Below are 144,179 nucleotides of genomic sequence, written 5' to 3'. Positions count from 1 at the left end.
AAAAGTACAGGAAAAAATAATTTGCTTTTCTAGCAAATTTTATGGAACACGCTCCAGAACGATTGCTCACTGGTTTGTATTAACTCTGAGCATACAAACCCTGCACAAGAAATGGATTTGGATACATTACATTAATACATCCCAGCTGATGGATTTGCTGTATATTTTCTGGCTTTATTTAAGATTCCACCATTTGTGGTAATTTTCTTATCTATAAATGCTACAATTTCCCTTAAGCTTTAACATGTACAAATATATCAAACTTAATTCCAAACTTACCAGAAGGCAGAATTGCCATGCAAACCAGCAGCAAACATGTAATGTGCAAGCCCAACTTCTCCATTATGATTCAAGGTGTTTTCTCTTCCAACTTTATAGTTGTCTAATTCCAAAAGGACCGATCAGATCCCACTTCTTTCTCTGTGTAAAGCATGTGTTTTAGATCACAATTTGAGTCTACTCAAATGAGCAGAATGAGGAAGTAACTGTGAATAGTGTGCACTGCTGTGAGTTATAGTTTGGTAGAGTCACAATTTGAAGTTTTATTGTAAAATCATGTTGGAAAACTAGTGCAGTGCCCTCCAATGCTAAATGGTGATAATGACAGTCTTAAAGCAGCTTTTGCTCCCTCTGCTGGAGTAGAGATTATTTCACCCCAGAGTCTGAATTGAAATTTGGGCTGGAGTGGGATTCATTGGTAAAGCTTCAATTGTTGCATATTAACTGAAGAGTCCAGGGAACTCTTCTGAGACTTGTGATTGTGACAGCAACAGGTGACCGAGTTTTATCACAGTGGCGCAGTGGTTAGCACCGCAGCCTCACAGCTCCAGCGACCCGGGTTCAATCCTGGGTACTGCCTGTGTGGAGTTTGCAAGTTCTCCCTGTGTCTGCGTGGGTTTCCTCCGGGTGCTCCGGTTTCCTCCCACATGCCAAAAGACTTGCAGGTTGATAGGTAAATTGGCCATTATAAATTGCCCCTAGTAGAGGTAGGTGGTAGGGAAATATATTGACAGGTGGGGATGTGGTAGGAATATGGAATTAGTGTAGGATTAGTATAAATGGGTGGTTGATGGTCGGCACAGACTCGGTGGGCCGAAGGGCCTGTTTCAGTGCTGTATCTCTAAAACAAAACAAAACAAGTAGCAGGGCTCAAAAGGGAAGAATTTTGTGATGAGTTGTACTATTAGGCTTCTTGCAGCAGTCCCAGAGTAATCATCTGAGTGCAGGTCATCATAATGCTCTCCTCCGTGTTGTTTTTCCACTGAAGTTGTTAGCGTCACCTCGCCAGCAATGTTCGAATCCAAAGCTTTTGTATAGGCAGGGCAGACAGGCTACACCTACACTTGACTGTGCATCAGTTACCTGGCTGTTATTACATAAATACCCTGTTGCTACCTGAAATGAGCCTGTGCAATAAACATTTAGGGCGATCATCACCTTCATAGCCACAGCAAATGGCGGAGTCCCTCCTGACCAGTTTAGGCAGTGAAGTATCCCTTTAACACTCCAGCATTCCTTCATTGAGCACTTTTAAAGAGACAGGTGTTTTAGTAGCGGTGCTTTGCTGGTTTTCAGGCCTCTATTGCTGGGGCCATTATCCCTGGGAGCAGGGTGTAGGTATGGTCACCTACAACCCATCTGTTGACCTGATTTCCTTTATCTGAAGAAGTAAGGGAGGATTGAGTTTTGAAGGATGCACACAATGTGACACCACCCAGCATGTCCCATGTTGATATGTAGGATTCTTTTGCCATTCTTTTGATGTGGTTGAAGGGGATTTCTGCATAAAGAAATTCTGTATTTATATAGTGCCTTTCATAACCTCAGGACAACCCCAAAGAGCTTTACAGCCAGTTAAGTACTTTTCAACTGTTGTGAGGAATTGCAGAAGCCAAATTGCACATAGCAAGATCCCAAAGTGGCATGGGTGCCCTCAATTGCACATGATATCTTGGGAAAGCCAGCTACAGGTAAAACTGGGTGACCCCCATCCCACCACTGTGTTGCTGCCCTACTAAAGGTGTTGAATTCCCCAGCTATCAGTTACCTGATGACTGCCAGTATCACAGCCTGGCTGATATTACACAGATCCCCTGTTATTACCTGAAATGAGCCTGTGCAATCAACATTTAGTGTGGTCATCACCTTCATAGTTTTGTGAACACTGGACTTTATAGTATGATTATATTTTAGAAACTTTGATTTTTAATGCGATATGAAAAGGATTCGGAGGAGACATGTGATCTCACACCAAGTCTGCCCAGAGACAGTCCAGGGATCTTGGTTACCAGGATAACAAGGAAAGCAGAGTGCAAAGTTTTAACACCAGGCGTGCAATGAGTTTCGCTCTTCCAGACTCTCAAGGGCTCAAAAAATGCACATATGAGTTACAACTGCTAACACCTTGAAACAAAAGACCCAGGTGGTTTTGCTATCGCCAAACTTCTGGATTCCAAGAAACTTTTGATTCTGGATAAATTCAACAGGCTTTCCTAAGTCTGACAGGCTGTAGGGAAGAAAGGAAGACCAAAAAAAAAAACAGCTGAGCCAGCCTCAGAAGAGAAAGAGAGAAAACACCTGCTCTCAGAACACAGATACAACAAAAGGCTGCTCAGATTTGAACCCGGCTTGAAGGCTCGGGGTTTGTGGAAGTGGAAAGGCAAACAGGGCCACCAGAGATTGCCTTATTAACAGAAAACCAGTCCAGTGTGCTCGGAAGAAATGAGCGAAGGATACATCGGCTTTGTTAACGACACTGGGAGATCCAACCCATTGCAACTGGGAGGAGTTTGGGACCTTTAACTGCAAGGATACCTTTATGCTGAGAACACTGTGTAAATGTGATGTGAGGTTTTTGAGAGTATCAATAAGTTAATGAGAAATACCTTTCTCTGTAATTTAGTGTATTAGCTACCTACTAAGGACTGTTCGTGTTGATTTTTAGTTTAGTTATTATAGTAAAAGTCTTAAAACGTGAAATCTTGTCATGTAATTCTTTAATCGGTCTGGGGAGTTCATATCTCTTGTTTTAAAGTTAACAGTCTCAATTGAGCTCATAACAATAGCCATAGAGCAAGCACTGCAGGCAAATGAGTGTGATTTCAGGCCCTTGTGTAGTAGATGGTAGAGTTGGCCTGTTGCTTCTTTGGTGAGTACACTCTTCTTACACACACTTCTTAGTAAGACCCACCTATGACATTTCTATGTGTATTTTGTTATGGCTGGGAGTGGGGTAATGTCTGGTGAATTGCATCCTCCTTAACTATTCCTTGAGTCTCCTGTGATCAATCCTATGCCACTTCTCTCCCTTGTCCATGATAAAAGTATGTCCAAAGGGAATACCATATCTGCTCCTTAGAATCCTGACTGTGGGTGGAAAGTGGCAGTGTGAAGACTGAAAATCATCTCATAATGTCAAAAACAGAGAAGCATGCTCAGCTCTGTGCTGGCAAAATAGCAGAAGTATCAGTGCAAAGAGTCATTCACAGCTGCAGAAATTAATACCAAAACTCATCATATCTTTCAAGCTCAGAAACACCTCGGGCAGGATTTTGCCCTTTGGATCGAGACCCTGACATCAGGGTCAAATGGGGGTTGGAACCCCGCACTCTGTGGGAAACAGTTACCCGGCTGTGTTTTTTCCCAAATTGGCCAACTAGTACCCAGAAGGCAGGCTTGCCGTCGAATTAAGGACACTGTCAGGCTCTCACAGATGAAGGGCCGAAAATAGGCCCTCCAGCTCAAAAGGAGATGAAGTTTGCAGTTTAGATAAGAAAGAGTGAGGGTGCCTCCATTTTGAGGTGCCCTCTCTCCAACTTTTTCAACTGGAAATCAGCAGTAAGGCCATCATTGTGGAGGGGCTCCACAGGGTGGCCTGTGGCCACAGTAGAGGCCAGTCAGGCGGGAAGGCCAAACCCCATCCTACCTTCGGGAAAATGGCCCGGGTGCAGGATGGTGCTGGAAAAATGGCACACTGGCCGGCAGCACGCATTTTCGTACCTGCCCACCTCCGTGACCGCCCCCATATGGTACTGAAAATCTGCCTCTTACTTCTACCAGTCTCGGATATTTGATAATGTACCAGATGAAATGTTGCAGCACTTGATAAGGGCACATGGGGTTGTGGATAATATATTAGCATGTATAGAAGATTGATTAAAGGGCAGAAAACAAAGAGTCGGAATAAGTGAGTCATTTTCAGATTGGCAGGCTGTTGCTAGTGGGGTGCTGCAAGGATCAGTGCTGGGGTTTCAACTATTTACAATCTTTATTAATGACTTAGATGATGAAACCGTGTGTAATGAATCCAGGTTTGCTGATGATACAAAGCTAGATGAGAAATAGGCTGTGAGGAGGACACAAAGAGCCTGCATAGGGATAGTGATAGGTTAAGTGAGTAGGCAAGAACCTGGCAGATGGAGTACAATGTGGTGAAATGTGAGGTTATTCACTTTGGCATGAAGAATAGAAAAACTGATTTTTTTTAAATGGTGAGAAATATGAAATGTTGGTGTTCAGAGAGATTTGGGTGTCCTTGTACAAGGAACATAAAAAGCTAACATGTAGGTACAGCAAGAAGGAATTTCCTGAAGAAGGAATTTTCCTCCACACAAGATCAGGGGACAGGTTGTTCAACCTGCCCGTCTAAGAGCAAAGTCCAAAGTACAGAAAGTCCTCATCAGGGAACTCCTCTTTGCTGATGATGCTGCTTTAACACCTCACACTGAAGAGTGCCTGCAGAGTCTCATCGACAGGTTTGCGGCTGCCTGCAATGAATTTGGCCTAACCATCAGCCTCAAGAAAACAAACATCATGGGGCAGGATGTCAGAAATGCTCCATCCATCAATATTGGCGACCACGCTCTGGAAGTGGTTCAAGAGTTCACCTACCTAGGCTCAACTATCACCAGTAACCTGTCTCTAGATGCAGAAATCAACAAGCGCATGGGAAAGGCTTCCACTGCTATGTCCAGACTGGCCAAGAGAGTGTGGGAAAATGGTGCACTGACACGGAACACAAAAGTCCGAGTGTATCAAGCCTGTGTCCTCAGTACCTTGCTCTATGGCAGCGAGGCCTGGACAACGTATGTCAGCCAAAAGCGACGTCTCAATTCATTCCATCTTCGCTGCCTCCGGAGAATACTTGGCATCAGGTGGCAGGACTGTATCTCCAACACAGAAGTCCTCGAGGCGGCCAACATCCCCAGCTTATACACACTATTGAGTCAGCGGCGCTTGAGATGGCTTGGCCATGTGAGCCGCATGGAAGATGGCAGGATCCCCAAAGACACATTGTACAGCGAGCTCGCCACTGGTATCAGACCCACCGGCCGTCCATGTCTCCGTTTTAAGGACGTCTGCAAACGCGACATGAAGTCCTGTGACATTGATCACAAGTCGTGGGAGTCAGTTGCCAGTGTTTGCCAGAGCTGGCGGGCTGCCATAAAGGCAGGGCTAAAGTGTGGCGAGTCGAAGAGACTTAGCAGTTGGCAGGAAAAAAGACAGAGGCGCAAGGGGAGAGCCAACTGTGTAACAGCCCCGACAAACAAAAATTTTTCTGCAGCACCTGTGGAAGAGCCTGTCACTCTAGAATTGGCCTTTATAGCCACTCCAGGCGCTGCTCCACACACCACTGACCACCTCCAGGCGCTTACCCATTGTCTCTCGAGATAAGGAGGCCAATGAAGAAGAGGTACAGCAAGCAATTAGGAAGGCAAATGGTTTGTTGGCTTTTATTGCAAGGGGGTTGCAGTACAAGAGTAAGAAAGTCTTGCTGCAATTGTAGAGGGTTTTGATGAGACCACACCTGAAGTACTGTACCTAAGGAAGGATATACAAGCCCTAGAGTGGGTGCAACAAAGGTTCACTAGATTGAATCCTGGTATGAGAGCATTGTCCTATGAGGAGAGATTGAGTAGAATGGGCCTAGACTCTGTGGAATTTAGAAGAATGAGAGGTGATCTCATTGAAATATGTAAGATTCTGAGAGGGCTTGCCGGAATAGATGCCGCAAAGCTGTTTCCCCTAGCTGGAGAGACTAGAACTGAGGGGCACAGTCTCAGGATAAGGGGACAGCGATTCCAGACTGAGATGAGGAGGAATTTCTTCACTCAGAGTATTGTAAACCTTTGAAATTCTCTACCCCAAAGGTCTGTGGATGCTCAGTTGTTGAGTATATTCAAGGCAAAGACGAATAGATTTTTGGACTCTAAGGGAAGAGGATAGAGAGATTAGGTGAAAAAGTGAAGCTGAAGTTGAGGATCAGCCTTAGTCTTATGAAATGTGAAAGCAGTCTCAAGGGGCAGCATGGCCCACTCCTGTTCCTATTTCTTATGTTATTAAAACAAACAACAGCTCTGTCAGTTGATTCTAACTTACTCCGAATGCTTTCCAAGTGTAAAAGCAAGAAATTGAGAACTGCAGTGCCGCTGACCCCCACGGCCATACCACACCACCCTCCCCACCACCATTACAATATAGTGTCACTTGGGACTCAGTTGGTGGATTTTGGGAAGGGCTGAAAAGCACCAGGGAATTTGGGATGGGCTGATATTGGGCTGGAAAATAGTGTAGATGGCTTTTGATCCAGTTTGCTACCGAAAAAGTTACTCATCACAATGATTTGGCGAGACTAATGGCATAGCAATTTGGGGATGATCTTGTAATGTCGTGTAGTGGTGCTCTCACCTTTAAGTAACCTTATCCTTAAGAGACCAGGCCACTGATGTAACTGATGACGTCACCATATGCATATATATATAGCAGGAGATACCATCTTGTAAGGAGACACTGAGCACACGGCCTGCAGACAGAGCACAAGCCGCACCATGGACAAGACTGGACCTGAGTAATGTGTAGAACTCATCCCTCCCTTTTGGGCCTCCTTATCTTGAGAGACAATGGATATGCGCCTGGAGGTGGTCAGTGGTTTGTGAAGCAGCGCCTGGAGTGGCTATAAAAGCCAATTCTGGAGTGACAGGCTCTTCCACAGGTGCTGCAGAGAAATTTGTTTGTCGGGGCTGTTGCACAGTTGGCTCTCCCCTTGCGCCTCTGTCTTTTTTCCTGCCAACTACTAAGTCTCTTCGATTCGCCACAATTTAGCCCTGTCTTTATGGCTGCCCGCCAGCTCTGGCGAATGCTGGCAACTGACTCCCACGACTTGTGATCAATGTCACACGATTTCATGTCGCGTTTGCAGACGTCTTTATAGCAGAGACATGGACGGCCGGTGGGTCTGATACCAGTGGCGAGCTCGCTGTACAATGTGTCTTTGGGGATCCTGCCATCTTCCATGCGGCTCACATGGCCAAGCCATCTCAAGCGCCGCTGACTCAGTAGTGTGTACAAGCTGGGGATGTTGGCCGCCTCGAGGACTTCTGTGTTGGAGATACGGTCCTGCCACCTGATGCCAAGTATTCTCCGAAGGCAGCGAAGATGGAATGAATTGAGACGTCGCTCTTGGCTGGCATACATTGTCCAGGCCTCGCTGCCGTAGAGCAAGGTACTGAGGACACAGGCCTGATACACTCGGACTTTTGTGTTCCGTGTCAGTGCGCCATTTTCCCACACTCTCTTGGCCAGTCTGGACATAGCAGTGGAAGCCTTACCCATGCGCTTGTTGATTTCTGCATCTAGAGACAGGTTACTGGTGATAGTTGAGCCTAGGTAGGTGAACTCTTGAACCACTTCCAGAGCGTGGTCGCCAATATTGATGGATGGAGCATTTCTGACGTCCTGCCCCATGATGTTTGTTTTCTTGAGGCTGATGGTTAGGCAAAATTCATTGCAGGCAGCCGCAAACCTGTCGATGAGACTCTGCAGGCACTCTTCAGTGTGAGATGTTAAAGCAGCATCGTCAGCAAAGAGGAGTTCTCTGATGAGGACTTTCCGTACTTTGGACTTCGCTCTTAGACGGGCAAGGTTGAACAACCTGCCCCCTGATCTTGTGTGGAGGAAAATTCCTTCTTCAGAGGCTTTGAACGCATGTGAAAGCAGCAGGGAGAAGAAAATCCCAAAAAGTGTGGGTGCGAGAACACAGCCCTGTTTCACACCACTCAGGATAGGAAAGGGCTCTGATGAGGAGCCACCATGTTGAATTGTGCCTTTCATATTGTCATGGAATGAGGTGATGATACTTAGTAGCTTTGGTGGACATCCGATCTTTTCTAGTAGTCTGAAGAGACCACGTCTGCTGACGAGGTCAAAGGCTTTGGTGAGATCAATGAAAGCAATGTAGAGGGGCATCTGTTGTTCACGGCATTTCTCCTGTATCTGACGAAGGGAGAACAGCATGTCAATGGTCGATCTCTCTGCACGAAAGCCACACTGTGCCTCAGGGTAGACGCGCTCGGCCAGCTTCTGGAGCCTGTTCAGAGCAACTCGAGCAAAGACTTTCCCCACTATGCTGAGCAGGGAGATTCCACGGTAGTTGTTGCAGTCACTGCGGTCACCTTTGTTTTTATAGAGGGTGATGATGTTGGCATCGCGCATGTCCTGGGGTACTGCTCCCTCGTCCCAGCACAGGCATACATGTAGAACTCATACAATAAGTAATAAAGAGTGTTGTGTTGAACCGGAATATCAAGATGACATCTATCTTTAAGACAACTCCCTGATCTGCTTAACAGCTCTACATAAAAGAAAAACACAGCACAACACTACAGAATTCATGGCGTATCTCAATTACACTGCAAATTGTTGGATTTCTTAAGGAATTAATAATAGTGCATGACATTAATGCTTAATTCTAATGGTGTGAGTTTCCAGCAGTTTCTGGCCCAAATGCATTTTAGTGTGGAACCTGAGGTGAGCCACCCTCGGACAAGGGTGTGGGTTTGCCTGGTCAGTATGTTTCTCACACTAACTGTTCCTTAGGAATGTGTCATGTCTGGGTGATGAGATAAGAGTGTTGTTGAAGCATAATGTCTCTTTCTGTTATTGCGCTGTACCAGCTGCAAGGCCAATGGTGAGATAGATAAGTAAACGAAGGATTGAAAATTACTTTATCTTATTCGTTTAGAGCAAAAACTGAATTGTAATATTATTGGTGCTTTAGAATGCAAATTAAGGATTGAACTATTGTTGTAAGATTATTGGTTGCAGAATAGTATAATTGTCTCAATGTGAACTCTACTGTTTGTTCTCCTTGTGCACAAGTTAATAAAAGTCGGTTGCGAGTACTTCCCGTGCCAAGTCTGATTATTCCACAACATTAGCAGATGGTGATCTGTGCAATTTGGTACCTGACAATATAAGAACTTGGGGAAACCTAAGTGTGTTTTGCAACAGTCACAGTTCAATGTCAGTAAAGGTCTTTTTAAATGGTTTTGCTAACCTCAATGGTCACAAAAAGTAAGGTAAGAATCACACAAGATTGGGCATACTTGAAACTGAACTACTTTCTCCATCTTCCACTTTCCTTTATTCCAGTTCTATGGCTAAGAATGGCCTTCAGTGAATGGCACTAACAACAAAAAGAGAAACACATCACATATATCTAAAGACTTAACCAGCATTACTATCAAGAATAGCTGAAAGAGATAATCCGAGATTTTACTTTACAGTGGGCCATATTTTTCTTTTGTCTTCCGCTGTCTAACATTTTTATGAGGGGCAATGAGCTGTGTAGCAGAACATGCCAGGAGCAGCACCAGGCAGACCTAAAAATGAAGTGACAACCTGGTGAAGCCACAACATAGGAATACATGCATGCTAAACAGCAGAAGCAGCATGCCTAAGTGATCCCACAGCCAATAGATCAGATCAAAGCTCTGCAGTCATGCCACATCCAGTCGTGAATGGTAGTGGACAATTAAACAACTGACTGGAGGAGGATGATCCTCAACATTCCCATCCTCAGTCAGTGCAAAAGACAAGGTGAAGCATTTGCAACCATCTTCAGCCAGTAGTGCCAAGTGGATGATCTATCTCAGCCTCCTCCTGAGGTCCCTAGCATCACAGATGCCAGTTTTCAGCCAATTTGATTCACTCCACAGGATATCAAGAAACGGCTGAATATTGTGTGATTCTTACCCGACTTTTTGTGACTATTGAGGTTAGCAAAATCATTCTGAACTTTACTGACATCAGACTGTGACTGTTGCAAAACACACTTAAGTTTCCTCAAGTTCTTATATTGTCAGGTACCAAATTGTACAGATCACCATCTGCTAACATGCATTTGGGTCAGAAACTGGTGAAAATTCATGCCATTAGAACTATGCGTTAATGTCATGGACCTTTGTTAATTCCTTAAGAAATCCAACAATTTGCCGTGCAGTTGAGATACACCATGAATTTTGTAGTGTTATGCTGTGTTTTTTTTAATGCAGAGCTGTTAAGCAGATAAGTGAGCCTTCTCAAAGATAGTTGTAGGCTTGATATTCAGGTTCAACACAACACTCTTTAATTCCTTTGCTGTTTACATTGTATGAGCTCTACACATTTCTCAGGTCCAGGTCTTGTCCCCGTTGCTGTTTGTGCTCTGTCTGCAGGCCATGTGCTCAGTGTCTCCTTACAAGATGGTGTTATATGTATATACTGACATCATCAGTTACATCAGTGGCCTGGTCTCTTAAAGGAAAGATTACTTAAAGGTGAGGTCACCAATACATTAAACAACATTACATTATCCACTTATTTTAAATTTAAAGTTTCCTCTTTTTCTTTAAGGTTTAGCAATTGCTTTATAGCTACTTAATGATTCTCTCTGTGGATCTTGCAGTATTGATCTCAGCTGTGCTTGATTTGGCTGGGCTACATCTTGAGTTGTTGCAGATGTGAAGTCATCAAAGTCATCTAGCGCAAAGGAAGATGGTTGTGGTTGTTGGAGGTCAATCATCTGAGCTCCAGGACATCACTGCAGGAGTTCCTCAGGGTAGTGTCCTAGGCCCAACCATCTTCAGCTGCTTCATCAATGACCTTCCTTCAATCATAAAGTCAGAAGTGGGGATGTTCGCTGATGATTGCACAATGTTCAGCACCATTCGTGAATCCTCAGATACTGAAGCAGTCCATGTAGAAATGCAACAAGACATGGACAATATCCAGGCTTGGGCTGATAAGTGGCAAGTAACATTCGTGCTACACAAGTGCCAGGCAATGGCCATTTCCAACAAGAGAGAATCTAACCATCTCCCCTTGACATTCAACGGCATTACCATCGCTGAATCCCCCACTATCAACATCCTAGGGGCTACCATTGACCAGAAACTGAACTGGAGTAGCCATATAAATACCGTGACTACAAAAGCAGGTCAGAGGCTAGGAATCCTGAGGCGAGTAACTCACCTCCTGACTCCCCAAAGCCTGTCCACCATCTACAAGGCACAAGTCAGGAGTGTGATGGAATACTCTCCATTTGCCTGGATGGGTGCAGCTCCAACAACACTCAAGAAGCTCGACACCATCCAGGACAAAGCAGCACGCTTGATTGGCACCCCATCCACAAACATTCACTCCCTCCACCACTGACGCACAGTGGCAGCAGTGTGTACCATCTCTAAGATGCACTGCAGCAATGCACCAAGGCTCCTTAGACAGCACCTTCCAAACCCACGACCTCTAACAACTAGAAGGACAAGGGCAGCAAATACATGGGAACACCACCACCTGCAAGTTCCTCTCCAAGTCACACACCATCCTGACTTGAAACTATATCGCCGTTCCTTCACTGTCGCTGGGTCAAAAGCCTGGAACTCCCTTCCTAACAGCACTGTGGGTATACCTACCCCAAATGGACTGCAGCGGTTCAAGAAGGCAGCTCACCACCACCTTCTCAAGGGCAATTAGGGATGGGCAATAAATGCTGGCCTGGCCAGCGACGCCCACATCCCATGAATGAATTTTAAAAAAAATCTTTGTCACTGTCTTCTGGAAGTGTTTTAGCATTGACACTTTTGAAGAAGGTTACATTACTCTTCACAATGCAGTTTCCTCTCTTCGCTATCATCATGCTGGATACAGAAAAGGCTATGGGCCTTGACAACATCTTGGCAGTAGTGCTGATGACTTGTGCTGCAGAACTAGCCGTGCCCCTGGCCAAGCTATTCCAGTACAGCTACAACACTGGCATCTACCCTATAATTTGGAAAATTGCCCAGGTATGTCCTGTCCATAAAAAGCAGGACAAATTCAATTCGGCCAATTACTGCTCCATCAGTCTACTCTTGATCATCAGCAAAGTGATGGAAGGTGTCATCGACAGAGCTACCAAGCGGCACTAACACAGCAATAACCTGTTCACCGATGCTCAATTTAGTTTCCGCCAGGGCCACTCAGCTCCAGACCACATTACAGCCTTGATCCAAACATGAACAAAAGAACTGAACACAAGAACTGAGTTGAGTGTGATTACCCTTGACATCAAGGCAGCATTTGACCGAGTGTGGCATCAAGGAGCCCTAGTAAAATTGAAGTCAATGAAAATCAGAGAGAGAACCCCGCACTTGTTGGAGTCATACCTAGCACAAAGGAAAATGGTTGTGGTTGTTGGAAGCCAAACATTTAACCCCCAGGACATTGCTGCAGGAGATCCTCAGGGTAGTGTCCTCGGCCCAACCATCCTTAGCTGCTTCATCAATGATCTTCCTTCCATTATAAGGTCAGGTGGGGATGTTTGCTGATGATTGCACAGTGTTCAGCACCATTTGTAACTCCTCAGATACTGAAGCAGTCCGTGTAGAAATGCAGCAAGACCTGGACAACATTCAGGCTTGGGCTGATAAATGGCAAGTAACATTTACGCCATACAAGTCCAGGCAATGATGATTTCCAATAAGAGAGAATCTAAGCATCTCCCCTTGACATTCAATGGCATTACCATCGCTGAATCACCCACCATCAACATCCTGGGGTTTACCATTGACCAGAAACTTAACTGGACCAGCCATATAAATACTGTGGCTACAAGAGCGGGTCAGAGGCTGGGAATTCTGTGGCAAGTAATTCACCTCCTGACTCCCCAAAGTCTGTCCACCATCTTCAAGGCACTAGTCAGGATGGAATACTCTCCACTTGCCTGGATGAGTGCAGCTCCAACAACACTCGACACAATCCAGGACAAAGCAGCCCGCTTGATTGGCACACCATCCACCACCTTCAGCATTCACGTCCTTCACCACCGATGTACAGTGGCAGCTCTGTGTACCATATAAAAGATGCACTGCAGCAACTCGCCAAGCCTCCTTCAACAGCACCTTCCAAACCCACGACCTCTGACACCTAGAAGGACAAGGATAGCAGATGCATGGGAACACCACCACCTGCAAGTTCCCTTCCAAGCCACACATCATCCTGACTTGGACGTATATCACTTCCTTCACTGTCGCTGGGTCAAAATCCTGGAACACCCTTCCTAATGGCACTGTTGGTATACCTACACCTGATGGACTTCAGCAGTTCAAGAATGGGCTCACCACCACATTTTCAAGGGCAATTAGGGAAGGGCAACAATTCCGGCCTTGCCAGTGATGCTCACATTCCATGAAAGAACAAAAGAAAAATTACTGGGAAGAAGGACCAGCAGTCACAATACTTGTTATAGAAATTGCACGGGGAAGACACGTCTACTGTGTTGTCTGACATGATAGCATATCTTAGCATTACGGTAGCTGCTAGATAAGATGCTGGCAAGAGGAAGTAGGCTTTGGACTTCCCCTTTTCAGTCCTGCGGTACTGCCTGACATAATATGGAAGGAAGGGGTGTCAATAATGTATTTCCTCTCTTGATTGAGAACCTATGAAAAATAGTATAGATTTAAGATTCACAAACGTTTACTTCAATCTTTTCAATCTCACCTATTTTCAAATCAAGTAGAAACCCATGATTCACTTGCCCCCCAAAAACAGATGGCAAAAAGCCCTGGTTTTGGGGCTTAAGGTGCATGAAGACCAGAGCATTGAATGTCTGGGTCACCATCTGGGCAAGGGACAAGAGAGGGAATTTGGGAATTAACTTAATTCCTCCTGTTTACCACTAGCCACCTTGAGAAATTCCAATGGGGTGAACTGGCACTCTGTCCACTCGCCCCCTACCCACCATGAGTTGATACAGGCATACTTGCCGTGCAAATGGCTACAGGTGGAAACCACAATGCCATTTCCCAATGGCAACTGGTCTCAGACAGTTTTATTGTCATTAGTAGAAGCACCACAAGCACCATGGAGCAGATAGAAGGAAAAGTGGTACACTTGGAACACTACGGCCAGACTGACATGCCACCCCCTCAAACCAGATGAAACATCAAGGTACTGTTCCAACACCCCGGCCTCTGTTTGGCAGGTGTCCCAGAAGTGCTGAAAATGGTCTGGCCACCCATCCCTTTTAACCAACTGACTCTGACTCCATAATTTGGTATGGGGGTCATCAATGGAGCAGGCTGGTCAAGTAGAAGTCAAGTCCAATTGCACTTGTAGTGGCACAGGTACGATTTCTGAGCCAATTAATTTTCTGGGAGTTACATGGAAAACAAACTGGGATACAAGATTGTCAAGGCTAAAGTTGTAGGGATACCCAATGTTCTGTTAGCTTATTGCAGAATGAAAAAACAAAAATGCACAAAACCATAGTTTGAAGCATTGATGGATTTATAAGTTATTGAAGGGAGATTAAGAGTTCTGAAGGTACAAGAATTATTTTCTGGAGAGGAGTCAGGGAAGACACCTCTTCCTCCCCTGAAAAATATTGATTTTTAATATTTCAGTGCATGCATTTTCAAGCATTTTGGAGTCTACTGTAATTTTAACATTTTAACGTTTGAAACAACCTGATTTACTCCGAGGAAGCTGAAAGATATTTTAAAAATAGAGACCGCAGAGACAGGATGTTAATTTGTGAACTGAAACCATGTACATCGCCCACTACTAAACCCAGTGCATCTACATTCAAACAACAACTCTGGACGGGCTGATTGGTGTATCTGTCCTTATCCTGGAATCCCTCCAGCAGCCCAGATAGAGAGGAAGGACGTCAGTTCTGACGAAAAGTCACGGACCTGAAATGTTAACTCTGTTTCTCTCTCCACTGATGCTGCCAGACCTGCTGAGTATTTCCAACATTTACTGCTTTTATTTCAGATTTCCAGTATCCACAGTATTTTGCTTTTATTGAGGAAGGATTACCTGGATTGAGAGTTTGTTGATTTAATTTAAAATAAGCTATGGCAGCCGATCGGGAGAAAATGCTGATGAAATTCCCAGTGCTTCAAAACCTTAAAGCACTTTACCAATAACTTTGACATTTCTCTGACAGCTATTTGAAGTGAGCTATTAACCTGATAGGCTGACACATCGGTTGAAATGCTGTCAGTTTAAAAAGCTGATGATTGAATGCATGATTTTCCTCCTGATCTTTTAGCCCTCTTTGTAACCACATCCCTCTTCCTGGTCTTTCCCAATTGCTAACTTCTAGTGTTTTCCATCTGCTGCCCTGAAAGTCTCTGATTTCTCTCATAGCATGACACTGCAAAAATGCTACTGCAGGACCATCTGAGAGTCTGCTGTTTTGCAAAATTGTTTTTTTCTCACTAATGCCTTCTGCAAAATTATCTCTGCTGCCTAGCATTTGGGCCTCCATTTGCCACAATGGGCGTAATTTTTACAGGCAAGGGGAGGCAGGTTAGGGTATGTGTAGGGAGTTAAACCCCCTAAAAGTGACATCGGGTCGGGATCCTGCCATCGTCTTGCCCACTTCTGGGTTACACCCAGGCAGTTTGAAGGTGAGCAGAGAAACCCTGTGCAGCTGTCAGATAATTTAGGCATTTAAATATTCTAATAGTTAAGTTCTGTTTTTGCCGAGGTTTCTGGATTTAACAGGTAGCGGTCTTATTTCCCAAGCTATCAGCAAATCACCAGCGTAACCAAGGCGGGTGCACAGCGGGGAGTCTTCTTCAGTGAAACTGACAGGCTGAGAAGCCTTTGGTCAGTGAAAATGAAGAGCTGCAGCCATGGCCAGGTGAGAGGCTGCTGCTCACAGTACTCCTTCTCAGAGTGTGCTTTCAGTGCTTGACCTGCAATTGCCAAATTCATGGAAGTCACTTCACCTATCTTTCACTTCACTCACCTTCGGCTGCACTTCCCTGCTGCCGCTTCACCGTGGCATGGGAGCAGCTTACGCAGGTCTAATGCACCTCTGACGAGGAGCAAGAGGAGCAGAAACACCAATTCCACCACTACCAGCTGCCTTCTCCTCAGCCACATGTTACACCACAATGCAGAGGGGATGGACACAGAGATTCAGCTTCAAGCAGGTAAGACCTTCAACATAGGGTCTACAGGTAGAGGATCAGCTCTCTATGTAGGCAACAGTGCCTCTGGAGGCTCAGGGTCTCACAGTAGGTCATTGCTGACATCTGCAGCCTCCTGGAACAAGACCTCCTTCCCAGCAGGTCTGATGGACATTCATTGCCAGTGGCTGTCAAGGTCCCTGTAACTGGAGGGCCACCACTCACCACCCCCTGCTCCAGTCACTTCCTGTCTCCAAGGTTGTCTCTTCGCCTGCAAAGAGAGATACCAGAGAGTTGTGAGTGTGAGAAATGGCTTGCGTGAAGAGGAGGGAAGGACAACATTTAGGGGAGGGTGACTGTGAGGCATGGGTGCAAGAGGGCAGTAGAATGAGGATGAGTGTTGACTGTTCAGATACAGATGTGAGGTGCCTGTGAGGGGTACTGTGCAGGAGAAAGTTGGGAAAGTCAGAGTGCAGGGCTTGGCATCTGATGTCACTCACTATTCTCACCCTCCTGAGGTCCTGGATCCTCTTGGTGCACTGTCTCCAGGTTGGAGGGAGCACACCTCTGCTGTGGACCTCCGCGGCCACTTCCATCCATGCCTATTTGGTTAGGTGAAAGTTTCAGCAGGGAGTAAATTGAGAAAATTCTGCCTAATACTTCTGCAACTATCAATCTGCTGAACTAACCTTCACCTCCACCTTTGACCCTTTCGTCCACCGAAAAATGTTTGCTCTCTTCCATGCTTGTCGATTCCCTGATATGGCCACCATCTTTGCTCCCCCGAGCCCAAAGGGTGCAGACATAAGCGTATCTGGCTTTAGCCATCCATCACCCGATCTGGTTGGACCACACCATGTACCATCAGGTTTCCCCTCTCCATGACTAACTATCTCCTTAAACTCCTCTCCCATTGCACCCTTCGCCCTCACCTCCAACAAGTGCAAGCAGCAAATGGACATTTTTGTCACTAAGACCATTCGTTCTGCCTCTGCTACTTTGCCTGCTCCTTTGCCCAAGTCAAACCTCCCCGAGGGTCCCCCCTCCCCACTTGCTGATCCTGCATCTTTCTTTAGTTTCACCAAGCTCAACTTGTCCATGATAGCCTTGCTCTCTTGACCCATTTGAACTAAACAGCTGAGCACCTAACAGTGTTGGTAACACTAACCCACATAGTGCAGTGAATTCCTGTTAAGTCAGAGTAATGTCATCTACTTATGGAACTGTGTAGCACTTTTCATATTTTAGTGCCTATTCATAGAGACATATAGGCTTTCATCTTTCCTCTGGACACCAGCCTATGAGGTCGAGAGGGAGATGCAGATGCTAGACAAGTCTCCACCTCCTAAAACCATGCCTAGGTTACTCAGCAAACAAAGAAAGGTAACCTTTCGACTTGGAAGCTGGAATGTGAGGACAATATGCCCTAGAATGAACAAAGACTCACACTGCACAGCATGTGTGCACAGACAGCCTTGATTGACCGTGAGCTACACAAGCTTGGTGTTGACATTGCTGCTCTACAAGAAACCAGATTAGCCGACACAGACTCTATTCAAGAGGCTAATTACATCTTCTACTGGCCCGGAAAGAGTGCTGAGGTTTGCCCTGAGCATATGTGATTGAACTTAGTCACTTCCAAGCTTTATCAATGCCAGTTTTCTGTTAAGGCTTTGATGGGCAGCGAGCATTCTAGTGACACTGCAAAGTGCTGGTATTGGCATTATTTCTTTTGAAAGGGATGTTGACACAAGGCAGACCATCACGTTTAGAGCTGTGGATCAACTTATGTCAAGAAATCCAAACTTCATGTGACAAAGAAAATCTGCAAGCTATATACGAAGGAATCAAGAGGGCGCTTGGCCCTACCATCACCAAGGTTTCTCCTCTAAAATCAGTAGATGGTGAAGTACTCACCAACAGAAGTAAATGGATGTCCCACTGGGCTGCACACTACTGTGAGCTGTATTCCTGCGAGTTGTACATCTCCCAGTCCATAATTGATGCTCTCCTGCAACTTCCTGTCATGGATGAATTAGATGATTAGCTCATCACCGGAGCCTGAGAAGGTCATAGACCGCCTAGCAACAGAAGGGCACCTGGCAAGGATGAAATTCCAGCTAAACAACCCAAACATGGAAAGTCCCATCTATTGCCACACCTTTATGTCTTCCTCCTTCTCTGTTGGAATGTAGGCTCTGTTCCACAGGAGATGCGTGACACCAAAATCATTGCACTGCACAAAAACAAATGGCTCCACTTCCAACAGTTTTGAGTGAAGAATAGAGTGAAACAGGGTTGTGCCCTAGCCCCCACTCAGTTCGGCATCATCTTCTCCATGCTCCTGACCTTCGCCTTCTCTGCAGAAATGCACACTAGGTCAGACGGCAAGCTCTACAATCTATCAAGGCTGAAAGTGAAGACAAAAATGCAGCACATCCTGATCTGAGAATTCCTCTATGCTGATGATGCTGTGCTTGTTGCTCACACCGACACTCAGCTACAAAGACTCATGGACTGTCTTTCCATGCCTGTAACTTGTTCTCCTTGACTAGCAGTGACAAGAAAACTGTGGTCATGGGACAAGGTGTTGCATCACTGCCCCGACCATACTAAATAACACCCAACTGGAAGTGGTTAGCAAATTCTGCTATCTTGGGTCCACAGTGACAGACAATCTGTCCCTTGCTGCAGAGCTCGATACATGCATAGGGAAAGCAGCTACCACCTTTAACTGATATGTGAAATGCACATGGGATACCACCAAGCTGACCCTTAGGACCAAGCTGATGGGTTATGAGGCCTGTATTCTCAGCACTTTGCTGTATGGCTGTGAAACATGAGTGACTTACAACTACCAGGAAAAGGAGCTCAATAATTTTCATCTGCGCTGTGTGCGGGGCATTATGGGCATATCCTGGCAGGACAAAATCACAAATGTGGCAGTCGTCTCAAAGGCAGAGCTCCCAAGTGTGTTGGCACTAATCAAACAGAGGTGGCTTTGCCGGATCGGACACGTCGCAGGATGGAAGACAGTCGCATAAGCAAGGACCTTCTGTATGGTGAGGTAGCCAGGGCCAGACAACCAGTGGGGTGCCCAAAGCTCCGCTTCAAGGATGCAAGCGTGGCAAGAAAGCCCTAAACGTCGACTATCACACCTGGGAGTCACTAACTGGCGAAAGAGGGAAATAGCGACACATCCTGCGGACTGGTGTGCACTACCATGACGACCAGTCGCTACAGCAGCTTGGCAACAGGCGCCAACACCTAAAACAACAACTCACAGTGTCACTTGGCAGCTTCACATATAGCACTTGTGGCAGAACCTGCCTTTCAAGGATTGGCCTTCACAGCCATCAGCAAAAGTGCACCAAGAGAAGACACCCCACCTAATTTTGTCTTTCATAGATGGAAAGCTGCCAACATACATACATATGCATCACACTGTAAAGCTCCTATATGCTTTGCTCTATAGAACACTGTAAATCTCTAAAGCCTTCTTTTACATCTATCTAGTTTAACAAAATCCTTTCTCTGTCAGTTCAGACATGGAGGTCCTTGCACACTCTGTTCTCCTCCTGTATTCCTTCCATCTTCAGGCAATGATGTGTGCTAAAGTTGTAGTGTAGACTCAGGCCCACTACACACTAGATTGAGGCATTCAGATTCATTTTACTTGGTATCCTTATAAGAATGCACACAGCAAAAGAGATAGATAAGGCTTTCATCCATTCAACTCAAACTGCAAATCATCAACAGCACTCTGCAGCACCATGGACTTTCCTGGCTCAGGTAACAGATTTCAGATTCTGTCACAGTGTTACTCAGTTTTAATCAACAGCTGTAACATCTTGGAGGTAATGCGACCTCAAAGAGGCTTTGTCCTCATCCCCCTCCCCTGGCCGAGATGATCTGTTTTCATTCAGTTAGTAGAACCTGATAAGTGCAGAGATTAGCCCTGGCTAAATGGACAAGAGTTAGCAGGAGTTCTTCCTCATAATTGTCTTTGACTACATCACCATGACACATTGATCAATGGTCTCAGCAGTCAGACGGGACTTCTACAACAGCGGCCTGCCTTTCTGCAGCCCAATGATCATCTGCACTAAACCCTGGATATACCAGCAGTTGGCCCCATACCCAGCTTCCACGTTCCATTTTATACAATCAATTAAATTATTTCTAACTTAAGCAAGCTTGAAGATAGTAAATGCGCATGGGGTACTTTATTCCAAAAGGAAACCTGTAAAATGTTTTGTTTTGAGAAATGAACAGGGAGTGTAATGGCGGAATTGTCTGCTGAGGAGAGATGGCAGAAACTGGGCCTGTATTCTCGACGGGCTGAATAGCCTACTCCTGCTCTTATGTTCCTATAACACAGAAAGATAAAGTGAAACTTTGATCTGAATACTGCTCACAGTCTTTGCTCACAAAACATAGCAATATTGAGCAATCCACATTTTAACTAAATTCTTTGATAGTAAAAATATTTCTTGCTTTAATTGGCACATCTGATCTAATGAATTCAAAAAAAGTCTATATCCCAGAAAAGAAAATTCAGATGATTTGTCTCAGAGTTCCCTTTACAGGTTTAGGGCCCGATTTTAACTCACTAAAAAATCATTCACTTACACAGAGATAAAATTGGCCACTTGGTGGGAGAAGATAGCACTTCGTGCAGTACTGACACAGAAAGCAGAAGGGTCCATTTATATACAGAGTTACCTGATCTGAGCTGAAGCAGCAGTTGGGGTGTTACAATGAATTTCACAGCCCTGAGGTTGTGCTCAGGATTACTGTCCAGTTTGTCCTGCAAAGTGGGCATGTGTGGTTATTTAGGAGAGGGCAGGATCAGGCTTGACTTAATAAAAAAAAAATTCTTGGGTGATGACACGGCCACATTTACTATTAATTCCTAGTTGCTGTAAGAAGGTAGTGGTGGGTCTTCTTCTGGAACCCATTGCAGTCCATGTGTTGTTGGTATTCCCATTAGATGGCCCACTGACCTTTGATGCACTGAGTCTGCTACCAGTCCTTGAACCATGTGGGGGAGGAGAAGAGAGGGTAGAAAGGAAATGTGCCTCAAAGTGGTTTTCAGGCTGAAGATAGTACCCCTGTTTAATACTGTGGATAAAAGCGGGCAAGAATGCCAGGATTTATGATAATCACCTGGCATTGGTTTTATTCCCCTTTTCCCAACACCCAGTGCAATCTAACTATCTACTACTAAGAACCAAGGATGTCTGCTTGTTCGATAAGGGCTGCTTTTTTTTTTGGAGATACAGCACTGAAACAGGCCCTTTGGCCCACCGAGTCTGTGCCGACCATCAACCACCCATTTATACTAATCCTATATTCCTACCACATCCCCACCTGTCCCTATATTTCCCTACCACCTACCTATACTAGGGGCAATTTATAATGGCCAATTTACCTATCAACCTGCAAGTCTTTGGCATGTGGGAGGAAACCGGAGCACCCGGAGGAAACCCACGCAGACACAGGAAGAACTTGCAAACTCCACACAGGCAGTACCCAGAATTGAACCCAGGTCGCTGGAGCTGTGAGGCTGCGGTGCTAACCACTGCGCCACTGTGCCACCCACTTTAGCAGTAAAGGGCCGAAACTACATACAGTTCTGGGCACTGCATTACAAGAAGGCTGTAAATGTGCTACGGAGGGTACAGGGAAGATTTACCAGGATGTTGCCAGAACTGGAGAATTTTAGCTATGATGAAAGATTGGGTAGGCTGAGGTTGTTTTCTTTGGAACAGAGGAGGCTGAGGGGAGATTTAATGGACGTGTACAAAATTTTGAGGGGCCTGGATAGAGTGGATAGAAAGGAGCGATTTCCATTAGCAGAAAAATCAATAACCAGGGGACATAGATTTAAAGCAATTGGTAGAAAGATGAGAGAGAAGTTGAGGAGAAATTTTTTCACCCAGAGGGTGGTGTTGGTCTGGAAATCACTGCCTGAAAGATGCAGAAACCTTCATTGCATTTAAAAAGTAGTTGGATATGCACTTGACATGTCGTAAACTTCGGGCTACAGACCAAGAGCTGGAAAGTGGGATTGGTTTGGATAACTTTTTTCTGGCTGGCACAGGCACATGGGTCCAGCACTTCTTGGAGGCCATTTATTGTGCCATAAATTTTTAAGTTTCTATGACATATTTGAAAAGGAAAAGTTTGCAGGGTTATGGAGAAAGAGTGGGGAGTGGGACAAATTCAACAGCTCTTTCAAAGAGCTGGCACAGTCACAATGTGTCGAATGGCTTCTTTTACTGCCTTTCTAAATCTCCCAAGTCCCAGCATAGGAGGGTCTTTCCTTAATTCTAATACACCGCAGCTAAGAAAGTCCCAATATTTATGGGAAGGCAGGGTGGGAATGGGGTGACTTAAAGTGGCCAGGAAACCAGGAAATGCCAGGAATGGTAAATTTGGCAAGACCTTGGTATAATTTTTTTACTCTATTTCTGGCCCAGCAGCTGGTTAGATTGAGAAGGTGGCCAGCTACCAGGCAAGAAAGGCTGAGGTAGAAGGCAGTAGATAAGGAACGTTGGGATGGTCCCCAGAAAGTGAAAAGATCAGGGGAGTTCGGACTGCAGGGTAGGCTCGGATCTCAGCCTGGGAAGTGGTTGTTGTGGGAGCTTGGAGCGTGAGGGTGATAGTTCCCTGTAGGTTTGCTCAAGGAGTGGGAAGAAGCACTCCTGCTCCTCCTGGCCTCCAAGAAGTGCTGGAAAAGCACTAACCTTCTGGATCCAGCTGTTCCCGGCTCCCTTCAGCTGCCGGGTTTCAAGAGTCCTGGGAAACACAACTCACAACTATTAAATCCAATTTGCTGACAAAAAGCTGATGCATGTAGCCTCATTTAAATATTAAAATTACCATTAATAATTAATACCATCAATAATTAATATTAAATATTATAATTATCTAAGCTTGTCATAATCTTCTACACGTCTACTAAATCTTCCCTCAATCTCCAATTACAAGCCCGCTTCAGCAGAAGGGGTTGCTCAGTCAACCCCAAACCCACTGCAATTAAACTAGAAGTCAACCTGATTGCAGTGGGCTGGGTTCAGCTTCTCCATTTTTTTCAAATTTAGCGAGCCGTCCCCCCACCCCAACCCTCTCCCACCCATCACCGAGGGTTTAAAATTACTTCCAAAGTATCTTCTGTATTTCTACTAGAAATATTTATTACCAAAGCGTATCACAGGTATCTAAGTATTAGAATTCTGTTCGTGACCTGACAGGAAATGTAGTTGTCATCAAGTGATTAACAACAGAAGTGAGGGCCCAAGGAATTTATAATAAGGTTGATGAGGGAGCCCTCCAGTGGCTAACAAGGCTCTGACTTTAACATTCCATCTGCAGCCCAGAAAATAGGCAGTGTCAATGCATTTAACAGCTTAATTTTCCGAAGTTTAGAAAGAGACTTAAATGTATGACTGAAGTGTAATTTGTAATTGATTGCATAATTTATATTTGCTATTTTAAGCCGAATTCCTATCCTCCCTATCTCTGTAATCTCCTCCAGCCCCACAACCCTCCAAGATACCTGTGCTCCTCTAATTGTGGCCTCTTGTGCATCCTTGCTTTTAATCGCTCCACCATTAGTGGCCACGCCTTCTGTTGCCTAGGCTCTGACCTCTGGAATATCCTCCCTACACCTCTCCACCCCTCCACCTCACTTTCCTCCTTTAAGACGCTCCTTAAAACCTATCTCTTCGACCAAGCTTTTGGTCATCTGATCTAATATCTCCTTTTGTCGCTTGGTGCCCTACTCTGTTTTATAATGCTCCTATGAAGTGCCTTGGAACGTTTTATTACATTAAGTCATAGAGGCATAGAGTCATTTATGGCAAAGAAGGAGGCCATTCAGCCCATCGAGTCCATGCCAGATCTCCACGGAGCAATCCAGACAGTCCCACTCTCCCGCTCAATCCCTGTAGCCCTGCATGTTTATTTCCTTCAGGTGGCCATCCAATCACATTTTGAAATCATTGATTGTCTCTGCTTCCACCATCCTTGTGGGCAGTGAGTTCCAGGTCATTACCACTCGCTGCTTTTTGTGGAAACAGAATTCCAGATTTCCACTACTCTTTGTGGGAACATGTGCTTCCTGACATCACCCTTGAACAACCTAGCTTTATTGCTTGCAACCTGTTGACCACTAGACCTTCTTGGCCCTTTTAAAAGTGAGTATGGAATGCTTTTGATGTTGTGAAAGTAGTAATGCTACTGCATGTGCTGCTCTACCATTAATTATATGCAGCCTCTGCACATGTCTGAGCACACATGTCCTGTGCTCCTTTGATGCTGAAGCTTTGTGCACACTGCAGCAAATAGCATAACTCGGCTCTGCTGTCGCCATATAGTGTCATACAGAGAGTGGTTTCAGCACAGTGGCTGTGATGCAATAGACTAAAGTTAACATATTTCTGACCACAATGCTTCTGAATGAAGGAACTAATGAGTGGAGATTGAAAGCCTCAAAGCCTGTTTCCTCCCGCAATCATTATATTCACACTGGTTAAATTAAAAATCATTTTAGCCGCAACTCCAGTTCAGGTTATACATTATACTCTTCTCTCCGACAGGATTCCCAATTATCTCATTCACCTTTATTACTTTCTGGTTCCCTGCTGTGTTTGGTCAGTTATCTACCAAAACTCACTTACAAAGCAGTATCTCTTTCTTCAGCAACTGTCTCTTGCTCTGACTTGCTCCACATGAGTTTCAACTGAAATTCCACCCCTCATGTTTCGGATCCATTCAGGAATACAGATACTTACATGATATTCAACGTTCCTCAAATCACTGCTCTCAGCCCCTGCTGAGATCCACGCTCATTGCCATATGATGCCACATGTACAATCTTGCCCTTTCTCTTCTGCAGCACTGACTCACTATCTCAGTTTGTCCTGGCTCATAATTCCATTGTATCCTTCTTCTCATCTGGCACTTTAATAAAAACTTAATTTTTCCTTTTAGATGTCGAAGACTGCAAGCTTCAACAACTCTTGGATACCAATATCCCTCTGGATCCTTCTTCCCCATCACTTTCTTCTGATTGCATCCTTCCTTCTGCTGTCACCCCTTGCCGCGTTTTCACTATCCTCACTGAACTTCCCGTCTCTGATGCCGAATGATCACTCCACAGCAAAGGCCTTGGCTTAACATAAGAAATAGGAGCAGGAGTAGGCCTTTTGGACCCTTGAGCCGGCTCTGTCATTCAATAAGATCATGGCTGATTGATTATGGCCTTAACTCCACTTTCCTGCCTACCCCCATAACTCTTGATTCCCTTGAAAATCAAAAATCTGTCTAACTCAGCCTTGAATGTATTTAATGACTCCGCCTCCACTGCTCACTGGGGAAGAGAATTCCAAACACTAATGACCCTCTAAGAGAAGAAATTCCTCTTCATCTCTGTCTAAATTTGAAACTGTGCCTCCTAGTTCTAGATTCCCCCATGAGGGGAAACATCCTCTCAGCATCTACCCTTCAAGCCCCCTCAGAATCCTAAATATTTCAATAAGATCACCTTTCAATCTTCTAAACTTCAATGAGTATAGGCCTAACATGCTCAATCTTTCCTCATAAGACAAACCCCTTCAACCCATGAATCAGCCTAGTGAACCTTCTCTGAACTGCTTCCAATGCAAGTATGTCCCTCCTTAAATAAGGTGACCAGAAACCATACAAAGTACTCTAGATGCGAGCTCACCAATGCCCTGTACAGATGTAGCAAGACTTCTCTACTTTTATACTCCATCCCCCTTGCAATGAAGGCTACCATTCCATTTGCTTTCCTAATTACTTGCTGTACCTGCATGCTGACTTTTTGTGATCATACACAAGGACATCCAGATCCTTCTGTACTGCAGCATTCTGCAGTCTCTCTCCATTTAAATATTCTTTCTGCCAAAGTAGACAACTTCACATTTTCCTACATTATATTCCATCTGCTAAGTTTTTGCCCACTCACGCAACTTAACTATATGCCTTTGCAGACTCTTTATATCCTCATCACAACTTGCTTTCCCACCTATCTTCATATCGTCAGCAACTTTGGCTACAATACAGTCGATCCCTTCATCCAACTCATTAATATAGATTGTAAATTGTTGAGGCCCCAGCACTGATCCCTGTGGCACTCCACAAGTTACAGTTTGCCAACCTGAAAATGCCCCATTTATCCTGATTCTCTGTTTCCTGTTAGTTAGCCAAATCCTCTATCCATGCTAATATATTACCCCCAACAACATGAGCTCTAATCTTGTGTCGTAACCTTTTATGTGGCACCTTATCAAATGCCTTTTAGAAATCCAATTATGCTACATCCACTGGTTCCCCTTTAACCACTGTCACAGACTTGTAATTATTTTTCCTCCCCGGATTAAAAAAAAAGTATGCGCCTGTAAAACTCTGTTAAAATCAGTGCACCTTTAAGGAAGAGAAAATTCTGGAATTTCTAAGGCACAGCGTGCCAGCAGCTGCATTTTGTTACCCTGGGCAATAGCAGGAGAGAGAGGTCACATGGTATAATGATTCCACTTGACTGTGTGTGTGGAACTGGCAAAAAACAGTTTGAACCAGCCTTTTCAGCAAAGCATACTAAAGAGAAAGGGTCTGCAGTTCTGAAGAAGGGTCACTGACCTGAAACGTTAACTCTGCTTCTCTCTCCACAGATGCTGCCAGACCTGCTGAGTATTTCCAGCATTTCTTGTTTTTATATCAGATTTCCAGCATCCGCAGTATTTTGCTTTTACTGAAGAGAAAGGAGCTGTCTTATTCTCTCACAGCAGAAATTCTACAAGGAGCTACAGGCCAAGTTAATCCCAAAGGAAAGAAAAAGCTTTTTCTTTTAAGAGACCGTTTGTATTGTTGAACTCCTTTTCTTTACCTCCAAGCCAGAAAATATTTGCTTCAAGATTGAATCTCTCTGGACTGATTGAATTTCCTGGAATTTGAAGTAAAGTTTCAACTGAGATACTGTCAGTTTTAAAATTCAAGTTGACTTATTGCTGTGCTCATCGTTCAAAGAACTGTTTAATGCTTACTGCAGCCGAAGAGTTGAATGCCTATTAAGAATAGACTACTGCATCAAATCCACGTGAAGGCTTCGAGTGGCCTTTGACTATTTCCACATTAGAATACCTCATCCATGCAGGAGCGTAATCCACAAAAACTTACTTATTTTATTTATTCTTAAGAGACAGCTAATTTTTAAAAACACCACTTTTAAAAACTAGTCAACTGCTATTTTTGAGTGTATGTCTGTGAATGGGGGAGTTAGATTAAAATAAGAAGTTATAAGGTCTTTAGACATAGGTTTATCTTAATTGTGTTTAAGATTTTGTTTTTAAACAAATAGTTAATTTTGTTATTGTTTAAAGATACCTGGTTTGGTCTGTTTTATTCTGGGGGTTACGAGAGTGTTTGATTTGGTTATTTTCTGATTGGGTCTGAAAGCTTAATAATATGCTGCGACCTGTGGAGTGACGGGACCGAATTGACAGTGTGTTGCTCCCGCCGCAGTTGTAACATCACCCCGCTTTTTACATCCTCAAAGAACTCGAATAAATTTCACAAAACCATGTTGACTCCGCTTAATTGCATTGTGATTTTCTAGATCTCTTGATACTACCTCTTTAATAATGGATTCTAGCATTTTCCCAATGACAGATGTTAGACTAACTGACCTGTAGTTTCTGGCTTTCTTCTCCCTCCTTTCCTGAACAGACATGTTACATTTGTGGTTTTCCAATCTACTGGGTCCTTTCCAGAATGTAGGGAATTTTGGAAGATTACGACCAATGCATCCACTATCTCTTCAGCCATTTCCTTTAAGACCTTAGGATGCAGGTCATCAGGTCCAGGGGACTTGTCAGCCTTTAGTCCTACTAGCATTCCCATTACTTTTTCTCTAAAGTCTTTGCTCGAGTCGCTCTGAACAGGCTCCAGAAGCTGGCCGAGCGCGTCTACCCTGAGGCACAGTGTGGCTTTCGTGCAGAGAGATCGACTATTGACATGCTGTTCTCCCTTCGTCAGATACAGGAGAAATGCCGTGAACAACAGATGCCCCTCTACATTGCTTTCATTGATCTCACCAAAGCCTTTGACCTCGTCAGCAGACGTGGTCTCTTCAGACTACTAGAAAAGATCGGATGTCCACCAAAGCTACTAAGTATCATCACCTCATTCCATGACAATATGAAAGGCACAATTCAACATGGTGGCTCCTCATCAGAGCCCTTTCCTATCCTGAGTGGTGTGAAACAGGGCTGTGTTCTCGCACCCACACTTTTTGGGATTTTCTTCTCCCTGCTGCTTTCACATGCGTTCAAATCCTCTGAAGAAGGAATTTTCCTCCACACAAGATCAGGGGGCAGGTTGTTCAACCTTGCCCGTCTAAGAGCGAAGTCCAAAGTACGGAAAGTCCTCATCAGAGAACTCCTCTTTGCTGATGATGCTGCTTTAACATCTCACACTGAAGAATGCCTGCAGAGTCTCATCGACAGGTTTGCGTCTGCCTGCAATGAATTTGGCCTAACCATCAGCCTCAAGAAAACGAACATCATGGGGCAGGATGTCAGAAATGCTCCATCCATCAATATTGGCGACCACACTCTGGAAGTGGTTCAAGAGTTCACCTACCTAGGCTCAACTATCACCAGTAACCTGTCTCTAGATGCAGAAATCAACAAGCGCATGGGTAAGGCTTCCACTGCTATGTCCAGACTGGCCAAGAGAGTGTGGGAAAATGGCGCACTGACACGGAACACAAAAGTCCGAGTGTATCAGGCCTGTGTCCTCAGTACCTTGCTCTACGGCAGCGAGGCCTGGACAACGTATGCCAGCCAAGAGCGACGTCTCAATTCATTCCATCTTCGCTGCCTTCGGAGAATACTTGGCATCAGGTGGCAGGACTATATCTCCAACACAGAAGTCCTTGAAGCGGCCAACACCCCCAGCTTATACACACTACTGAGTCAGCGGCGCTTGAGATGGCTTGGCCATGTGAGCCGCATGGAAGATGGCAGGATCCCCAAAGACACATTGTACAGCGAGCTCGCCACTGGTATCAGACCCACCGGCCGTCCATGTCTCCGTTATAAAGACGTCTGCAAACGCGACATGAAATCGTGTGACATTGATCACAAGTCGTGGGAGTCAGTTGCCAGCATTCGCCAGAGCTGGCGGGCAGCCATAAAGACAGGGCTAAATTGTGGCGAGTCGAAGAGACTTAGTAGTTGGCAGGAAAAAAGACAGAGGCGCAAGGGGAGAGCCAACTGTGCAACAGCCCCAACAAACAAATTTCTCTGCAGCACCTGTGGAAGAGCCTGTCACTCCAGAATTGGCCTTTATAGCCACTCCAGGCGCTGCTTCACAAACCACTGACCACCTCCAGGCGCGTATCCATTGTCTCTCGAGATAAGGAGGCCCAAAAGAAAGAAGTGATCAGGATTGGTTTAAGTTCCTCCCTCCCTTTTGCCTCCTGATTTTCTACTATTCTTCACCAGTTTATGCCCCCACCTCAATGCATTTTGAGTTCAACACAATGCTGAGGTCTTCTTCCATTGCCTTCGCCTCCATTTCCACTTCTTGGGCCAGGAATCTTAACCCCCACCCCTCCCCCACCCTTTCTTCCATCTTTAGAATTCTCATTCCAGCTGGACCTCTCCCTCTGGCCTCTTACCCTATCTAGTTCATTGAGATCTGCTGGCGTCATATCAGTTGTCTCAATGTTCCTATTTGGCTCACTCACTCCAGCCTACCTTCCTCTGAACTTGTAACGTTCTGTTCCCTCAGATCCAACTCTAACATTGTCATCAAAACTGCCCACAAGGATGGCACTGTTGTTGGCAAACCAAACTGTACCTTGTGGAGGTTGAACGACAACTCTCCAACACTACCTCCTGCCGCCCAGTGGACCATGACCAACCACTAAACATCAAGCCATTGTTTCCCAGACTGTCACTGACCTCAACACCTCTGGAGATCTTCCCCCCCCCCCCTACGGCCTCCAATCTCATAGTCCTCCAACCCTTCACAGTCCACTTCTACCTCCTCCCATAGATCCACAAACAGGAACGCTGGGTTGATCCATCGTTTCAGCCTGTTCCTGTCCCCTCAAATTTATTTCTTCCCATCTCAACTCCATTTTCTCTCCCCTAGCCCAGTCTCTTCCCAATTACATCCATAACTTTTTCGATGCCCTCCGGCATTTTAACAGTCTCCAATTTCCTGGTCCTAACCATCTCCTTTTTACCATGGATGTCCAGTCCCTTTACACCTCCATCCCACGACAGGAGGGCCTGCAGGCTCTCCACTTCTTCCTTGAATGGAGGCCCAACCAGTCCCCATCCACCACCACCCTCCTCTACCTGGTTGAACTTGTTCTTTCTGTGAACAACTTCTCCGTCAACTCCACTTACTTTCTCCAAATAAAAGATTCTTCTATGGAACCCTGTATGGATTCTCGCTATGCCTGCCTTTTTGTGGGATAGGGGGAACATTCTTTGTTCCAATCCTGCTCAGATTCCCTCTCTCACCTCTTTTTCTGATACCTTGGTGACAAGATCAATGCCACTTCCTGCACTCAGCTGGAACTGGAAGATTTCATCAACTTTGCTTCCAATTTCCACCCTTCTCTTGCCTTCACATGGTCTTTCTCCAACTCTTCCTTTCCCTTCCTCGACTCCGCTATCTCCACTTCTGGGGATAGGTTATCAACCAATATCTATTATAAGCCTACTGAGTCCCACAGCTACTTTAATTACACTTCTTTACACCTCGCTTCTTGTAAGGACTCTACTCCATTGTCCCAGTTTCACCATCTCCGTCCCATCTGTTCTGACGATGCCACCTTCCATACCAGTACTTACGATATGCCTGCCTTTTCCCTCAATGGAGGATATTCCTGCACCCTGGTTGACAGGGTCCTCAACTGTGCCTGTCCCATTTCCCACACACCTGCTGTCACTCCTTCCTCACCCTCCCAATGCCAGGATAGAATTCCTTCTGTCCTCATCTTCCACCGCACCAGCCTCCACAATCAACGCATCATCTCCACCATTTCCGCCACCTCCAGTCACTACCAAATACATCTTCCCCTCCCCTTTCAGCATTCCAAAGGTACGGTTTCCTCTGCAACATCCTGGTCCACTTCTTCAATCACCCCCCAACACTGCCTCCCCTTCCCACCGCACCTTCCTGTGCCAGTGCAGGAGACCTTTTACCTCCTCCCTTCTCACTGCACAGGGCCTCAAAAACTCCTTCCAGGTGTAACAGCGATTTGCCCGGACTCCTTTCAATTTAATGCAGTCTCCCCTACACTGGGTAGACCAAGCACAGATTGGGTGATCACCTTGCGGAACACCTCCGCAACTGTGACTGTGAGCTTTTGGTTGCTTATCATTTCAACTTTCCTCCCCATTCACACTCTTACCTCTCCATCCTCAGCCTCCTACACCATTCCAAAGAAGTTAGATGTAATCCCAAGGAACAGCTTTCTAATCGACACTTTACAGCCTTCCAGACTCAACACAGAGTTCAACAATTTCAGATCAAAACCACAGCTTGCATTTTTTCAGATAGCAGCTGTTGGCAGTGATTCTGTTGTTGCCATTTACACCTCCTTTAGACTCATCTTTTGTTTCTGTACTTGTCCCATCATATCCCCTTTTGCCTTGCACCATCATCCATTTGTCATTTTGGACTGAATTTTGCCAGCCCGAAGGCGATGAGCTGTGAGGCGAAAGGGCTGGTAATATGACAGGGGAAGGTGTCAGGAGAGGAGCCCAAAGCCTTCTTGCCGTCATGGCATAATACCAGTGGCGCGAAGATCAGTGGTGCGACTGCCCACCAGGCAGCCAATAGAACCAAATACAAGCTCAATTAAGGTCCACTTCATACCCTCAGCAGCATTTTGCCAGCATCAAGGGCCCAGAACCACTTAGGGGAACCACCAGATTAACCTTGGCAGCCTCCCAGGGGGTTTCAGTGGAGGCCCTTCCTTCAAGGCCGCTCCACAGCCCACACAGGGGTCCCCCGGCAACAGCATCTGCCCCCGCAACTGAGGCATGCTGCTGCAATACGCCCCCCCCACCCTGCCACCCCTATCACTGGAGCCTGTCAGTCAGATCCACCTTGCTCAGTAAAACTTACTTCGCCTTCGAGGGTGCCTGGGCATGGAGGTGCCCTCTCCTTCATGCTGCAGTCTCAGCACTGTTCGACTGAAACGATGGTGTTGTTGAGGCTGCTTAGCTGCTGGCTCTCTGATTGGGTCAGGAGCTCTGGAAAGCAGGTTGCCATCCTCTATTGGACAGTGGTCCCGGTAAAATGATGCCCCCTTGTCCTTTACCCACTGGCGCCGCGTCGGCTCCCACTTTCGGTCTTGGTCGTGGGACTTCTTCGAGGCTGACAAAATTCGGCCCTTAATCTCTCCTGATTTCCACCTTATCGCAGGCCTTCCTGTTTGCTATTTTCTTCCCCGCCACCCGCACCACCCCCACCCACCCACTCTACCTCTGTACTTGCTTAAAATCGGTTACATCTCTAACCTTTGCCAGTTCTAATGAAAGGTCAGCAACCTGAAACATTAATGTTGTTTCTCTCTCTGCAGATACTACTGGACATGGTGAACATTGCCTGGTTTTATTATACATTTTAATATACTGGCTATCTTTGGTGGGGTGGGGGAAGCGGGCAAATTTACACTGGTGCCACTGGGCAGAAATAGGGCAGTAGCATCTCTGAAATGGCGGGGAAAAGGTTACCACTCTGGACCTGCTCCCGATCTGGCACACACCACCGTCGGAAGGGCCTGCCACTGTGCAGTCGGAGCGCACTCCTGATTTTAATACGTAAATCTGGGTCCCATAATATTCAGTATCACCTGTCAAGGTGACCTGTTCAGTCAAAGGGGAGCACAAAATAGGTACGATTTTAACATTTTTGTAGGACCAGGAGTAGCAGGGGTGCTCTTTGGTGCTGTTTCTCCACCTCCCACGCTAGCTCCCCCACCCCACAAACCCACCTGTCCCACTGGCTCCAGGTTGGTGCAATATTGAGCAGCTTCCATTCGAGCCACTCATTTGGTGTTTTTTTCTCCTCTCCCAATGCAATAAGTTTTCTTCCACAGGTACGCTTTCACTCCCTCTGAGCTGAAATGTGATCACTCGTATGAGGTAATCCACTGTCGCATGCCCCAGGCAAAAAATCCGTCTTTTTATTGTTACTGGATAGCACATAGGAACTTCACCATGTCTCACACTACTTCAAAAGCCAGATAATATTGGCCACGCCATGCAATTTTGTAATGAGCTAAATTATTAAACACGTTCAATCATGAAATGTTTCTCACAGATGTGGCAGTGTACATAGGATATTCGGTCAGTTTGAGTACAGCAATTTGGAGATGCCCCCAAAGGATTAAATGGACAAACCAGTTAGATGAAATTCTTTGAAAATTCCTTGAGGTTGTATAAAATAAGTACTTTTCAGAGATTGTCCTCTGATTGCACAGCAGGTAAACTCATGTCCATTTCAGCATAATGACACTGTAGTTAGGGAGGACTGAGGTGTGTGTGAAGCAGAAAATGGGACAGCAGCTGATTCTGCTGAATCTCCCCTCCATTTCTCCATTGTTGTTTTTGCCTGAGGCAGGTAGGCATGTCTTGTAGTCATCTCCTTCTGTACAGATATATAGCACGTGGGTTCTAAAAGCCCAAAGAACATTGGCATAACATCAGTGTGATGGAAACACCACCTACTAAGAATGAGGCATATTAATTTTGTCATATGGAACATTAATTTTAAACTCTTACTGGACTGAAATATGGCTGTCCCTGCATTTTAAAATGACAGTGGCTGGAAACATTTGCATTTTAAGAGACAGTTACCTGGAGAAGGCAATGGAACTGCTCCCTGATTCAATTAACCCAAATGGATTTTGATCACCAGACATTGAAGGCGTAAAAAGCATTCCATTCCCCCCACCCACCTAGGGTGTGTGCTAAGATGGACAATCCACAAACCGCAGGAGCAGCTGTTCCAAATAAGGGGTTAGTCACATGACTAACCTGCTGGCCAACTTGGAGTTTTGAATTGTGCTCACAGAACAGTTTGTGTCAGACTGCAACTGAACTTGAAGGAAGACAGCATCTCCCTGTCTCGCTCTCTCTCCCTCTCACACAAAGATGGGTACCCACGGAAGAAACTAAGCCAAGACAGAAAACCATCAAAACAAGTTTGAAAGAGTGCACTGGGCCCCAACAAGACGGCAAGATTTAACTGTAATCAAAGATCTTACATCGAACTCAAGACTTTAAACCTTTCCCCTTGATTCTTTCTCCTTTTCTGTCTCTATCTGCATGTGTGTTCATCGTGTATGCATTCTAACATGTTCACGTCATGTATTTTTAGTAGTTTTAACCGAATTAGAGTTTTAAAGTTAATAAATTTACACCTTTCTTGTTTAAATCTAAGAAAACCTGTCTGGTTGATTTCTTTGCCATTACAATTGGAGAACAACAAACAAAGATGCACTGAGGGGAAACTAAAAACATGGTGTTTTAAAAGTTAAACTGTATTATGATCAAACCAGGAAAAGAATGAGAGGGAACCCCTAGACCCCTTTCTCACCTGGTCCAAACAATTGGACAAGAGAAGCCAATGACAAGCCAGAAGATGGCTTTCACCACAAGAAGAAATCTTGGTCCGCATGGACCTAAGTATAAATTTGAGTTTACATTATGTAATGTAAGTGAATGCAGGCAAGGCTAGTTAGCAGCTAATTGTACAATTGAACAAGTATTGAAGATTAATTAAACTCACTGCCACCCTATGTTTTGGGTTCAAACTTTTTTTTAAATTTGTTTGTAGGAAGTGGGCATCGCTGGTAAGGCCACCATTTATTGCCCATCCCTAATTGCTCTTGAACTGAGTGGCTTGCTAAGCCATTTCAGAGGGCATTTAAGAGTTAACCACATTGCTGTGGGTCTGGAGTCACATGTAGGCCAGACCAGGTAATGATGGCAGATTTCCTTCCGTAAAGGACATTAGTGAACCAGATGGGTTTTTATAACAATCTTTGGTGTGGCGAGTACTTTTGTGCAGCTGGTATCGGCTCCCTCGATACCAACGGTATTATTATCATCATTTAGCTTACAACACCCATAAGATCTTGAAAAGCCATTTTCTATCACATTCTCAAATTGTCCATTTGATGTTAAAACCTGGATGAGCTGCCAGCTGAATGTCCACAAAACTGAAGCTATCCTCTTTGGCTCCTATTGGCACCCCCAAGCAAACTGGCCTTGAGTCATTCAACCTCCCCAAGTGTCACCTTAAGATAAACCAAGAAGTGCAGAATCTCGGTGGCCTGTTTAACCCAAGCTCAGCTTCTTCTCCCACATCCACTCTTAACTAATCCATGAAACCCTGTGTTACAATTCCAGCTCCACAATCATGAAACCAAAATACTGCGGATGCTGGAAATCTGAAATAAAAGCAGAAAGTGCTGGAAATACTCAGCAGGTCTGGCAGCAACAGTGGAGAAAGAGACAGAGTTAATGTTTCAGGTCTGTGACCTTTAGCTGTAGCTTTACTTCTTTGCTTTTGCTCCCCATCTGCTGCTGAAGCCTTAATTCATGCCTTCATCACCAGTTCTAGTTAGCCTTCCCTCAAGAACCCTCCAGATGCTTCAACTCATTTAAAAGGACACAGCCCTCATCGTCAGCCATACTAAGTTCCAATTTCACATCATCCCTCATCCTGTGCCTTAGCGTATCCATTTAAAAACTCTTGTATTTGTTTTTAAATCTCTCCATGGTTTCACCACACTTTGCCTTATTGATTTTCACTTGCCTTATGCCCCTGCATGAAACCTCTGGATCTCCAACACTGGAATTTTCCTCTTACCCCACTCCTCTGTTTCATCATTGTTGAACCACTGCTCTTCAGCATTCTCAGCCCAGTTTCCTCCATGTTGCCTCCTTCCTTCCTGCTTTTCAAAACCTATTCAAAAACCTCTTTTTGCCCTTGCATTCAGCTCCCACTCTAGCCACTCTATTCCCTTCCCCTTCCTCCATGCTTAACGTCCACTGCAATCCTCCCTTCCAAATTGTAAAGCACTAATGTGTCTTCCTGCAATACCGCATGATTTCCTGTTCCCCAAATAGTTGAGCTCTCATTGGTCGGTGTTTCCTACACCTGGGGCTGGACTTTTAGTCGGCGTTGGGGCTGAAAACAGAGACACGCGGGTGCAGAATTTTGCGCCATTGGCCTGCACGCCAGTTCCCCACCTCCATCCCACCCCGGGCCATTTTCCCGGAGGCGGGATTGGGTTGGCCAGGCTACACACCCACAAGTGGCAGATAGCCAAATGACCCAATTAAAGGCCTATTAAGGCCCGTTAACAGAGGCCAACTGGGATTTTTCAGTTGACCTCCAGGTTCCCGTTGGCGGCAAAGGAGTTTAGCAACTTGGAGGCAGCCTCCCAGCAGCGGACCATGGGGCCCACACTCCAGGCAGACTTAGAGGCCCTCCTAACTTGCTTGGGTGCAACAGCAGCAGCCGCAGGCTGCCCTGTGGAGCGGCTTCCCTCACCACACAGTGGCGGCCTGGCTGCAAAGGCCATGTTTAATTTAAAGTTTGAAAAAGTTTGAAAAAGTTGGAGGGTGCCTCCATTTTGCCACATCTTCTCCCTCACTTACCTGTCACAGCATCCTGTTGCTGCTATCCAGCCGGAAGGCCTCCTAAAGGCCCTCGAACTTCGAGAGCCCACCCTTTGGCTATTAATTGGCTGCTTTGGGGAAAATCACATCGAGTTACTGTTTCCCACACAGTGTGGGCTTCTGATTTGCATATCTTGTGAAAACTGAGAAAAACATCAGTGTAAGGATAAGTACAATGGTGTACAGTTTTGTCTTCATAAATCATACTGGTTATATTGTTTTGCTTCTTTTATTAAAACAATAGAAAATCCAAAGTTAAGAAATTTGGCTCTGTTGACCTATGCATAATAGTTTGATTAGTGATTACCCTGCTTAGGGGTACTATTGATTTGTTTGACAATCTTCTTTGTATTAAAGTTCCAGTATACAGCAGACCAACAGAGGGAGCAATAAACTGATCATCAATGAAAGGGGAACTCTGCATTGTTCCTTGTACTTTACCACACACTACAGTTCCCTTTTAACAATTCACTAAAGGTCAGATGTAGCATATGCTAAGTAGTTAGTTTGGTATCTGCGTGCCACAGCAGAGCTAGAAATGCAAACCATTTTCTGATCAAGCCTCTGGGTAACATTACAGTAGGGAAAATCAAAAGCAGATGTTGTCAACTGAGTATAAAGTCTCACTTGTGGCAGGCAGTATTTCCAAAGTTCAGCATTTCATATACAATTGAAAGAAAACACTGGGATAAAATCCTCCACTTGTCTTAGCCTCAAGGGGTTGTCACCTCTGACATGCTGCATTTCATTTTGTTTTGAAACTTAAATACTTTTCAGGTCAAAATAGCAAGCCTGTTGATTGGATTCACCATTTTTGTACTGTGCCTGAGGCTGGAACACTTTCCTTTCCACTGAATAGGTTGAGAGTCAAGGATTCCTAGGAGTTCAGAAGAGTGTCAGCATGTCTTCTTTTGGTGCCGTAGCCTCGGAAGTGGTGTCAGCACCAATTCAAACAGCTCTATTCCATATGTGTATAATAGTTAACAGGGATAATTCACAAAAAACAGCTATGTGGAGAAACAGAAGCTGGGATGGCTCTCCTTAGAGCAGAGATGGTTCAGGGGAGATTTAATAGAGGTTTTAAAAATTGTGAGAGGCTTTGTTAGATCAGAAACTGTCTGCACTGACAGGAGGGTAACCAAAGGACAAAAATTTAAGATAATTGGCAAAAAATCCAGAGAGTTTGAGTTCTTTCGAACTGGAAAGCACTACCTGATATGGTGATGGAAACAAATTCAATAGTAACTTTGAAAAGCAATTTGGATATATATTTGTAAAGGAGCTCTGGGGAAGGAGCAGGGGAACGGGACAAATTGGATTGCTGTTTTAAAGAGCTGACACAGGCATAGTCAACCTCTGAAAAGATGCTCATAAATAAACCACGGGCAGGATTCTTAGGCCTCGATGACGCCTAGTGCTGAGATGGGTGGGAGCGAAAAATTCATGCCGCTGGCTGACTTACTGGTTTGCTGGCTCCATCCCACCCCCAGGCCATTTATCCAGAGGAGGTATTGGAGTCGGCAGGCCTAACCTACCTGTAAGGAGTGAGTAGCTAATTATGGCAGTTAAAGACCTATTAAGGCTTATTGAATGAGGTGTCAGAGATTTGGCCCAGATGCCTGGAGGCAACCCACCACCCCCCCCCCCCCCCCCGCCGGCAGCAGACCAGGAGGCTAGCACTCAAGGCAGGATTTGAGGACTCCCCACCTGCCTGGCCTCAGCTGTAGCTGCAGGCCGCCCTGAACCCCTTCACAATAGTGGTCCAGCTGCTGAAGACATTTTTAATTTTAAAGGTGTACACAGTTGGAGAGAGGGTGCCTCTCTCTCGCTTACCTGAACTGCTCCTTCAGTGCTCTGGGGCCTCCTATTGACCCTCCAGCTTCGAGAGCTCGCCAGTCGTCTTAATTGAACAGTGAGCCTGCCCTCTGGCCATTAATTGGCCAATTCCGGGAAAATCACTACTGGGCGACTGTTCCCCATACCATGAGGGGTTGTGACCCGCATTTGACCCTGACGTTGGGGTATCATTGTACCACAGTAGTCCATACCTTAAAACTTTTTTGTTCTATACTGCAGATTTAAATCACAATTTGCTAAATACATTGTCTTAGCTTTTCCCAGGGCAATGTAATTGTCAATGGGACATCACTTGGTATTAACTATCCAGTGCCTGTCAGGGATTTGACCTGGGTAAGCATGTCAATGTGACTACAGTGTGAGGATTTGCAATGAGTTGAGCATATGAAGATACAAAATTGCTGGGCAGAAAAAGACTGGCTGCACCTTCCCTGCACCACGACAACTGCAGCATCATGATTAAACATTTCCCTCCATGCTCCCTTTGCCCACCCTCCGTCCCACACCAATCCCCACAGTTGTGCAATCTCCTGGGAAAGGCAAAACAATAGAAGAGAACCCAGGGCCAATAAGGAAAGAAATACTCTAAAATTCCTCTCCAACCGACTCAGGGAATCAAAACTAGTCCAAGTCATATGGACCACGTGTTATTTCTGTCCCAGTCAAGAATCGGTCCAATTCCCTCTTGACAGCATCCTCCACACCAGCCAATAACACATCCCAGAGGCTCACTACTCTCTGGAAAAAGAGCTACCTGACATCAAGTCTATTCCTACCCTTTCATAGTTTAAACTCCTGCCCCCATGTCCTCAATCTGTTAAATTGGAGTAGTCAATAGTTTAAAAAGAAATGAACTGGATAATGGTGACAAATTGAAGCTAATTTTTTGTGATAGCTATTAGGAGTTGGATAAACATTTCCTTCATGCTTCCTTCACACACTCTCCCTCCCAACCCCCCCCACCCATCCCCTCAGTTGTGCAAGCTCCTGGGAGAGGGAAAACAATAGAAGAAAACCCAGGGCCAATAAGGGGAAAAGTACAAGTATTTTACATTCTGGGCAGAATTTAAGCTTTTTAAAAAATATTTGTTCTTGGGATGTGGGCGTTGCCAGCAAGGCCAGCGTTTGTTGCCCATCCCTAATTTCCCTCGAACAACTGAGTGGCTTGCTGGGCCATTTCAGAGGGCACTTAAGAGTCAACCACATTGCTGTGGGTCTTCACATGTGGGCCAGACCAGGTAAGGACAGCAGATTTCCTTCTCTATAGGACATTAGTGAACCAGATGGGTTTTTACGACAATCAATGATAGTTTCATGGCACCAGCACAGAGACTAGCTTTCAATTCCAGCTTTATTAATTAATTGAACTTAAATTCCATTAGCCTGGGCTTCTGGATTACTAATTCAGTGACACTAGCACTATGTCACCATCGCCCACAGGCAGCTAGCACCAGCACAATGTATTTTTGGGGCCAGCGCTGCCAGATTCTGTCTTCCCGTGAATAGTAATGCCGGGGTATGGTATGTAAGAGGAGCAGAGTAGATGCATACAAGGGTCAGTCTCTTTATACACCGGTTTCAGTTCTCTCTTGTGGTTCAAGTTATGGAGGATAGATATGCTTCTTTAACTTTAAAAATCAGTCTTTTTTGTGCTCAAGGTTGCTTGTGCTGAGGAATGGAACTTTTTTCACGTTTTGAACTCTGTGTCAACATTGAGTGCTCTCAGTTCAGAAATAGCACAGAACACATGCAAAGTCCTTTGTTCCATAAGAGTATTTTGAGCACCTCAGAAGACCTCTAGTTGACCAATGTGACATTGCCAAGGGCCAAGACAATTTTGGCAATGTTCAAAGCCATGATGCAGAGCTTAAAGAATCAAATATGTCCACCAACATTGCACCAAATAGTGAATCAGTGTAGTTACAAGATCAGGTGAATGGCAATAAGGTGAAATAAACACCATTTTGATTGGGTACAATACAATATTTTGTTAAAAATCAACACTTTACTGTGAAGTCTTATTAACATTCTGTAATAATGTCTTCACAATACTGAATGGAATAAATTTGGAAAAAGGTACAGCAACAGTGATTTTCAGTTGGACATAATCACGTTCGTCTAGTCCAATTATCAAGCATGTACCCCTCTTTACAGACTATAACATTAATCTGTACTTCCCACATAGTTCTTTTGGAGTTACATTGATCTCTATGGATTCGTGCTGGGGTAAGCAACCAAAATAAGGAAAACATGGTGAAATGGTCAAGAATTTCATGAATGTCATGTGCAAAATGATCAGTAAACTACAATCAACCTGGCACTCAATTCCCTAATCATTAGTGTCATACTATTGAAGACTTTAAAAAAATAATGAATTTATTGCCATTAAAATGCAGCATACAGTACAAATAGCCAAAAGCTTGAAACAGTAGCGGTTTGGTCCAATTTGCACAAGCAGTTTGAATAAAATGCTTATAACATCAAAGAGTACTTGTAGATTTCAAAGTCAATGTTAAAACTCACAGATGTGGCTAACCACATAGTTTAGTTGGGAACATATAAACTTTACACATTTGTACAGTAATACATGTTTTTCCCTTGCAGCATTCTTCAGTATAAGAAAGCACTGGCAAATAATCTATAATGGGCATAAATGCACAACACCCAACTGATACCACTTATATGTAGTACGTATGAAGCACTGGTGAGTTTCATTCTGACCCTACTTTGAGTTCTTGTGACAAGTTTTGCATCATCCCCAGACATGATTCATTCAATCCAAAACAGAAACTGAAGGGGGAAAAAAGTGTTGAAAACCTAGATTGAAAAACCTAGATTGATTTATATACATTAATGAACCAATTCAAATCATATTAAATTTTCATATCTCAAACTAAAGGTTTTTTTCAGTTCAATGTTCATTTAGCCACAATCTCAGCAACACTCCACAACAACTAAATATGGCTCACCACATCAAAGACCTGGAGTGCGTAGGTCTCTGCATCTATAGAAACAAGTAGCCCCACCTATAATTTCACAGAAGTTCAAATATGGCTAAGCACTTCAATTATGTAAACAGAAATAATTCGTATGTTTTCAAGTTCCTCCATGGCCTCAACCTACCATGCCCTCCCCCATCTCTATAAACTCCTCCAGCCCTACAACCCTCTGAGATCTCTGCGTTTTTCCATTCTAGCCTCGTGCGCGTCTCTAATTTTAAATAGCTCCGCTGGCCAGCTGTGCCGTCAGCTGACTAAGCCTTAAGCTCTTCATTAAACCACCCCACCTGGCTTTTATCCTTTGAAACTTACCTCTTCAGTGTTCTGGTCATCTGTCCTAATATCTCCTTATGTGGCTCGGTGTCAAACATTCTTTGATAATGCTCCTGTCAAGTGCCTTAGCATGTTTTACCACTTTAAAATGTGCTATAAAAATGCAAGTTGTATATTATTAATTGCATATTCTGCACTAGCGCTGAAAACCACAGTGGCATATCAATTGCATATCCTGTGCAACTGAACAATGCAAATGAACACTTGGTTATTATGAAGCTTCACGAGATTATTTACATGTAAGGAGGCCTGGTTGGACAAGGCAGTTTAAAACTGTCCTTTGATTTCTGGGAAGCTGTTTCTGAATCCAAATCAGGCTGATGTATTCTCTCTGACAGCTGCTTAACATTTTAAAAGAAGCATGAATAATACTACTGAAGAAAGTAAGCACAATGATAAACTCTAGTCCTGCTGTGGAGATTGTGGACACTATCATCTAGGGATTTGGCTGGTTGTTGTTGTATGATCTATAAGGGTGGACCAGAGAAAAATTTCACTAAGGATTGTATTTCGGAGGATTTCCCTCTGGTTGTTGTCAATGATTGAGTCAAATCCATGATGGGACAAACAGTGGGCCAGCGTCTTTGCTTATTCTAACGAAAGGTCATCAATTTAAAATGTTAACTCTGTTTCTTTCTGCACAGATGCAGCCTGGTCTGCTGAGGATTTCCAGCATTTGTGGTTTATATTTCAGATTTCCAACATCCACAATATTTTGCTTCTACCTTTTTTTATTCAATATTTTGTTCCTTGATGTATCATTCAGGGTAAGTTGTTCCATCTTCTAGTGGGACAAGTCCACAACACAAAACTGAACAGAATAGGGGACCTTGGCATTATAGCTAAGAGAGGCCACAAGGATGGATTGTAAAAGAACCAAAAAATTACACCAGGAGTAAGAGGTAGTGCTCTCAGTTTGGGATTGATACAGATTATGGGGTCATGTGGAGGGGAATTTTATCTGGTTCCCAAATCTGTTTGCTACCCATCCTGGGAATGCATTATGTTGATGAAATGTAAAAAGTAGGGTAGGGGTGGGGATGGGAGGGGTGACTGGGAGAGGGAAGAAGTTCAATATCAAACACTGATACTCCCAGCTTAAAGGCACAAAATCAAAGCAGTGCTTGTTTATATGGCAGGTTCTGTTGCAGCTTTAAAACAATAGATAAACCAACAATACTTTGACACATGCTTATTTTATTGTACTATACAACCATTCTAATATTCAAATATTATATGTAATGTATATTATTCAAACAATACTGCATCTGAATTATGTCCTGATAATATACAAATCTTGATTGAATGAATTTAACCAAAAAGTCCTTAGACAAAGCTACAAAGTAATTCTAAAGCACAATGATAGAAAAGTGCTCATTCTCAGTCTCTGTGCAGGTTGGGGGGGGCGAAGGAGGAAGGTAATTTAAAGTGACAGAACAAACAAGATGAAAGCCATGGTTTTTTGTTGGTAGACAAGCTGCACGCAGCAGATTACAGCTCTCATTTAACGATTCCACAATGCATCTAATCTGCTTCCAAGCTAGTCAGGTTGCTGGAAGCAGTTCCATTGACCTTTGTGGAGCTGCATATTAATACTTCTCTTCAGTAAAAACTTCAAACATTCCTGTTTTTAGGTCACGAATGCAAAAGATGTGGAAGTTGAAAACACTTCACGTGGCTACTATTTTTATTTGGAATGATTTTTTTTCTTCCTTCCCTCTTCAGTCTTTCTATGCAGCTTGTCATGCTCCCCTGAGAGAACAGGCTGAAGACCTTTACCAATGCTTCTTTACAGCTGACTGCTAGCAGGGGTGCTAATTGTTTTCAGTTATGACCGTTCCTTTAATTTTCCCTCCATCCTTGTGTGGAAACAACTAAGCCATGGCAGGTGGCACATCTGGAGATTAAGAACTGGCCACGACATGGCACAATGCACTGGATGTTGCAACAGATCAGAGCCTCAGTCAGTTTTACTTTTATAATGTACAACCAATGGGGCTGCACATGTCTGTTTGTCTTCACTTTCAGGAATCGTGCAACAGCTGTTTGGATCCTTCCACATGGGCAGAAAATCAGCTGCTATTGACCAAAAGCCTGAGGTGTGAAAAGCAGAGAACCCCTACAGGAAAGCTCTTCTTCAGTTCAGCCACTAACCAAAAACGTGCCAGATAGTTGAAGGTAAGATCGAAGGGGGCTATGAGAGGGAGGGCAGAGATAAACTGACAAGGGAAAACAGAAATCCACAATGTTTAGCTTCTCTGTTGCCTTTTGTTTTAGAGATAGAAGTCATCAGATGGAGCATCAGATTCATGATATGCTAACTGACATCTCAGGCGGAACTGACAATCATTGCTTATATCTATGAGGCACTTGTGATTTACCTCGGTTTTCAGTTTATGGACAAGAATCTATCAGGACATTACAGCAAACACACATAATGCAGAACACAGCATATTTCCGTTTCTTCCTTTTTTTAAAAAAGGATGCAAAAGTAGCCCTTCACAAAAGACATGTAATTTCTTTAATGACAAGTCGTGAAGCAGTAGCCTTCACAGAAGGGGAAATTAGGCAGATATCAAAACACCTATATTTGCAATGAAAAATAGCTTAAAGCAACTGTTTTTTTCTTTTTTTTTTAAATATACAAAACAAAGCTGCGTTACCTCGGGTTTGACCAAAAGGGCTGGAAAAATAAGATAACCAAGATAAAATAGATTGCACATCTCCTCAGTCAAGGAACTGAAAGGGGAGAAAATAAACTCTTTTAAACATAAGTAATTTACAGTTAACTGCTGAACATGTTTGAAATGTTTACAAGATATTTCCTCTCCAGCATTAAACTTGTACAAAATAGTAACAGCCTAAGATAGATCAGTAAATGCACTTGACAATAGAATTAGCTATACGTTTACTAATGTGATTTCTCTGGAGTTCCATAGGCGGGATTGTACGGTGGCTGTGCGGTGGGATTGTACGGTGGCTGTGCGGCGGGATTGTACGGTGGCTGTGCGGCGGGATTGTACGGTGGCTGTGCGGCGGGATTGTACGGTGGCTGTGCGGCGGGATTGTACGGTGGCTGTGCGGCGGCATAGGATGGTTGTCCTGGATAAGGTGCACCTGCGCAAGCTGAAATGAAAATGGAAGAGAACATTAGTGCTGAATATAATGAAGTTTACACATTCACTGTCAAAATTAAAACACAGAGACAGCTCATTCAGTCCAACCTGTCCATGTTGTTTATCCTCCTCACAGTGCCATATGACCGCCTAGTTCCCACAACCTTTTATTCTCTTTGCCTTGAACTATCTATCTCACCTATTCTTAAAAGTAAACATGGTCTCTACTTTAATGACCCAGTCCAGCAGTGCATTCCAAACCTCACAATCCTCTATGTCATAGCATTTCACCTGCTATCAGTCCTATTATCCTCAATATATTCTTTTACTTTTGAAGATGGCATCATTCTCGTCATAGCTGATTGGCATTTACTCATTTCCATCCTCATTACTAAGGGTGAACTCCTTGTCCACTCCACTTTTACCAAACACAAGGAGGATACCAGAGAACACGGAGTTTTGAGGCTGTTGACTTGCTCATTCATTCCAGGCCTTCAGGGTTTCACTAGCAGTTCCACACTAAATCAGTGTCATCATGTTTATTTTATTTATTTAGAGATACAGCACTGAAACAGGCCCTTTGGTCCACCGAGTCTGTGCCGACCAACAACCACCCATTTATACTAACCCTACCGCCTACCTACACTAGGGGCAATTTACAATGGCCAATTTACCTATCACCTGCAAGTCTTTGGCTGTGGGAGGAAACCGGAGCACCCAGCGAAAACCCACGTGTTCACAGGGAGAACTTGCAAATTCCGCACAGGCAGTACCCAGAATTGAACCCGGGTCCCTGGAGCTGTGAGGCTGCGGTGCTAACCACTGCGCAGCCTTTTCTTTTATGAAAGGCGATTTACTCAGCTGCCTCAGAACATTTTGCTCCAACAGCAGTCGGTGGGCAACAGGCAGCAAGAATTCGCAGGAGGAAATAAACCTGAAAAAAATTCTCCAAAAGAAAAGTCCCAACCCAGAATAGTCCCAACCCATTAATGGGACTCACAGTAGTGAAGGTGAAATACACCAGAGATGTACTGGTGCAAGAGCAGCAATCAAATGGTGGCTCCAATACTGATGTGGTGAGTAAGATTCATGTACTAGTTATATTGCTGGACCAACAATCCAAAAGTCTGGACTAATAATCCAGAGAACACAAATTCAAATCTCACAGTGGAAATTGAGAACTTGAATTCAGTTGGGAAAGAAATCTCCAAATAAAAAGTTTGGAAAGTGGCCACAAAGCTATCAGATTGTCCAAAAAGCCCAACTGTCCTTTACAGAAGGAAACCTGTTGTCCCTACCCCCTCTGGTCCATATGTGACTCCTGATCCACACCAATATGGATGACTCTGAACTGCCCTCGAAAGTGGCAAAGCAAGCCACTTTGTTGTATTAAACAGCTACAAAAAAATATATAGAAAATACAGACAGCAGTGGTCCAAGAAGGTGGCCCACCACCACTTTCTCAGATGAACTAGGGATGGGCAATAAATGCTCAAGTTGTAAGTTGTAGGAATGTGTTCACACACGACCTGAGTACCTTGATGTCCTGGGCTGTCTAGGATCAACACACAATGAGCTAAAACAGCTTTCTGCTGAGCATGGGATGCATTGTGTCAGCGAGCCTATGGCAAGAATATCTTCTCAAGATAAAGAAGGTGATGGAATGTGTGAAAGTCATTCAGTCACATTTATGATGGTCTGGAATATGTTAGCTTGGTCACTTGTATTTATGGGTGCCATGCAGGCCCCCACCTGCCAAGAATGAGGCACATTAATTTTGCTGCATGTTCATTAAATTTCAAATTATTGCTGGGAAGAAGGCCTGTTACAAGAAGTTGCCAGGCCCCTGGCTGGACAGACATTTTTGCATATTAACAGATAGGCTTGTAGACAAAGGAGCTATCCCCTGCTCCAATACAATACACTGAACAGACCTGGTCAAACCAGTCAGTCACATGACCACCCTGCTAGCCAACTTGGAGAGTTTTAAATTGTAGAGACAGTGTTTGAACTGGCAGAAAGCAGAATGTTCCTGGACTGAAGAAGACCTCCTGTCTGCCCCCATCTCTTTCTCATGGAACTCCAAAATCTGACTGAAGACACATAAACCGCAAGAGAAAAGTCTCCTACACTGAACAAGGTTTAAGAAGAATACTGGGCGCCAACGAAAAGCAAGATCTACCTACAATCAAGGACTAGTGAGCTTGAAGAACCGTAGCAACAACTCTTCAGATATTGCCTCAAACCTTTCCACTTTAATTTTTCTTCTCTTTTCTGTCTCTATTTGCATATGTGTATCGTGTATTCATGGGCACTTCGTGTATCCGTAGGCGTCAACCGAACTAGAGTTTAAGTATACGTTTAATAAAATTTTGTCTTTCTTCTTTAAACCTAAGAAAGCCTATTTGTGCTCGTTTCTTTGCCCTATAATTGGAAAGCGATGAACAAGGATTTACCAAGGGGGAGCTAAAACACCATGTGTTTAAAAAATAAAACCCTGTTACAGTAAGATCAGGTGAAGGCTGAAAGGGAACCTTAGACCTCTTTCTCACCTGGTCGTAACAATGGGGAATGGGAACAGTTTGTGGGGACAATATAATTATGGTAATAAATGATGGGAAGAAGTTACAAGAGCAGTATAACCATGTTAACAGGATGATTAGAAGGGATTGAGAAGAGTTTAAGTGCATTTTGTTGGCTCCATGTTGTTATTCTGTTGTCACCTTTATGTATCTTTGATGGACTCGGATATATTGTGGTATCAACAGAATGTAGAGATCTACTGTAAAAATTAGTATAAGTGTGGGTGAGACTCTGGATGCTGCACTCATACTGAGGTATGATATGCCTGAGAACTCATACTAGAATCTTACAGTGTGATGTCTCAATAAAGACCTGGAGCCAGATTTTCAAAGGGACCCAGTACAGGCGCCATTTGAAAATCGCAGTCCCGGAGGTTGTCTCAGAATCCCGATGCCTCCATGACAGTTTCGATTTTTCAAAGTGCTGGCAGTGGGAGGGAATAGGGAAAACGCATGCCACCAATTAGTGGCCCATTAAGCTCCTTTAGGATAAATAAAAGCAAAATACTGCAGATGCTGGAAATTTGAAATAAGAACAAAATAATGCTGGAAATACTCAGCAGGTCTGGCAGCATCTGTGGAGACAGAAGCAGAGTTAACGTTTCAGGTCAGTGACCCTTTCATCAGAATTGACAAAGGTTAGAAATGTAACAGGTTTTAAGCAAGTAAGGTAGGGGTGGGGCAAAAGATAACACAAGGGAAGGTGTTGATAGGACAGAGGGTCACAGAGAATAACTGACCAGAAGGTCATGGAGCAAAGGCAAAGGGTGTGTTAATGTTGTGGTGAAAGATGAAGCGTTAGTACAGAGAGAGTGTTAAATAACGGAATAATGAACAGCCCTTGCCAAAAGCACAAAATGAAAAATAACACAGTGGGCAGGCACATTGTAAAAAAATGAATGATGAAACAAACTAAAATAAAATAAAAATAAAAAATAAAAATAAAAAGGGGGACCAGTCATGCTCTGAAATTATTGAACTTATTGTTCAGTCCAGTAGGCTGTAGTGTGCCTAATCGGTAAATGAGATGCTGTTCCTTGAGCTTGTGTTTATGTTCACTGGAACACTGCAGCAAGCCCAGGACAGAGACATGGGCATGAGAGCAGAGGGATGTGTTGAAATGGCAAGCAACAGGAAGTTCAGGGTCATGAGATGAAATTCAAGGGGCCAACTGGCGCTGCGTCGAGTGCTGTACCTCCACTTGGTCTCTTTCTGCTATCATAACCGACCTGACCTTTCACGAGCTGCCTGCTCTCCTCAGATAGGCAGCTGTAGCCACCAACATGGCTGCCATCTGCCTTTGCCGCTGCTGCTAAGCAGGCAGCTCCTACCTCCTGGAGGCGCTGGGTGCCAAGCTCACGTCCTGCCCAATTAGGGCATTAGCATTTAAAGATTGCGTCATGACAGTGGCAAAGCCGAAGTGCAGGGTTGGGACCCGGAATTCGTCAGGGTGTTGGGTGTTGTCCAGCCCCTGATCCTGCATTGTTACAGCTGCATGTGTGTGTACTCGGTTTTTAAAGTAACAAGACAATCTGGAACAAAAAAAGTTCAACACCAGTGACAACAAAAATTCAGAGAAAGAATGAACACAAACTTCCTATTTTGGTAGCATCTGAATGGTTCAGAGACAGAAAGCTAAGTTGGTGCTTTTTTTTTACTGCTTTATGGATTTGAAAGCCTTTGTGCTGGTGAATGAGTTGGTAGATTACAGGTATATTCAATGGTGACTGTTGAAGCACTACTTTGTAAAATTTTGCTGCAATTCACTATTTAATAAATCATATTTTAGTTTTTTTCAAAGGACTAATACCTCAAATTGAATTGGTGTGTAAATGTTCCTACTGCTCTAAACTATGGAGTGTAAAGCACCACAATTTAGTCAAATGTTTTTGGACAGTTGAGACATTTGCATTTCTGATAGTTCTGAAAATAGATGAACTACAATCACAAGAATCAGGAAGTTTCAAAAGTTAAGGGAGTTATAAAAACTTTGAAATTACACCTGATAACAGCATATAAACATATTCATATCAAACACCTTGTCCACTATTTTAGTGAAGTTGTTAAATCTTAACAGTCAATGCCTCTGCATATATAATGGACAAGGGAATTGAATACAAATGCAGTAAACCTTCATACACTGTCACAATGTAATTCCCAGGCCAAAAAAGTATCTATTTAAACAACCATAAATAGTACCAGAATTTCCACGCACACATTTGGAGGTTTGCTCTCTCTTTGGTGCATTCCAATTTATAGGACATCCCCAGAATTATCCCACACTTTCTGGTCTTTGAAAATTAGTTGATACCAATAACTGAAGTGTTTATGACCAGCCTGATTATGACAATGGGATGACATATAAACACCACAAGATCGCAGAAAGATACACTTCAGCTGTCTGTCACACTTTTCCATTCAGGTTTGTCCAGTTTTGGTCTTGCACATGATCATTTCAATGCCTGCCAAGGGTATTGATCTTCAGCTATATGACATCTGCTTCAGATCACTTATTATAATAAATGATAGCAATGCCAGTAGGGAAGCTGTGCTGCTTTCAGGGAGGAAAATCAAGTGGCAAAGAAGAGGATTAAAAAGGAAGCATCGACTGTGCTTGTGTTTGTTACACTGTGTGTACACTTGCACCATACAAGCACAGACAGTTGTCAGTAACATAAACTGCATTTAAAGTCATGCTTCCTTCAACTTTATAATTTTGTACCAATCTATTAACAATTTTGCTTGTTGAATGTATTGTATTTTAAATGACTCCACAGTACAACACACACTGCATCACTGCCCATGAAGTGCAGTGAAATTCTACTCCAACGCACAAATCAGATATCTGCATCACATAACTTGTATTTAACAAGCTATTTTCAGATTGCTGCTACATTATGCTTACTTACTTGCCACAGTATCTTGATATGAAGGTGGTTGTCCAGAATATGGAGTTGGATATGGTGGTGGATAGGGACTACTTGCAGGATAGGGACCCATAGCTGGTGCTGGCTGCATCGGCATAGGAGTATATCCTTGGTACGGAACAAAACCTTGTGCTGGTACTTGTGGTTGCTGTGGATATGCAGACTGCACCACTGTAGTTGTAGTTGAACTTGTAACGACCGCTAAACAGAATGACAGACAGTTAGTTTATTGAAACTAAAATTGAGCTTTTTTCATCAAAGTTGTTAAAAGGCAAATATCCCTGGAGAATGATGAAGAATAGTAAAAATACTCCTCCCAAAAATGATAGCAAGGGTGGGACATAGGCTGCTGTTAACTCAACCTGAGTTGCAATACTTCCTTTGAAATCTGTTACATAAGAGAAGGTATTGCAACTAAGGTAGGTTTAAGAGCAGCTTACATTATCCACTACATTCAGTGGGAAGGACTTGTTCATTTTTCATGCCCACTGGGTATCCCTCGCACCAGTTTTTCTTGCTTTTATTGGTCTGAATGGGGATTGGCATCTTTCTGCTTCTAGATGTCAACCCTCGCCAGGGGTCAACATTCGATACCAGTTGCATTCAAAGTAACTGCTGGGATTTGTATCCAGGAGCGGCAATACGAGTTGATCTTAACTCAGTGGCAGCCAGAACTGCCATTCAGGTGAACACTTGGAAACCTGAACTAACGAAAGAATAGTTTGAGGATGAGAATGCTACCGCAGCAATTGCAAAGAAAATAATGTCCTTTAGGGAAGGAAGCCTGCTATCCTTACCTAATCTGGTCATGTTTCATCGCCATGGACAAAGATTTAGTGGGAAGAAATTTGACAGCTTTTAGTACGAAATTTTAGTTAAATACAGAGCAGAGATGACACCAAAATCTTTGGTACAGAACAGGGCATGAACGAAACTGATAATTTAGTGCCACTTTGTGCCGAAGTAGTAGTTTGTGCTGTGGAGCAAATTGAATAGAAACTGAATGCAAAACGGTCAAACTTTTTGCTTCAGGTCAAAATCAGTGTGGACTAGATCTGAGTCTAGTCCCTGGAAGACAAGATGCTAAATCTACAGCACCATACATTTCAAAGTGATTCTCTAAATTCATCGGATTGTGGCTGCTGTGATGAATGACAATTGCCTGTGCACTCTGGGTTGCTGGTGAGTAATCACTGCAGTATAAGGGCCTGAAAGGGTTAATGTTTGAGACAATTAGAGTAAACTCCTCCCACTGTTGTGATGATGTAATACTCACATGGTATTAGGCTGTGAAGAAGCTAGAAGCAGCACAAGGTGTGCTGGCTTGACAGGCTTGTGGAGAGTGTAAATAGTTATATCTGTATATAATAAATGACTTATTCATTAGCCCTACAAAGAACCCGAAACTTCTTTAAACAACACTCGATCTATGCTACAACAATCACGTCCAGTCAGACAGCAAGAATTATGATCCAATTAATTCAAGTTTACTGAGGAATAAGAAACAGGCTATTACAATATATATTAACCACACTAGCATGAAAAAATACACAGGGATAACAAACCTCATCAAGGGGTATTTGAATGTGATCCTATAACCACAAAATAAGCTTGTGTTGTTAATAATCATCTAAATTCATGGTCTGGAATTCACTCCCATGTATTTGGTTAAATTTTATGCAGCTACTATCGAGTTGCTGACTTCAGTTCTTTTTCCCTTCATTATATTCAGTAGGGCTACAGCAGCGAGAATGGGATATGCTAATTACTTACCAAGAGTTCAAAGTTCAAATTAGTAATGAAAGTGAGCAAGTATCCATCTTTAATGTAAAACATTACAATGCCATCCACACCAAGGAATACTTAAAAAAAAAAGCAAAAACTTGTCTATTATGGAACTGCTAATTTAACAACATGGTTGGTAGGTTCATTTGCTAAGTTTATGGTGCCACAATGACCGTTAGAATCCGAGCAACAGGGAATAACCTTCATGGGACTTCATTTGTTTACCAAGCAGATAAACTGAGATAATGGATCACTTGACCAACTGGCTAAATAATAAAAGTATACAAAATAAAATACATGCACGCCTTTCTGTTCCTTTGACTGGAACAGAAAATAGACACCGTTGGTACATGAATTAATATTTTAACCCAACCGAAACAGATACAGGGTTTTTAATGCCACCCCTCCCCCACCCCAAGTCAAACTTCCTTTCAAGTAACCATAGTTTTGTCACAAGTTAGGTATCCATAATGAATGCAAGTTGCTTAGCTGCACTTTACAATTTAGCACACATTCTTCATAATTAATTGCAAACTACTGTACACTAATCAGTGTTCAAATTTAATCTAGTAGAAGCCACTTACTGGCAGGACACAACTATTTTGTGAATAAGGCAAACCCCCTGCTGAGAAGATGACTGCCAGCTGGTGTTATGACTGAGATGGGAAGAGTGCACCGTTTATTCAAGTTCCACTTCTCCACAGGTCACAACTTTTATTTAAATGTTTACCCAGTTACTGATATGGTCAATCATACACTCTACTCTTTATCCCAGAATAAAATACACCAACCAGGTTTCTTTAACAAACAACAAAATTATCAGTTTATTAAAGAACAAGACTTATCCAATAACAAAGCAAAGCATTAACACTGTCATGCTAGGCCCCCGCCTGCCAAGAATGAGGCACATTAATTTTGTCATGAACATCGATTTTAAACTGTTACTGGAGTTAAGAAAGGACTTGCTAAACAGATCAGCCGTAGCTGGAAAAGACATTTGCATATTAACAGACAGTGTTTGGAAGGACAAAGCAGCCATTCCCTGACACATTCAACCCAGAATGGACTTTTGATCACCAGACGTTGAAGGTGAGGGAGCTCGCATTCCAGGTTGATTGCTGCGAAAACACAAACGGACATGGTCAAACCAGTTAGTCACGCGACTAACCTGCTGGGCAACCTGAATTTTTTGAGTTTGTACACACAGTTTGGGCAGAAGAATACTGGGCCCCAATAAAAAGTAAGATCTATCTACAATCAGGGACTCTACAGTGAGCTCCACGAACTGTAACAACAACTCTTCAGATATTGCCTCAAACCTTTCCACTTTATTTTTATTCTGCTCTTTTCTGTCTCTATTTGCATGTGTGTATCATATATGCATGCTAGCATGGGGTGCAGCATGTTTCTGTAGGCGTGAACCAAATTAGAGTTTAAGTTTGATAAACTTCAACTTTTCTTTAAACCTAAGAAAGCCTGTTTGTGCTGGTTTCTTTGCCTTATAATTGGAAAGTTGTGAACAAGGATTCACAAAAAAAGGAGCTCAAAACACAGTGTGTTTAAAATAAAATCCTGTTACAATAAGACCAGGTAAAGACATCAAAAGACCACTGGACACATTTCGCCCCTGGTCGTAACAATATAGTAGCCTTCTGGAACTCCTTTTGCCTCCGCTTCAGTTAGAGCCAATTGTGCCGATTTACTTAGCTCTGGATAGGCTTGCTGAGCCCTGATCAGAGAAGACTTATTAAACATTTCCTTCAGATTATCCAAATCCCCAAAGAAAGCTTCAGATATTTGGCTGTCTGTGGTGCCAATTTTACCTCCGATAATGGAACTTGTTTGGCCATTGCTTGGGTTACTACACATGAAGGAAAAATTCCTGGAATCTTTTCCTGCAACTGTTCAGTCTCTTTAACTTCACTTGAGGGACAAGGAGTTACTTTTCCTTTTGACAAGAATTCCCTATAATCTCTGGTATCTTGTTCACGCCCCCACACTCAGTGGTTTTTTTACTTGGCCTTACAGCTGCAGTCAGAGCTAAAGCCTGATTTATCATTCTAAATGTCAGGGCCTCTTTCTCTACATTGGCCTTGTGTACCCCAATAGGTCCCATGGGTTTACCCCGCAACTTCCAGCATTCTAAACAAATGTGTCCACCTTGTGACAATGGAAACACTTAGGCTTGCGGACCTCACTTCCACCCTCAGCATCTTCCTTTCAGGCCTCAGAAGGAGATCCCGAGCATTCCCAGCTGTCCCCCGGCTACATACCTTCCTTTCACGTTCCCATCTTCTATCCTTCTCAGGTTTCTGGGGGTGATGGACAAAGGATTTCAGTTTGTAAACAAGCTCATAATCATCAGCATTCTCAGCTGCTTATCTGAGTGTTGAAACCTTCTGGTTCTCGACAGGAGTTCTTACTAATGGAGAGAGTGAATTTTTAAATTCTTCCAGGAGAATTATTTCCCTAAGGATCTAATATGTGGCCTCTACCTTTAGTGCCCACATCCAATGATCAAAATTAATTTGCTGTACCCTCTTATATAAGGCTGCCCAGGTTGTCTCCAGTAAAGGTTGTTTTCAAACAAGACCTCTCAGTGACCCTTGTAAAAAAAAACCACATCCATGGAATCTTTTCAGCCCTGAAAAAAAAAATTAAAAATGGAAGCACTTCCATAATACTGGGTAGATCCCTAACACGAGTCTATTGCTCATGATATGCTCTTTCTTCTACAAGCAGACACCAAAAGACCATAAAAGTAGTTGTTTTCCCTAAATCTCACGAGTATTATCCTTACTCCCCTATCGTCCACTACGATTTCCCTTTCAGGTCTCACTTTGGCTTTTCCATTCTTGATCTCCTACACTTATGACATTTGTCTGGTGCTTTGGGATGGGGGCTGCTGATGCGCCTGCCCCTCATATGCAAATGACTCTGTCCTCATAATTTGGGAAAGGGTCTCAATCGCTCAACTCGAGGCCCACTCCATCGCTCTTTCATTGACAGAATGACCCTGTTGGAACTTTTGTGGCCATTAACTTAAACAATGTCAATCTTTGCCTCCTAAATCCTCCAATTCACATTCCATTCTGCAGATGGCCTACTATTACTTGCATTTATATAGAACCTTGATGGAGCAGATAGTTTCATGACATGAGGAGGAGAGAACTTAGGATAGGTGGCTGAAAGTGCTATTTAAGAGACAGGTTTTTTTTTTAGGAATCTATTGAAGGTGCAAATAGATGCATCAAGTTGGGAGGTGGTTGTGGTTTAAAGAGGAAATTCCAGAATGTGGGAGTGCGATGGCTGAACATTATTCCACCAAGGAAGATGCAGAGTTAGGGAGGAGCAGGGCTGCAGATGGAGATGTAGATGAAGACAAGTATTTTGAAACTGTTGCACTGAAGCACAGGAAGTCAATGGAGGTAAACCAGTACCAGGCTGATGGGTAGGTGGGATTGTGTGTAGGATAGGATAAGGCCAGTGGAGATCTAGAGGAGTTGGAAGTAATGAAACTTGGAAGTTCAACGAGGTGTGCATTGGAAAAACTAAATCTGCAGGTGATAAAGATATGCATGAGAGTTTCAACTGAGTCGAATGAGGTAGGGAAAGAGGCAAGTAATATTTTGGAGGTGGAATCAAGGCTTTTGGTGACAGACCCTGTTTCCATCTTCAAAATGTTACTTGCCTCTTTCCCTATCTCACGCAACAGAAAACAGATCATCTGGTTATTTATCTGATTGCTATTTGTGGGACCTTGTTGCGTGAAAATGAACTACTGTATTACAACAGTGACTAAACTTCAAAGGTACCTCTTTAGCCATGAGGTGCTTTGAGAGATCCTGATGCCATAAAAAGTACTAAATCAAGTTCTTTCTTTGCCAGTTTCCAAGAACAAGTTTAAGAAAGGTGGCAGATACTGGCAAACAAATGTTTGAGAAGCCATTCTGTCTTAAAACATGTACCACAATTTTAAATAATTCTACCAATAAAGAGCAGGCAAGTAATTTAATTTTAATCACTCAGCATATTTTGAAGAATTCTTTATATCTCTAAATCTATATATATGTATGTATATATATCAATCTAAGAGTAAATCAACAGATAAGGCAAGAGGTTACAAAAACAATAAAAGGACAAAACTAAAGGCTCTGTATCTGAATGCACACAGCATTCGAAACAAAACAAATGAACTGATAGCACAAATAGAAATAAATAAGCACGATCTGATAGCCATTACAGAGACATGGCTGCAGGACGACATTGATTCGAGCCTGAATATTGAACGGTATATGACATTAAGGAAGGACAGGAAGCTAGGAAAAAGTGGAGGGGTAGCTCTGTTTATTACTGATGGTATTACTGCAATAGAGAGGGATGACCCAAGTTCAGGAGACCAAGATGTAGAAGCAGTTTGGGTAGAGATGAGGAATCATAAAGGCAAGAAGTCACTTGTGGGAGTTGTGTACAGGCCACCTTAGCTTAACATCTGTCTTAGGGAAAATGTTAAAAGCTATTATTAAAGACATTATAGCAGGGCATTTAGAAAAATTCAAGGTAATCAGGCAGAGTCAACATGGTTTTGTGAAAAGGAAATCATGTTTAACAAATTTATTGGAGTTCTTTGAGGGAGTTACATGTGCTGTGGATAAAGGGGAACCGGTGGATGTATTGTACTTAGATTTCCAGAAGGCATTTAATATCATTTGTGCCACATCAAAGGTTATTGTGCAAGGTAAAAGCTCATGGTATAGGGGGTAACATATTGGCATGGAGAGACGATTGGCTAGCTAACAGGAAACAGAGTAGGCATAAATGAGTCATTTTCTGGTTGGTAAGATGTAATGAGTGGTGTGCCACAGGGATCTGTGCTGGGGCCTCAATGTTTTACAATTTATATGAATGACTTAGATGAAGGGACCAAAGGTATGGTTGCTAAATTTGCTGATGACACAAGCAACTTGTGAAGAGGTCATAAGGGGGCTACAAAGAGATATAGTTAGGTTAAGTGAGTGGGAAAAGACCTGGCAAATGGAGTATAATGTGGGAAAGTGGGAAATTGTCCACTTAGGCAGGAAAAATAAAAAAGAAGCATATAACATAAATGGTGAGAGATTGCAGAGCTCTGAGAAGCAGTGGTGTGATCTGGATGTCCTCGTGCATGAATCGCAAAAGGTTAGTACACAAGTACAGCATGTAATTAGGAAATCTAATAGAATGTTATCGTTTATCACGAGGGGAATTGAATATAAAAGTAGGGAGATTATGCTTCAGCTATACAGGGCATTGGTGAGACCACATCTGGAAGTACTGTGTCCAGTACTGGTCTCCTTATTTAAGGAAGAATGTAAATGCGTTGGAGGCAGTACAGAGAAGGTTTACTCGACTAATACCTGGAATGGGCAGGCTGTCTTACGAGGAAAGATTGGACAGGCTAGACTTGTATCCACTGGAATTTAGAAGAGTAAGAGGCGACTTCATTGAAACATACAAGATCCTGAGGGGTCTTGACAGGGTGGATGTGGAAAGGATGTTTCCCCTTGTGGGAGAATCTAGATCTAAGGGTCACTGTTTAAAAATAAGGGGTTGCCCATTTAAGACAGAGATGAGGAGAAATTTTTTCTCTTGAGGGTCGTGAGTCTTTGGAATTCTCTTCCTCAAAAGGCGGTGGAAGCAGAGTCTTTGAACATTTTTAAGGCAGAGATACATAGATTCTTGATAAGCAAGGGGGTGGAAGGTTATTGGGGGTAGGTGGAAATGTGGATTAATCAGTTCAACCATGACCTTAATGAATGGCGGAGCAGGCTTGAAGGGCCGAGTGGCCTACTCCTGCTCTTAATTCGTACGTTCGTATCTCAACTTCTTACAATACCCACACTATATCCCACTTGATTAAATAAATAAAATGGTTCAATAGGTTGGAATGTTGTTCCTGAAAATTGTGGCCGATAGAAAGGTTCTCACAGGCTGCTACTTCAAGTAATAAAGTGAAATATGTTCCAATTTACCCCATGTGATGTAGTGATGTAGCACATGTAGATTCAGCTAAATGAGTCATTCATGACGAATGCAACCCACAGAAAGGAGGCCACCAGCTCAGTCCAGTGACGGTAAAATAAACCTCTTCCCCATAAGCACTGCCCAGAATGTTTAGCAATACAGAAAGCTCAAGTTAAAAAGAAATACAACTCGGTTGTTTAAAAGAGGCATAAAACAGGGTTCCATAGATGCCATCAAGGACAATGGATTTCCCCTGTTCCATTTAAATAAACAGAGGCCACTCGACATCCTCTTTCATAATCCTCATTAACATTAAATGTTTACTATTCAACATGCCCACACAATTTCTGACTTCACTGGTTTTGGTTAAAGTTACACCCAGTACACTGGGGAAGTGATGACACAGCTCTGTAACCCGACCCTCATAAAAATTGCTTCCTCTTCTAACCCATATTTCACACGGAAACAGAAAATAATCTCTCTGGGAAGTCTATACTTTAGACAAATATTGTTGATGAAAAGTTTCAGTTTCTGGACTTCATCAGTGACCCTACAACAACAAATTATATTTATTTATATAGCAGCTTTAACATTATAAAACATCCTCTGCCTGGCTGAACTTGTTCTCACATTGAACAACTTCTCCTTCAACTCCATTCACTTCCTTCAAATAAAAGGTGTTACTATGGGTACCCACGAGTCCTAGTTATGCTGGTCTTTTTGTGGAGTAGTCAAACATTCCTTGTTTCCCTCCTACTCAGGCCCCCTCCCTCACTCTTTTTCAGGTACATTGATGACTGTATCGGTGCCGTTTCCTGCTCTCGCCCCGAACTGGAACACTTCATCACCTTCACATCCAATTTCCCCCCCTTCTCTCACCTTTACATAGTCTATCTCTGACACTTCCCTACCCGTCCTTGACTTCTCCGAGTCCATTTCTGGTGATAGGCTGTCCACTAATATTCATTATAAGCCCACCAACTCCCACAGCTACCTTGACTACACTTCCTCATACCCTGTTGCCTATAAAGGACTCCAACCCATTCTCCCAGTTTCTCCATCTTGGATGCATCTGTTCTGATGATGCAACCTTCCATAACAGCGCTTCTGACACGTCTTCCTTTTTCCTCAACCGAGGATTCCCCCCAACCCCCCCACTGTAGTTCACAGGGTCCTCAACCCATTTCCCACACTTGGGCCCTCACCCCTTCCCCTCCCTCCCAGAACAGCGACAGGGTTCCCTTGTCCTCACTTTCCACCCCACCAGCCTCCACAACCAAAGAACCATCCTCCGCCATTTCCGCCACCTCCAGCAGGATGCCACCACCAAACACATTGTCTCTTTCCATCCCCTGCCAACAATCAGAAAAGATCATTCCCTTCGCAACTCCCTGGTCCACTCCTCCATCACCTCGTCCCCTTCCCATGCAATTGCAGGAAGTGCAATACCTACCCTTTTACCTCCTCTCTCCTCACTATCCAAGGCCCCAAACACTCCTTCCAGGTGAAGCAGCGATTTACTTGTACTTCTTTCAATTTAGTATACTGTATTCACTGCTTTGAATGCGGTCGCCTCTACATTGGGGAGACCAAACACAGATTGGGTGACCACTTTGCGGAACATCTCTGCTCACTCCGAAAGCATGACGCCAAGCTTCCGGTTGCTTGCTATTTCAGCTCACCACTCTGCTCTCATGCTCACATTTCTGTCCTCAGCCTGCTGCAGTGTTCCAGTGAATATCAATGCAAGCTCGAGTAGCAGCACCTGATCTTTCAATTAGCCACTCTACAGCCTTCCGGACTGAACATTGAGTTCAACAATTTCAGAGCATGACGGACGATTTTTAAATTATTGTTTTAATTATTTTTTTGAATTATATTATTTTATTTTTCAACCATGTGTCTGTCTTACATAGAAACATAGAAAATAGGAGCATTGAGTGGGCTATTCGGCCCTTCGAGCCTGCTCCGCCATTCATTGTGATCCTGGCTGATCATCCAACTCAGTAACCTGCTCCCGTTTTCCCCCCATATCCTTTGATCCCTTTCACCCCAAGAGCTAGATCTAACTCCTTCTTGAAAACAAACAAAAAAAATTAATTAATTGAATTTAAATTCCACCAGCTGCCGTGGTGGGAATTGAACCAGTATTTCCAGGACATTAGCCTGGGCCTCTGAATTACGAGCTTAATGACATTACCACTACTACACCATCTTTCCCCTTGGTTTTTCATGTTGTACTTTTGGATAATGCTGCTCATTATTCTGCCATTAACACGGTCTCTGGACTAATGCTTTGTCTGTTACCACAACCATTAACACTCTCTTTGCTGTTGTCCCATGACATCTTTATTATTTAATCTCCCCTGCCCTCTGCCCTATCACACACCTTCCCTTTTGTTCTCTTCCCCACCAACCCTCACACTCCCTTCACTTGCTTAAAACCTAAGTCTTTTCTAACCTTTGTCAGTTCTGATGAAAAACCTGAAACGTTAACTCTGCTGCTCTCTCCACACATGCTGCCAGACCTGCTGAGTATTTCCAGCACTTTCTGTTTGTATCCCAAGGAGCCCACAGGATCATTATAAAACTAAATATGACACCAAGACAGAGAGAGATATTAGGTCAGATGAACAAAAGCTTGGTCAAAGAGGTAGGTTTTAAGGAGTGAGTGTCTTAAAGAAGGAAAAAGTGAGGCTGAGAGGTGTAAAGGGTATTCCAGAGTTTAGGGCCTTAGCAACTTAAGGTGTGGCCACCAATGGTGGAGCAATTTAAAATCAGGGATGCTCAAGGAGCCAGAATTAGAGAACAGATATCTTGGAGGGGTGTGCAGTTGCAGACAATGTAGGTCAGCGAGCAGAGGGGCGATAGGGAAATGGGATATGGTGCGAGTTAGGACATGGGCAGCAGAATTTTGGATGACCTCAAGTTTATGGAGAGTAGAATGTAGGAGACCAGCCAGGAGTGCATTGTAAGAGTCATGTCTAGAGGGAACAAAGGCATGAATGAGGGTTTCAACAGCAGATGAGATGCGACAGGAGCGAGGTCGGGTGATGTTACGGAGGTGGAAATAGGCGTTCTTAGTGATGGTGCAAACATGAGGTCGGAAGCTCATCCCGGAGTTAAATGTGACACCAAAGTTGCAAACAGACTGGCTTAATCTCAGACTGTTGCTAGGGAGAGGGATGGAGTCAGTATCTAGGGAATGGCATTTGGAGCGGGGACCAAAAACAATGGCTTCAGTCTTCTCAATATTTAATTGGATGAAATTTCTGCTCATCCAGTACTGGATGTTGGATAAGCAGTCTGATAATTTAGCAACAGTGGAGGAGTCAAGAGAAGTGGTGGTGAGGTAGAGCTGAGTGTCACCACCATACATGTGAAAACTAATGCTGCACTTTCGGATGATGTCGCCAAGGGGCAGCACGTAGATGAACGATAAGAGGGGGCCAAGGATAGATCCTTGGGGGACACCAGAGGTAACGGTGCAGAAGCAGGAAGAGAGGCCATTGCAAGTAATAATCTGGCTATGATTAGAATGGAACCAGGTGAAAGCAATCCCATCCAGCTGAGAGCAGTCTCACCAAGCTAGGTTAACTGAACATTCAAGTGGTTGGGTTGGGTCCGGTCAGGTGCGGGAAAAATGAAAGAACTCGGGTCGGATGTGGTTCTGTCGGGCTCAGGTCAGGTTTCATTTGCAGACCTGAGCCGGCCTTTAGCTCATATGCTATAAGGGTGCAGTCATACTGCCAGTTTTGCATCAGGGCAAAATATGGTTGCTACCCCTCCAGGATTGTCCTGGAGTCTCCAAGAATTAAAAATTAATCTCCAGGACACTGCTGCAAGTAAGCACTGAGGAAATTATAGTGACATTAGGATAAATGCTGTATTTTTTTCCATTTTCTTTGAACACTTCCATTCACTAGAGATGAGGAAAAATGCTCTTTGATTTTGGGGGTGGGGGGGGGGGGGGCGGGGGGGGAGTGGAGCAGGAAGTCATGTGATGAAGCCTCCAGCAACACACCCGACTGGAGTTGGCAACCCATATGAAAAATGGATTCCACTTCACAGGATGCATTAATAACAGTGTAACTCTCAAGCACAGTCTTAACCGAACAGTGGAAAAGTGCTGAAAGGCCCTTAGACCTCTGGGTACTTTGATAACATAAACAGGGAGGGTGGGTAAGGGGTGGTTGCAATATTTTGAGAGGTTGGACAACCTCATCTAAATCCACACAGTATTTGAAGATTACTGGTTGGAACAGAGTACTTTGCTGGGCCAGAGTCACCAGCAGGAATCAGGAGTACTAGACTCGAATCAATTCTGCAGCTACTGGCCAAAGAACAGCCCAATAAACACTTGCTTTTTGTACCTATAATACACAGGGTATTTTTCTTCTCTCTAAACTGATGGTGCATATTTTCAGTTGTATTTATAGTTCACAAACAGAGTTAGATTTAGTTTTTCTACTAACTACCTTTGACATTCCTACTTCTATACACAAAATTTTGAATGGCAGACTTAAATACTCACGATAGCTCAGTAGAAATTCTGAAAATTATGCAGAAAAAAACAAAAGCAGCTACAGAAAAACATCAAATTTCATGTAAAATATCTACATGTAAGGGGGTCAACTACATACAGCCATCATGACAACCCCTTGTGGACTGTGGTGAGGCCTACCTCGACTTCCAAAAGGCTCAGAAACTCAATGCAAAGTGGTCAAATTTCCAGATGATACCAAACTAGAGGGTGTCATAAATTTTTTTTAGAAAAAACAAAACGCTTAACAGGTCTGTGTGGCTTTAAGATCTCTTACTACTTTTTGTGAACAGTGACTGCAGAGACTTGTTCTGGTATTTGAAGTGCAGGCTGTAAGGCAATTTGTATCCAAGCAACAGGAAGATTTTACGACAGTCTTGTGACTTCTACTGAAAAAGACTTTCAGTTTCATGTTGGCAGGGTAAAAGAGATCAGGGGAGCTGTGGAAATTGGCCAGAAATACTGCCCAGAAAACTCTCTCTTGAAAAATAATTCCTGTATCAAAGAGGAAGAGACCCAGAGAAAAGAGGAATTGCTACATTCTGTGGAGAAACACTGCTTTGGAGAAAGGAAACCTGCATTTTGGTTGTGGAAAGTTGCTGTTGCCTCCAATCAGGAATCCCTGCCTCAAGAGTGAGTTCTGTAGTTCCTGTGCTCTGTGGAGAAGGCTCCTTTGCTGCGAGCAAGTCCTGTTGACTTTTGTGTTTTGGAAGTTCCTGAACTCTCAAGAAAGGTTCTACTGTTAGACAGTTACTTTAAAATTTAAATAGACCTGTTGCTACAACCTGTTGCTGAAAGATCTGTGACGCCTGCTGCAGATAAACTACCTCGAAAGGCAACCCACTACAGACTGTTCATTAATTTCACCTGGAGATTTCGAGTGGCATCTGCCTATTCGACTCTGGGACACCTCACCAATCCCGGAAAATACTACCAGAAGATACAACCCAGTTATTTTATTATTCCTAAGAAACTGTTGTAAAGTCAATATTTCCGTTTTCCCCGGTTAACCATTGATTTTTGAATGTATGTGTGCATGAGGGCTAGGAAGATTAAGGAGTTATAAAATCTTTTCATACATATAGATTCATCTCATTGTTGTTCAAAACTTGGTTTATTAATAAATAGTTAATTCTGATGTTGTTTGAAGAAACCTGGTTTGGCGTGCTTCATTCTGGGGATAAATAAAGTGATTAATTTGGCTATTTTTCCAGTAGGTGGGAAACTTTACTAATATGCTGTGACCTGTGGAGTAGTAGGAGTGAATTAACAGTGCATTGCTCCCACCTTGGTCATAACAAGGGCAGTGGAATTGGAAGAGGTGCCTTAATTTACAGAATGAGTTGGACAAGATACATAAATGGGCAGAACAATGGCAGATGAAATTTGATTCAGACTAATGTAGAGGAAGAAAGAATAGGTGATGTACATACTTCATGAATGGTGCTGGAATAGCCAAGGATGAAGCGGAAAGAGAGAGACCTAGCAGTTTTAGTATACTCAATCAAGCAAGCCAATAGGATGTTGAATTATATAATCAAAACAATACAATGTGTCAGAAGAGGTAATGATTAAATTTTATGCGCTCTGATCCAAAAGCACTTTGATTACGGTGCCCAGTTTTGGTTGCCAAAAAATGAGGGACATTCAAGCACTAGAGGCAGTGGAGAAAAGCCAGGAGGATAATCTCAGGAATCTAAGTAATGGAGAAAGACTGGAGAAACTTTGGCTTTTCAGCTCAGAAAGGAGGATCTAAGTGGTGATCTTATAAACATGTTTAATACTCTTCTAGAAAATGTATACCTAGAATATTACTTCAAATTGAACTGCAAGGGTAGAATCAGGAGACACAGATTTAAATTAGAGAAGGGTATTTTTAGGACAGAAATCAGGAAATTCTTCACACCAAGACTGAGTAACATGTGGAAAAAGATTCCAGATAAAGAGTGGAGCCAACAATCTATATCAATTAGATGGTACAAGTGGAGAGGGACGGGGCGGGTAAAATCTCGTTAGATCAATCAATCAAATGGGCTGAATGATTTTTCTAATCCCTAACTATTTAATACTCAACTTTATGCCAAGTAGAAATATGTTATTCCATGGGTAGTGGTATAAGGGGATATAGCAAGTTCAAGACCTCGATGCATCTGTATATATTTCTCATTATACTTACAAACAAGTACAAATGCTCAGTTCTATGCAACCACTTAAGGCTTCATGACAACAATAAGGTGAAAGAACTTCCTTTAACCATAAATCTGGGCTACTTACGCTGACGTCCTCTTCGTGCCATTTTGTACAGAAGACAACAAGGGCAGCATAGACAGAGCACAAGTGAGAAAAGGAAAATCCCAAAAAAGCTCACTCCGATTGCAACAACTGAGCCAAAACTGAAAAAAATGAAAAACAAAGTAGGTTACCAAAAGAATTGTTGTGGATCATTACTGTGAGGAATTATCTGTAAAGCACAGCATTTATACACATATCTCTCCAGAGTACTCATGATTAAAGCTGTATTAAAAATAGGGTATAATGTTCTAAATCAGTAAATATTTTATCAATATGGTATGTACAAATGGAGACATTGTTTCCAGCAATAATTTGCATTGTGACCGACTCAGTCTGACTTCGTCTCCTGAAAGGTAAAGTTACCATAGAGAAAACTTATGAAAGTTCTAGGAGTTGCTGAAGTAATATTATTCAATTCTGAACATATTCATTTGACAGATGACATTTTCTTGCTTCCAACAGCAGCATGTATATATAGCTCTATGGGATACTATACTGGATGCTCATTAATTTATTTGAAAGCAGTTGATCACAACGCTAATTGCTTCATTTAATAGAAATTTGTTTTACTTACTGATAATTAGAGAGCGGAGGGGAAGGGGTTGAGTGAAATTATCACTTGTACCCACCATCTAACCCATCTACATGCCAAACAATTCCTCTCACAATCACCAGAATCCATACCTCCCAGGATTTAATGTTGTTATGAAGGTAAGGCATCAATGAATGTATTCAACTGTCATGCAGGCCCCCACCTGCGAAGAATGAGGCACATTAATTTTGCCACATGGACATTAGATTTCAAATTGTTGCTGGGAAGAGGAGAAAGCCTGTTACAAAGGGTTGCCAGGCCCCTGACTGGAAAGACATTTTTGCATATTATCAGACAGTTTTTGGGAACAAAGGAGCTATCCCCTGCTCCAATACAATACCCAGAACAGATGTGGTGAGACCAGTTAGTCACGTGACTACCCTGCTGGCCAACCTGGGGACTTTTAAAATGTAGAGACAGTGTTTGAACTGGCAGAAAGCTGTTTTGCTCCTGGATTGAAAAGACCTCTGCTGACTGGCTCGCCACAGCCTTTCCTGTCTGCTTCCATCTCCTTCTCACGGAACTCCAAAAACCCACTGAAGACACATGAACCCCAAGAGACCGAAGTCTCCTATAGTGAACAAGGTTTAAGAATAATACTGGGCGCCAACGAAAAGCAAGATCTACCTACAATCAAGGACTCTACAGTGAGCTCGAAGAACCATAACAACAACTCTTCAGATATTGCCTCAAACCTTTACACTTTAATTTTTATTCTGCTCTTTTCTGTATCTATTTGCATGTGTGTATCGCATACACATGCTAGCGTGGGCGCATGTATCTGTAGGCGTCAACCGAATTAGAGTTTAAGTTTAATAAATTTCAATATTTTTTCTTTAAACCGAAGAAAACCTTTTTGTGCTGGTTTCTTTATCTTATAATTAGAAAGCGGTGAACAAGGATTCAGCAAGGGAGAGCTAAAAACAGAGCTTTTAAAAATAAAACCCTGTGACAGTAAGACCAGGTGAAGGCTGAAAGGGAAACCTAGACCTCTTTCTCACCTGGTCGTAACACAATATTCTAAATATATAGCCTTACCAATGAATTTGGAGTTAAAATAACCCATCCAGTAGCCTCAAAATCCATTTTCATTGATTGAATAGATGATAACTATATTTGCCTTTGCTGACCAACAGCTGGTCCTGAAAGTGTTTTAGTTCCTTCCTCTCCTCCTTTATTTTTGCCAACATGGTGTGTAGTTTGAGCACCTCATGGTGTATCTGATCCTGGATCTGGTTAAGTTTGCCACCCACAGGTGTCCAGAATAAGCAGGATGTGGCCAGGGCTCCTCATGTGGGTTGGCCCTGTTTAGAGCTATAGTTAGCACCTGGATAACCCTTGAATACGAACAACATCTATCTGCCCATTCATTGAATTTCTCCTATGACTGTTAGGCCAGGCATGATTCATTTTTTATTGACTTTACTGTTTAATTAAACCTTTGTTATTTTTGTGTTAGTTACATCATTGCATTGGATGTGCCAACCCCCGCACACATTAATGGTGGTGTCATCTCTGTAAGGGGAGCAACAGTTGTGTCCCATGAGAGACTTACTGTCACCCAATCCCATAATGCACTGAGCCAACACCAAATCAATCCCAAAGGCTGGGTGAGAAATATAAAACATTTATACTTATGGATTACCTTACACTTATTACACTAAAAGCCACTTGTCACTCATTATCTCATTCACTCAATAGCTGTAGATCTCCTTCATTTACAAAGGTTGAAGTGCATCAAAAGGAAGGTGGTCCAGAATCCCAAACTGCAACTGCTAGGCCAACACAATGCTCCTGTTATAGGCTTCAGTTACTGGCAATCAAAACCTACTACTTTGCTTTGATTGTAGAATATGTGTTGATCTACAGAGTTAAGCTTAATACCATTTGAATACAATATTAAAAAGTTAGAAGAAAGCAAGTCTACATAACACACTATGCACAATTGTAACAAAAAACTGTCATCTGGATTCAGTTGCTAAAATTCCTGCCTCTGAGTCAGAAGGTTGTGAATGCAACTATCTAGGCTGACACTCAGTGCGGAGGGAGTGTTGGAGGTGCTATCTTTCAGATGAGACGTTAAACCAAGGCCCTGCTCGCCCTCTTAGGTGGATGTAAACGATCCCAAGGCACTATTGTGAAGAGGAGAAGGGGATTTGAGTATTGCTGAAAAAGAGAGACATGCTGTCGAAGCTTTTTGCCTTGCACTCATCAGGACAGACACAAGAATGCCAAATTTCAAAGGAAGTAACGATTTGTATTGCTTGAGAAACCGGTGCTGATTGGTCAAAGCGTTGCCATGGAGAATGCACCAGGGAACTACTGTCCCCCATACTTTAATTCAAAAAAGGCGCAAAGCATTGACATGTTCCTTTGGCCTGCAGAGGACGGGTCCCTGCGTATGAATATACAAGAGCAGAGGAGTTCTCCCTGCTGTCCTGGCCAATATTTATCTCTCAATCAACATCACAAGAGGAGACTGCCTGGGCATTATCATATTGCTGATGAGGGAGCTTGCTGTGTACAACTCAGCTGCTGTGTTTCCTACATTACAACTGTAACTACACTTCAAAAGTACTTCATCAGCTCTAATGTATTTTGGGATGCCCTGAGATTGTGAAAGGCGCTATAAAAATGCAAGTCTTTCTTTCCTTTAATTGTGCAACTGAAGTCAAACACATACCTCCCTTTACTGGTCTGTATACAGAGCAAAGTTCTGTATGTCTTATCATGCGTTGATATCGTGGAAGCATGTGGTGTTGCTTGGGATTCTATCCCATTTACATTGCTGGGAAGTCTTCAGAATATCAACAATAACAAAGGAAAGAAACAAACCACACACACAAAATCCAGTACTTTGCAAATCATGACCCACAACTTCTGAACTTTCCCAGATGTTGGAGGAAGGCAGCCATTTTTATCTAACCCCTGCACTTTTAGCGCCTGCAACACCTTGAGGTACAAAATCCACTTCTGAGGTGGGTGATCCCAGAGATGCAAATACATTTCAGTGCTGGTACCAAAGCTGCGGTAGTTATGATCAGCGGAGCTAGCAACTATGTTAAAATTCTCCATGCAATCACTGCTTTTGTTTACTAAAGGTTTGTGTCTAAATCTACACTGTAGCACTAAGTAAGAAGCACATGAAACCTTTTATGTGTTACAGTTCTTAGTTGCCAACACAAGGTAAGTAGGCCACCCATTTTCTCAAAACTAGCAGCACAACTCTTAACCAGAACCAACAGATTTTGAAAATATGATTATACATTGTTTTTCTGCTAAAATATCAACAAAGGAACGAGGAAAAATTGCTTTTGGAAGAGCTGCTGACAGTGCCTCCGCCCTGGGGACCCTGGCTGCAGTGCTGCCTTAACCTTTAGTGTATACAGAAATATAACTGTAACTACTGATGATTCAATCTGTAGAAATGTGGATCCTATAACCATCTTTATAATAGTCATCACCCATGTAAACCTTTCAAATTATCCAAGTTGAAGTCTTCTTCTTCTTTGTCTCTCGAGACAAGGAGGCCAATGAATAGGCACCTGGAGGTGGTGAGTGGTTTGTGAAGCAGCACCTGGAGTGACTATAAAGGCCAATTCTAGAGTGACAGACTCTTCCACAGGTGCTGCAGATAAAATTGGTTGTCGGGGCTGTTACACAGTTGGCTCTCCCCTTGCGCTTCTGTCTTTTTTCCTGCCAACTATTAAATCTCTTCGACTCGGCACACTTTAGCCCCGCCTTAATGGCTGCCCGCCAGCTCTGGCGATCGCTGGCAACTGACTCCCACAACTTGTGATCAATGTCACAGCACTTCATGTCACGTTTGCAGACGTCTTTAAAGCGGAGACATGGACGGCCGGTGGGTCTGATACCAGTGACGAGCTCACTGTACAATGTGTCCTTGGGGATCCTGCCATCTTCCATGTGGCTCACATGGCCAAGCCATCTCAAGCGCCGCTGGCTCAGTAGGGTGTATATGCTGGGGATGTTGGCCGCCTCGAGGACTTCTGTGTTGGAGATACAGTCCTGCCACCTGATGCCAAGGATTCTCCAGAGGCAGCGAAGATGGAATGAATTGAGACGTCGCTCTTGGCTGACGTACGTTGTCCAGGCCTCACTGCCGTAGAGCAAGGTACTGAGGACACAGGCTTGATACACTCGGACATTTGTGTTCCGTGTCAGTGCGCCATTTTCCCACACTCTCTTGGCCAGTCTGGACATAGCAGAGGAAGCCTTTCCCATGCACTTGTTGAATTCTGCATCGAGAGACAGGTTACTGGTGATAGTTGAGCCTAGGTAGGTGAACTCTTGAACCACTTCCAGAGCGTGGTCGCCGGTATTGATGGATGGAGCATTTCTGACGTCCTGTCCCATGATGTTCGTTTTCTTGAGACTGATGGTTCGGCCAAATTCGTTGCAGGCAGCCGCAATCCTGTCGATGAGTCTCTGCAGACACTCTTCAGTGTGAGATGTTAATGCAGCATCGTCAGCAAAGTGGAGTTCCCTGATTAGGACTTTCCGTACTTTGGTTTTCGCTCTTAGACTGATCTTGTGCGGAGGAAAATTCCTTCTTAAGACTTGAACGCATGTGAGAGCAGCAGGGAGAAGATGATGATCCCAAACAGCGTAGGTGCGAGAACACAGCCCTGTTTCACTCCACTCAGGATAGGAAAGGGGTCCGATGAGGTGCCGCTATGCTGAATTGTGCCTCTCATATTGTCATGGAATGAGGTGATGATACTTAGTAGCTTTGGTGGACATCTGATCTTTTCTAGTAGTCTGAAGAGACCACGTCTGCTGACGAGGTCAAAGGCTTTGGTGAGATCAATGAAAACCAACGTAGAGTGGCATCTGTTGTTCACGGCATTTCTCCTGTAGCTGGCAAAGGGAGAACAGCATGTCAATGGTGGATCTCTCTGCTCGAAAGCCATACTGTGCCTCAGGGTAGATACGCTCAGCCAGCTTCTGGAGCCTGATTAAAGCGACTCGAGTGAAGACTTTCCCCACTATGCTGAGCAGGGAGATTCCACAGTAGTTGTTGCAGTCAACAAAGGTCACCCTTGTTCTTATAGAGGGTGATGATATTGGCATCGCGCATGTCCTGTGGTACTGCTCCCTCGTCCCAGCACAGGCAAAGCAGTTCGTACAGTGCTGAAAGTATAACAGGCTTGATACTCTTGATTATTTCAGGGGTAATGCCGTCCTTCCCAGGGGCTTTTCCGCTGGCTAGAGAATCAATGGCATCACTGAGTTCTGATTTTGTTGGCTGTACGTCCAGCTCATCCATGACTGGCATGTCCTGTGGACTGCCATAAGCATTACTACAGTTTAGAACATTGCACTATGATTGTGGTCACCACAACAACTCAAAACACATTAGTTTCTCTGCCGACTGCATCAGACTTTCAGCTAAACAGGGTGTGGGAGGGGAAAAAGTAAAAAAGAAAGAACCTTTATCTAGTTTAGATCATTACCTCATGATCTCATTAATCTCTAACAGCTGAATCATGCTATAAAAACCAGAAATGCTAGAAATACTCAGCAGATCTGTCAGGATCTTTGGAGAGAGAAGCAGAGTTAACGTTTCAAGTCAGTGACCTTCTGTTCTGATAAAGGGTCATAGACCTAAAACGTTAACTCTGCTTCTCTCTCCACAGATGCTGCCAGACCTGCTCAGTATTTCCAGCATTTCTGGTTTTTATTTCAGATTTCCAGCATCTGCAGTATTTTGCTTTTATTATAGCTGAAATCATGCTGTTGGACTGACAGTGAGAATCTCCTTCCCAATACACAAAGATGCACAAAAATGATTAGAAACAGGAAGAAAAGGACCTAATTAAACTCAAAACCATGATCAAAACAGCTGATACCTCACTCCAGCACAAAGCATGCAATGATCTGTAATTTTAATCATTAAAACATGTAGACAAGCCACCGATCTCTATTTAAAATAGTCTTATTTCCCTGAGTGGCCATATGTTCAGAAAGTATGCATGATTAAGTTCAAACTCGGCTTACAGATGATGCACCTTGTAGACAGATGGTATATAATACATTAAACCTTGATTTACCACAGGAATATCACCACCTGCAAGTTCCCCTTCAGGCCACACACCATCCTGATTTGGAACTATAGCGCCGTTCCTTCACTGTCGCTGGGTCAAAATCCTGGAACTCCCTTCCTAACAGCACTGTGGGTGTACCTACCACACATGGACTGCAGTGGTTCAAGAAGGCAGCTCACCACCTTCTCAAGGGCAATTAGAGATGGGCAATAAATGTCTTCGATGAAAGGACCGAAGGTATGGTTGCTAAATTTACTGATGACACAAAGATAGGTAGGAATGTAACTTGTGAAGAGGACATAAGAGGGCCACAAAGGGATATAGATAGGTTAAGTGAGTGGGCAAAGATCTGGCAAATGTAGTATAATGTGGGAAAGTGGGAAATTGTCCACTTTGGCAGGAAGAATTAAAAAGCATATTATCTAAATGGTGAGACATTGCAGAGCTCTGAGATGCAAAGGGATCTAGGTGTCCTAGCACATGAATTGCAAAAGGTTAGTATGCAAGTACAGCACGTATATAGAAAAGCTAATAGAATGTTATAGTTTATCGCAAGGGGAATTGAATCCAAAATGGGAGGTTATGCTTCAGCTATACAGGGCATTGGTGAGACCACATTTGGAGTAGTGTGTACTGTGTTGGTCTCCTTATTTAAGGAAGAATGTAAATGCGTTAGAGGCAGTACAGAGAAGGTTTACTAGACTAATACCTGGAATGGGCAGGCTGTCTTATGAGGAAAGATTGGACAGGCTAGGCTTGTATCCGCTGGAATTTAGAAGAGTAAGAGGCGAATTGATTGAAACATGTAAGATCCTGAGGGGCCTCGACAGGGTGGATGTGGAAAAGATGTTTCCCTTGTGGAAGAATCTAGAATTAGGGGTCACTGTTTAAAAATAATGGGTCGCCCATTTAAGACAGAGATGAAGAGAATTTTTTTCTCTGAGGTTCGTGTGTCTTCGGAATTCTCTTCCTCAAAAGGCAGTTGAAGTAGAGTCTTTGAATATTTTTAAGGCAGAGGTAGATAGATTCTTGATGAACGAGGGGGTGAAAGGTTATTGGGGGTAAGTGGAAATGTGGAGTAATCAGTTCAGCCGTGAACTTATTGAATGGCGGAGCAGGCTCGGGGGACCGAGTGGCCTCCTCCTGCTCCTAATTCGTATGTTCGTATGTAATAAATGCTGGCCTAGCCAGTGACGCCCACATCCGCGGAACAAATAAAAATCCCAGTCACTCAGCAGTATTCTTTCGATGTTGAACACTAAACTCTTCCCATCCTAACCCTCTCACCTCTCTACCTCCTTAAAACCTATCTGTTTCACCAAGCTTTTGGTCACCTGTCCTAATATCTCTATCAAATTTTGTTTGATAACACTCCTCTGAAGTGAGTTGGAATGCATTATTAACATTTTAAAAGAGCTATATAAATGCAAGTTGTTCTTGTTGATCACACTAACTACAATTTAAGAATTTTATGTGCTCTCACTAGCACTGTGGGATGGTGACACAGCACTCTCTGATAATGGGGACAGGGACACGGTCGTCTTTGACCACATTTGCAACTAGCATAGTCACTCAGGCTCCATTGTAATAATAGCGGTATCAAAACAGGAATCATTCTGATTGCCTTTATTATTTAGAAGCTCATTGTGCAGGAAAGTAGAGCAGGATGATGCACAAACCTACCTGAGATTGTATCAAACAAGGGAACCACAGAGGTGGCGGAGTTCTTCAACAAATGGAAATCATCAGGCTTTTAGAAGGGAACACAGAACTATCACTAAAGCAGAACCAGAACTGTACGCCTGAGTTTGATTGTAAAAGTGCATCTTAACCTCTACTCTCTGTGCCCACCCAGGATGGAGAAAAGTCTACGAAAAATGCTGAAAAGGAATTATGATCTTTGGCTTGGGACCAAGGTCTATTAGTTTCAAAAAGGGTAAAATTATATTTTGACAATTTCAGCGCAGATGGCTATGTGTGTATTTGCTTATACTGGTCAATTCCAGCTTGTTTAAGCAACTGGATTCTAATTTTGGGTAAGTTAGTTATTTTACAGCCCTTGCCTCCATGGACAATTGAACTCAATACTGAAAAATGTCAAGCACAGAAAAGAACTAACAGACCCTGTATAATAAAAGATCTACCAGCACCAGTGTTGGCACAGGAGTATCTAACATGTTGTCTTTGTGTGAATAGGCAGGTACCGTAGGTTAATAGGAGGCCATATATCAAATTCCAAGGGGAATTTTACTAATTTGCGCTATTTGAGATGTATGCAAATTAATGGAATGCGAATTTAAATGGCACTTTTGAACCACATTCCCACTTACTTGTATCTCAAGTTCTTGATGCTGAAGGTTCTTGGTGTTCCCAATTAAACGATGCAACAGTGTAAAGAACAACCTTTTCTGAATGTTCAGACCCACAAAATTCAAAACTGGGCAAACCAACAAGAAATATAAATAAACAAATGGAAATAAGTCACCTGGGCTTTGTGATTCAGAGTGCCAAGACTCATCGATTACATTCCTCGTTTATGTTGCATTAGCTGATTTTAGCCAGGTCAGCAGTTAGGGCACTACAATCAGCCTCAGTCCACCAAGGCCAGGGACAAAGAAAAAGGTTAGCCAGGTTTACCCCCCATTCCCAATTACTATCATATGACCATCTGCTGAAAATGTTCATGTGGAACCAATTAGCAAGGGGGAGGATTAAAACTGGTTGAGATGCTCTACGCAATTGAATAGTCTGGCAACTCTCACTGAATACGTTCACGCATTGGACAAGGGACTGGAAGGCTGCTCTTGCCTATAACCTCATACCCCAGCAAGAAAAAAGTTAAATAAAAAGAATCTGAATATTGAAAGTAAGAGAAGCAATAGACAAAAACAAGAACGAGAGTAGGCACAAAAATCCTCCAACATAAAGAAGGTTTGAAAATAGCTGGTAGTTTCAGTTTTCTCTAATCAAATATTTTCGATGAATTTTTCTGTTCACCAGGCTACAGAATTTATTGTTGGGAAATTAAATATACGTCACACAGCACATCAAGTAAATTTCCTGCTATTCTGCCACAACCTCCTCTACTACATGTCATATTTTCCATTTCCCACATCAGCTATCCGTATGGCGTCTTTAAGTGAGACTGCCAAGTTGTGCAACTTGAAGTAATTATGGACAATTTTGTGCTGAGTGCTCACATTCACAGAAATTTGGCTTAATTCCCCAAACTTATTTCATCTATGAGGTCTACACATAAGCTCTTTGATGGGGAAAAGACAGACTATTTAAAAAAAATAGGTTTTGTATCCAAGACTACTTTTTGTACATTGCTGATGCTATGTATCATAAAGTGGAACTTTAAAAAATACACAGGGGAACCACATCAAAAATAAACTTTATTTTCAGTCTTCTCTAATTAATGTCATACAACCTTTCATAATAGAAATTACAAAACCGGTCACATGATTTGTGAACACTTCGTAGCATAGTTGTTGCATTGTATAAAGTCCCTATTGTCTTAAAACAGGAACAAACAACCTTAAAGCAAAACTAGTTAAAATATCAGCTGTTAAAGACAGCTGTCATCCAAGGGCACTTTCTTGCTCAATGTAACACATTTTAGCTGTTCTCAGTTAGTTAGACATCATGGCTGTCTCTTTCAAGTACCACTGAATGAGTATATGTTTTACTATACAGCAGCTGGGAACTTCCTTCAGAGCATCAGACACAGGCAGGCACAACAGCATCAAATGGGTGGCAATAGCAAAGTACTGTAAAAATTAAGAGAATGAACAAACTTGCATTTATATTACATCTCGTTACATCCTTAGAAAATCACAAAGTGCCTCACAACCAATTAGTTTTGAAGTACAGAAACTGTTACATAGGCAAATATGGCATATTATGTGTGTGGAGTGCAAATGGGCTGAACTGCCAGATAGTCTGGTTTTACATGTTCTTGATCGGGATGCAATGCTAGCCAGGAAAGCAGGAGAACTTGATACTATTCTTTGAAAAACCCAATGCAACATTTTACAACTTCCTAAACACCTCAAAAAAATAAGGTAGCCTGAATTAGCAAAGACTGCATCTAAGCTTTTTTTTATTCATCATGCGACATGGGCCTCGCTGTCTAGGTCAGCATTTACTGCCCATCCCTAATTGCCCTTGAGAAGGTGGTGGTGTGCTGCCTTCTTGAACCACTGTAGTCCATGTGAGGTAGGTACACTCAGTGCTGTTAGGAAGGGAGTTCCAGGATTTTGACCCAGCGACAGTGAAGGAACAGCGATATAGTTCCAAGTCAGGAAGGTGTGTGACTTGGAGGGGAACTTGCAGGTGGTGGTGTTCCTTGCATTTGCTGCTCTTGTCCTTCTAGTTGGTAGAGGTCATGGGTTTGGAAGGTGCTGTCTAAGGAGCCTTGGTGCGTTGTTGCAGTGCATCTTGTAGATGATACACACTGCTGCCACTGTGAGTCGATGGTGGAGGGAGTGAATGTTGTGGATGGGGTGTCAACCAAGCGGCCTGCTTTGTCCGGATGGTGTCGAGCTTCTTGAGTGTTGTTGGAGCTGTACCCATCCAGGCAAGTGGAGAGTATTCCATCACACTCCTGACTTGTGCCTTGTAGATGGTGGACAGGCTTTGGAGAGTCAGGAGGTGAGTTACTCACCACTGGATTCCTAGCCTCTGACCTGCTCTTGTAGCCACGGTATTTATATGGCTACTCCAGTTCAGTTTCTGGTCAATGGTAGCCCCCAGGATGTTGATAGTGGGGGATTCAGCAATCGCAATGCCATTGAATGTCAACGGGAGATGGTTAGATTCTCTCTTGTTTGAGATGGTCATTGCCTGGCACTTGTGTGGCGCGAATGTTACTTGCCACTTATCAGCCCAAGCCTGGATATTGTCCAAGTCTTGCTGCATTTCTACACAGACTGCTTCAGTATTTAGGAGTCGCGAATGGTGCAATGATTAGCGAACACCCCCACTTCTGACCTTCTGATTGAAGGACTGAAGGTAATAGCATCTCTAGCAAGGCAACTTGATTATAAAGCAGTTTACACAATATGCAATCATTGAACGTTTAGAGGGACTGTTTAGGCACTTCGGTGCAACATCTACTCTAAATTTACATCCCTTTAATTTTCTTTGCAGACTGTGTCTCCAGATTTGCCACCCTTCACGCTGTTTAGATTGCTATATCATATTAAAAACAATAAATACATGGGAAGGACTTGCATAACTACAAGTTGTACTGTAAAGACTTGTATAAATATAAGTTGTTACGTACTAAACTCAGCTAAACACATTAAGAATTCTTTTCCTATTCTTGTGGGAAACTAACACTAGTCTTCGAAGGTTTTTAAAAAGAAACTTTTATTTTAGGCATTTTCTTTCTGTGCCAAAGACAATTAGTAATATTGCAAACACTTTTCCTTCCTTTTACAGAACAGCCACTATCTGAGAAACAGAACAATGCCATTGAACTGAGGAACCAGATGAAACCCAATGTGGAAAGTGACTCACTACGTCACCCCAACTGTGACAGTAAGTCACATTGTTTAGCAGAGCCAAGTTGACGGCAGTAATGTAGAGTCACAAGGAAGTTGCAGACCTATTTGATTTGTGATCAATGGGCGCACGCAAAAAAAAAAAATCACATGACTTTTTAACCTATTAATAGATATGAAGCTGCAAGGGAATGCAGCACTGGTTAATGGACTGAGTGGTTAAATAGGAGCTGGAGGGCAAGTCAGCTTGAGCTGCTTTGTGTCACTATTTTTTGTGGTCAGATCAATAGCAAGTTAGAGAAGGCATAGGAATCGGCCTCATACCTGCCCTCTCGGCCAGAGATTAGGACAGAGGCTGAGCGCCAACTCTCAGACACTTCTTCCTACCTCCCCCTGGACTATCACCCCACCACCGAACATCAAGCTACTGTCTACAGGACTGTCACTGACCTCATCTCCTCCAGGCGGCACAGTGGCGCAGTGGTTAGCACTGCAGCCTCACAGCTCCAGGGACCCGGGTTCGATTCCGGGTACTGCCTGTGTGGAGTTTGCAAGTTCTCCCTGTGTCTGCGTGGGTTTCCTCCGGGTGCTCCGGTTTCCTCCCACATGCCAAAGACTTGCAGGTTGATAGGTAAATTGGCCATTATAAATTGCCCCTAGTATAGGTCGGTGGCAGGGAAATATAGGGACAGATGGGGATGTGGTAGGAATATGGGATTAGTGTAGGATTAGTATAAATGGGTGGTTGATGGTCGGCACAGACTCGGTGGGCCGAAGGGCCTGTTTCAGTGCTGTATCTCTAAATAAAATAAATAAATAAATATCTGCCCTCTACAGTTTCCAACCTCATAGTCCCGCAACACTGGACAGCTCACTTCTACATACTTCCTAAAATCTACAAACCAGACTGTCCTGGCAGACCCATCATTTCATCCTGTTCCTGCCCCACTGACCTTATCTCTTCCTATCTTGACTCTATCTTTTCTGCCCTGGTCCAGTCTCTTCCCATCTACATTCGTGACCCTTCTGACACCCTACGTCATTTTGATAATTCCCAGTTCCCTGGCCCCAACCCCCTTCTCATCACTATGGATGTCCAATCTCTCTACACCTCCATCCCCCATCAGAATGATTTGAGGGCTCTCCGCTTCTTCCTTGAACAGAGGCCCAACCAGTCCCCATCCACCACCACCCTCCTCCGCCTGGCTGAACTTATTCTCACATTGAACAACTTCTCCTTCGACTCCACTCACTTCCTTCAAGTAAAAGGTGTTGCTATAGGTACCCGCATGGATCCTAGTTATGCCTGTCCTTTTGTGGTATATGTTGAACATTCCTTGTTCCAGTCCTACTCAGGCCCCCTCCACCAACTCTTTTTCCAGTACATTGATGAATGTATTGGTGCCATTTCCTGCTCTCACCCTGAACTGGAAAACATTATCAACTTTGCTTCCAATTTCCACCCTTCTCTCACCTTTACTTGGTTCATCTCCGACACTTCCCTTCCCTTCCTCGACTTCTCTGTCTCCATCTCTGGGGATAGACTGTCCACTAATATTCATTATAAGCCCACCAACTCCCACAGCTACCTTGAATATACTTCCTCACACCCTGCCACCTGTACCGACATTGCATTCTCCCAATGTCTCCGCCTCCATCGCATTTGCTCTGATGATGCAACCTTTCACAACAGCGCTTCTGATATGTCTTCCTTTTTCCTCAACCAAGGATTGCACCCCCGCCCCCCCCTCCATGTGGTGGACAGGGCCCTCCACCGTGTCTGGTCCATTTCCCACACTTCTGCCCTCACCCCTTCCCCTCCCTCCCAGAACCACAACAGGGTTCCTCTTGTCCTCACTTTCCACCCCACATCCACCATTTCCACCACCTCCAGGGTGATGCCACCACCAAACGCATCTTCCCCTCCCCTCAGTGTCAGCATTCTGAAAGGATCATTCTCTCCACAACACCCTGGTCCACTCCTCCATTACCCCTGACATCTCTTCCCCTTCCATGCAACTGCAGGAACTGTAATACTTGTCCTTTGACCTCCTCTCTCCTCATTATCCAAAGCCCCAAACACTCCTTTCAAGTGAAGCAGCGATTTACTTGTACTTCTTTCAATGTAGTATACTATATTCGCTGCTCACGATGCAGTCTCCTCTACACTGGGGAGACCAAATACAGATTGGGTGACCGCTTTGCAGAACACCTCTGCTCAGTCCGTAAACATGGCCCTGAGCTTCCGGTCACTTGCCATTTCAACACCCGCGCCCCCCACACTCCCGCTCCCATGCCCACATCTCTGTCGCAGCTCGCTGCAGTGTTCCAGTGAACATCAATGCAAGCTTGAAGAATAGCACCTCATTTACCCATTAGGCACGCTAGAGCCTGAAGCCTGGCTCAGGTATAAAACTGAAACCTGACCCGAGCCCAACACGACCACAGCCAACCCGAACCCAACCCGGGCCCGAGTCCTTTAATTTTTTTTCATGCCCAACCCGACAATATAAAACATGTTATTAGTACAGAAAATAAAATTGCATGAAAACAATACAAAACAAAACAGTACAATCCAGCCCGACCCGAGCCCGAATGATGTACACAGAATACAGACCCAACCCGAACCCGACACTTACCATTGCCTGCCCACTGACTGTTTTTCTCATGTTTGTGTTTTTGGCTAGGGCTGTTCATTTAACACCCTCTCTGCACTAATGCAGTGTCTTTCACCACACCATTAGCACACTCTCTTTGCCTTTGCCCCATGACCTCTGTCTGTTAATCTCTCTGACCCTCTGTCCTATCAACACCTTCCCTTTTGTTCTCTTTTCCTCACCCCCTGCTTTATTTGCTTAAAACCTATTACATTTCTAAACTTTGCCAGTTCTGATGAAAGGTCACTGACCTGAAACATTAACTCTGCTTCTCGCTTCACAGATGCTGCCAGACCTGCTGAGTATTTCCAGCACTTTGTTTTTATTTGTGTAATTGTCTCCTCAGCCAATTGTAATTCAACAAATCTTCAATTTCATAATAACTACTGTTCTACACCAGTTGCTATCAGATTTTACACTGTGTTGGCTCTTCAGATCTGTCTGAGTTAAGAATCACTCACCTGCAGTACATCTGCTGCACAATAGCAAGATTTTAATTGAGGAAAAAATCTCAAAGGGCTACATAAAACACTGCATCTTGTTGCATGACACTTTTAGTGGTTGGCTTTAAGGAACATCCTTACAAGGGATCCTTGCTACCTGGCTTTTGTAATTATCTGGTGAGCAATTAGGACATTTTGTTAGTGTTGTCAAACAGGAGTCCCTCTCTTCCCACAAAGGACAACCTCAATTTGCTTATTTTTTTATATAGATAATTGCCTTGTATTAGCATTTTAAGATACTTTTCTTTCATTTGCCACTTTAGGATCACTACAACAAGAATCTAATGTTGCTTAAATAAATACACAAAAACAATTACTGAAGTTTTCCTATATTGAGGGTAATAATGCTAGATGATCAAGTTCAGAACAATTCATGAGACAACAGCCAGCCGGAGTAGTGGATCACTAGAAATAATCGTTTCCCAAGATACTTTGCCTGGAGGAGGAAAACCAAATATCTCAGTCTAAGGTCAGTGTCAAGCTGAGTACATGTCTGCTTCAAAACAGCTAGGCAAGAGTGCATCCATGATGCCCCTGCATTCTTGAACTTTCTTTCCAAATCCCTCTGCTTTGCTGCCTCACTCTCCATTTTCAAAAGCCTTCGCGAAACCCAACATTTTGACTGCGCCTCCAGTAACCTTCTCAAAATCTCCTCAGTATTTATGTTCACACCTGGCCCCCCTCTTTTTTGAAACTCTTTGGGATGCTTTCTTTACATTAAAAGCTCTTAAGGACCAACAGAAATGAGGGTACAAAAGAGAGTATGTGGTGGCAATTTTGTGAAACTTATTGGACACAATGGTCGTGTAGCACTACCTGTCAGTTAATACGATTCCAATCTTCAAATAAAAGTCAAGAACATAGTCCTGATAATTATATTGACTTGCCATATTGATGTCTATAGTGGGGGGGGGGGGGGAATGGCTTTTTCTTATAAAAGGAATTGTTCAAAGAACACCCGGCAACAGTCAGTGCAATAAAGCCAAAGGAACATTGGCTGATGCTGAAGCTTCAGAGACTGAGCTGTACTGCCAGTTTATATCCTCAGACTAAACTTCATTCTAATACTCAGTGTAGCACTGAAGTTGAAGGTTCAGCACTGAACACCATTATATCATTGAGCAGGGGAGTGCTCCAAATTCACAGCATGAAAATGCTAATTAGGACAAGTGGGCCAGCAATTTGGAAAATAAAACCACCAATTTAAAAAAGAAAACAGGTGTAAACGTACAGATTTACTAAGAAATCCATTAGCAATAATGGTCAGGCTCACAAATATGCTTTAAAAAAAAATTCTCCTCGGGAATTTATTTAGCAAATGACTCAGCACCATTATGTAAGAAGGCAGTCACATACTACTGAGACAGAATTGGTCAAATAAATGAGTGGCAGCCGTACTCAGCATGAAAATCAATGTAAAGCAAGTTAGTGCTAAAAATAAAGACAATACACAGACAGGGAAGGTGGATCTGTGCGTGCTGGTTGACAAAAAGGTTAAGTGTCAACATATCATTAGCAAATGGCAAAACAAATCACATTGGGATATATTTACAGGTCTCCAAACTGAAAGTCCCATGAGACAATTCTAACATTGTGAGGCACTGATGAGACCATGTTCGACAATTCAGAGAGTTATATGTTGGACATCTTGGAGAGTTAAGGGTTCATGAACAAACTTGCATCTTGTGTCTAAGAAACATGAAAATGGTCGGATGCCTCAACAAGGAATTAAAGGGCTGCGACAAAATCAATTATGAGTGACTGAAGTATAATTTTAATGGCTAGTGTATTGAACGTAGGCAGATGGATTAATTAATTATAGGAAGGAATGTTAAGGAAGATTAGCTGTTAATAAAACCATTGAAAGGATTCAAGAGTAGATAGGTCAGGAATTCTTGTTTGAGAAAAATATTGCTGAAATAAATAATTAAGACGGTTATGTTCTCAAAGGATTCATTTACCATTAGATGCATTATGAGGTCTTATCTGGGTCATGTACCTTTTACGCAGGCAAACTAAGATGTATAAAAGGTGCATGGTTTTCAATAGTCATTGGGCAGCTTGAAAGGTACACAGATTTTGATCTTTCTAGAATTCCTTAGAGAACAGTTCCCAAGGATTGGAAGGTACCAAACATAACCCTACTATTTAAGAAAGGAGGAAGAGAGAAAATCGGGAACTATAGGCCAGTTAGCCTAACATCAGTAGTAGGCAAAATTCTAGAATCTATTATTAGGGGTGCGGTAACAAGGCACTTAGAAAATCATAATATGATTTAGCAAAATCAACATGGATTTATGAAATGGAAATCATGTTTAACAAATCTATTATAGCTTTTTGAGGATGTAAATCGTAGGATGGATAAGGGGAAACCAGTGGATGGAGCGTATTTGCATTTTCAAAAAGCAATCGATAAAGCGCCACACAAGAGATACTTGCACAAAATTAGTATTCATGGGATTAGGGGTAACATATTAGCATAGATTGAGGATTGGTTAATGGACAGAAAACAAAGTAGGAATAAACAGGACATTTTCAGGTTGGCAGGCTGTAGTAACTAGTGGGGTACTGATTTATAGTCTATATTAATGATGAGGGGGTGAGTGTAACATATCCAAGTTTACTGATAATACAAAGTTAGGTGGGAAAGTAAGCAACTAGGAGGACGCAAAGAGGCTGCGGAGGAATGTGAACAGGTTGCATGGGTGGGCAAGAACATGGCAGACAGAATACAATGTGGTGAAGTTATCCACTTTTGTGGGAAAAATAAAAAAGCAGAATTTTTTTGAATGGTACGAGACTGGGAAATGTTTACATTCAGAGGGACTTATATGTCCTTGTACATGAATCAATCACAGAAAGTTAATGCAGGTATAGCAAGCAATTAGGAAGGCAAATGATATTTTAGCTTTTGTTACAAAGAGATTGGAGTACAAGAGTAAAGAAGCTTTTCTACAATTATACAGAGCATTGGTAAGGTCATACCTGGAGTACGAATGTGTAGTTTTGGCATCCTTACCTAAGGATGGATATAGGTGCCCTGGCGGGAGTACATGAAGAATCAGTAGACTGGTTCCTGGGATGAGGGGTTTGTTCTTAGAGGAGAGATTGAGTAGACTATGTCTACATTCCCTGGAGTTTAGAGGAATGAGAGGTGATCTAATTGAGATATATAAAATTCTTAAATGGCTCGACAGGGTAAATGCTGAGAAAATGTTGCTCCTGGCTGAGGAGTCTAGAACACGGGGTTGGGCGGGGGCAGGGGGAGGGTCACAGTTTCAGAATAAGGGGGTCAGCTATTTAGGACTGAGATGAGGAGAAATTTCTTCACTCAAAGTGTTGTGAATCTTTGAAATTCTTTACACCAGAGGGCTGTGGATGCTAAGTTGATGAGTATATTCAAGACAGAGGTCGATAGATTCTTTGGTACTGAGGAAAATTAAGGGATACAGGGATAGCAGTTGAGGTAGAAGATCAGCCATGATCTTGTTGAATGGCAGGCTTGAAAGGGATAAATGGTTTTCTCCAGCTCCTGTTTATGTTCTTATGAAAGCTTCTCTCTGTGCACAAGTACAGATTAATCACCTACGTTGCACATTAATAAAGTCCGTTCTGCATGCTCTACCATCAAGAGCCTTATGCTTACTCAAAACATGTTATGGTGAACCATAGAAGGGGATTGGCTAATCGTTAATCCACACAAAGTATTATGCTGAGTTTTGACACTGTTCTTATGTCTTCTCTTCTTAGGCAGTCCCTCGGGTTTGGGGATGACTTGCTTCCGCCCCCATTCAATGGCTTCAGAGATGGCTGATAAGTCCAATGCGTGATCTGCAGACTCTGCCATGAGGGACATGTGGTGCTTGAAGGGCCAGGTAGATGAGTAGTTTGGAGGTTTGTGCGCTCCCTCTGACGCATGTTCCCGAAGTCCCTCGAGGTGTATGATGCCTTCCCAAATGAGCTTTCTCCATCTGGGATGGTCACGAGCTAGGGACTCCCATGAGTCAATGTGGATGTTTGATCTCTTCAGGGATGCTTTGAGAACATCTCTAAAGCGTTTCCGCTGTCTTCCTGGGAGTCTCCTTCTGTGACCAAGTTCTAAGTAAAACAGCTGCTTCAGGAGTCTGATGTCAGGCATGCGAGCAACATGTCCTGCCCAGCAGAACTGGTTTTAGACGATTAGCGCCTTGATGCTGGGCAGCTCAGTCATCGAACTTCAGTATGCAGATGACGCTCGTGTGTGCGCACACTCAAACAGAGCTCCAGGTCATAGTCAACTTCTTCTCCGAAGCATAAAAGAAAATGAGTCTTCCACTAAACACTCAGAAAAAGAAGGTCCTCTTCCAACCAGCTCCCACAGCACAACATCAATCCCCAGCAATCAAGATCAATGGCAAGATCCTGGAAAAAGTGGACCATTTTTCATACCTTGGGAGCCTCCTCTCGGCGAAGGCAAACATAGACGACAAGGTGCACCTTCGCCTCCAAATGTGCCAGCTCGGCCTTTGGCCGACTAAGGAAGAGAGTATTTGAGGATCAGGATCTCAAACCCAAGATTAAGATCAGAGTTTACTGGGCAGCAGTGATCCCTGTTCTTCTATATGCTTCAGAGACTTGGACAACTTACAGCAGGCACCTCAAAGCACTGGAGAGCCAGAGCTGCCTCCTCCAAAGCTGGTGGCAAGAAAAGCGGTTGAACAGTAGCGTCCTCTCCCAAGCCAACTTGTTCTTATGTAAGACACAAAGGGGCCACTAAGTTCAGGCAACAATGTAAAATGGGCAACATTGAACTGAGCCGCCCAATTTACACTGCACCCGATTTTCACTTCCACTGTCTTTGAGAGAGAAAAATCAGGTGTGGTGTGTTATGGCCAGCTAATTCAATATCGCCTACCTTCCACCATCACTGACAGTTAAAATTACCCCCAAAGACACTAGAAAGAGTTCAATGAAGGTCAGCAAGGCTGACACTTACTCCTACCTTAAAAAAGGCAACTTAGTGGAGTTGTAGCAAAGTTTGAGTTGTCTATTTAATTTAAAGATCATACTGTGTTTTTAATAAAAACATGAAACTGGTTCATGTCCTTGATTCTAGTTGCAACAATGTTCTTTTGGAACAACAAGAACTGATCTATCAAACTGTGAAGATTTTGGCATACAAAGTGTTCATACCTTACTGGATTTTCACCATTATAATTGTATCATCTGCTCACTATTATTAATTATATACATGTGTGTATGTGTGTGGTATTATTGAGGTTGTCTGGAAACCTTTGGATCAATGAGGTACATAAATGTTAGATGTTTGACCCATTAGGGAGCTTCTTAAACATATCTTTGAGTTTGCCACTTTATTTATTGTATTTAATTGTAAGTAAACAGTATTCATTGTTTTAGTCTGCACACTTCTGGTCTATGTCAATATGTGCTTTATTGAAGGGAATTTAGTAGTGATATTTTAAATTCAGTAAACAGATTATTGCAACGGGGTTAATTGTTAGCACCTCAGGTATGCAGTTACTAGGGCACATAGGGGAAAAGTCCTGCTTATAGGAACCAATGTTGCATTGTTCTAGAGAGGCTGTATTAACCCCCTCCCCACCCTCAGCCAAAATTGTAATGAGGTTATTGCATTTCTCTTGTCCATAGTTTCTTGTGCTTTAATGTTCAGACAATTTAGGGGCGGCACAGTGGCGCAGTGGTTAGCACCGCAGCCTCACAGCTCCAGCGACCTGGGTTAAGTTCTGGGTACTGCCTGTGCAGAGTTTGCAAGTTCTCCCTGTGACCGCGTGGGTTTCTGCCGGGTGCTCCGGTTTCCTCCCACAGCCAAAGACTTGCAGGTTGACAAGTAAATTGGCCATTGTAAATTGCCCCTAGTGTAGGTAGGCGGTAGGAGAATGGTGGGGATGTAGTAGGGAATATGGGATTAATGTAGGATTAGTATAAATGGGTGGTTGTTGGTCGGCACAGACTCGGTAGGGTGAAGGCCTGTTTCAGTGCTGTATCTCTAAATAAAATAAAAATACAAGTCTTTGCATAACTTCATAGTCAGTTACTTAGCTCTAGATGCGTGATGCCCATACAGGTTCAAAACTGCAGTACACTCAACCGGAGCAGTGTTTGACCGATTACAGGAATCTGAATGGTGATTAACTCAAGCCATCGTTTCTCATTTATTTAAAGCTTTTATAAATATGAAGTTCAGATTGGTATACTATACAGAAAATTATATACATTAGCATTTGCTTATAGTCCTTTTATACTTGCAGCAGATCCTTCTTTATTTGCATGATTATCCACTGAAATTTTCACAAGATTGATCCATGCGCAAGATATCTTCTCATTGTACTGTGTTCTGTAATTTGTATTTTAACTCCTATCCTTAATGGGTAAAACCACAAAATGTTTCTTCCGACTCTTGTACCGTAACTGTTGCCTTTCCAGTGCCTGGACTAGAGCACAAACGGAAATGAGTCATCCAGACTTTGAGATCCAGACTGCTGGGGTTTATGGACAGCATATGGCCATCAGGAGACGCCCTGGTCTAATATAATTGTGGCTTTGAAAATCTTTGTTGTACAATTTCCTCTACTCTTTAACCAAACAGGAGTTTTTAACCTATGCCACTAGTAATTACATCAAACTGCTGAACCACACCAGCGAGATGAAAGTTTAGGGGCTATCAATCAACTTCCATTTTCCTACCAGGCACATAGTGAAGATTCCATGGTGGTAACTCAAAGTTTAACATCCATTTTCAAAAGAAGCATCACTCCTTCAACAATTTCAAGCCAAGGGCCAATTATAATTATCCAATATGTACTCTGCTTAGCAACAAGCCTTCCTATTGAGTAGCAGTAGACAAGCTGGTTTTTCCAGTCACGTTGTTGCACAGAAATATAATGGACGGATATGGAAAGCACGACGATGCAACAAGCAACACTAACAGCTGTACAGCTCTATGTGCTTTGAATGATTGTAGTGGAAATCCCCATAAATATTTTTAAAAACATGGAAAATACTTTTATATGTTCTCTAATCTTCACTTGGATTTTTCCATACCACATATATATTGGATATGAGAAAAGACAATCAGTGACCCCGTGTTCGGGCCTCTCTCAAAGTCTGTAACTGGGTCCTGGAAGGTGCAGGTCATGTCCAGGTTTACTCAAATAAAAGCAAAATACTACAGATGCTGGAAATCAGAAATCAAAACAAGAAATGCTCGAAATACTCAGCAGGTCTGGCAGCATTTGTGGAGAGAGAAGCAGAGTTAATGTTTCAGGTCAGTGACCTTTCATCAGAACTGGCAAAGGTTAGAAATGTAATAGGTTTCAAGTAAATAAAGCAGGGGTGGGGCAAAAGATAACACAAGGGAAGGTGTTGACAGGACAGAGGGTCACAGAGAATAACTGACCAGAAGGTCATGGAGCAAGGGCAAAGGGCATGTTAATAATGTGGTGAAAGACAAAGCGTTAGTGCAGAGAGGGTGTTAAATGACAGAATAATGAACAGCCCTGGCCAAAAGCACAAACATGAAAAAAACAAAGTGGGCAGGCACATGGTTAAAAAAAATGATGAAACAAACTAAATTAAAATAAAAAGAAAAAAGAAAAATAAAAATAAAAAAGGGAGACCAGTCATGCTCTGAAATTATTGAACTCAATGTTCAGTCCGGTAGGCTGTAGCGTGCCTAATCGGTAAATGAGATGCTGTTCTTCAAGCTGCTCTCATGCCCACACCTCTGTCCTGGGATTGCTGCAGTGTTCCAGTGAACATCAACGCAAGCTCGAGCAACATCATCTTATTTACCGATTAGGCACAGCCTGCCGGACTGAACATTGAGTTCAATAATGTCAGAGTATGACAGGCCCCCCTTTTTATTTTTAGTTATTTTTTTCTTTTTTATTAATTATTTTTATTTGTTTATTTTATTTCAGTTTGTTTCATCATTCATTTTTTTTTACCATGTGCCACTGTTTTTTTTCATGTTTGTGCTTTGGGCCAGGGCCTGTTGATTTTTCTGTCAATTAACACCCTCTCTGCACTAACGCTTTGTCTTTCATCACACCATTAACATACCATTTGCCTTTGCTCCATGACCTTCTGGTCAGTTGTTCTCTGTGACCCTCTATCCTATCAACACCTTGTCTTTTGTTATCTCTTGCCCCACCCTCGCTTTATTTGCTTAAAATCTGTTACATTTCTAACATTTGCCAGTTCTGATGAAGGGTCACTGATCTGAAACATTCAGTCTGCTTCTCTCGCCACAGATGCTGCCAGACCTGCTGAGTATTTCCAGCATTTCTTGGTTTTTATTCCCGGTTAACTCAACCAAGTCCACTTATTTCCACATAAGGAAACATTGGTTTTCACTTTTCACATCCTCCTCAAAAATATCAGCATGTCTGCAGACCAGTTTCCAAAAGACGTTTATCCAAACCTTTATCGCATGATCAGACTTTTGTTCCTTCTTAATCATACACTGTCTTCAGTTTAGTTTAAGAAAATGTAGCCACAAGGTTATCATCACATAGGTATATGCTGTGTATGGTGTGATTTAAGAAGTTAATAATTCAGAACTAGTATTTAAAAAGGCACAAGTTATTCCGTTTCCTTCAATTCTTATATGATTTCCCTCAATGATTATACAACATGTCCCTTCCGCTGTTCGCAACGGGCAAGGTACAGGCTGTACCCAACCAGCCTGTGCTTGCAAAACTCAAAACACAGTATCCAACATTAGATGTGACTTCGCGATTGGACAATATTTGCTAAATAATTCTCAGTGTGCTAGGAAGTACACTGACAACCAATTTGAGATTGTCAGTCGGGCTCGCAGTGTGGCGCATTTGTGCGCATTGGAAGCTACATATATTAACACACAGGGCCCTGTTCTTTGCAGACAGAAAGAACATGTACACACATTGTGCCTATTTCAGCTAAAGAAAATAAGTGACAGCCATTCGCTGGTTCATTCCTCAGGGCAATGCCTTGACCAGAGGCAAGCTTCCGGGTTTAGATTTTCAAACAAAGCTTGGCAGTTAACTGTGAGTCACCATAAACTGGTACATGCTCCATGGCAACGCCTCTACCAAACAGAGTCCACCTGCCAACCAATCTTCTCATACAGTATAAATGCGTTGTTTCCCTTGGTATTTTTGCGAATTGTCCTGATGAGTGCAAAACGAAAAGCTCCAACAAAATGTCTCTATTTTCAGCAATAGTCAAGTTCTGTACTACCAAACGACTATCAATGATTATAGTGAGAAAAGCTTCCATTATCCCATGTATTTATACCCACCTTATCTGCAAGCATAAAATCTAATCCTACATTACAACAGTCACTACACTTCAAAACTACTTCACTGGCTGCAAAACACTTCAGGACATCAAGGTTATGTAAGTTATTATATAAATGCATAACATAATTCTCAATTGTAAAACATTCTATACAGGAAAGACATCTAGAGAACTGCTTCAGTAAAGTCAAGAAAGAAAATGGGGTGGGGGGGGGGGGGGGTGGTGGATCTTGCATTCCTATAGCACCTCAGGCCCTTCCAAAGAACCAATGAGTTACTTTTAAAGAACAGTCACTTTGATGCAATTTCTGCATAGCATGGTCATTTCTGGTGTAATTGGTTGGCCTGGATACTGGGAGGATTTCCCACTCATTCTGAGGACCCCACCATAACATGTCATATGAAAGATGGCACTTTTGACAATGCAGCACTACCTTTAGTACCAATGTTCCCTCTAGGGTGTGTGGCCGAGCAACAATTGAGAATTGAGGACAAACAGGCCATGTACAAGCAGCGGTCTCCAAGATACACATGTGCGGCTGCGCAGCAGACTTACAGGACCGATCACCGCAAGGAACAGGCCGCACACAGCAAAGGGAAATTAGAGTGAATATTGCTCAGTACTGCACTGAAAGGTCAGCCTAGTTCATGCACTCAACTTCACAATGAAGCTCAAACTTACAACCTTCTGACTCAGAGCGCAACTGCATTGGAGCTCATTCTGAATAATGTGCTCGGTGAAAGAAGTCTACACTTTGTTCCATATTAATAACAGCAGGGAGAGCATAAAAAATAGGAGAAGTAGGCCATACGACCACTCAAGCCTGCTCTGCCACTCAATAAAATCATGGCTGACTTTCTGCATCAACTCCACTTTCCCGCCCTATCTCTATATTTCGCGATTCCCTTAGTGCCCAAAAATGTAGCACTCTCTGTCTTGAATACACTCAGTGACTGAACTTCTGCAGACCTCTGGGTTAGAGAATTCTAAAGATTTACAATCCTGAGTGAAATAATTTCTCCTCATTTCAGACCTAAATGGCCAACACCTTATTTGGAGACGATGGGGGAGAAATTTGTTTATGTAAGACTTACTTTGATTCCCCAGGGGCAGGCAGTGCCGCGGGCCACTACCTGTGTGGTGTGTCTCATTGATATCATTGAGGAATAGCTGCCCGCAGCACTGTCTGCCTCCAGGGAATCGACGTAGTCTGTGTAGCGCCGTGAGAGGCATTGCTACACGGACAAATGTCTCCCCTATGACTCCTAATTTTAGACCCTCCAGTCAGGGGAAACAGTCTCTCAGCACCAACCCTGTAAAGCCCAGGGAGAGAAATTTATGGGAACATAATAAAGATCTTAAAATAGTTTCATAGGAATAAATTTGCACATGTACTCAGACCTCTAAAAACCTCTAAATACAACTACAGTAAGCAAAATACATTAACAGCCTTCACTGCCATCCTACGACATGTCCTTACAATCCTTTCCACTCATTTTTGTGTGTATAATCAAGTTCATGTTTGTGTAGATAAATACAAATTGAGAAGTGCTTTTAAAACGTATTCTAACCTGGGTGTAGGAAAGGATATTAGATCAATAGCACTCTACTCAAGTCATAATGATGATAATAGTTTTAAATGAAAACAATGGCTCTATATGGTATGAGAGACATATGCCCTTTTTTATCTGCCAAACACCACTTTTTTTGTTTTGCATCATTTTCTCGTAAAGTTTCACTCCCATTCACACATAACCCAAAGCAGCCGAAGTTGAACTCACTCTGTATGCTGTACTGGGTGAGTGAAGTCTGCACATTCTCCCATACTCAGAACTATATCATACGGCTGGATTTTACCAGTTCTCTGGAGACGTGCTGAGAGGCCGGGGCCCTTAAAATGGTGAGGGAAGGCGAGGGGGCGGAGTGCCCATCATCTTCCCGCTGCTGGCATTTTACTAGTGACAGGGAAGGTGGAGGACTGTCCTCCTTCTCAGAGGCCAACTGAGCCACTTAAGTGGCCAATTAAGGACCTCTTCCCACCGCTGCTGGTATTTTACCAGTGGCAGGTGGGCCACCTGGTAAACCCTGGCAACCGCCCCGTGGGCTTGTGGCGGGTGAGGGTCAGTGAACCTCCTATTCGGCCACACTGCGGGCTCGAGAAGGGGCCACATGGTGGTAATGGCCAGCTCTGTTGCCACCCCACCGTCCCACCACGTCCTCGCCCCACACCTTGCAGGCCCCCAGTGTCGCCAGACCCCACTTACCTGGTTGGGAGGCAGCCTGCTCTCATGCCGTCCTCTCTTCCAGGTGGAATCCCTGCAGTGACCACCGCTTCTGGTGGCACTGCTATGATTGCTGAGCTGCCAGCCCTCCAATTGGCCTGCAGCTCAAGGGGGCTGTGCCCATCCGTTAAAGGGACAGGAGCCCCAACGGCATATAATTAGTTGCCAGATGGCCAAAAATGCAGCTGGGGTGGGGATACCCTCTGCTTTCAGGCCCATCTTCGAAGTCCCTGCTGTGCCAATGAAATTCCAGTCATAATATCCAAAAACAGCAGGGAGATTTATTGGAGCATGATCAAGGTTTTAAAATAGCAATAGCATGGGTATAGGGAAACATTTTATGTGGAACTAGGAAAAAAGCAAAAGACAGCATGTTAATCTGAAGAAGCTACCAGTTAAAATTCAAGGCCAAGATTACCATTTAAAAGGCAGTGGTCCACAACTATTGTACAAGCTTTGCTTGATCAATGCCTTCTACCATTCCACAAAATAAACCATACAACTATATATGTCACTTGTCTTTAAATCAAAAGTAGAATGCTTGTGGTTATTTTGTTTCATTTTAGGTTCCCTCTGTCTCACATTAGTCTCCAACTGAATGGGTGGAGAAGTTTCTAGGGCCCAGTTCCAATGTTTCCTAGCTTTCTCTGAAGAAATACTCATTTCTGTTTTGTCTCCTCTGTTGAAAAATATGGGGCACAAAATGCATCTTTATAGTCAGATTTTTATTCCAGTGCAGGAGAGCAACCTCTGAGTTTCGCTCTCCCCAGTTTGCTATGGGGTATCAATCTTTGGAGGCCAGCGTGCCTCCATTGGGTAACACTGACTGCAGATTGTGTTGGTGTGCAAGACCAATTTTCTACATTTAACATGTGCAATGAATGAGAAGTTGCTTCTTGAAATAGCTGATTCATAGACTTACATTCTCAAAAGGTCCATAATGCAAAATGTCTTCTGCAAATGGGATCATTTATATTCACAAGTACAGTGAATACATCAGTCTGCTACACTTCTCTAGTGTAAAAATGTCTAAATTCACACCCCACTCCTACATGCTGGAAACAGATACCAACACTACCAAACAGTATTACAGCCCAGTAATAACTCTTTGCTTCTGTTCTTTTTTATTGCAGAGATGGCAGCACTACACTGCACTGGGAGGACACAAAATAAACGTTTACCTTGAAGTGCATTGTTGACATTAATTTTCAGTATACCAATAGAAGGACAGAATGAGGCCATCAGGCCCATCAAACCTATCCAAAATACATACTATACCATCAGCTGTGCCATTTATCCTTTGACGCAAGCAATCCCATGGGAGGAGCAAAAAAACCAATAGCCAACTTGGGGGAAAAACTCAGGAAAATTCTTCTCTTACCCCTTAAAGCAATTGAGCAAAGTTTCTGGAGACCATAATAACCCATTCCTCCTTATCACCCCAGATAACTAAGAACTTATAACTGGCAATGTCCTCATTACTTAGGAACTTGCCAAATTCTCTTTCAAAAGACTACCTGACTGAGAAGGAAATAATGTAACTATACTTACAGAGCAACTTACCACACCTCTCAGAAACATCCAAAAGCACGTCATGTACAATGAATGACCTTTGAGGCAAACTGTTATTATGCAAGCAAACGCAACATCCAATTTGTGCACAGCATAGTCCCAAAAATCCAATGAATAGCCAGTTTACTCTGTTTTTGGTGGCATTGGTTTGAGGGAGTAATATTGGCCAAAACATGAGAAGACCATCCTGGTCTTAACATCCACCTCAGCCAGCGGAACAGGCAGACAGGACTTTGGTTTAGCATCTCCACTGAAGGATGGCATCTCTGATAATATGGGTGGAATGTTCCCACCTTAGTTTTTCATTAGCAGTCGGGACTAATTGGACTAATGTCCAATTGAGGACAGTGGGCGGGCTGTGTAGGCAGGAGGGCCAATGGGAGCACCCAAGGCTGTGAGCAGCCCATTGGGAAAGGCGGACACTGCTGCTGTAAGCAGAGGGCCGCGAGGGCACCTCCATCTACAAATAACACTTAAAATAAACTGTGGCCACAGCTGCCAAGCCATCATTGTGGCGGGGAAGCCCTTTCATAGGATGGCTTACGGCCGCAGCTGTGCCCCTGTGGCATCTGCAGCGCCGGGGGGGGGGGGGGGGGGATTAAAGGAGACCTTGTTGGCCCCCCGGCCTGCTGCCAGGAGGCTGCCTCCAGTCATCTGCCAGGCTTCAGCCTCAGTATGGGGCCCATCCACTGCTGGTAAGATCCGGGCGGCGTCACCAATTTGCCTCTAAGTGGGCATCCAATTGCTGTGGATTAGAGGCGGGTAGCTGATGCTGGTCTCAGCCTGCCTCCAGCAAGATCACCCGGAGGCAGGAACGCACTGGGGAGATGACCCGACACAATATTTTCTATAATAACCCCACCCCCAATCGCCTCCAAAGGCAGCTCCAAGCGACTGGTAAGATTCTGCCCTATGGCAGTCTCTCAGTACTACACCGATGTGTCAGCCTGGATTAAATACTCACATCCTGGAATGGCGCTTGAACCCACACCCTTCTGAAATGAAGAAATGCAAATTTTCAACAACTGTTGAAAATCTCTTGAGAAACTATCCAGAAACTATTTCCAATGATGCATAGGTCAAACATCCTGTTCCTCGACTATTATTAATTTGCAGCACCAGTCTAATATATCAAGGACATGACTTCCTCCGTACACTATATCTATTGAAATTGTAAATATGTACATAAACATATTTTATTGTTGTACTACAGAGGAAACCTTCCCTTTTCATATTTGCCAGAGGATTAGTGTTAGGTTACAAGACAGCAGGAAGCAGCAAGCTGAATGTGGGACACAATGGGACTACTTCCATTGAAACTTCTATCTTTGAAATCCCTAAAGGGAAACATTGTCAAGTGTAGTTGGTTTTACTTCCCTACCATGAGGTGTGTTATTATAGGCTCTGGATGGTACTAAATTATTCCAATCCTAGCCCTAACATCTATCTTAAACACAAAAATTCACCCCAAAATAGTATATAAAAAGAGAAACCCTGAACGAAGGGAACAAAAATGTTAACACGTGCTGATTAAATGCATACTTCCTGAAAAGGTTTCAGCTACTAGCGTCGCCGTCTTTTACTGCGGGAAGGCATACAGAATACCTCCCGGTTTGTTCCTACCTTAATCCATATTACTCTTAAACACCTCATTGTCAAACATGACACGTCGCTGCAAATTATACACAGGGTGTGAAGGGACAGACACAAGTAAAGTTCAAACTTACCTAAAGCTCATCTTGGATCCAAATTTAAAAGGAGCCAAGTGCAGTATCTGAAATCCTTTTGTGTTCACAGATGTTCAGGGCTTTCCGTACTGCACACAAAGCTCATTAAAATGTAACAGCAAACTCAGCCAGCTCTCTTCTGGTAAAAAAAAATCATCCAGGCTATTCACGCTTGAGATAATGACCGTGTATGGTATCTTTAAGCATTAACAAGACTAAAAAGCAGCACAGACACAATTTCTGCTGCTCCGTCCGCAGCATACAAATAACAGAGTTAGCCCCGCCTGCTTCTGGCTGCATCAGACTTGGGTATCGGCCAGTTAAAGTCAAGCAGCCCTTCCTCACATTCATAAAAAAACAAATTGTAATTGACACGGAGATGAAATTACTGCTAACAGCTTTTTAAAAAACCATTCGATTTGTTTATTGTCTGCCCATTTTAGAAAACTACACTTGAATCAGTTGAATCAGAGGCAAGAATGTGAAATCCTTCTGCAGAGAGTGTACAAATCTTTCAACACTTTCTTCCTTTCCCAGTTTGCAGCTCAACTGTTTCTCAAACTGCAGTGAAATGGAATAGTCTTACAGTAATGCATCTCTTTCAAGCAGAGAAACTCTTTGATTTGGCGCCCTGAGTCAACTATGCAATCACTCCTCTGCATATTTCTGCTCTTCCACCAATAAAACCAGGGCAACAGCAGATTTGGGCATTCTTAGATGTTGGAATGTGCGTGCACTGAGGAGAGCAGCAGCAGGAGCCTGTCTTTTGATTCCATGATGAGTAGATCCTGTTTTTTTTTAAATCACAGACAGATGAAATGTTTTTACTTTTGGCAAAAATACTGCTTTCCAACAACTGCAAACACAATTGACCAAATGATTCTTGCACATCTCAGTACAACTACTGTGCAACAGAAAATGAACACGGTGGGGGGGGGGGATCAAAAACACTCAATAGCAAAACAGATTTAGGGCAACCGCTCAGTTCTAAACGAACACCGCCACAGGTAGAGTGACACTACCCGCTATGGTTGCTAACCCTCCAGGACTGCCCTGGACACTCCAGCCATTGAAGGTTAATCTCCGGGAAACTGCTGCGAGCAACAGGAAAATAACTTTTTAACAAAACCAATTTGTTCATTTTTGTTCTTTTTGAAAGGAGAAATATCACAGCAGCATTAAAACAAATTGAGTTTTTAAAAATTTCTTTAAACACTTGTTATTAGTGCTAAAAATATTGAAAATGGGGAAAGGGATATTTGACTGGGTGGAGCAGTTGGAGGCAGGAGGTCATGTGATGAAACATAAGAAATAGGAGCAGGAGTAGGCCATTCAGCCTGCTCCGCATTCAATGAGATCATGGCTGATCTTCTACTTCAACACCATTTCCCTGCACCATTCCCTGTGTCCCTTGATCTTTTTAATATGTAGAAATCTATCGATCTTAGTCTTGAACATACTCAACAACTGAGCCTCCAGAGCCCACTGGGGCAGAAAATTCCAAAGATTTACCACCCTCTCAAGTGAAGAAATTCCTCCTCATCTCAATTCTAAATGACCTCTTTATTTTGAGACTGTGTCCCCTGGCTCCAGACTCACTAGCCGGGGGAAACATCCCTCCTGCACCTACCCTGTCGAGCCCTGTAAGAATTTTGTATGTTTGAATGAGATCACCTCTCATTCTTCCAAACTCCAGAGAATAAAGGCTCAGTCTATTTAATCTTTCCTCATAGGACTATCTCTCCATCCCAGAAACTAGTTTGGTGAACCTTCGTTGCACTCTCTCTAATAAATCTGGAATTAAAAGCTAGTCTAATGATAGCCATGAAACCATTGTCGATTGTCGTAAAAACCCATCTGGCTGACTGATGCCATTTAGAGAAGGAAATCTGCTGTCCTTACCTGGTCTGGCCTATATGAGACTGCAGCCCCACAGCAATGTGGTTAACTCTTAAATGCCCTCTGAAATGGCCTGGCAAGCCACTCAGTTGTATCAAACCACTACAAAATCAATAAGGAATGAAACCAGACAGACCACCCGGCATCGACCTAGGCAACAGAAACGACAATGGCAAACCCAGCCCTGTCGACTCTGCAAAGTCCTCCTTACTAACATCTGGGAACTTGTTCCAAAATTGGGAGAGCTGTCCCACAGACTAGTCAAGCAGCAGCCTGACATAGTCAGACTAACAGAATCATATCTTACAATGTCCCAGACACCGCTATCACCATCCCCGGGTATGTCCTGTCCCACCGGCAAGACAGACCCACCAGAGGTGGCGGCACATTGATATACAGATGGGAGGGAGTTGCCCTGAGAGTCCTCAATATCAACTCTGGACCCCATGAAGTCTCATGTCATCAGGCCAAACATGGGCAAGGAAACCTCCTGCTGATTACCACCTACCGCACCCCATCAGCTGATGAATCATTACTCCTCCATGTTGAACAGCACTTGGAGGATGCACTGAGGGTGGCAACAGCACAGACTGTACTCTGGGTGGGAGACTTCAATGTCCATCACCAAGAGTGGCTCGGTAGCACCACTATTGACCGAGCTGGCTGAGTCCTAAAGGACATAGCTGCTGGACTGGGTCTGTGGCAGGTGGTGAGGGAACCAACAAGAGGGAAAAACACACTTGACCTCGTCCTCACCAATCTGCCTGTCGCAGATGCAACTGTCCATGACAGTATTGGTAGGAGTGACCACCGCACAGTTCTTGTGGAGATGAAGTCCTGTCTTCACATTGAGGATACCCTCTATCGTGTTGTGTGGTACGACTGTGGTAAATGGGATAGATTTCGAACAGATCTAGCAATGCAAAACTGGGCATCCATGAGGTGCTGTGGGCCATCAGCAGCAGCAGAATTGTACTCAACCACAATCTTTAACCTCATGGCCCGGCATATCCCCCACTCGACTGTCATCCTCAAGCCGGGAGATCAACCAGGTTCGATGAAGAGTGCAGGAGGGCATGCCAGGAGCAGCACCAGGCATACCTCAAAATGAGGGGTCAACCTGGTGAAGCTACAACACAGCATTCCCTGCATGCCAAACTGCGTAAGCAGCATGCGATAGACAGAACTAAGCAATCCCACAACCACTGAATCAGCTCTGCAGTTCTGCTACATTCAGTCATGAATGGTAGTGGACAATTAAACAACGAACTGGAGGAGGTGGTTCCACAAATATCCCCATCCTCAATGATGGGGGAGCCCAGAACATCAGTACAAAAGATAAGGTTGAAGCATTTGAAACAATCTTCAGCCAGAAGTTCCCAGTGGATGATCCATCTCAGCCTCCTCCTGACGTCCCCATCACAGATGACAGTCTTCAGCCAATTTGATTCACTGCACGTGATATCATGAAATGACTGAAGGCACTGGATACTGCAAAGGCTATGGGCCCTGACAACATTCCGGCAACAGTACTGAAGACCTGTGCTCCAGAACTTGCCACACCGCTAGCCAAGCTGTTCCAGTACAGCTACAACACTGTCAGCTACCCGACAATGTGGAAAATTGTCCAGTTATGTCCTGTACACAAACAAGTAAGACAAATCCAACCCGGCCAATTATTGCCCCAGTCTAATTTCGATCATCAGTAAAGTTCGCTGCTGATTGCACAATATTCAGCACCATTTGCTACTTCTCAGATACTGAATCAGTCCGTGTAGAAATGCAGCAAGACCTGGACAATATCCAGGATTGGGCTGATAAGTGGCAAGTAACATTCGCACCACACAAGTGCCAGGCAATGACTATCTCAAACAAAAGAGAATCTAACCATCTCCCCTTGACATTCAATGGCATTACTGTAAATCTGAGTTCTTTTTGCCTTCAGTCTGGTTCAGTAAATATACCGAGTCGGATGTGTAGGTAAAATCAATTACTTTATTTGCGCATTTAGCTGGCTGACTTACTCTAATGCAACGACACTGACTCCACCCCAGAGTCTGTCGGGTCCACCAGAGTAAGTGAAGTTTGTGATGCAGGTACTACTGTTTATACATTAAGATTCATGCTACACCTCCTTGTTTAACCAATCAGTGCGGTACAATTCGACTTCACCCACGTGGTGACATGCAGTACATCTGTTACTGAGGTTACAATACACTCCATTCTCAATACATACTTGTTACTAATAAAATATTGTTTTGTACCAGCAAGATAAAACAAAGCGGACAAGCAAGCTAATTAGCAAGAGCATAGGAATCATCAATAAACATTCTGGTCTCACTCCCTACATTGATCATGAGTTCTGTTTCTACCTTGTGACAAGTAATTGCGGCGCATCCTGCTATCTCTATTAGGTGTACATTCCTGGGTGTTTCGTGCAGTCTGCAGCTACAAGTAGTGGCAGCTCACGAAGATAAGAGGGGCCTAGCACTCCTTATCACTCACACAGGGATGGACATCATTTGATTCACAGGAGTCCATTTGTTCCAAACCACAGGGAGTCACACAATCAGGCCATAAAGAACAGATGTCCTTGCAATTACCAGTGTCGGCTAGTCTTTACAGTCTCACACGCTCTGCCTTTACTTTTAACTATTTCATTGTGGTTTCTGCCACTTAAAATCAAAGCTCAGCAAAGCTACTATTCCTAACTTGGCTATATTTCCCATTAAGCATAGTGCCATGCCTTTCTCCTGACCTCCACATTACTATCACTGAATCCCCCATTATCAACATCGTGGGGGTTACCATTGACCAGAAACTGAACTGGAATAGCCATATAAATACCATGGCTACAAGAGCAGGTCAGAGGCTAGGAATCCCGTGGTGAGTAAATCACCTCCTGACTTCCCAAAGCCTGTCCACTGTCTACAAAGCACAAGTCAGGAGTGTGATGGAATACTCTCCACTTGCCTGGATGGGTACAGCTCCAACAACACTCAAGAAGCTCAAAGCCATCCAGGACAAAGGTGCCCACCCACAAACAGTCACTTCCTCCACCACCGACACAGTGGCAGCAGTGTGTACCATCTATAAGATGCATTGCAGCAACGCACCAAGGCTCCTTCGATAGCACCTTCCAAACCCGCAACCTCTACCACCTAGAAGGATAAAGGCAGCAGATGCATGGGAACACCACCACCTGCAAGTTCCTGTCCAACTCACACACCATCTTGACTTGGAACTATATCGCCGTTCCCTCACTGTCGCTGGGTCAAAATCCTGGATTTCCCTTCTTAACAGCACTGTGGGTGTACCTACCTCACATGGATGGTTCAAGAAGCTGGCTCACCACTACCTTCTCAAGGACAATTAGGGATAGGCAATAAATGCTGGCCTAGCCAGCGACGCCCACATCCCATGAATGAATAAAAACGCAAGTATATGTTTCCAAACTGCATACAATATTCCAGATGCGGTCTCACCAAGGCTCTTCTTGTAATGAAGGCCAACAAACCATTTGCCTTCTAAATTGTTTGCTGTACCTGCATGTTAGCTTTCAGTGACTCATGAACAAGGACTCCCAAGTCCCTTTGAAGTTCAACACTTCCCAGTCTCTTGTCATTTAAGAAATATTCTGTATTTCTGTTTCTCCTATTAAAGTAGATATCACATTTCTCCACATTGTATTCCATCTGCTAAATTTTTGCCCACTTGCTGAGTCTCTCCAAATTCTCTTGTTGAAGCATCTTTGCATCCTCCTCACAACTCACACTTCCACCTAGTCTTGTGTCATCTGCAAACTTGGAAATATTACATTTAATCCTCACATCCAAATCATTGATATAGATTGTGAATAGCTGGGGCCCAAACACGGATCCTTGTGGAACCCCACTAGTCACAGCCTGCCAACCTGAAAACTGCTCATTTATTCCTACTCTGTTTTCTTTCCATTAACCAGTTCTCAATCCATGCCAGCATATTCTTCCCAACCCGATGTGCTCTAATTTTGTATACTAATCTCTTGTGTGGGACCTTATCAAAAGTTTTCTGAAAATCTAAATATACCACATCCACCAGGTCCCCCTTATCGATTCTGCTAGTTACATCCTCAAAAATCTCCTACAGGTTTGAAAAACATGATTTCCCTTTCATAAATCCATGTTGACTTTGCCTAATCTTACCATTATTTTCCAAGTGTCCTGTTATCACATCCTTTCCCTAAGACTGATGTTAGACTAACAGTCCTGTAGTTTCCCCTTTTTTTCTCTTCCTCCTTTCTTAAATAGTGGGGTTACAATTGCTACCTTCCAATCTTCAGGAACCATTCCAGAGTCTATAGAATTTTTAAAGATGACCACCGATGCCTCTATCTCGACCACCAACTCTTTCAACACTCTGTGATTTAGATCATCAGGTCCAGGGGAGTTATCTGCTTTAAGCCTCAGTAATTTCTCTAGTACTATCTCTGTTACTAATATACTAAATCTTGCAGTTCCTCGTTTACACTAATCCATTGATCCTCCATTATTTCTGGGAGGCTTTTAAGTATTTTCCTCCGTGAAGGCTGACACAAAGTATTTGTTTAGTTTCTCTGCCATTCCTTCTTCCCCATTATAAATTCTCCCGAGTCCACTTGTAGTAGATCCGCATTTGTTTTTGCTAATCTTTTCCTTTTTATATATCTATAGAAGCTCTTACAGTCCGTCTTTACATTTCTCACTAGTTTACTCTCTTTTTCCTTTCTTAATCTTTTTTCTTGGTACACCTTTGCTGAATTCTAAAATACTCCCAATCCTCAGGCTTACCATTTTTTGGCAAATTTATACACCTCTTCTTTTGATCTAATACAATCCTCGATTTCTTTCGTTAGCCACGGTTAGAACACTTTCCTTGCTGGCTTTTCGTGCATTAAAGGAATGTATTTTTGTTGTAACCTATGTATTAGTTCTTTAAATGCTAGCCATTGCCTGTCTACCATCATATCTTTTAACGTAGTTTCCCAATCCACCGTAGCCAATTTGCCCCTCATACCTTCATTGTTTCCTTTCTTAGATTCAAGACCGCAGTTTCTGATTGAACTACATCACTTTCAAACTTAATATAAAAATCTATCATATTATGGTTACTCTTTCCTAAAGGCTCCTTTACAACAAGATTATTAATTAGCCCATCTTCATTACTCAACACTAGATCTAAAATAGCCCGTTCCCTAGTTGGTTCCTCAAAGTACTGTTCTAGAAAGCCATCTCGCAAACATTCCAAGAAGTTGTCCTCCACAACATTAGTTCCACCCAAACTGATACTACGTCTTGATCTTTAGAACTACGGTCATCTTTAATTAACAGAGTTACCCCACCACCTTTTCCCAGCTTCTTCTCCTTTCTGAATGTCACGTACCCTTGGATATCCAGATCCCAACTTTGGTTTCCTTGTAGCCATGTCTCTCTAAAATGGCTAACAGGTCAAACATTTGAATTTCTAGTTGAGCTGACAATTCATCTGTTTTATTGCAAATGCTGCGGGCATTCAAATACACAGCCCTTAATTCATTTTTTAAAACTGTTTTTGTAAACTCTGGCCCTATCTGCTGGCACACTCTTAAGTTTGCAATCATTGTCTCTTCCTGCCATATCTTGATTATCATTACTTTTATTGCTACCTTGATCTATTGCCTTGTCATTTCCCTTAATTTACTCAATCTTGCCTTACATGATCCCTCCCCCCCTCCATGTAGTTTAAAGCCCTCTCTACTTTCCAATTACACAAACACAGGTCCCAGCATGGTTCAGCTGAAGCCTGTCCCAACCGCTACAGGCCCCACTTTCCCCAGTACTGGTGCCAGTGCCCACGAACCGGAACCCACTTCTCCCACACCAGTCTTTGAGCCATCTCTCTAATCTTATTTACCCTATGCCAATTTGCATGTGGCTCAAGTAATATTTATTACCTTTGAGGTTCTGCTTTTCAATTGAACCTCCAAGAATACCTCCAAGCAGATCCTGCCCCGGGGGTAAAGAGTCACCGGCCCCAATTTTGTTGGGAGTGCCCCCTTAATTGGCTTGGAGACAGGTTTGGTGGCCGGTCAGCAGCCATTGAGGCAGAAACTGAGGAGGGACTGAAAGAGAGCAGGCCCGATTTAAACCCACAGCAGCAGCCATTACTGACCCACTTACCGAAACAGTAAGGCAGGAGGAGGCCATCCTCACAGACTAAGCAGGCCTGGATCAGCAGACAAAGTGTGGTCCACAGGAACTGGGTCCAGTGTAGGAAGATGTTCAATAACCTTATTCACTCTGTCAAGGTGAGTGCAACACCCAACCCTCAAGACAGGCCTCTGATGTTCAACCTCCAGCCGCCCTATTTCCAATTAAAGTTGAATGGAATAACAAACACCACATATTAAATTATCTTTAGGCAGACTATAATTTATTAGCATGTGTCGTTGTATAAGTTCCAAAAAGGTTTTATTCACAGGTTCCATTTCAACTGCATTTTTGATTTACTTTACTCAGTACGTCTGCAACTCCAGGTGCTACCATATTTATTAGGACATCACCTGGATAGGAAGCACCCAAAATAACTGTACCCCAATAAGGGTAGTGTCGATAGTATTAGACTAGTAATCCAGAGGCCTGGACCAAAGAATGCAAGTTCGAATTCCACTATGGCAGTTTGAGGATTTGAATTCAGTGTAAAAAAATCTGGAAATAGAAAACTTTTATCAGTAAAAAGTGGCCATTAAGCTGTCAGATTGTTGCAAAAATGTCCTTTCAGGAGAGAAATCTGCTGTCTTTAACTGGTCTGGCCTATATGTGACGCCAGTCCCACACAAACATGGTTGATTTTTAACTACTCTCTGAAGTGGCCTAGCAAGCCATCCTGTTGTATCAATACTTCCCAGGACATCTAGAAATGGGCAATGAATTGCAGCCTTGTCAGCGTCACCCACATCCTGAGAATGATATTTTTAAAAAATGCAATAAGTGATTTCAATTAGTCAAAATCAGTCAAGTATACATAATGGAGCCTGCAGATAAACATGTTTACAACATCAGTTGGAGGGAAAGTGTGATGAGAAACGTAATAGAACGGAACCATGGAACCAGTTAGTAGATAGAACCAGTTACAAGTTCAAAAATACATTTTCTATCACCCACAGGAGGGGGCAAAGCATAACAGCATCAATCTGTAGGCAAATGTAGTTCTGTGCTCATTCCAGAATCAATCATTTAACTTTAAGCTGTTTTTACATTGTTTTTTTGGCATCTCGCTCTTGAGTTATTGGGCTCATGTAGCACATTTTCTTTGCAATACTTCAAATCAAAGACATTTTTTTTAAAACTGAGTCTTTCTGATCACTGATGGGTTCCTTAGGAGCAGAAAACACATCTGTGACAGCAACAATATGATCTTATCACACATACACATTACAATTTCTCTCCAACGCCACAATCCACTGATCTGCTTATGTGCACGGATCAAAGTGTCACGGCCCAGTCTGCGCATACACAGAATGTTGGGCATAAAGTACAGGAAGGCTGGCTGCAGATTACAAATGGTAAAATGTGGTTAACTCACTCTCCCGAGACATGGAAGGCAATATAAGAACAGTTTATGAAGAACAACCAGTACAACAGCATGAAATACTTATATAGATGTTGAAATTGCAGCCAAATATTCACTGCCATTGAGTTTTTTGAAACTATCTTGAGAATATTCCACAGTATAATGTACCCAATTAATTAATTCGCGGTCAAAAACCAAAATAATGAGTATTAGACAATTTGATTGTTCCAGCAATTTCTCTCAGCATAAATCGGATTATGAAAATAGATGTCATTTTGATCTGTCATGCCCATTTCTCCTTAAATTATTTGTTGGGGGTGGAGATAGAATTAAGTTTACAGGAGTTACTGAGCACAGTTCTGCGAGGGCCTGAGCTAAACTAAAAATAGTCTGCATCAGTGGAAAGTAGATTTTAGCATTGCATCGATGCAAACAGTGTAGTGTAAACAGGCTGTGCTATCTCCTGCATTGACACAAGGTAAATTGTGAAAGGGCAGCTGCATGAGGTACTTTCAAACCACAGGTACTTTGCATAACTACAGCATAAATTGAGAAACTTTTATACTTCCTCCAGGTTTGGGACAGTAACGCTAGAGCCTCCTCGACATGTTGTTCTCCCATGTTTATATACCATTTCGTGCCTCAGCTTTCAAGTTGATTTATCAAACAGAGTCACAGAGTTATACAGCACAGAAACAGGCCCATCAGCCCATCGTGTCCGTGCCGGCCAATAAGCACCTAGCTATTTTAATCTCATTTTCCAGCACTTGGCCCATAGCCTTGTATGCTATGACGTTTCAAGTGCTCATCTAAATACTTCTTAAATGTTGTGAGGGTTCCTGCCTCTACCACCTCTTCAGGCAGTGCGTCCCAGATTCCAACCACCCTCTGGGTGAAATTTTTTTTCCTCAAATCCCCTCTAAACCTCCTGCCCCTTACCTCAAATCTATGTTCCCTGATTATTGACCCTTCTACCAAGGGAAAAAGTTTCTTCCTGTCTAACCTATCAATGCCCCTCATAATTTTGTATGCCTCAATCATGTCCCCCCTCAGCCTTCTCTGTTCTAAGGAAAACAACCCTAGCCTTTTCAGTCTCTCTTCATAGCTGAAATACTCCAGCCCAGGCAACATCCTGGTGAATCTCCTCTGCACCCTGTCCAGTGCAATCACATCCTTCCTATAGTGTGGTGCCCAGAACTGTACACAGTACTCCAGCTGTGGCCTAATGAGAGTTTTATACAGCTCCATCAGAACCTCCCTGCTCTTCTATTGTATGCCTCGGCTGATAAAGGCAGGTATCCCATATGCCTTCCTAACCACCTTATCTACTTGTGCTGCTGCCTTCAGTGATTTATGGACACGTACACCAAGATCCCTCTGACCTTCTCTACTTCCTAGGGTCCTACCATCCATTGTATATTCCCTTGCCTTGTTAATCCTCCCAAAATGCATCACCTCACACTTCTCAGGATTAAATTCCATTTTACCAGCCCATCTATATCGTCCTGTAATCAAAGGCTTTCCTCCTCATTATTTATGACCACCAATTTTCATGTCATCTGCAAACTTACTTATCATACCTCCTACATTCACGTCTAAATCATTAACGTACACTACAAACAGCAAGGGCCCCAGCTTCCAAACATGGAGCTTGTCAGCGCAGGAACAGAAAATTTGATCTTAGGCAGTATTTTTCCCTCTTTTATTTTTGCACATAAAAGGACATATGAAATATTTTTAAAAATAGAGCCAGCTCACTGTGAATTACACACTTGCATCAGGACACATGATTTGCTGAACTGACACAACCAACCGAAGTGCTCCCTTTGCTTGTGTTAGATAAAAACCAAAGGTTACAGTACAGAAATTGGGCCAATCAACTCACCATGTCTGGGCTCCAAAACTAATCACTCCGCGCCAAGCTTTCCCCATAACCTTGGATCTTCCTCTGATTCAAATATTTATCTAATATCTAAAATATGTCCCTTAATTACTGCAATGGTCTTGGCATCAACCCTGCCCTGTGGCAAAACCTTCTGTGTTGCAAAAATACTCTATGTAAAGAAATTTCTGCTAACTATTCTCGTCACTCTCGATGTGGCAATTTTTAATTGATGATCTCTCAGCACTGTGGAGATAGTCTTTTCCTATTAACTCAATCAAAACCCTTCAAAAATTTAAAAAACCTTTCATGAACATTTTCTGAACCTTTGCTGCTCCACTGAAAATAACCCCAGCATCTCAAGCTTCTCCATTTTGGTATTATTGCGGCGAATTTACACTGTACACTCTCTTATAGCTTTAAACCCTTTATAGAATGGGGCACCCAAACCTGTGCATAGTAGTCTGAATGTGGCCTAGCTAATACGTGGGACAAATTTAACCAGAAAACGCAAAGAAAAACTGAGCCCAAGATGGAAAAATATAAGGGCACACTTTCATTGAGATCAAGTTTTCTTGTTTGTCATTCATACTGATCGTGGAATAACAATCCAGAAAAGTAATTTCTAGCTGCAGTTGTAGTGCCACTGCAAAGTAAAAGCCAACTTGGAACAATACAGCAAAGGTTAAAGTCCAACTGCAGAGTTGGTCCTAGCCTGGTGATGGAGTGGAATGATGCTAAATCCCCATAGAAGATCAATCTACTTCATGTGGGATCAGGCCAAGTTTAAAAAATGCTCGAGGGGCCAATGGACCTTCTGCATACCCGACAGTCTAAAGTGCAGCTTATTTAAATACTTTGCGAGGGTGGAGATTCCTGGCTATACTATCAATACATTTAAATGATACTGCCTTCATTTGCTAGGCCCGAGTTCTGGAATTCCCTCCCTAAACCTCTCTGCCTCTCTAACATCAGTTGTGGCTCAGTTGGTAGCCCTCTTGCCACTGTGTCATAATGTTGTGAAGTCAAGGCTGATACTCCAGTGCAGTACTGTGAGACGGCAGCATTGTTAGAGATGCCGTCCATCAGGTGAGACGTCAAACTGAGATCCCTTCTGCCCTCTCAGGTGAATGTAAAATATCCCTTGCTACTATTTCAAAGAAGAGCAGGGGAGTTCTCCCCAATGTCCTGGCCAATATTTAGCCCTCAATCAACATCACAAAAACAAATTATCTTGTCATTATCACATTGCTGTTTGAGAGAGCTTGCTGTGCACAAACTGGCTTCCGTGTTTCCATCATTACAACAGTAACTACACTTCAAAAGTACTTCATTGGCTATAAAGTGCTTTGGGATGTCTGGTGGTTATGAAAGGCGCTATATGAATGAAAGCATTTTTTAAACCCTCACCCTCCTCCTTCAAGGGGCTCCTTAAAACCTACCTCTTTGACCAAGCTGTTGGCCATCTGTCCTAATATCTCCTTATGTGGCTTGGTATCAAATTCTCTTTGATAATGCATCTGTGAAGCACCTTGGGACATTTTGCTATGCTAAAAGCACTATATAAATGCAGGTCTTTGTTACTGTTGGCTGGGAGGGGAGTTCATATTTAAAGTCAGGGATTATGAACAGCGTAGTGGCAGGTTCGCATCAACACCAGAGCTATCCATCGCAGAGACACAGCCTTTGACTCTTGTCAAATATAAAGTGTAGAGTACTTATGTGGCCCGTTGTGGTGGAGACGGAGCAGCTGTAGGAGAGAGAGGCACATCATTTCACAAGTTCAACTCATTTGAGTAATATTGCAAAACATTTCTGCAGATCAACTGATGCACAGTGTATGTAGTGGGTTCACTGGCAGGATATTTGGCAAGAGCAGTTTTAAAGGACTGTTTCCAGCCCTCTAAAGCTGCTCTCCATGTTGTTGAAGACAGAATTTTCCCCCATTAAAACTGACAATGGTAGAAAGGAAAGCAAGGAGTAGGACTGTTCCTTTTGAAGAAGTGGCTTTACAGGGCTTGCTCCTCTTGGAAGCAGCTTCCGATAAGGTTGAATGTGCATAATTTTTGAGCAGAGATGCTAGAAAACAATCCCAAAATAGCTAAAAAGACCTTTCAAACAGCATTCTTTTCATATGGTCAATGGAGGACATTAGGATATCAGCACTGATCATGTTTTGAGGTCAGGAGCTTATTAGTGCTTTTTTTAAAGGCTTAAATAAGAGAACTGCACTTTGACTCAATCTCTAGAACTTTCTGTCTTACTCTCCATCTCTTGACTTTAAGCCTTCTTAAAATTCATTATGTTTGACCAAATTTCTGGTGATTTCTTCTACCATGGCTAAGCATCTATTCCTTTTCCCTGCTGCACTGAAAACCACTACATGAAAAATGCTGTAAATGTGCTGTCAAAAAGAGTGCAGAAGGGGAAAACAGCATGGTAGAAGAATGTGAACAGGGTACCTGTACAGTAGCAAGGACGTCCATAAGACCAACTGTCTTTACTCGGTAGAAATTCCACCTTGTAATAATTTGTCATGGGCTTGTAAGTCAGAACGTATGCCCATTGAAATATTGTGAACTTTCCTCTTTCAGGCTGCAAAGTAGTGCTTACAATACCTAGTGGTTACAATACAGCACTCCTCACAACTTGCTCTATAATAGTCAGATGATGTTTCAGTTAAGACATTATCCTATAGAGCAACAGCAACCAGCAATGAGGTTTCAAACCTTATCCAGCATCTTTAGACACCTACTCCAGATCAGATAGAATGTGCAAAATTAAAGGATGGTGTAGATTAAGTACAAGTAATGATTACCAAGCACTGTTTATTTTTGGCACAAGCATTTGTGTAGAGCAGTGGAAACATACTGTGAATCATTTAGGAGTTAAGCTGCCTGTATCTCATGGAGTGGTGCCCAACATTCCCACACTTAGCACATTTAAAATTATTTATTTTATTTATTTATTTAGAGATACAGCACTGAAACAGGCCCTTCAGCCCACCAAGTCTGTGCCGACCAAGAACCACCCATTTATACTAACCCTACAGTAATCCCATATTCCCTACCACCTACCTACACTAGGGGCAATTTACAATGGCCAATTTACCTATCACCTGCAAGTCTTTGGAGGTGGGAGGAAACTGGAGCACCCGGCGAAAACCCACGCGGTCACAGGGAGAACTTGCAAACTCCACACAGGCAGTACCCAGAATTGAACCTGGGTCCCTGGAGCTGTGAGGCTGCAGTGCTAACCACTGCGCCAACCAAAAAAATGTTTTTAATAATTTATTTAGAGATACAGCACTGAAACAGGCCCTTCAGCCCACCGAGTCTGTGCCGACCATCAACCACCCATTTATACTAACCCTACACTAATCCCATATTCCTACCACATCCCCACCTTCCCTATATTCCCCTACCACCTACCTATACTAGGGGTAATTTATAATGGCCAATTTACCTATCAACCTACAAGTCTTTGGCTGTGGGAGGAAACCGGAGCACCCGGCGAAAACCCACGCGGTTCACAGGGAGAACTTGCAAACTCCGCACAGGCAGTAACCAGAATTGAACCCAGGTCGCTGGAGCTGTGAGGCTGCGGTGCTAACCACTGCGCCACTGTGCCGCCCATCACACTCCCAAAGGTTAAACAAAGGGAAACTGTGGAACGTTTATCAATTTTTTTTAAACTCTGATCAATATTCCACTGAGTGGGCTGGACTTTGTGCAGGAGGAGGGGCTCCCGGCGCCAGGCTGAAAACTCGGGGGAACCCCACGTTTGCATTTTTCTGAACCCCCCCTCCCCCCCAGAGCGATCCTCCAGTCTTTTGGGGTCAAAGTTTAAGGAGGCGGGATCCCCGTCCCTTTAGACACTTAATAGGGACAGGGATCCCGCCTCCAGGTACTGTCACCCAATCACAGGGCTGGCAGTTCAGTAGTATCGGCAGTCCCACCGGGAGCAGTGGCTGCTGCTGGTACTGCAGAGGCCTTGGGCCCAGGCCTTGCACTGTTACCTCGGACAAGAGGTAGGTGAGGCGGGGTCACCGGTGCCAGTCTGGAAGGTTCCGGGGTGGTGGGCTGGTGGGCATTTGGTCCAGGGGGAGGGGTCCGTGGGGATATATTTATTCCTCGTAGGGGTCCTTCGTGGGCCACAAATTGCCCATGAAGGAGGGACGGAGGGTGCCTCAATTTTCAAGCTGTCCTTCCTGTGTGGCGGAGGCCCTCACCCACCCACCCCCCCACGTAAGATCCCAGCGGCGGCGGGAAGAAGCCCTTATTTGGCCTCTGAGCAGGAAGGCCGTCGTCGGCCTATCCCACCCGAGGGAGAATCACAACCGGGATTCCTGCTGTCGGTATCTGTGGCGGACAATTCTGCCCCAATTATCTGGCCCCCCTACGCCACGACACCTGCCGTCGGGATGAGCACAAAATCAGTCCCAATGTTTCTGGAGAGAAAAGCAAAACTAAAACATGCATTTGCTCAAGACATTGGCCCAGATTTTGAAGTAGGAACAGCAGTGAGGCTATCAGCGCTCACCGTTATTAAGGATAAACCGGACAGAAATTTCTAGCACATGCGCATCTAAATATGGAAATCAGGAAGTTGCTGTCCAATTTACCCTGCTTCACCACAAGCTTCACTAACCCACTACCTCACTGAGAGCTGACAACCAAATATGAAGTTTCCATATTTACCCACTAGGTTCCCATTAAACACACTGGAAAAATTCAGGGGTTGCCCATTCAAAATACTACTATTTTTAAAAACGTTTTCTTCCCGTCTCTTTTATCTCACTCTTCATCCCATTTTTCTTTCCTTCTCTTTATTTCACTTTCTGTACATGATTTTACACTGCGTTAATTATTCTAATTTACACTTCCTGCTTTAGACGCTACATGCCTCAGCAAGGATTCTTCAATTGGAGTGGTTGAGGAGACACTAGCAGCTTGTTCTGCTTACACAGAATCCAGATCCCCTGTAGCGGGCACCGTGCTGTTTCATGCACCTTTAGGTCACTGCTGACTACAACATTCAGGTCTATGCATTTCCCGGTTTGTTTGCAATAGGTTAATGATGGGGAGAAGCAGAGCTGCCAAATTTAGTGCATTTGATGGGGGAGAAAAGGGGAACAGATAGAAAATATACATGCATTTTTTCTGAATAATTCTTTGAAAATACCATAGAAACTGCTGTCATTTTTCAGGTTGTTTCTTAAGAATGAGCAAACATACCAATTTGCAAACAGTATTTTGTAAAACAGATTCAAAAGAGCCAGTTAAGGTGAAGTCACACCTCCAGAAAAAGCCGTGCTTTCTCCATGCTCTGCCTTTCCAAATATCCTGTTAAATCAATTGTGTGATAACATTCAGAATTCACTGCTGAATACACAAATGATGTTTGCTGGACTGTTAATACTGTAGCAGAAGGTTTGTTGCAACTTGGAAACACATATTAACTTTGTAATGACAACTTGTAACTTTCCCAGGAAATGCAGTCACAAATCCACTCCTCATTTGTTTCAACTCGGGCCATTATAAAGAATTATTTGTCTCTAGCCAATGCCATAACATCAACTTTCTTTGGGCAGTTTTGCCCAACTGCCAATTATATCTGCCAATTTAGTGAGCATTGCAAGATGTGGCGTAAAGAGTAGAGGGCACTGGAATCTGGATGACATACCAAGTTAGATTATTGGGATGAAAGCCTATTCTCTATTGCAAGGGTCTTATAATGAAAGGGATTTGAACAGCCTCAATTCAGTTCCACAGCACAGAACTACCAATGTTTTATCTCTTGATCCAATCTCACTCAGAGCAGGTTGTTAAGATATTGTTGGGGTAGAATAAATTGTTTAATTGTATATATGCCATGCCTTGAAGCACTCAACACTGAAACATTAATATTCCTCACCTTCACAAGCACACACAACAACTTCCCCTTGAACATCTCCAACTAAATTCATCTAGGTCTCCAAATACAATAAGATTGAATGTGACCACTCCGCTTCTGGTGCAAATGAACCTGCCTTGCATCACCACCTTTCATCCTCCCCTCCAAATAACATTAAAAAATCTCATTTTTTTAATTGCTGTAATCCAAACTATTACCAGTTAAAATACAGGCCAAAAAAGACGTAAAGAAATGTTTTGAAATCCAGCACTCCGAAAATCAGTTTTCAAGTCCACCTTTGGAGATGATAAGAAGTGAAGAATCCAACTGGTCCTCCTTTAAGCAATTATTTGCTGTAAGTCTAGAACGGCCCAACTATTAAAACTCATTTTTTATGGGTGAATTGAGAAAACTCCTGATCAAGACAAGAAAAAGTGAGGAACAGCAATTATTATACTGAATTTACTGGTCATAGAGTTATACAGCATAGACACAGGCCCTTTGGCACATCATGTCTGGGCTGGCCATCAAGCACCTATCTATTCTAATCCCATTTTCCAGCACTTGGCCTGTAGCCTTGTATGCTATGGCGTTTCAAATGCTCATCTAAATACTTCTTAAATGTGAGTGCGTAAATTCACTGTGAGTGAATCTCAACAACTTGCATGGACACTAAATCAATGAAGGAGACATTAGGACAGGTGACTAAAAGCTTTGTCAAAGAGGTAGGTTTTAAGGAGAATTTCAAAGGAATTCTGTGGCCAGTCAGAGGAAATGATGTGTTTTTGCTATTTTTGTTACAGTGCCATTTCTGCAGAAAGTGGGTATAATAAGATTACCATTACAGAGTTAACCACTGATTTCGCTATACTGTGTATATGGCAATGTTACCAACTCATGAGTTTTAATATATCATATAGATTATATATGTAGATGATGGATTTAAATATATAGATGAAACATATGAACATATGAATTAGGAGCCGGAGTAGGCCGCTCGGCCCTTCGAGCCTGCTCCGCCATTCAATAAGTTCATGACTGAACTGATTACTCCACATTTCCACCTATCACCAATAACTTTCACCCCCTTGCTTATCAAGAATCTATCTACCTCTGCCTTCAAAATATTCAAAGACTCTGTTTGCACCACCTTTTGAAGAAGAGAATTCCAAAGGCTCACGACCTGAGAGAAAAAATTTCTCCTCATCTCTGTCACATATTTGTATACAAGTGCACTTTAGGCCTACTTGAAGGTTGATCACTGATGACAGAATGTAACAAGGGCAGGAACTGATGGTTGTGGATGCGAGTTTCTACAAGTATGTCAAAAGGAAGTGATTAGTGAAAGTAAACATGGGTCCATTAGAAGATGAGACAGGAGAAATTATAATGGGGGATAAGGAAGTGGCAGAGACGTTAAATAAATATTTTATATCTCTCTTCATTGTAATTAACGCAAAAAATATACCAGAAATAGCGGGGAAGCAAGGGTCTATGAGAGGGAGGAACTTAAAGTAATTAAGCAAAGATAAGTACTGAAGAAACTAATGTGACTAAAAGCTGACAAATTCTCTGAACCTGGTGGCCAACATCCTAGGGTTTTAAAAGAGGTGGCTGCAGACATAGTGGATGCATTGGTTTTGATCTTTCAGAATTTCCTGGATTCCAGTACGATCCCCCTGGACTGGAAGGTAGCAAATCTAACCCCATTATTCAAGAAATGAGGCAGAAGGAATAGGCTAGTTAGTCTGACATCAGTAGTAGGGAAAATGTTAGAATCCATCATTAGGGAAGTGGTAACAGGGCATTTAGAAATCATAATATAATTAGACAGAGTCAAACACGGGTTTATAAAAGGGAAATCATGCTTGCCAAATCTATCAGTTTTTTGAGGGTGCAACTAGCAAGGTAGAGATCAGGGAGGACCGGTGGATGTCGTATATCAAGATTTTCAAATGGCATTCAGTAAGATGCAACACAAGAGGTTGTTACACTAGATTAGGGTTAATGGAATTGAGGTAAATATATTAGCATGGATTGAGGTTTGGTTAACAGACAGAAAACAAAGAGTAGGAATAAGCGGTTATTTTTGAGCTTGCAGGCTGTTACTAATGGGATATTGCAAAAATTAGTAATTGGGCCTCAGCTATTTACAATCTATATCAATGACTTAGATGAGGTGACAGAGTGTAATGTATCCAAGTTTGTTGACAATACAAAGCAATGTGGGAAAGTATGCTGCGAGGAGGATGCAAAGAGATTCACATTCAATGGTGGCTTTCAAAAGGGAACTGGATCATTATCTGAAGATCAAAAGTTTGCGGGACCACAGAGAAAGAGTGGGGAAGTGGGACTAGCTGAGTTGCTCTTGCAGAGAGCCGGCACAGACACAAGCGGGCCGAAAGGCCTCTTTCTGTGCTTTAACCATTCTATGATTCTAAGAGGCTACAAAAGGATATAGAGTGGATAAGTAATTGGCCAAGAAGGTGGCAGATGGGAGTATAATATGGGAAATGTAAAGTTATTCTCTTTTATAGGAAGAATCGAAAAGCAGAATATTTTTTAAAAGGTGAGAGTCCAGTAAATGCTGGTATTAAGAGGGATTTGGGGACCCTTGTACGGGAATCATAGAAAGTTATCACAAGTACAACAAACAATCAGGAAAGCAGATGGTAGGCTAACTTGTAGTGCAAAGGGGTTGGAGTATAAGAGTAATGAGATCTTACTGCAATTACATAGGGCTTTCCTGACAACACACCTTGAGTACTGCGTACAGTTGTGGTCTCCTTATCTAAAGGAAGGATATATTTGCCTTCGAGGAGATGCAGCAAGGGTTCACTAGATTGATTCCTGAGATGAAAGGGTTGTACTATGAGGAGAGATCAAGTAGAATGGGCCTACATTCTCTGGAGTTTAGAAGAATAAGAGGAGATGTCATTGAAACAAAAGAAATTCCTAGAGGACTTTAGAGGGTAGATGCCGAGAGGCTGTTTCCCCTGGCTGGAGAGTTTAGAAGAGGGGTCATAGTCTCAGGATAGGTAGCCAGCCATTCAGGACTAAGATGAGGAAGATTTCTTCACTCAGAGGGTTGTGAATCTTTGGAATTCTCTACCCAAGAAGGCTGCAGATGCTCAGTCATTCAGTATCTTTAAGACGCAGAACAGATTTTAGGACAGTAAGGGAATCAACGAATATGGGGATAGGGCGGGAAAGTGGACTTGAGGTAGAAGATCAGTCATGATCTTATTGAATGGCAGAGCAGGCTTGAGGGGCCAGAAACCTGACTGATATTCACCTTTTTGCAAATCAACATGGAGAATGAAATTCCTCTTTTAATTAAGACAGCTTACTAATGAAATTGCTTGCTCAGAAATTGACTATGCGTTCCAGGCTTCAGCGATTTTGTTAGCAGATTGTAAGGGAGAACAAGGGGAAATCTGCATTTTGTTGAGAGTTTCCCCCGCTCCTCCCCACACACTGATGTTGCTGCTCGGACTGCAAGTTGGGGACCAGCAACCCAAAACCACGAGCTCAACAATTGATAACTGCTACTCTTAATTCTTTTGGGCCTCCTTATCTCGAGAGACAATGGATACGCGCCTGGAGGTGGTCAGTGGTTTGTGAAGCAGCGCCTGGAGTGGCTATAAAGGCCAATTCTGGAGTGACAGGCTCTTCCACAGGTGCTGCAGAGAAATTTGTTTGTTGGGGCTGTTGCACAGTTGGCTCTCCCCTTGCGCCTCTGTCTTTTTTCCTGCCAACTACTAAGTCTCTTCGACTCGCCACAATTTAGCCCTGTCTTTATGGCTGCCCGCCAGCTCTGGCGAATGCTGGCAACCGACTCCCACGACTTGTGATCAATGTCACACGATTTCATGTCGCGTTTGCAGACGTCTTTATAACGGAGACATGGACGGCCGGTGGGTCTGATACCAGTGGCGAGCTCGCTGTACAATGTGTCTTTGGGGATCCTGCCATCTTCCATGCGGCTCACATGGCCAAGCCATCTCAAGCGCCGCTGACTCAGTAGTGTGTATAAGCTGGGGATGTTGGCCGCTTCAAGGACTTCTGTGTTGGAGATATAGTCCTGCCACCTGATGCCAAGTATTCTCCGAAGGCAGCGAAGATGGAATGAATTGAGACGTCGCTCTTGGCTGGCATACGTTGTCCAGGCCTCGCTGCCGTAGAGCAAGGTACTGAGGACACAGGCCTGATACACTCGGACTTTTGTGTTCCGTGTCAGTGCGCCATTTTCCCACACTCTCTTGGCCAGTCTGAACATAGCAGTGGAAGCCTTACCCATGCGCTTGTTGATTTCTGCATCTAGAGACAGGTTACTGGTGATAGTTGAGCCTAGGTAGGTGAACTCTTGAACCACTTCCAGAGCGTGGTCGCCAATATTGATGGATGGAGCATTTCTGACATCCTGCCCCATGATGTTCGTTTTCTTGAGGCTGATGGTTAGGCCAAATTCATTGCAGGCAGACGCAAACCTGTCGATGAGACTCTGCAGGCATTCTTCAGTGTGAGATGTTAAAGCAGCATCGTCAGCAAAGAGGAGTTCTCTGATGAGGACTTTCCGTACTTTGGACTTCGCTCTTAGACGGGCAAGGTTGAACAACCTGCCCCCTGATCTTGTGTGGAGGAAAATTCCTTCTTCAGAGGATTTGAACGCATGTGAAAGCAGCAGGGAGAAGAAAATCCCAAAAAGTGTGGGTGCGAGAACACAGCCCTGTTTCACACCACTCTTAATTGGTATAACTCATTCTAAAGAAAATAACCAGATTGGAAAAGGATTCAAATTCTACCTGATGATTATTGAAATAAAATGCAAATACTTACTGACTTTGGTGACGACAGTAAGCAGATTCATCATCAGGATCGTCGCAAGAGTATGGTGAAACTGGGGGGGGGGGGGAGGGGGGGGGCAAGAAAAAGACAAAAATATATATCAAAATGGATATTCCTGGAAGTAAAAGTGCAGCTATCAAACCTTACAGGTAGATGAATATGTCAATTTACAAGATAAATTAAGCAGGAACCTATCGATATGCAATTTAACTAGAAGCTGAAATTTGTTACAGGTTTCAGTGATTCAAAGATTTTAAAATTAGATCATGATCCTCAATCTGTTCAGTGTCCTACAACAGAACTCTTTAACCACAGGTGCATTAAATGATTTATTTATCATCATCTGTAATGCCAAATAAGCTTTCGTCCACTCTGAACCTGTTCGCTCCAGTCAGAAGACAAGGACACATTTCTTTTCCCACTAGATATGTGCATGTTTTAGTGTGTATCCAGTTATCTGAGTTATTCTAGGTTTCCTCGTTAAGTGAATTTTACTAACTGGGGATCAGTACAAACTTGGTTATATTTAGAATTTGCCCTAGCTCAGTAATTGGTTGAGTTAGAAGTTTGAGAAGTTGACTTCTTTCTAACAATTATCCTATTTTTGTTTTCTGTTTCTCCCTCTCCTGAAGGTCGTGATTCTTGGAGAGGATTAGTTCAACGAGTAATAGATGCCTCTTTGCTTTTTGTAGGACCTTGTTGTGTTCAAATTGGCTGATCCGTTTCGTACATAACAGTGGCTGGAATTTTACGGTGGCCGGGCGGGAGCTGTCCACTGACCAAAAAGTCAGTGGCGAACCTGCCTCCGGGGTGGGCCTGGGGATCCAGACCGGATTTTACAGTCCCCGGGCCCTTAATTGGTCTTAAACGATACTTCCACCTCATTGAGGCAGGAAGTCCTGCCTAATGGAACTGCCAGGCAATCAGTGGGCCATTGGCTCATAGTCCCAGCAGCGCCAAGGGGAACAGTGGCCACTGCTGGGACTACAACCCGACTGAGGATGTCAGGGAGCCCCGGAGAATGGGTACGTTTTGGGCCTCACCGGGGGCGATTGGTCAGGCCCTAGCGAGGCAAGGGGAGTGGGGGGGCGGCAGTTGGGGCATCAGGGGCAACCCTCCGTCGGGTACAGGGTGCCCGATCAAGAGGGCCCCCCCAGGCCGTCAGAAGGCCGCCTACTTTTATCAGGCAGCTTTTCTGAGGCCTGGGCCACCCTCCTGCTAACCATAAAATCCCTGTGGCGGCGGGCGGAGGCTTGTAAATGACCGTTAATTGGCCACTTAAGGGCCTTGATTGGCCTGGGGCGGACAGGCCATTTCTCGCCGATGCCACCCTGCGCAAAATGGCAGCGGAGGCAAGAGTGGGTCGGGAAGGGCCCCCCGAGCCTCCCACTCCATTTTACGCTCCCCCACCCCCTCACCCCCTGCCACCAGCCTGCTCTTTGGGGGGAGGGGGGGGGGGGGGCTAAAATTCCAGCCAGTGACTACACTTCAAAAGTACTTTATTGGTTGAAAAGCATTTTGAGAAATCATGAGGTTGTGAAAGGCACTATGTAAATGGGACTCTTTCTTTCATGCAGGTGTGTAGCTGAGCAATGACAGATAGCAGAGGTGGGAAATCACAGCAAAGTCCAATTTTATCCTCACCTACATGTCCACACACGTAGTATGGGTCACTGGAACATAGCCCTGCCTGATGTTTCTTGCTCCCTAGCCCAGAGATACCATGGTCCATTGTAACACCCCTACTCCAGCACAGACAAGAGCAGTGGACTTGGCAGAGACCAACAATCAAATGCTAAGCTAATTGGCTCAGCAGCACAACAGGATTTGCATTTATTCATCAGGGGATCACGTCTTTTCAAACTACTGCCCCATTTTTAACCTCCCTTTCCTTCCTAAGTCCTTGAATGTGTTGTCACCTCCCAAATACACGCCCATCTTTCCTGGAACTCCATGTTTGAATCCCTCCAATCAGGTTTCTGCTGCACCACAGTACTGAAACGGCTCTTATTAAAATTACAAATTACATCCTACGTCACTGTGACAAAGGTGAACTTTCCCTCCTCATCCTTCTCGACCTGCCTACGGCCTCTGACGGAGTTGACCACACTATCCACCTCCAACACCTCCCCACTGTCGTCCAGCTTTGGGGGGAGGGGGGCTTCACTCACCTGGTTCCATTCTTATCTATCTAATCATAACCGCACAGTGGCGCAGTGGTTAACACCGCAGCCTCACAGCTCCAGGGACCCGGGTTCGATTCCAGGTACTGCCTGTGTGGAGTTTGCAAGTTCTCCCTGTGTCTGCGTGGGTTTTCTCCGGGTGCTCCGGTTTCCTCCCACAAGCCAAAAGACTTGCAGGTTGATAGGTAAATTGGCCATTATAAATTGCCACTAGTATAGGTAGGTGGTAGGGAAATATAGGGACAGGTGGGGATGTTTGGTAGGAATATGGGATTAGTGTAGGATTAGTATAAATGGGTGGTTGATGTTCGGCACAGACTCGGTGGGCCGAAGGGCCTGTTTCAGTGCTGTATCTCTAATCTTAATCTTAAAACCAGAGAATCACTTACAATGGCTTCTCTTCCCACTCCTGCACTGTTACTTCTGCTGTCCTTCAAGGATCTAGCTTTGGCCTCCTCATAATTCTTATCTACATACTGCCCCTCAACAACCCCATCTGACAATAGTGTCAGTTTCTACACGTACATCAATGACACCCAGCTCTATCTCACCACCATCGCTCTTGACCCCTCCACTGTCTCTAAGCTGTCAGACTGATTGTCTGATATTAAGTATTGGATGAACAGAAATTTTCATATCCACGCCATCAGTAAGAACATCTGTATCCACCTCCACAACATCGCCCAACTCTGCCACTGCCTCCCTCATCTGCTGCTGAAACCTTCACCCATGTCGATGATAATTCTAGACTTTACTATTCTAAAGCACTCCTGGCCAGCCTTCAAAGTTCTCCTCTCTGTAAACTTGAGGTCATGCAAAACTCTGCTATCCATGTTCCAACTCAAACCAGGTCCTGTTCACCCATCACCCCTCTGCTCACTGATCTACATTGGCTCCCGGTTAAGAAAGCTTTGTTTTTAAAATACTCATCCTTGTTTTCAAACTCCTCTGTGGCCCTGTCCCTCCCTAATTCTGTAAGCTCTTCCACAACCCTCGGAAATAGCTGTGCTGCTCTAATTCTCACCTCAAGCATTCTCAATCTTAATTGCTCCACTATTGATGGTCGTGCCTTCTGCTGCCTGGGCCCTAAGCTCTGGAAATCCCTCCCTAAACCACTCCACCTTGGTTTCCTCTTTTAAGATGCTCCTTAAAACCTACCTCCTTGACCAAGCCTTTGGTCCTCTGCCAAAATAGCTCATGTGGCTTGGTGCCATATTTTGTTTTATGATGCTCCTGTGAAGTGTCTTAGACATTTTAAGTTAAAGGCACTATTTAAATACAAGTTATCATTCTTGTTATTCTACTTTAAATGGGAATCTTTTATAAGACACGGGAATTCTACCCAGCATTTTTAAGTGGACAAAAAAAAGTCCCATTTTGCTGCCCAGGTTTCTTAGGCTGTTGGGACCCTTGCTGTTTGTAGTGTACATTAATGATTTAGACATGAATATAGGAGGTATGATAAGTAAGTTCGCAGATGACACGAAACTTGGTGGTGTCGTAAATACGGAGGAGGAAAGCCTTAATTACAGGACGATATAGATGGGCTGTTAAGTTGGGCAGAGCAGTGGCAAATGGAATTTAATCCTGAGAATTGTGAGGTGATGCATTTTGGGAGGACTAACAGGGCAAGGGAATATACAATGGATGGTAGGACCCTAGCAAGTACATAAGGTCAGAGGGACCTTGCTGTACTTGTCCATAGGTCCATAGGCAGCAGCACAGGTAGACAAGGTGGTTAGGAAGGCATATGGGATACTTGCCTTTATCAACAGAGGCATAGAATATAAGAGCATGGAGGTTATGATGGAGCTGTATAAAATGCTTGTTAGGCCACAGCTGGAGTACTGTGTACAGATCTGGACACCACACTATAGGAAGGATGTGACTGCATTGGAGAAGGTGCAGAGGAGATTCACCAGGATGTTGCCTGGGCTTGAGTATTTCAGCTACGAAGAGAGACTGAAAAGGCTAGGGTTGTTTTCCTTAGAGCAGAGAAGGCTGAGGGGGGACATGATTGAGGTATACAAAATTATGAGGGGCATTGATAGGTTAGACAGGAAGAAACTTTTTCCCTTAGTGGAGGGGTCAATAAACAGGGGGCATAGATTTAAGGTAACGGGCAGGAGGTTTAGAGGGGATTTGAGGAAAAAAGATTTCACCCAGAGGGTGGTTGGAATCTGGAACGCACTGCCTGAAGGGGTGGTAGAGGCAGGAACCCTCACAACATTTAAGAAATATTTAGATGAGCACTTGAAACACCACAGCATACAAGGCTATGGGCCAAGTGCTAGAAAATGGGATTAGAATAGTTAGGTGCTTGATGGCCGGCACAGACACGATGGGCCGAAGAGCCTGTTTCTGTGCTGCATAACTCTTATGACTGTGACTAGGCTGTAGCTTTGAGACCAAAACAAGTAGGCCGTGTGATTTACAGCTCGCAAGACCCCTATTAAATAGCAGGCTACAAATCACTCTCTGACCACTAGGACAGGATTCCTATGCATTATGCTTACATGTATTCAGAAAACACCACTTCTGATAATAGATTTTAAATGTTTTAATAGCATGGATGGGAGTGCCCACACTATAAACAATAAAATAAGACTCTTATTACATTTATAAAATACCCAGGTTAAAGCGACTGCTTGCAAACTTTTCAAATCTAGTTTGACACTGTACTGAAATTGCAGTTGACAGTGTCAAGCTCAAGTGATGAGGGACAACCCAGTATTGTGGAGTCAGTTTATGTTATTAATCAGGAGTTCTGTAACTAATTCTGTATCAGTAAGAATATAACTGTACCCCTACATAAAGTACAAAACAAAACTTACATCGAGATCAGGTCTTATGTTTCTTAAACGTCTGAAAATACTTCACATGTAATTAACTAGTTTGAGTAAGTTGTCATGCATACAGACATGTTACGCATGCCAAGATCCCACAAAAAATAATGAAATGAAAGATCAGTTAATTGGCTTTTTGGCATTATTGATTGCGAGAGAATTGGCCAGGACAGCTGACCCTGTTTGAGGATTCCTACAAGATCTTTAACATCCATCAGAACAAATAGAAGAGGGCTTCTCTTATCCCTCAACCATAGTACAGCACTAAAGCCTGGCTACCCAACCCGAACCCAAACAAACCTGACTACATGTCGGGTTCGGGTCAGGTCGGGCAGTTAAAAAAATTAAAAGACTCGGGCCCGGGTCAGGTTCGGGTTGGCTGTTGTCGGGTTGGGCCTGGGTCAGGTTATAATTTTATACCCGAGCCAGGCTTTACCTCAGACCGACACCCCCTCCCCACACCATGGGCCCAGGTGCAGATACAGGCCATGCCCCATTCCTGCGGCTCCAGCTGAGCAGCAGCAGCAGTTTCTTCCCTGTCTCCGGATGGAAAAGGCGCTGCAGGTACTGTCAGTGTCTCACACCCGCAGGGTCTGTAATAGGGAGCGGGACCATGTATTGTGTCAGGCCTGCTCCTGGTCTCAATGTGTCTCAGAGCTGGGAGGGAGAGAGTGGGGGGGGGGGGGGGGGGCGTCATTAATGGGGAGCGGGACCATGAGTTAAAGCCTGGCTACCCGTCTCAAACCCGACTACGTGTTGGGTTCGGGTTGGGTCTGTATTCTGCGTCCAGCATTCGGGTTCAGGTCGGGTCGGGCATTTAAAAAAATTAAAGGACCTGGGTCAGGTTCAGGTTGGCTGTTGTCGGGTCAGGCCTGGGTCGGGTTTAATTTTATACCCGAGCCAGGCTTTAGACATCACCACTGACAATGCAGTACTCAGTACTGTACCAGAGTGCCTCCTTCGAATATGTGCTCAAATCCTAGAGTACGACTTGAACCAACGCCCAGGTGATGAAGAGTGGAAGTGTTACCAACTGAACCAAGCTAATGCTGCATCAGATTTTACGCTTTTAAACACCCAAGTTATACAGTAGCCATGAATTCCATTGCCAACACTTTAAAAAAAAATTCATTCTTGGGATGTGGCATCGCTGGCAAGGTCATCATTTATTACAACTGAATGGCTTGTTCAGAACTTCAAAGGGCAGTTAACAGACAACCATGTTGGTGCAGGATTGGGGTATCATATAAGCCAGACCAAGTAAGGACAACAGGGTTCCTTTCTGAAAGGACATTAGTGAACAAGATGGTTTTTACAATAATCTGACAACTTCATTGACACTTTTAGTGATACCAGCTTTTTCTTTTATGAACTAAATTTCAAGATTTTATTAAAAACTTAATTCAAATCTTCAAGCTGCCATGACAGGATTTGAACTCTAATTCTCTGGTTTAGCAGTCCAGTGGCATAACCACTACACTACCATACCCTAATATGCAGCTACTTGAACTGAACATTGTAAAATGGTTCCAACCCTTAATATTGATACCAGCTTCACAATAGCTTTTAGTTTTGCAACAGCTGTCAATCAAAATAACTGAAATGATACTGAAGTGAATCAGCTATGTGTTCTGGGTGAAATTATTTCACACAATATCTCTAAAAAAAAAAGTAAAACTTGAGGGGAAAAAAAGGTGCAAAAAATACAGTAAAGGCTAGAATCAAATTCAATACCAGATAGCACACCAGTATTCAATATGGATACCTAGTCTGTTTTTAGAATTCAAAGCAAATGTCCCATGCTAATGTGGGAGTATGGGAGGGTGAGAAAGTCAGTTTAAAATAACATTTAAAAAAGGAATTTTTTTTTTTTTTACAGTGCAAAGGTTATTGTGTAATGCCCACAGATTACAGAGCATTTCAAACAAGCCAGCGAGCCATCCAAGAACATACCAAACGAATGCAGAAACTGTAATGTTTCTAGAGCAAGATGCAACCTAACTCCTCACAGAGACAAAATTCATTTCAATAGATCAGGCATGCAAAGCTCCTTAACCGCAGGATAACCACATGTTCAGGCATAGCGCTTGTTGTGCAATGTCATGATTAGAAATATCGTGACAATTTTAAACAGACAGCATGTGGAATTCTTACAAGATTTGACCTGCCCGGTGGCAGTCACAATCTTATTTTGAAAGCAATGTTTTGATAATTTAAAAATGCCTGGGCTTTTTGAAAGTTTCAGAGTTAATATATACAACCATACTTTAATTAATATCCTTTACAGCTCCAATTTATCTTTTTTTAATCCAATCCTTTTCCTCTTCCCTGCTATGCATTCGACCACCACCATCCCCCACCTCCAGCATGTCCCAGAGGACTAGCATTAAGCAGATGCAAACATGTTGAAATCTACTCTGGTTCCAATATGCTCAAGGACAGCTACACTTTGTGTATTCTACAGATTTCCACACTTTTGGCACGTCATCAGGAATTTCAAGCCCCTTCTCTATTACAGGCCCTTCCAAATTGATCCTTACTTTCAACTGGGTAATATTATTAAATTACTTCCCAAAAGCCATAGATAATCGCCATCATTTTGTATTTGATGAGATAGAGAGTAAAGGACTCATCAATAACACTTGTCTCAGGCTGAATTTACAGACTTTTACATTGCCGCTCTGGTTATGGGACAATGATCCCTTCATACGCCACTCTGCTGCATCCATAGTTAACTTTGTTGCTGGTCCCTTGTAGGCCTATTGGAGACTTAGTGGGTACAAAGAGTACCACCACCACCAACAACTTGCATTTCTACAACATTTTTAACAGAGTAAAATGTCCGAAGGAGCTTCACAGGAGCATTATAAAACAAAATTAGACACCGTGCCACATAAGGAGATATTAGGACAGATGACCGGTGGGCCGAAGGACCTGTTTTAGTGCAGTATCTCTCTATGACTCTATGACCAAAAGCTTGGTTAAAGAGGTAGGTTTAAGGAGCATCTTAAAGGAGGAAAGAGGGGTAAAGATGCAAAGAGATTTAGGGAGGGAATTCCAGAGCTTAGGGCCTAGGCAGCTGTAAACAGAGACACCAATGGTGGAGCGATTAAAAATCAGGATGCTGAAGAGGTCAGAATTATTTGAGCACGGAGGAGTGTGGGGCTGGAGGAGATTACAGAGTTAGGGAGCAGCAAGGCCATGGAAGGATTTGAAAACAAGGATGCGAGTCTTAAAATCGAAGCATTGCTTAACCGGGAGTCAATGTAGGTCAGCGAACACATGGGGAATGGGACTTGATGAGAGTTAGTCAGGTGCATCAGAGTTTTGGATGACCTCAAGTTAACCGAGGGAATGTGGGAAGGTAGTCAAGAGTACACTGGAATATTCAAGGCTAGGGGTAACAAAGGCATGAATGAGGGTTTCAGCAGCCTATCAGTTGAGGCAAAGATGATGTCGAGCGACATGACAGAGGTAACAATAAGCAGTCTTAGTGATGGTGCAGATATGCGGCTGGAAGTTCATCTCTGAGTCAAATAGGACACCAAATACTCAGACAGTCTGGTTATTTATACATGTGCAGAGAGTCTCAAACTCATGATATAATTACACATCATGGCCCAGAGAGGGTCCAGGAACTAATGGTTGGCTAGTTCGGTACATGTGCCAGACTAACATCACCATCTCGACACAGTTAACTGTCCAGAGGAATAGTGGTTATTACAAAAACAATTTGTGAGACCTCTGATAAAAAGTTAGTCCTAGATCTCATTGGCTATTAGGTGACTGGGTCAGTGCAGCCACAGTATTTCTAGAAATGGAAAAATGACCAAAACACAGAAAAATCCTTGCACTGGAAACACCTGCCCAATGGGAACTTACGCCTTCTGACATATATAGTGTTGTCTTAACTTTGATTGGAATTGATTTGCTTTCTTCCAATTTTCCAAGCATTAATTCCACCTCCTGCTACTCCTGCTCCCTTCCTCCGAGCAAGCAGAGTTAAGGTGCCTTGCATTGTCAAAAAGGACCCCAGGGGAGACATGTTTAAACACAACTGTAGCTGCAACTTCCACCACATGCTGCTGCGCTAACCAGAGACACAAGATTTCCATAGCTTAAAGAGAAGGAATCTGGAACCCTATGATTAGCTCTAACAAGTCACTAAAATACATTTTGCCAGGATCAGGTTCGCAATATTGAGGACTACCTCTGTCAGCAGGGGTACCACATGTCCAGTATTGGCAGACTCCTTAAACATAAAAAATCTCCTCTTTGCAGTTTCTGTTACTTATATTTCATCTTTTCTTGCAAATAAAATACTTGTTACTAAGTTTTTACTTGTTTTCATTGCCGTTTAGGGTGCTGGTGAATAATGCATGCAAGATCAAAATTAACTGTTGATGGACAGGGGAGCGGGGGTGGGGGATGGGAGGGAGGCTCCCTCTGAGGCCATCCCACTGTTGGTGGAACACAGAGAGAAAACTGGAGTAAATAGAAGAATATTAAGAGCAAAACTAATCCCGTACTCCAAGTACAACTGCTACATCAGGTGGTTCTGCAATATAAGTTGGGGATTATTCGTGTTTATTGAGTTCAGAGCCAGGCTAATCAAAGTGGGTCAAGAGACTTACCCCACAGGAAACTCTGCAGAACACCACATTATTTAGAAAACGGTGAACTCTGCAACAATGTCATTGCACTGATCACAACTGCTGATGTGGGATGACCTTAAGGGCGGACCACTTAAGGACTGTAAGTGAACATCATCAGAGGAAGTGATGTCAAGTCACACATGACCAGTTTGTTGTGGGTGGAGCCCGGTATAGTAAGATATGTTAAAGCCTAGCTCGTGTAGCTATTATTATGTATATATGTTCCAGTTCTGTTATAATAAAACCCCATGTATACTTTGAATATTACTTGCAATCCCATGATTTTTAACAATAAATCACACACCAAGGGACAAGTAAATATTACAAACTCCTGCTTTAAATTATGCAGCTTGATTAAAACCAAGTTAAAGAGAACTGTAAAAATTAAGACTACGGTAGGTTTATTTAGCCAGTCATTTGCAGCATTGCATAGGATATGAACTGCCACAGGAACTGGGGGATAAAACAGTAACACACTCGAGTCTGTTAAGAGTTACCTTTTCCCCTTTCTGTTACTCCCATGTGGAGTCAATACCTAGAGGAAGGGAGGAAAAACTAATAGCAAGTTAAAAAAGGATGTAATTGAGCATCTGGTAGTAAGGGTGGTGCCAGGATAAGTCTTAATAACAGGCTATACTTCCCCACCCAAATTCAATTGCAGGGTATTTGTCAAGCTATTTTGTGGCTTCTGAAATGCAGGAAGTAACTTTTCACTGACCCCTTCCGGCACTTCACAAGCTGCAAAATCACAGTGTTGATTCAAAACCCAAAATTGAAAAAAACTGATCATATGCCAATCACAAATGTTAAGAAAACTCCATGCAGACCTTGTCCAAAAGTTATCTTAAAGTCATAAAACTACTTCCTTTAGCAAATCACTAAAGGACAGGCTGGGGGGTTACCTCTTCTTACGATGTATGTCAAATTCCCTTCTCCTGATGCTCCAAATCATGGAAGTTACTGCTGTTCTAACCTGTGCTTGCCTCTAATAAAGCCATCTGCCAGATATGCAGCCATGCTGAATTCTATTTCTAGAATAATTTGGGGGATCCACCAAACTAAAGTTTGGAATTTTTTCAAACGTGGACATCTATAAGAGATTTCAGTACCAGTTTATGTTTTGTACTGCTACCAGTTTTTCTGTTGAGTTTTTAAAAAGCTATAATTTAATTAAAATCATAATTAAAATATAAACTATAAGAAACCCTCATCTGGGTCACAATGAATAGGTGCTCGAATTTGCTCCTCTGGCTGGATTTTCACAGGTCCTGGCAGTCATCAACTGCAAACATGTGGCAAACAAGGTGCCCTCAGATTACCCTGGAGTCTTCATCAACCAAAAGGGATTCCACTCCATCAATAATCAGCTCATCTGCATCCACCAAAAGATCATCATGTTGTCAGTGCAAGATTCCCAGGGAGCTGCCATGACATATTCATCCTGCGCCAGTCAAACCTCCCCGAGATAATCACACCTCAAAGCTGAACTAGTGAATTGCTCCTTGGAGACAAAGGCTCTCTGAAGATGTGGCTGATGACACCCATGAGAAGCCCTATCATGGACACCCAGAAAAGGTACAACAGATATGCCACCTGACCACCAGAGTTAAGAGCAAGCCATCGAGATGCTGAAGATGTGATTCAGGGGCCTGGACTGATTGAGGAGTGCCCTTCAGTATGCACCAGCCAGGGTATCCAGAATGATAATGGTCTACTGTGTCTTGCACAACATGGCGCTCGAGTCCTCGCTGCTGCACTAAGAGGAGGAAGTTGCTGAGTGTTCCGCCTCTTCGGAGAAACAACAGGAGGAAGAGGGCATCAGCAGCTGCAGACATAGCTGCCAGGCATGCCCGAGTCAAGCTGATTTAGGCATGCTTCACTTTAAATTGAGGCAGTGCAGCCATAGGACACACAAATTCAGAACCTAGTGGGCACCCCTAGTCCCCAGCACAAAGCAGACCCTGATCAAAAATCCCTCACTTGCATAGACACCCATTACCTGTCTTTAACTTGTCCTACCATTCTTCATAAGGCAGAAGGCCATTGGACAGGTGGCAGGCCAAAATGCAAAAGATGGGACAATGGAGACCCCCCCCCCCCCCACCCCACATGGAGGCTGCCAGCTTTTACTGGGCCGCCTCCCTGTAATATACTGCTGTGGATCGTCACTGTTACGCCTGCTCACTCTAATTAGTCAGGAAACCCAGAAGTCAGATGCAAATAAAGTGGCTGCATTAAAAAGCTACTGGCAAACGTGCTGCAACTTCTGGGTTCCCTATGTGCTGCTGGGCTCTCTCGCAGCGAGCAGGTCAGAATGTTAAAATTCAGCCCATCAACTGTAAGAGTCCCACTATGATAAATCAGAAAAATTGAGTCCCTGATGGCCGATTTCCTCATCTTTCATGTTGCTCGTGCACACACCCACCCCCACCTGCCCCGAAAGGCTGGCAAAATTAATTTCTCCAAGAACACGTGCAAGAAGTTGACCAAGATCTTGGATTTAGGGCATTCATACTCCACCAGTAAACAAGTAATGATTTTGCCCAGCTTCAACTGATTCAATTCTTATTTCATGTGCTCGCTGACCTACACTGCCCCGGTCCGGCAACACCTCTATTTTAAAATTCTCATCCTTGTTTTCAAATCCCTCCATGGCCTCACCCCTTACCATCTCCTCCAGACCTACAACCCTGAGATCTCTGCAGTCCTCCAACTCTGGCCTCTTGAGCATTGCTAGTTTTTTCATTCCACCATTGGCAGCCATTCCTCAAGTTGCTTAGGCCCTAAGCTCCGGAATTGCATCCATAAACTTCTCCGTCTCTCTCTCCCCTCCAGTAAGTTGTTCATTTAAACCTACCTCTTTGACCAAGCTTTTGGTCATCTCTCCCAATATCTCCTTATGGGGCTCAATGTCAAATTTTGTGCAATAATTGGACCTGTAAAGTGCTTCAGGATGTGTTACTATGTTAAAGGCACTATAAAAAGCAAGACGTGTTAACAGATAAATTCAATAGAACAAAATGTTTCCAAATTTTGATAGGGTGTGTTCTCAGCAATTTACAGGAATAATTCAGGAAAATATCCTGAAATTTATAGGTAAATGTTGTCCGATCAAGTTGAGGGATCCAACACTGGGAAGTAAAATTCGATTTCCCAACTTGTCACCCAGGGTCCACAAAAGCAACAACACCCTGCATTTATATATCACCTTTAATATAGCAAAATATCCCAATGTGCTTCACAGCAGGGTTATTGGCCAACATCTGACACTAAGCCATATAAGGAAATATTAGGACAGATGACCAAAATATTGGTCAAAGAGGTAGTTGTTAATGAGCACCTTAAACAAGGAAGGAGCAGTAGAGAAGTGGGGGGATATGGGGCTGGATTTAAATCGGGGTCGGAAAGCCAACGCCTGGATGAATTCTGGAACCCAACCCTGCGCCTCTGCTGCATCACTCTCGTGACACTATTTTTAAATGTAAATGCACTAATTGAGCAGGAGGCAAGCCTGGCACCCAACTAGTGGTACCGAGCGTCTCCAAGAGGCAGGAGCTGCCTGCCTGGCGCCAGCAGCAAAGGAAGGTGGCAGCCATGTTGGGGGCTGCCGTGACCTTGCCAAAGAGAGCAGGCAACTCCTTACAGGGCCGGCAGTGTTGACAAGGATGAAAGGGGCCCTGCAGGAAAAATGAAGATTCAGCACGAGCACTGGTGCAAAAAGATCCATTGAAAAGCAGTTTTAAGACAAAGACTAATAAATTTTATCTGGCCCCCCCCAGCAAACCTTGACAGCTGTACACTAACATGCAGCAGACTGTTCTGGTATGCCAAAATAAAGTTTAAAAATTCCATTCTGCACCGGATAGTCTCCTGAACAAGCTCCTTAAAGAGCTTAAGGGACTGTTAATTGGCAGTGAGCGGGTTTCCCATTCCCCCTCTCCCACCGGCCCTTTGAAAATTACAAACTGTCCCGGAGGCATCAGGATCCTGAGACAACCTCTGGGACTGGGATTTTGAAATCATGCCTGGACCAAGTCCTGACCCTGCGGCCCTTTGAAAATCCAGCCCTTCGGGTGAGAATTCCTGAGCTAAGGGCCTAGGCAGCTGAAGCCAGTTCTTATGAAAGGTCAAAGACTTGAAAAGTTAACTCTCTCCACAGATGCTGCCTGCCCTGCTGAATATTTTCAGCACTTTCTGTTTGTACTTTGGGTCGTTTTAAGCTGTAAACTCATACCCGCTAAAGGCGTAGTCACTAAGGTTCATTTCATGTAGAATCTTGCAGCGAGCGGAGAAAAAAGGTATTATGATTACAGATACATTTAATCTCAAACTCCAGAGGCAAAAAGTCAGTCTTACTACTCATACAAGATACCCACCCAACTTAGTCATTACGATAACTTTTTTTAAAAGCCCGTCGGGAAACCCCGAATGTGTCAAAGTTGGGAAGGAGATTCCTGCTTCAGACCTGCCAGCTGTGAAACACAGCACCATGTTTTTAAACAAACTGACCAACCACAAAGCTGTTGTGCTGAGCGCTCCCGCTCAGTGCAACTGTCGGGGGCGGGCGGAACAGAGGGAGAGAGGGGAAAAAAGAGAGGAGGGGGGAAACAGAGAGGGGGGGGGACAGAGGGAGCGAGGATGACAAAGACGAGGGAAACAACACAGGGAGGGGGGAACACAGGGAGAGAGAGAGACAGAGAGATCAAGATCACTCCTGACAGATGGACATCTATCCAAAATACTCTATCACGACAGCAAGTATGCGGGCAGAGATTGACTCCTTTGCAAGCAGAAACAATGCCAGTTATGTCACTAAATCAGTTTTCAATATAATGATGAGAAAGTAAGTGAATAAATTAGTCTTCTCATTTAAAGCTTCTTCACAAAAATGCACATTTGTTGTTGTTTTTATAGTGGAAGATAAATTTTGAATACTGTTATCTTTCGAAATTTGCTCACAGGCCCCCTCAGGCCGAGCAAAAATCATAATGCGGCCCTCCGCCTGAAAAGGTTGGACAACCATGTGTTATACCAAAGCATGGCTCACATTAGTGTAGCCACATCCATTTGGTAGCAAACATGCAGCTGTTTAACTTGGAACCTTGGCAAAAGGCATTCCTTGCTTGCTGCCCAGGATAGCCAAATTACTATACGGGCAAAACAATCTGAGGAGATTTTACCCCTTTTATTGCAGTAAGCCATAGGAAGAAAAAGGATATGTTTCCTGCAAATGTTTTCATTTCCTACAGGTCCAGAGGCAGCTGTCATACTTCAGAACCTCGTCCAATCCTTGACATATGTAGGCTATTTGACCACATGGGCCATTACAGTTAATCCCAATGCTGGATCAAAGGGTAGAAATTCTGGCAGATTTCACCCCCCCCCCCCCCCCCAAAAAAAAAAACCAGCAAGCGACCATCCTCAGCCTGCTGAGGATTTATCCAACTGAGCACGGGCAGGGAGGGTGAATCGGACCCAGTACGTTCCCGGTCAGCATGGCTCAGCCGCGCATGTATATATCGTTGAGCTGTTTTGGGAGCCAACTTATCTTTAAAATATATTTTCTAACTTATAACTTGGATTCAGAAAAGCTCGGCGGGGAAAGTGATAAGGTTAAAAGGCGGTAGTGAGTGAAATATTTAACTAGAAAGAGAGAGTTAAACAACATCTTAACAAAATAGACTTGAACATAACTCCGCCTCTTGAGAACAGCAGCTTTCAAGTCGACGTGGAACATTATTAATTCTAAACGGATGATTTAGACTTTTAGAACTCACCGAGAGGTAAAAATATCACTGAACACCACAGGACGCTGGCTGTGAACAAGCATGTAGACGCCATTTAGTGAGATCACCCCTTTAACTTCTCAATTCCAACTCCTAAAGGGCACGCACCCGAAACCCGACCAGACAGTGCCCCCAGTCAAGTTACTACTCAAGGGCTCACGAACCCCTCTACTGTCTGCCTAATAGACTACAAGAAAGCTGCGCAAACCACAGATCTTCAGAGACCATAGGCGTCGGCTAACTAACTCTTCCAGTTATGAGCAGAACCCCGCAGTGAGTCATCTCTGAAGGCATTCTCCATAAACATCTCCAAAGTTCAGACAGTGCCTCCCAGAGCTCACAGATGAAAATTACAATTTGATTTGACAAATAAGTAGATACCCAAGACGTAGAACACCATAAAACAGATCACATCACATCTTGACTCTGCAAAAGGGTTGAAGGTCTATTCTAAACTGCAACACAACTTGCAGTATTGCAAGTATAAAGACACATATTGTGTCTTTAATGTAAAAAGAAACATCCCAAGGGGCTTCTCAGAGACCGAATCAGACAACAGATGGATGGCGAGCAATGGAATGTGATATTGGGAGAGGTAAGCAAAAGCTTCATCTGAGCGGTGGGTTTCTATGATTCTAATAGGCATTTTAAATTCAAAGTTGTCAAGAGTTTGTCTAAGGTCAGTACCACACAGGAGGGCACACAGACAGGCATTTCTGTAACCATCATTGTGAGTCCCACATGGTATGTTGCCTCCCTGCTGCCAGCATAAAGGACATCACAGAGGGGGTGCATAATATTCTGCAGGGAGAAGGGAGTGAGTCAGAAGCTATGGTACACGTCGCTACCAACAACGTAGAGAGGACAGGTATTGAGGTCTTAGTCAGATTTTCAGAAGCTCGGAGGAAGGTTAAAAAAAGAGCCTCGAAGATTGTAATCTCTGGATTACTTTCAGTGCCACGTGCTAGCAATAGTGGAAATAGGAAGATAAGGAGGATCAATGCGTGGCTTGAGGTATGGCGCAGGAGGGAGGGCTTCAGATTCTTGGGGCATAGAGACCAGTTCTGGGGGAGGCGGCACCTATTCAAAAGTGACGGTTGCACCTCAACAGGACTGAGACCAATGTCCTTGCAGGGAGGTTCGCTAGTGTGGTTGGGAGTGTTTAAACTAAATTGGCAGGTGGGTGGGAACCACCATATAGAAGTAAAAAAGAGGAATAAGGTGCATAAAGGAGTGAGAGTGTTGGATAACACTAGAAAAGGAAGTAGTACCATATTAGATAGGAGCAGACTAAGAAGGACTATGAGGAATACAAAGACAGGTTTACAATGCATGTATGTAGATGCGGTCCGGTTCAAAGCACATCTGCAGCGCAATGTCGGCGAATTCCTGCTGGTACTGGCGCTCGAAGCTGTCGCCCAGCTCCCGGAGGACGCGGTGAGCTTTCTTGGCAGCGATCGTGGAAGCTGATGAAATGTTTCATTACCTGCCCCCCTCCTCCCACCCCCTCCCCCGAACTCCCCACTCGCACCTCCTTCCCAGCTCCCCCCTCGCAACATCTTCCCCTCGCACCCCCTTCCCCTGCATCCCCTCCCTACCCCCCTGCAGCCCCCTTCCCAGCTCCCCCTCGCATCCCCTTCCCTCCACCTCGCACCCCCTCCCCCCCACAGCCCCTTCCCCCCACACACCCCCTTCCCCCCACCTCCTCCCACAGGCATCCACCTATCCCTGAGCAGGGGCCCTAACAACCCCTCTGCCTTGTGGGCGTGTCGGGAGAGACCAAGGCTAAGGGAGTAAACCCTAACAGAAAATCCGGAGCGGAACCCCGAAGGCGGTCATGTGTCACCTTTGGCATGTTTCTGGCAGTTCCTGCAGCCATACCGGTGCCAAACGTTATGCTCTGCACTCCTTTGGACCCCACCAGGAAGGCCGAGACGGGGGTCTTGACGCTTGGGCAACTCACAACCTCCATACATCCGCCCAGGCATGCGCCATGGAGAGGTCACTCCATAGTCGCCTCACAGCGACCAAAACAACACGGAAGGCAGCAGTTACGGGTTATACGTCCAACTGAATTGACGTAGAGATTGGGCGTCACAGGTTGCCTTTGTCAGTGGGAGAGGTCATCGCATCTCACTGGACAGCTACTGCCCGCCTCAAACCGGGCAGCCCCTGGTCAGTAAGGTTCTGCCCCGCCTCAGTCCACCTGTTTCAATGGGTGCTTGGAGCTCAGGGTCATTGCCCGACAAGTGGACTGTAACACCGCACCAAACAGCACGACCAAAAAAGGAAAGAAGGTACCAGCCCTTCGTTTTGCAAGCTGGAATGTCAGAACTATGTGTCCTGGCCTGTTGGAAGACCTTACACAAATCAATGATTCTCGGAAGACCGCCATCATTAACAACAAGCTCAGTAGACTCAATGTGGACATTGCAGCACTTCAGGAGACACACCTCCCTGCGAGCGGATCTCTAAGAGAGCAAGACTACACCTTCTTCTGGCAGGGTAGGGATCCCGAAGAACCAAGACAGCATGGAGTGGGCTTCGCCATCAGAAACTCTTTGCTCAGCATGATAGAACCACCTTCAAATGGCTCGGAACGCATACTGTTCACCGCCTCTGGTCCAGTACACCTACTCAGCATCTATGCTCCAACATTCTGCTCCCCAGCTGAAGCTAAAGACCAGTTCTACGAGGAACTCCATAATATCATTAGTAGCATCCCCAATACTGAATATCTGTTCCTGCTGGGACCTTAATTCCCAGGGTTGGGGCCGACCATGACTCATGGCCCTCCTGGCTTGGGCGCAATGGCATTGGAAGGATGAATGAGAATGGACAGAGACTGCTTGAGTTGTGTACCTATCATAACCTCTGCATCACCAACTCATTCTTTCATACTGAACCCTGTCACCAGGTTTATTGGAGGCACCCAAGATCACATCGTTGGCAGCAGCCAGACCTCATCGTCACAAGGCGAGCCTCTTTAAACAGCGTTCAATTCACGCGCAGCTTCCACAGTGCGGACTGCGACACCGACCACTCCCTGGTGTGCAGCAAGGTTAGACTCATACCAAAGAAGCTGCATCACTCCAAGCAGAAGGGCCACTCGCATCAACACTCGCAGAATTTCTTATCCATAGCTGTTACATAAGTTTCTAAATTCACTTGGAAAAGCCCTTCAAAACACTCCTACAGGGGATGCAGAGACCAAGTGGGCCCACATCAGAGACGCCATCTATGACTCAGCTATGACCACCTATGGCAAACGTGTGAAGCAGAATGAAGACTCGTTTCAATCTCACATTGAAGAGCTGGAACCTGTCATAGCCACTAAGCGCATTGCACTGTTGAAGTACAAGAAAGCCCCCAGCGAGTTAACATCCGCAGAACTTAAAGCAGCCAGAAGTGCTGCACAAAGAACAGCCAGGCGCTGTGCAAATGACTACTGGCAACACATATGCAGTCATATTCAGCTGGCCTTCGACATCAGAAACATCAGAGGAATGTATGATGGCATTAAGAGAGCTTTTGGGCCAACCATCAAGAAAATCACCCCCCCTCAAATCTAAATCAGGGGACACAATCACTGACCAGCAAATGGACCACTGGGTGGAGCATTACCTAGGACTGTACTCCAGGGAAAATGTTGTCACTGAGACCGCCCTCAATGCAGCCCAGTCTCTGCCAGTCATTGATGAGCTGGACGTACAGCCAACAAAATCGGAACTCAGTGATGCCATTGATTCTCTAGCCAGCGGAAAGGCACCTGGGAAGGACGGCATTACCCCTGAAATAATCAAGAGTGCCAAGCCTGCTATACCTTCAGCACTGTACGAACTGCTTTGCCTGTGCTGGGACGAGGGAGCAGTACCACAGGATATGCGCGATGCCAATATCATCGCCCTCTATAAGAACAAGGGTGACCGCGGTGACTGCAACAACTACTGTGGAATCTCCCTGCTCAGCATAGTGGGGAAAGTCTTCGCTCGAGTCGCTTTAAACAGGTTCCAGAAGCTGGCTGAGCGTACTACCCTAAGGCACAGTGTGGCTTTCGAGCAGAGAGATCCAACATTGACATGCTGTTCTCCCTTCACCAGCTACAGGAGAAATGCCGCGAACAACAGATGCCCCTCTACGTTGCTTTCATTGATCTCACCAAAGCCTTTGACCTCGTCGGCAGACGTGGTCTCTTCAGACTACTAGCAAAGATCGGATGTCCACCAAAGCTACTAAGTATCATCACCTCATCCCATGACAATATGAAAGGCACAATTCAGCATAGTGGCACCTCATCAGACCCCTTTCCTATCCTGAGTGGCATGAAACAGGGCTGTGTTCTCGCACCTACACTGTTTGGGATCTTCTTCTCCCTGCTGCTCCCACATGCATTCAAGTCTTCAGAAGAAGGAATTTTCTTCCACACAAGATCAGGTGGCAGGTTGTTCAACCTTGCCCATCTAAGAGCGAAGACCAAAGTACGGAAAGTCCTCATCAGGGAACTCCTCTTTGCTGACGATGCTGCATTAACATCTCACACTGAAGAGTGTCTGCAGAGACTCATCGACAGGTTTGCGGCTGCCTGCAATGAATTTGGCCGAACCATCAGCCTCAAGAAAACGAACATCATGGGACAGGATGTCAGAAATGCTCCATCCATCAAAATCGGCGACCACGCTCTGGAAGTGGTTCAAGAGTTCACCTACCTAGGCTCAACTATCACCAGTAACCTGTCTCTCGGTGCAGAAATCAACAAGCGCATGGGAAAGGCTTCCACTGCTATGTCCAGACTGGCCAAGAGAGTGTGGGAAAATGGCGCACTGACACGGAACACAAAAGTACGAGTATATCAAACCTGTGTCCTCAGTACCTTGCTCTACGGCAGCGAGGCCTGGTCAACGTATGTCAGCCAAGAATGACATCTCAATTCATTCCATCTTTGCTGCCACTGGAGAATCCTTGGCATCAGGTGGCAGGACCGTATCTCCAACACAGAAGTCCTCGAGGCAGCCAACATCCCCAGCATATAAACCCTACTGAGCCAGCGATGCTTGAGATGTCTTGGCCATGTGAGCCGCATGGAAAATGGCAGGATCCCAAGGACACATTGTACAGCGAGCTCGTCACTGGTATCAGACCCACCATGTCTCCGCTTTAAAGACGTCTGCAAACACGACATGAAATCCTGTGACATTGATCACAAGTCGTGGGAGTCAGTTGCCAGTGATCGCCAGAGCTGGCGGACAGCCATTAAGGCGGGGCTAAAGTGTGGCGAGTCGAAGAGACTTAGCAGTTGGCAGGAAAAAAGACAGAAGCGTAAGGGGAGAGCCAACTGCGTAACAGTCCCGACAACCAATTTTATCTGCAGCACCTGTGGAAGAGTCTGTCACTCTAGAATTGGCCTTTATAGCCACTCCAGGCGCTGCTTCACAAACCACTGACCACCTCTAGGTGCTTACCCATTGTCTCTCGAGACAAGGAGGCCAAAGAAGAAGAAGACCAAGAAGATGTAGATGCGCAAAGTGTAATGAATAAGTTTGTTAAGCTACAAGCACAAATGGCTGTGTGGAAATATGATGTAGTGGCAATAACGGAAACGTGGCTTGAAATTGGTGAGGACTGGGTGCTTAATATCCTAGGATAAAATGTGTTCCGAAAAGATAGGGAAGGGAAAAAGGGAACTCACAGAGATATGCAAGAACTATAGAGTGGTAATATTGGGGGACTTCAGTTACCCAAATATTGATTGAGATAATTTTAGAGTAAAGGGAAAGGATAGGGAGAAATTTCTGAAATGTGTTTCGGAGAACTTGCTGAACTAATATGCTCCCCATCCAATATTCATTACAACACCACCCACACACACATTCACTCTCACATGCACACACAACAGACGATAGATAGAAGGGAAAGAGTAAGAGATATTAAGAGTTCAAGGTGTAAAAGTCTGTTGTTTCTGTGGGATCCTCTCGGAAGCTGAGTTTTACAGTTGCAGGTCTGTTTGCTCGTCTTGTATTTTCTGGGTTGCTGAAGACATTTGGCAGTTCACTTCAGTTTGAAGACAGTGCTGATTTTGTGATTCAGTTTTCATAGGTGGAAGAGTGGTTTAAAAGCTACTGTCTTTTCTCTGCTGCAGTTGGCTTTCAACTTGTCAGAGAGACGAGAACTAGGGGACACAGTTTAAAAATAAGGGGTCGCCCATTTAAGACAGAGATGAGCAGAAATTTTTTTCTCTGAGGGTTGTGAGTCTTTGGAAGTCCCAAAACTCCCAAAATGGGTTTGGGAGGTGCTGTTGAAGAAACTGTGTTATGTATTATGAATTTCTTTGACTGTACCATGATGTGTAATCATAGACTAGTTACAGGACAGAAGGAGACCATTTGGCCCGTCATGTCTGTGCTGACTGTCTGAAGGAGCAATTTACCTAGTATCACTCCCCCACCTTCTCCCAGTAGCCCTGCACAGTCTTCCTTTTCCGATAATAATCCAATTCCCTCTTGAATGTCTTGATTGAATCTGCCTCCACCATACTCTCAAGCAGTGCATTCCAGATCCTAACCACTCGCTGCATGAAAAAGTTTTTCCTTATGTTGCCATTGCTTCTTTTGCTGATTACCTTAAATCTGTGCCTTCCAGTTCTTGATCCTTCCACCAATGGGAACAATTTCTCCCGAATTACTCTCTCCAGACTCCTCATGATTTTGAACACCTCTATCAAATCTCCTCTCAACTTTCTCTTCTCCAAGGAAAACAGTCCCAACTTCTAAGTCTATCCACATAACTGAAGTTCCTCATCCCTGGAACCATTTTGTGAATCTGTTATGCACCTGCCCTAATTGTCTTTACATCCTTTCTAAAGAATGGTGCCCAGAACTGGACACAATACTCCAGTTGAGGCCGGGCTAGTGTTTTATACAAGTTTAACATAACTTACTTGCTTTTGCACTCTAAGCCCCTATTGATAAAGCCTAAGATGCTGTATGCTTTGTTAACTGCTCTCTCAACTTGCTTGCCACCTTCAATGATTTATGCACGTATGCACCCAGGTCCCTCTGCTCCTACACTCCCTTTAGAATTGTACTCTTTATTTTATATTGGCCAAATAAAATTTAGACTGAAAGGGCAAATGACTCGTGAAAGGTATTCTAGCAAGATAAGGACCTTAGATAAGCCATGCGGGGGTAACTAGGGGCTATTGGAGATTGAGACTGGGCAGTAGTACAGGAAACCATTTTCTTGGATCACTTCTGTAGTTTAAAAACCTGAATATTGAAAGACTGACATGTATATGAATCACTGTAATGCTGACATTAAAAAGGGGACATTTACCCTTGGGAATTATACATGGTGGTAGAATAATATTCTGGGGTCAAATAATATCAGTGGGTTTTGCCATAGCCCAGATAACTGCCCTCCTAATTCTTATTAGTAGCATATGTTGGTTCAAATAATTAATTAAGAGACTGCCACAGAAAACCCAGAACTTGGAATTGACTGCTTCAAATAAAGGATGAGGGCATATGTGTATATTCTGAACACTTCCTACCTGAGGAAATAAGTAAGCAAGTGAATAGGTGAAAACCATTAAAAACACAAAAAGATGACTAGGAATTCGAAATTCCCCATTCACATTTGCAAGGGGGGGATTGAACAGGTTAATTCCAGCTCCAAAAAAAGAGAGTTCTAATTTCTCACATGTTGCTGGCTGCTAGCCTGCTCCAAGAGGGAGATAAGGCGGAGAGTTAGTATTGCATGTCATTTTAGATCAGGGATTGTTTTAAGTTCAAGGGATTATTCTTTAAAATAGATCATTTACTGATATTGTAGCAGTGCTTTAGTCAAGCAATTATATATTTTCTGCTTCCAATCAAACCTTATTATAACAATATGAGATTTGAAATATTGCAGATATTGTCTGTGAAACTTAGACAGTTTATGGAGAGAAATTCAAGTTGAGATAGTGATGCATTTCCAAGGGATAACACACCACAATCTGTCTAATGGCATTTAAGACAGAGAGTGAAATGGGGTAGCAGCCGAATGGTTGGCTATCAAGGCTACAGCAGGGATGGCTGCTTAGGAACAGGATAGACATAAAAAGTATGCAGGAACATGAGGAAACTATGCAAAAGCCATTAAAACATATGCTGTGAGGGAAGAATAGGGTAGTGACAGGGTCTTTGGATGAACAGCTACAAATTTTAAGTGAGTTTGAAGGAGATCGTTGACAGCTTTTGGCAGACTTAGGAGAAAATTAATGAAGTAATTAGTGACATGATACAGATTGGACATCCGATTCCACCACTGACACAGAGTCATGAAACAAACTTGATTGGATGCTCACATCAGAGTGCCACCTAATTCATTTACAACAACAAAATGTAGCTATGAAAAAGACATAGGGAAATTAGGTGAGCATAGATGGTGGGAGACAGTGTACAACATAGATCAACAGCCCTGGCCTAGAAATCTTTCACAAGATTTAATCTTTATCCAGTTTGTTCTCACTGTAATTGCTGTTATAATGCTTTGTGTAGTATCCCCAATGTATAAAAAACTGAATAGGCAAATGGATGTATTGCACGATTGAACCTTGGGCTGAGGTTGGGTTAGATAGGTGAGCATATTTCTTATGCTTAATATGAGGAAAATGTGAGAAAAGTATTTTCGCAGGCCTTTCAGTAGAATGGGCCTTTTAGATGCAAGGTGGTTATTGTCAGCAGTTTGTGGAACTGCCCTTGTACACTTATGTCAGGAGGCATTTTGTCTCCTGTGACTACCTTACATTATGGGATCATAGCATGGGAACCATTAGTGGACTTTGTCTGCCTATCTTGGAATGTGCTGGAATAGTTAGGCAGCTGCTTGGCTTGAGGAAACTATTGACATAAAGGTGCAAAAGCAGGCTCAAGTTCTCATCATATCATGAGTGATTTAATATATTTAAGGAAGGCATAAAGCTGAGTTTAGTTAGAACATTCTCGGAGCGATTTTAGACACACTCATGTTACCACTCAGCTATTTTGACTGTGATCAACTCAAAACCTTGTAAATGTTGGCAGATTGCATCTCTTTTTTATGGTATAAGTATAACCTTTGTATTTTAATTCTTTGCTTCTTGTAGTTTCTTTTATCACTGTAATAAAACATGTCATTTTTATACAAGGCTTTCTTTAGTCTTTGAGTACCGATGATCAAATCTCATATAAATTACTCATATTGCTACTGAAAGGAGCTCATCCACTCAATACTCCAGAAGCTATTGCTTTTGTCCCATGGAAGCATTTCGTTAAGTATTTCTGTTCCGATAATTATTTCTTCTTCCACTGCTAGATAACTCTGACCATATTTATTCATATATTTTAATGATTTGTGTACCCCGCTTTAAATTGTGATTTTATAATGAATAGTCATTAGCGCATGGCCAGTTGTTTGACTCTCTTTGATGATTTAGCAATCATTCATTCAATGGCGTGTGGCATCTTAGTCAAGGCTTGAAACTAAAATTTAAATTTAATCAGAATTGGTTGAAGTCAGGCATTTTGATGAGATTCTAGATCCTAGATCTCAAACTGGGCAGTAAAACCTCATATAGTTCCTTAGTAATGGATAATGCGGGAATGTTCAGGATTTGTCTGGTTCCTTGGCATAAACTTGTCAAGACACCGGAACGCAGTTTTCTTACAATGAGGGTGTTGTGGTCAACCATGTCAAAGGTTGCAGAGTGGACAAGAAGGATAGGGAAGGAAAATATGCCATGGTCACAATCACAAAGGATATCATTTGTAACTTCAAATTAGAACCATTTCAATGCTGTGGCAATGGTGAAAAACTGATTAGGGAGATTCAGGCATGGAGTTACAAAACAGATGGGCACAGATTTGGAACAATTTACATTTAACATAGAAACATGCCCCAGAGGTCTTCATAGGAGTATAATTAAAGCAATAGATCTAAGCCAAAGAAAGAAATATTAGGATGGATGGCCAAAAACTTGTCCCAGAGATGGACTTTGAAGAGGGTCTTAAAGGTGGAGAGGTGAAGGGAATTCCAAAGAGTGGGGTACAAGCAACTGAATGCACGGCTGCCAAAGGTGGAGTGAAAGGAAGGGGTAGTACCAAGAGTTGGTACTAAATAAATGGAGACTTTGCTATGGTTGTAGAGCTGGAGAACATTACAAGGATTGGAAGGAGTGAAACCATGAAAGGATTTAAACACAGCCCAAAATGTCCATTTGTTTGTTCTCTCCACTGATGCTAATTTACCTGCTATATGTTACCAGCATTTTCGATTTTTCTTTCAGTTTTCTAGCATTTTTTAAATTTGCATTATATTTACAGGAAAGAAACAAGACAAGAGAAAACAGCACTAGAAGTAGTTCACCTACATGCTAGTCTTCCTAAATAATTGAGAATAATAAAAACAAAATGGTGCAGATGCTGGAAATCTGAAATAAAAACAGAACGTGCTGGAAATACTCAGCAGGTCAGGCAGCATCTGTGGCGAGAGAGGCAAAGTTAACTTTTCAGGTCTGTGACCTTTCATCAGAACTGGCAAATGTTAGAAAAGAATTAGGTCTTAGGCAAGTGAAGGGGGGCGGGGTGGGGGGGGTGTTGGTTGGTGGGGAAGAGAACAAAAGAGAAGGTGTGTGACAGAGCAGAGGGCAGGAGAGATTAAGTAACAAAGCTGTCATGGGGGAAAGTCAAAGAGTGTGTTAATGTTATGGTGTAAGACAAAGCATTAGTCCAGAGAGATATTAATGGCGGAATAAGGAGCAGCTCTGTCTACATGAAAAACAGGCACATGGTTACAAAGAAATAAAGTAATAATTGGAAAAAGGAAAATATAAAAAAGGTCCAGTCATGCTCTGAAATTATTGAATTCAATATTCAATCCACGAGGCTGTAGAATGCCTAATCGAAAGATCAGGTGCTGCTCCTCAAGCTTGCGTTGATGTTCACTGGAACACTGCAGCAGGCCAAGCACAGA

General features: G+C 43.5%; 1 protein-coding gene across 4 annotated transcripts; it reads right to left on the bottom strand.

Annotated features, from left to right (window-relative positions):
• Positions 1–41,188: 41,188 nt before the first annotated feature.
• On the bottom strand, positions 41,189–133,483 carry LOC137380147 (protein shisa-5-like). Of its 4 annotated transcripts, XM_068051859.1 has the most exons (5): positions 133,182–133,483; positions 117,712–117,772; positions 65,396–65,514; positions 50,773–50,991; positions 41,189–45,291 (listed from the first exon to the last, which is right to left on the bottom strand). In XM_068051859.1, the coding sequence occupies exons 1-5, from the start codon at positions 133,243–133,245 to the stop codon at positions 45,077–45,079; spliced, it is 678 nt and encodes a 225-aa protein (XP_067907960.1). In that variant the 5' UTR covers positions 133,246–133,483; the 3' UTR covers positions 41,189–45,076. The 4 variants fall into 4 exon arrangements, with proteins under 4 accessions (XP_067907960.1, XP_067907961.1, XP_067907962.1 ...); XM_068051860.1 differs by lacking the exon at positions 117,712–117,772; XM_068051861.1 differs by lacking the exons at positions 117,712–117,772; positions 133,182–133,483 and adding an exon at positions 95,628–95,912.
• Positions 133,484–144,179: the final 10,696 nt, after the last annotated feature.

This window comes from Heterodontus francisci, chromosome 19 (assembly GCF_036365525.1).
Source record: "Heterodontus francisci isolate sHetFra1 chromosome 19, sHetFra1.hap1, whole genome shotgun sequence".
Taxonomy (NCBI): domain Eukaryota; kingdom Metazoa; phylum Chordata; class Chondrichthyes; order Heterodontiformes; family Heterodontidae; genus Heterodontus; species Heterodontus francisci.
This window is presented reverse-complemented; position numbering and strand designations above follow the sequence as displayed.

Coding starts and splice junctions, on each gene's coding strand:
- LOC137380147 (XM_068051859.1), bottom strand. CDS start 133,245: ATGGCGTCTACATGCTTGTTCACAGCCAGCGTCCTGTGGTGTTCAGTG. Junction 117,773..133,181: donor AGTGATATTTTTACCTCTCG/GTGAGTTCTAAA, acceptor CCCCCCCCCCAG/TTTCACCATACTCTTGCGAC. Junction 50,992..65,395: donor GGCACGAAGAGGACGTCAGC/GTAAGTAGCCCA, acceptor CATTCTGTTTAG/CGGTCGTTACAAGTTCAACT.